This window comes from Salvelinus alpinus, chromosome 7 (assembly GCF_045679555.1).
Source record: "Salvelinus alpinus chromosome 7, SLU_Salpinus.1, whole genome shotgun sequence".
Lineage (NCBI taxonomy): Eukaryota > Metazoa > Chordata > Actinopteri > Salmoniformes > Salmonidae > Salvelinus > Salvelinus alpinus.
Window position 1 is genome coordinate 37959819 of NC_092092.1, and position 144179 is coordinate 38103997.

A 144179-nucleotide genomic window follows, 5' to 3' on the forward strand; every position below is an offset into this window, starting at 1 on the left:
GAAATACTTGGAGATACTTGGAAATATGTTTGGCAGTATTTTGAATCTAATGACTAGATAAAGCAGGGCTGCATTTTGTTTTTGTAAATCATTCCAATAAAAAAAACTTCTGAAGAACTAGGGTTATCCTTTGTTGTAATTTCATAATCTTGATGTTGTAAAAATATATATTTTTTACATTTCAAAAAGTGATTTTTATCAATTTTAAAATGGCTTACCTTTTCATAGGTACCAAGACTTGATGATCAGGCCTACACTGCACTTACTACACCGCATTGTAATGCTTTTCCATTTTGTTTTGTTCATCTCAATTTATGGTGAGAGATCTTTTACTGTGAAAGATTGGCTTTTTATATGTGAAATTTAGCCCTCTGGCGTCATCTAGTGTGTATTGTTCATTACATTGAAGAGGGAAATCACAAACCTAGTGTATGATATAGCAAACAAACAAGATGAAACCACATTTGTAGGCCTACACGATTTAGTTACTAGGACATCAGACTTTCATATAGTTACATATCCATCCCATCACAGTGTTTCTTAATCCTGGTTCACATTTTTTGTTTTTGGCGAGCACTACACAGCTGATTCAAATGATTAACTCATTATCAAGTTGTTGTGATTTGAATCAGGGGTGTACAAAAATATAGGATTTTAATTTGAGCCAGTTTGCAACAGCAGGAAAATAATCCTACAGCAACTGGAAATGTGAATTATTATGTGGATTATAATGGACCTTTTTGCAGGGGTTCAAACATTTGTCAACCCCTAAAATCTGTAAGTTTTAAATGTCCTACATTACAGGAAAGTTATTCTGCAACAGGGTGATCAAATTAAGATCCTACATCAGTAGTGCTAAGGCAAAACCAAAAATGTGAGCCCATTGGGCCCCCCCCATTATGACAACCATGACACAAAAATATGTTGATAATGCATGTGCTTGTAAGGAAGGCCAGCATTCGTAATATAGCAATACCCTCAGGGCATTTATAAACCACCCTGACGCTTAATTTCTGCACCTTGGTCGGTGACACGGTGACTTCCATTAGGCCTACTGCCATTGCCCGGCCTCAGAGCCTTATCAAATATCAATATAAACATGCTCAATTGCAACAACCAACTTTTATTTCTTACAAAAACATCCATTTATACATGAATCACTGGACATACTGTTAATATTTTCAATTCAATCAAGATTTCTGAAAGCTGTTCAAAATGAAACCATATCGTCATACTGTTTCAGAACCACGTTATCCTCGTCGTTGGAGAGCGTTGGAGCGTGCATGTCGGACTGCACAGTCGCATGATTCGTGGCACGGAAACTCTTTCAGAGTGGGAACGGACAGGAGCCCTTGCAGTGGTAAGCATTGTAACCCCGTGGAGATTTGATCCAGCCGATCTCCTCAAAGTCCACAAAGAGGGGCATGACATGGGGTGGCTGCGGGGATAACTTGGTGCTGCACGTTTCCTCCTGCTCCTGCTGTCTTGAGGCGTTACCTTCGCAGGATTGTCAGGTGTTGTGGCGTGGCTGAAATGTCCTACAAAAATGTAAATGAGAAATAAATATATCAGTATTTTAATCATCTTTGACCATTACAACAGGAAACCTCCACATTTCTCAGAATATGATTTGATAATTGACAGCCTAGCAACGTTCTTTGATAAACGAAGTCCAATTCATAGCAAAGAATCAGAGAAACATTTATTTTCAAAATGTAATTATCCCTGTTTGTTCAGACCTGCAATTAGTCATAGGCCCATTATTAAGTTTAAACATCCCGCACACCAGATTATAAAACATGTAGTGAACGAAAATGAAAGACAGCAACGTCCTCGTATTGTGTTTAGACCCCGCGTCCTCCGGGTCACCCTGTCCCGTCTTGGCTAAATGCCCAAATGGGCGCAAGTGTGACAGTATGCGTGTGAACAGCCTTTGCAGATGTATTTCTTACAACTGCAGCACACCGTATGTGTCCTGTTGTCCTTCTTCGGTGGGCAGAGCTGACACCTCTTCCTCTTACTTGCCCCGGTGGCCGGGGCAGCGTGCGGAGCAGCGGCGGGCTCCTCATGCTGTTGACGAGCCGTAGCACTCTGTAGGACTTTGACAAGTGGTGACACCGCTTCGGTGCGGGGGTGATGTTGCCTTCTTTGGATCAGCGGCTTCACAAGTGCCTTTCCCAGCTGCTCCAGGAACACCCTCCTCTTGTTCCGCTTCCGAGGCATCCAGTCAGGCTTGATCTCTCGCCATATGACAAAGGCGTTGTAGGAGGACACGTCGAGGATGTTGTGGAAGATGACCAGGGGCCAGCCAGTCATCCATCTGCAGCTGTACGTGCCGACCACCTTGTCTAGGTTGTCCACGCCGCCCTTGTTGCAGTTGTAGTCTAGGATGACGACCGGCTTCCTGTCGCGGCGATCGCTGACTTGGGCCTCTATGTGCAGCGTGCTCAGAAGTAGCACGTTCTTATTTTTCTTTGCCAGGTAGGACACTAGAGTTGCGGTGGGCGTGAAGGCAAACCTGGAGGACAGGACCTGTCTGACTCGAGCAGCGCCGGCGGGAGGGAGGCCTTGTTCTTTCTCACCGTGCCCACCATGGTGAGGTTCCTCTCAAGGAGCCGCTGTCCCAGTTCGTAGGAGGTGAAGAAATTTTCACACATGACATTGCGACCACTCAGTCCCGTTGTCAGATCGAGGACGACGCACATCCCCTGGTTCTTCTCGGGGCCTCCGCTGGCCGCCTTGCCGGTGTACACTTGCATCTTCCAAGCGTAGCTGGACTTGGCGTCGCAGGCCACCCATGACTTGATGCCGTATTTCGCCGGCTTGCTGGGAATGTACTGACGGAAAGGACAGCGGCCTTTGGCAAGGGGAGAAGAGATTAGCCTCATTACTGGCTCATTGGGGCCAACGGCTTTTATGTTAAACACACACATCTACTACTGCTACTGCTACCTCTCTATACACACACACACACACTACCTCTGAACGGGACCAGTTGCTCGTCCACTGTCACGTCAGGCCCCGGGTTGTAGAGGGCCGGCAGCCGCGCCTCCCAATGGTCCCAGACCTCTCGTATGGCTGCGAGTTTGTTCGTGGCGAGCCTCACGGGTCTCGACTGGCGATCGTCGTATCGCAGCAGCCTCGAGTACTTGTGAAAGACCTTGAGCGGCAAGGTGGCTCGGAACATGGTCCTGCCGCTCTCCGCGTCCCACAGGCTGGCCGCGGGCTCACCTCGGGAGCTGTAGACGCCCGCTAGGATCAGCAGCCCGACGTAGGTGCGCAGGTCGGTGGCGTCCATGGCTCGCCAGCCGCCGCCGTATTTTCTCGCCCCGTGCAGATTTGTCATTTCCAGAATTATCCTTTCTATCGCCGGTGTGACGAACAGGTGGAAGGTGGACGCGATGTCGCGGGCGTGAGTCATGGCATAGGCTGTGGGGCCCGGAGTCTCGTCCGGCCCAGCGTGGCAGATCACACGGGCCCTGTGGCGGTCATAGGCCACGGGGGATCATTTGATTTTTCCGTTTTTCGACAGCAACGTCTCCCTTTGGGCTCGAGCCGAGGCGATCTCTTCCTCGTGTTCGTCCTCTTGTTCGTCCTCGGGGGCTGCCTCCGGGTCTTCCTCCGAAGAGCACGAAGACGCCTGGTCGGCCTCGCGCTCGGGGTTGTATTCCTCCCCGTCTTCATCTTCCGAAACCTCTTCCTCCTCCTCCTCCTTGGAATCAGAGTAGTCTTCTAGGTCGACGCTGGAAAAGATCTGTTCTAGAACCTGCGCAGCGGTGAAATGCACGGCCATGGCGGCTTGGGTCCACTGATCGGGTCCACTGAGCAGCGGGGAAGAGCACACGGCATGGGGGTACCGATGACTTTGTGTGCCGCTGACAATATTATTATCCTCTCTACGGCCAGCTTACACGGGAGACGACGTGAATCGACGAGACGCATGTTCGCCACTGTTGCGCCCCATTGCGCCCCTGGGCGTGTGTAGCCGTGTGTGCAGTTCACCCACTCTTGCACACACAGCGGGGCATGTCTGGGCGTGTGTAGCCGTGTGTGCAGTTCACCCGTGCACCACTGGGCTGTCCTCTTGCACACACAGCGGGGCATGTCTGGACGTGTGTAGCCCTGGCTGGGTCACTCTGACCCCAAGCACAGCCGGGGAGCCCCCACTTCACACAGTACACAAAATAGCATACACCTCCCTAGTGGCTGGCTGGGCCACTCTGACCCCGAGCACAGCGGGGGATCCCCCACCTCCCACAGTACACAAAATAGCATACACCTCCCTAGTGGCTGGCTGGGTCACTCTGACCCCGAGCACAGAGGGGGAGCCGCACACAACCTCGCCACTCACAGACTCTCTACACACACAGTACACACACAATAACATACACCTCGCTAGTGTCTGGCTGGGTCACGCTGACCTCCAGCACAGAGCACAGAAGGGGAGCCCTCCAAACACAGGGCATGAGTCACTCTGACCCCGAGGACCATGGGAGGGTTAAGACCTTAACAAATAATTTTAAAAAATCTCTAAAAAATTGTGGTCAAAATTATTGACACCCCTGTTTTCAATACTCTATAGCAACAAAAAAAAAGTTTTATTGTCACATACACCAGATAGATGCAGTGAAATGTGTTGTTTTCCAAGGTCAGCCACAGTAGTACAAAGTATGGTTAAGTGCCTTGCTCAAGGGCACATCGACAGATTTTTCACCTTCAAACTAGGCACCATTCAGTTACTTACCCAACGCTTTAATGGCTAGGCTACCTGCCACCCACTCTTCACCAAGTACCAGGACATTTTAGCCAAAAACCTGGTTGCCTCTGCCAGGAGGCTTTGGCCGCAAGTGGATCTTCCAGCTAGACAATAACCCCAAGCACTAATCAAATTACACAAATACATGGTTAACTGACCACAAAATAAACATGTTGCAATGGCCATCTCTGTCTCCGGACTTGAACCCCATTGAAAACCGGTGGTTTGAATTGAAAAGGGCAGTCCATACCCGCAGACTAAGGATATCAAGGATCTGGAAATGATCTGTATGGAGGAATTTCCCTCCCAATGTGTTCTCCAATCTCATAAAACGTTTTAGAAATAAGATCAGGGTTGTTATCCTCAAAGGGAGGATGCTTGAGTATTGAAAACAGGGGTGTCAATACTTTGACCACTTTTATATTTTGTATTATTTGTTAAACAACTGTTTTTTCTTTGAGTAATTGTATTAGTATATCAGAATATAATTTCCCCGTTTTTGGGGGGCAGGCATACAATATAGCTCAGTATTTGTATTATGTATTTTATACAGTACATTTTGCTCATCTTTATCAAGGGTGTCAATAATTACATACCCCACAGTTATTCTGTGTCTGAATATATACAAAAACTGAAATTCTGACCAGCTAGTTGACCTTGATTTAGTGATCGATTAGTGGTCGAGCATCTTCCATCGTCTGAGAATATAACTACTGTAGGTAGGCATTGTCCTCGGGTGATTCTCCCTGTCTCTCAGAAGACGGCAGGAACGACTCAATCCACTTACCCGATGGCAGCGTAATAACAACCTGAATACCATTATTCTCCTCGCTGTTGCGAATCCTGCAAATCCACTTGGACACCTGTCATTGGGAAAACAAATGATGTTGATTAAAATATTGAAAAAGTCATGTTTAAATATGATTTGCTGAGATAGTCCAGCATGACCTGGGGTGCCTTTTTATGAGGCACTGTAGAACTCCGAGGCAAATCCTTCGGATTTAACAATTCGTCCATCTTCTTAGCCGACTTTATTATATCCAAACGGTTGTCTTTCGCAACAGTTTCGCTGGATTCTTCGTCTAATAATATAGTAAACATGGCCACGGTTCTACGCTGTAATATGAGGACGAGACAGACGCATAAAGCTTGTAATATCATTCAAGCGATAGCCTACTGAGCCCGAATGGTTATGGGTCAGTGATTAAGCTATCACCGCTGTTGGTAGGCACTGTCCTGAGTGTGATGGACGATTGGACCATTGGACCTCTATGAATTAATGTATAACGGATTTAAATACTGAAGCAGCACCCCCTCAAACAAACAATGAATAATTTGACCAACAGATTGCAGGTTGGCCCAAATAAGAGGGTAATTCGAACTATTCGTCTGACCCAACCGCTTTCCCTTTTCACAAAAGATACATTATTAAATTGTTATGAAATCGAAAACTAAAATTGATAGACACGACGTGATAAGTAAATTCCTAGGCCTATTGATCTCTCAAATTATACCTTAATTTTAAGATATCCTATGGTTTAAATTATTCACGTTATGAGTAGCAAAAAGACCGATGACGTCCTCGCATCATGAACTAGAAAACAAACTTTTTTCCTCAGTATGTCCTCGCTGATTTCTGTGGTGTGTTTTCAGTTATCTGTATGAGGCCAGTTGGCCCTCAAATGAACGAGAGTACACAAACCTATGACGCAAATGAAAACGGAGGTTTACTTGTTCTTACGCGGACTCTCCGTTGGGCATTGTTTGTTGATTGACTCACGGGATGAAATACTAATGAACGGAGGTGTCACCAAATCCAATGATCTGTGTATTCGCATTTTAAATGACTCGTGGATTGTCTTCAATCAAGGGTGAGAAGAAAACAAATTCTTAAAATCATCTCACTGATCAATGGGGCTTCCACTTATAATGTATTTAATCAATTCAAAATCATCTGCTACAAAATGATGATCCCCTCATTTGGAGGCAATTATTATCAGTCACGAGCCTTGTTATTACGCACATGGTAATATGTTATTATGCACGAGGCCGTCCATGGGCAGATGACGTCTATGCGAATTTATTGAATTGGATGTATCCCTCATTTCACCGTGTGCATATTTTCCATTATGCATATCGATCATAATACCGAAAAGCATATTTGCCAGACACCCACAACACGGGCAGAAAAAACGTTTAAACAGCAGTGAAAGTGGACGGTTGCACAGGCGACCCTGCATGTGTATAATCGACAGCGCACGGTGCATGGAACCCTCTGTGGCCAATAAATTGACCATGTCAATCAAAACTCTTCAAGCCAACTTGAAGAGAAGCCATATGACGTGGATGGCATCTCATAGCACGTTATTTTACATTGTATCGTATAAAAGCGACCTTATCTCTGCCTTGGTTCTTGGTTGAATGCAGTAGTCTCATGTATGCAGTAGATGGCGCCATTGGCCAAAGCATAAATTGGTACTTGTTACCCACTTTGCATGAGCCTCTGATGTAATCATATTAGGGGATCCTTGTCACGGAGTGGGCAATAACTTTGTAAAAATATTGCACATTTCCCTCATTAACCGATCTGTCAATTCATGATCATTCATGTTAATAACATAACTCTTTATTATTGGAAATTAGCATATTTTAGCACATTTGGATAGCCTGCTTCTAGGAGAGATGAGATTGAAAATGAACAACAGTTACAGACCTGCCTATGGCAAGGTCCAAGGTGAGGGTGTGGGCCTGTAACAGTCAGGAGTCTCCCACAGGGCTGCAAGGTCTAACCCCCCCCCAAATAGGGGCACTGGGGCAGGGTGCTAGTGGCTACATCTGAGAGCACTACCCATGTGTTAATGACCTCCCCTGTCCCCTCTATGTTAAACACTTCTGTAGGCCAACCAAAAACACATGGAAATAATTGTAAAGCTAATGTGAGTGCTGATGTTGTTCTATTAGATATGTGAGTAGAAAATACAATCGTTGCTAAAGTGGAAACATACCTTCATGGCATGTTGTTTTGTGTTCTTAGTGACTCCATTCTCTGTGACCTAATAGTGAGTGCAGGACAGGGGTCTAGAGGTCAACCGTGGTTCAATGCGGTGAGGGAAGCCCATTAGGTTACAGAAGCTACAGACCCTTTTCCTCATTGCTCTTTGTCACAGTTTTCCCCTTTTGTTTGTAAAGTTGAGCAACTTTCCTTTGATTGGTCTCCCTCTTATCATATAAAATGTGTTTATATGTTTATGAAGGTGTTTCCTATGAGTATAGACATACTGTGTTTGTGACTGTGTGAAAAGGGTAACGTAAACGAACTCACTTTTGTACATCGCGCTGGTCCGTACAATTTACCTTATTTTAGCGCCCAAAAAACGTAATACTTCCAGATCAACTGTAATATCATTACCATTGTAAAGCACAATTTCTCCCCTTTCCAACAAAATCAATGACGAGATCTTCATGATGCCCATCTCTGCATGATTCAAGAAGGCAATGAGCTCCGTCGGGTCTTTTTAAAAAGGGCGGGTGGGGAAGCAAAGCCTATTGCGTGATAGTGAGAAGGAGAGATGTTGTGTGGGGAAACGGTATTTTTCACTCGATCTGTTCAACTTACCACCTTATCGCCTCTAAAATGTAAATAAAACACTATAAAGAGTTTATATAATGTGTCATTACATACCTACTGGAAGGTTTGTGTCGAATTTGAATCGGGTTTTTAGGGCGGTGCTAAAGTGATCTTCAGAAATAAACAGCGGCTTTTGAGAGTCATGATAGCTTGCAGTGATAACGCAAAAACCGACTAGGTATCCCCCACTTACCTTGTCTCTGTCCCTTTCTTTTTTTTAAACGGTAAGAGAAGTGGTGGAGAGAGGCTGTATGTCACGATCGTCTTCAGGGTGGAAATGACCGGACCAAGGTGAGCGTACATTTCTTTTTATTATGAATGTCGCCAACAAAATCAAGTAACAACACGAACGTGAAGCTGACTAGGGCTACACAGGCCACTAACACAGACAACTACCCACAACTAAGGTGGAAAAACAGGCTGCCTAAGTATGATTCCCAATCAGAGACAACGATAGACAGCTGTCCCTGATTGAGAACCATACCCGGCCAAAACATAGAAACAGAAAACATAGAAATAAAGAAACTAGAATGCCCACCCCATTCACACCCTGGAGTAACCAAAATAGAGAATAAAAGCCTCTCTATGGCCAGGGCGTGACACTGTAAGACAAAATTTGTTGCTTTATGCGTGCTGTACGTTACGCCATGACACGTCACGATGTAACGTACAGCAACGGAGGGGTCCGTTTTTTCAACTTTTCTCCAATACTATAGAGCCATTACCATGTCAATCAACGCTTGAATAGAAACGTAGTTCACACCCCAGATTTCGAAGTCAACACAGTCGCTACAGTCCCATTAATGTTCTTTGCAGCCTCGTTTGAATGTCGCGGTTGCGCACATTTGTACGGAATGGGGTTAGCGTACGTTAACGTCTCTGGGCATGAAGTAGCGAAGTTATAGAATGCAAAATCAGGTGTAGGTTTGTTAAATGAGGTGATACAAAATTAAGCTTGGCAAAAAAAAATCGGAAAATGTTCAAAACAACAGACAAAACAAACTAAAAATACACAAAAAAACTTAATGGATTAGGCCTAAAATAGGCATTCCTGCCAATACATGTGGGGCCTACCAAGACCTGACCAGCCTCCCCATGAGGAACTTATTTCAACACTGGTAAAGGCCAGATAACAGCAAAACACAGGTATATATGGACCCAGCCATTATACCAATGTGCCCCACAATCTAATTATATATTTAAAAATATACAAACTAGCACAATCCCATAATACACAATTATCATAATAAGTTGTCTAGACCATACACTGGTCAAACACATTTTCATCATACATTTAGAGTACTCTTATCACACTAATTAGTTTCACATAGGCTTCATTTCAAACAGAACCGACTGGGGCGCGCACCCGTTTTGGCCACAAATACTGGCACGCATCCGCGTGCGCTCCAGACACGGTGGAGTAGGCCTACAGGTCCGGCATGCCGGCAACAATCGTTGATACAGTATATAAGGAGATGACATGAGATAAAGGAAACCTCTCCCCGGTAAGTGTTTGGGAACGTTATTGAGCCTTTAAACACCGCATCCACTCTGATAATCAAAAAGGCAGATTAAAATGACATAGAACAGTGAAAGAAACAAATGTTTGCTCGACAAAATAAACCGGCAATGTTTAGCAAGCTGAAAACATGTCACTTAAAATGAAACGGGGCTGTAAATAATGTCTGTCGTTTGGGAAAACGACAATGATCCATGCATAACGTGCAGGGGGAAATTAATAGGCAACAGAACACGCATTCAATCATTTAGAGGGAGAAATACACACCAGGGGTAGAGTGGCTAGACCTCAACTTGCATTCTCACCTCCAATCACCCAAATCAGTTCATTTGAATTTGAGAAGGTGGCCAAGCCCCAGGTAAACATCTCTATTGTCTATGATTTATGATTTATTCACCGTCAGTACTACACCACATCCCCACACCTCTGACTAAACAAAGTCAAGCACGTGTAATTGTCCTGTTATAGTAACATGATATGCTACTTGAGATGCCTCCCCAAAAAAACTCTGCATTCCCCAAATATCAGTCTTAGCAGGGGTGCTGCTGTATTATGGTGTACTGTGGGGGCTTTCTGGCATTAGGTAACCTAGTTTCACTGAGTGGGAAAGCATATCTCTGTTTTACCCCGACACTGCACCACATAAATGAAGAAGAAACATTGGATCCAGACATCATCCCTAATCCAAAAAAATGTTCTAGTCCCCGTTTATCTTGATTATATCGAAGAGGGAAAGGCAGGAACACGGTGTGTCTGAAAGCAGACAGAAGTGGAGAGGGGTTGTCGTTTTTTTACAGGGCTACCGAGACAGAGTTACTCTCTCCTCTCTCCTGTCTGTCTTTAGCAGCAGACTCTGGGACAGCCATGGGGATCAGCCTTGCCACCTAATACGGCTATATTTAAGACTGGGACCAGCCACTGACACTTTAATGAGATAGAGATTAGGAGTATTTATTATGTCTAAACAGCCTGGAAATGGAAAAGAGGGGAGACTGTGGAATGACTGTGGAATAACTGTGGAATGATGGGTTAAGAGTGAAACAGTATGCACCTAGTATCTCCATTTCAGAAGAGCCCTGAAGTAACCCCTATAACACTGTTAACCCTTGCCCACCTATACTAATCGAAGGGGACAAATGTGGACTGTCAGAGAGTCTTCTAAAAAATGTTGTGGCTGTCTAGTCTCCACCTCCCTCTGAATAGTTCCTCTGCTTCCAACAGACCATCTGCTCCAGTGGGTTAGAGTGGACCCACTGGTATCTCTGTGTCTGACTCATCTTTCATCACCTCGTACCTGGCACAGGGGCAGCCCCCCCCCACCCCACCAAAAAAAAAACACACACACACTTGCTGCTGACCACCCGGTCACTGATAGACACGTCGGCATATGGTAAACAAACAACCCTGAGCGATGTTGACAGAGAAGTGCTGGGCCTCTGCCAGGCTGAGCGGGTGACAAGGTGTGTGTGAGGTGTGAGGGACACCGGTCCTGTGAGGCCCTCTATTACTTCTCTCTGAGGCCTATACTCACTGCTGCCACTGTGGAACACCGCTCACATCTCACCATTCACTAGAGCCAGCAATGCCATGACGTAGAGATACATGTTCTGTATTTGTTGGCTGTTTGTTGGTCAATTCAGGAAGGAGGGAGATGGACTATTTTATCCGTATGCTGATTACTGTTTGTTGTTGTGGATGACACTTCTACACGCTTCTACACTGTCCAGTGGCAATTTTTGCATGTAAATCTTAGTGGGGCAAACTCCCCCCGATTTCTTTTTACATGTATGCAAGCAAAGCCAGTACACAGTACAACACAACACTAAATAATACATTAATTGCACTATAACGGTAACAAACTGTGCCCACAAACTACTAAGGCCTACATAAAGCTCCCAACAGCAGAGCTTTCTTTTCAGTGAATCCTTACCACCGCTACACCTGGTTATCAGTGGAGCCTTGTCTGGCAGCGAAACAGTTCATTCAGCCTCATTTACTGACTTTTTAAAAAACATAGCTGATATGGCTGACTTGCTAAAACAAATGTGGTTTCTACTGACAATTGAGATGTACAAACTATCGCATAAGGGGACAATAAGTGTGTAAGAGGAAATCCGTAATTTCGATTCATTAATGTGCGAGCTGAGATGGACGTAGTCAATATAACTATTTGTTAAGCACTTTTGAAATGTACAGCAACAGAATTCAGAACATGGGCCGTTCTTACAGTGTTGTCCCTGTACACCAAGTCAGAACCATAGGATAAATAAAGGGGGCATGTAAGCAGGCAATGAAAGCTCTTATAATATTCAATGATTACATTTCTCTAAAACAGGCTATAGGCTACATGTGCACCACCAAGTCAGAACAGTAGGCTAAGTTATTAGAGGGAAAGGGACCAAATGATTAGGGTCAAGCACATGGGCTACTAACAGTTTAGTACACAACATACATTTAGTATTACTTTCTTAGCTACAGTATACATATCTCCCTGGCATATTACATAATTTACAGTGCATTTGGAAAGTATTCAGAGCCCTTCACTTTTTACACATTTTGTTACGTTACAGCCTTATTTTAAAATTGATTAAATAAAATAATTTCCTCATCAATCTACACAGGATACCCAATATGACAAAGTGAAAACAGGTTTTTAAACAGAAATACCTTATTTACATAAGTATTCAGATCCTTTGCCATGAGATTCGAAATTGAGTTCAGGTGCATCCTGTTTCCATTGATCATCCTTGAGATATTTCTACAACTTGATTGGAGTTCACTTGTGGTAAATTCAATTGATTGGACATGATTTGGAAAGGCACACACCTGTCACGGAATACTAGATGTGTGAGGGAAGAATCAGGCGCAGAGAGCAGAGAGTTCCATAGGGAGAAGTGCACTTTAATATGGCACCAAAAGCAATGCCCAAAACACAGGGCGCAAAAAATATGGACCAACCCAAAACACAGGGTACCCGGCCCGGAGAACGAACACACCCAACAACACAAACACGTAACACAAGAATAATCCCGCACAAAACAAGGGCGGGTAAACTAGCCTTAAATAAGGAAGCCCATCAGGCAAACACAAATAGACACAGGTGCAACTAATAAGACAAAACAAACAGAAAACGGAAAAAGGGATCGGAGGCGGCTAGTAGGCCGGTGATGACGACCGCTGAGCACCGCCCGAACAGGCAGGGGAGCCAACTTCGGCGGAAGTCGTGACAACACCTGTCTAAATAAGGTCCCACAGTTGACAGTGCATGTCAGAGCAAAAACCAAGCCATGAGGTTGACGGGATTGTCCGTAGAGCTCCGAGACAGGATTGTGTCGAGGCACAGATCTGGGATAGCGTACCAAAACATTCTGCAGCATTGAAGGTCCCCAAGAACACAGTGGCCTTCATCATTCTTAAACAGAATATGTTTTGGAACCACCAGGACTCTTCCTAGAGCTGGATGCCTAACCAAACTGAGCACTCGGGGGAGAAGGGCCTTAGTCAGGGAGGTGACCAAGAACCCGATGGTCACACTGACAGAGCTCTAGAGTTCCTCTGTGGAGATGGGAGAACCTTCCAGAAGGACAATCATCTCTGTAGCACTCCACCAATCAGGCCTTTATGGTAGAGTGGCCAGAGGAAGCCACTCAGTAAAAGTCACATGACAGCGTGCTTGGAGTTTGCCAAAAGGCACCTAAAGACTCAGACCATAAGAAACAAGATTCTCTGGTCTGAAGAAACAAAGATTAAACTATGTGGCCTGAATGCCAAGCGTCACGTCTGAAGGAAACCTACAGTGAAGCATGGTGGTGGCAGCATCATGCTGTGGGTTGTTTTTGAGCGGCAGGGACTGGGAGACTAGTCAGGATCAAGGGAAAGATGAACGGAGCAAAGTACAGAGAGATTCTTGATGAAAACCTGCTCCAGAGAGCTCAGGACCTCAGACTGGGGCGATGGTTCACCTTCCAACAGGACAACGACCATAAGCACACAGCCAATACAACGCAGGAGTGGCTTCGAGACAAGTCTCTGAATGTCCTTTAGTGGCCCAGCCAGAGCCCGGACTTGAAGCCGATCGAACATCTCTGGAGAGACCTGAAAATAGCTGTGCAGTAATGCTCCCCATTCAACCTGATAGAGCTTGAGAGGATCTGCAGAGAACCCAAGAAGACTCAAGGCTGTAATTGCTGCAACAGGTGCTTCAACAAAGTACTGAGTAAAGGGTCTGAATACTCTGTTTATATTATTTTATAAATTAACAAACATTTCCGAAAACCTGTTTTTATGTGTGTAGATTGATGAGGGGAAAAAACTATTCAATACATTCTATAATAAGGCTGTAACCTAACAGAATGTAACCTTATCTCAGCTCACAGGTCACCATAGCAACACCCACCCGTAGCACGCGCTCCAGCAGATATATTTCACTGGTCATCCCCAAAGCCAACACCTCATTTGGCCGCCTTTCCTTCCAGTTCTCTGCTGCCAATGACTGTAACGAATTGCAAAAATCACTGAAGCTGGAAACTTACATTTCCTTCACTAACTTTAAACATCAGCTATCTCAGCAGCTAACCAATCTGTAAATAGCCCACCCAATCTACCTACCGCATCCCCATACTGTTATTATTTACTTTTCTGCTCTTTTGCACACCAGTATCTCTACTTGCACATCATCATCTGCTCATTTATCATTCCAGTGTTAATCTGCTAAATTGTAATTCTTCGCTACCATGGCCTATTTATTGCCTACCTCCTCATGCCTTTTGCACACACTGTATATAGAATTTATTTTTTCTACTGTGTCATTGACTTGTTTATTGTGTTATTGGCTTGTTTATTGTTTATTCCATGTTATTCCATGTGTAACTCTGTGTTGTTGTCTGTGTCACACTGCTTTGCTTTATCTTGGCCTGGTCGCAGTTGTAAATGAGAACTTGTTCTCAACTAGCCTACCTGGTTAAATAAAGCTAAAAAAAATTAAATAAATTGGGGGGGATTAGTCTGTTGTGGAGGTTGTCCAGAAATGTGATAATGTGTGCCGTGTTGCATGGGGCTAGGATTGCATGATGGTGAAGGACGCCATTTTGACTAATAGCCACACACATTGTTATGTTGCCACCACATTGTCCCGGGATATTGATGATGGCACGGTGTCCGATGATATTTCTGCCGCGGCCCCTTGTTTTTGCAAGGTTGAAAACGACCTCGTCCACATATATTAGCTCATGATGCACTGCATCTGCTTCTAGCTCCATGACTCTCTGAAAGAGACAAGACAAACAATGTTGCACAGTACAAAAAGACAGGGATCAGTCAATATGATGTAGCACCATACACTTCCAGATCCAGTATTCATATCTCAGTTGTTTTACACGGTCTGAGTTTCTTTCGAAAGGGACTCCGTACAGCCGCTTCATCCTAATTCTATTGCGTTTCAGTAGACGAGACAGTGCAGAGGCTCACTCTGTTGACGTTTTGGAATATGGTGTTATCTGCCATTATGTGGTCCTGCAGTTCTCTGAGTCTGATGGAGTTATTTGCAATGACCATATTTACAATGTGGGTCTCCTGCTCTGAGGTGAACAGTCAACCTCTTCCACCAGATACTGGTTTTCTTGCAGTTGTGTAAAAACATTTGAATGGTTTTAGTGATAGATCCTTCTCATTATGAAAGTACAGTACATTTTAATGTACCAGTAAGACTACAACACTTACAGTTACTTACCGGTTCTCATTTCGAAATATCCTTATGATACCTGCAACAGTATAGCGGCTCAGATTTGGTTGAACCCGTTGCCCAGCCTTCCTCATGCTCATCCCATGGTTGACAACATGGTCAACCACAGTCATTCTGATTTCATCAGTTATTGTGTTCCTGACTCCCCTTCCTCTTCCTCTTCCACGTCCTCTCCTTCTCCCCCGTCTTACTTCACCTCTTTCTTCTCCTCCTCCTGCTCCTCCTCTTACTTCTTCACCTCCTCATCCTTGTCCTCTTCTTCCTCCTTCTTGTCCTCCTCTAGTTCTCACCCCTCTTACTCTCTGTCCAATATTGGCCTTCATTGTTGTCAAAACCAAATGTTTACCTGTGGCCTATTTAGTGCTCAAGCTCTGATTTTGCAAAACTGTGAACACAACTCACTGCTTTACACTCAGTTTGCAATTTAATAACACACTTCAAGCACACTGTAAACATTGGTCTCTACATTGCTACACAATTTCACCAATTGCCTTTCCACATTGACACATGTGAAAACACTTTTAGATAATGAGTTCACTTACAAAAAGTGTGTCATAAAATTACAAACTGAGCGTAAAGCAGAGCACGTGCATTCAGTTTGGCAACACTTGGTAAATACATTGGCTGCAAGTGTTAATGGTTTCAGAGAAAGTGCTTCAAGAGTCACTGTTAGTGTTTAAGCATTCAGAAAAAACTGTAAAACCAGACTTGGACTGCACAGCCCCTCCACTGAATAGCAGGCTACTAATTGGTTTGCAACACTTGCAGTTCGCCAATGATTCCTTCCAAACCACTCATTGTTGAATTTGCGATTTCCATCTTGTTGTGTAATGTTTATGTCCAATGGCCGATACGTTTTATCTATAATTTCTCTTCATATGACAAAGATTGAAATAGATTTGCTAGTAGATTGCCTACATGATTCATGATGACGACTGCTTGTCTGGCTTGCTAGCTAAGATTTTAAAAGTATGATGTTGACATGATCAGTCCAATCAAAGCTATGGTAGATATAACTCGATTTGATGTCATTTTATCTATTGGCCAATGACCTTGAGCCTTCTTGGATGGGCACTTCTAATGTAACTCCATGGCAGCACTCAAAGGGGCTTGAATTTTCGAATTCTCCCCATAGAGTTTGCGGTGACGTAGTGTCCCCATGAGTGACAGAACACTGAGCCAATCACGGGACAACTAGAGAACATTACCAACCCCTACGCTCTGTATTTTCCGCTGGCTGCCCCACCACCACAGAAAGCAGTGAGCTTGGCTGAAACACCTGCATCTTGGAGCTGCCTTACTCAAGAAAGCAAAAAAGAGACCATGATTTTTTTTTTTACATTGTTATTTTACAATAAACTGATATGTGACATGTATTAATGCCAAAATAACACGCAAAACAGGTGGGGATCTGCCCCACCTGCCTTTAATGGCGTGTTGCCACTGACACTGTCCCATGCTGGGTGGTAAGGATGTTTCATGTTAGTCATAACACGTGTCCGGCTGTGTATCCTATTCTGCCACACTACCTCGTTCAGTATTAAGCTTGGTTCTGTTACAGGTGGACAGATACTAATCTAATGCCTAGGCCGAGACAGCCATCCCAGACAAAGGAGAGATGTAAGCCCCAGTGCCTTTTCCTCCATGGACAGACTTCCAACAGGAGCATTAGTGTAATACTCACTGCAGCCTTAGCATGAATATCACAGGAAATCCTAATCAGCTTCAATAGATATGATGAGTTATATTCTTGGGAGAAAAGAAAGAAAGCCAGTCTGGACATATGTTACTTTTGACCTTGGCATGACTGAAATAAATGCAGAATTAGGCGTTTTAGAACAAGGAAGCCAGCCAGTAAGAGAGGGGGATAAGAGTGAGAGGGAAATACTAAAGAGTTTGTAAGAGAGAGAGAAAATAGAGAGAAAATTAGTAATTGTGTGTTTTATTTTGTCCTGGAAGTTCCTCATTAACTTACATCCTCTACCTCACCAAAATATTATTACTCTTTTGTGCTTATTGGACAAAGAAGCTAGTGAGAGGTCACTGACTAGTGAGCACACTCCCTTGAACCGTCACAGGCATTTTAAACCTGGGGCGAGAAGGAGAGAGGGAAGTTGAAGGGGCATGAGTGTGTGCACGTGTGTGTGCATGTGATTGGTCCCCCTTACAGCTTCCAGACCCTCGTCTATCCCAGCTCCTGCACAAACACAGAAACGTCATATCAGATATAATCTGATATTATCTCAATATGGATCCTCCTCTGGATCTCGATCCAGGCCTTTGCATGTCAGGGAAGGTTCCTCATGTGGCTACTCACAATGAAAACGATCAGATTGTTCATTAAGAAATCTCACTTTATTTTTCATTGTTTAAGCAGAAAACCAATAGGTGGGTTAGTTAGCGCCGGTGCTAAATACAGGATGAGTCTGTTCAAGGACGGTGTATATTCTTATTTTGGTGAGTGTAGGCCAGGGACCGGTGCTCTGTGAGAAATGAGAACCAAGGGAAGGGAACCCCTGAACGAATGCCCCGAGCTTGTCGCCGAGTTTACTGATACATCTTTCATTTCTTTAATTACGTTTTCCTGCCGTGTGTGTGTGAGAGAGAGAGAGACTGTGTTTCACTTTTTGTTATCCTTTTTTTTCCTCATTTCTCAAACTTCGACGTAGCCTCCTCACCTGTTTAACATTTTAGAAGGGCTAGACGCTACTTCATATGGGAAATTGTTGCGGTTTAGATGATATTCCCGATCGCTGAAATGTGCAGTGTTATTATTTTCTGCTCTGTTATTATGTTTTCAATATCAGCAGAACAGGAGAGTTATTACATTTTCCTGTTTCTAATTACATTGGTAATTACTCTAGCCAGCCAACAGCAGCCAATGCCCAGCGCACTGACTGGAGGACAGAGAGAAAGTATGTGTGTGTATAGGCCTGTGTGCCAGTGGGTTCAGACTGGTGCCAGTGCCGGAACAGAGGGTTTAGCAGGGGAAGAAGGGTGGTGGGGTGAATGTGGAGAGTCGTAGGGGTGGAGCAGTGGGGTGGACAAGGTACAGGCGACTGGTGTGCCAACATCCACAGAGCACTGTGGCTCTAGGTCTGCAGCACTGCGGTGATGTGGATTAAAGAGAACTTGGGCAAATATACTAAAGGAGCCTCATTATTCTTTGTGTGTCCAGTGGCTCCACTGGCTTTAGGCCTCCAAGACACGTGTAGTAGTTAACGGGTTTTGTTTGCTTGTTTTTATGTACTATAGGCATGGGCTCACTGTACTTACTTGTGTGTGTGTGTGTGTGTGTGTGTGTGTGTGTGTGTGTGTGTACTTCAGCTGGCACTCGATGCATTGATCAAAGATCCCTCAACTATACAAGCTATCTGAAAAAATCTCTTACTCCTTTTGTGAGACTTTAAACGGTTGTTTACATGAACCGGTCAGAAGTTTGAATGACGTTTTGTTCAAATGGTGCGAGGAGAGCCTTTTGCTGAGAAGTTGGAACCTTGCCTATCTCACCGTTTAATTAGCGTTATTTTTCTTTTCTTTTTCTTCCTTACACGTCTTAACAAATGCAACTATATTTGTTGTATATTTTGTTACATTTTATTAGGATCCCCATTAGCTGTTGCTAAAGCAGGAGCTACTCTTCATGGGGTCCACACAAATCATAAAACATGACATAATTCAGAACATCGATATACAAGAACAGCTAACTATATGAGCTTGGAGTGGGAAAGACCTAGAGAGCAGGAGGTGAATCAGAGAGTGAAAATAATTTGGATCTATACCTTATGCAAGCCAAAGATATGAGATATAAGAGCTGTGAGGGGAACGGCACCTCCGTACCTTCAGGCTCTGATCAGGCCCTACACCCAAACAAGGGCACTGCGTTCATCCACCTCTGGCCTGCTCGCCTCCCTACCTCTGAGGAAGTACAGTTCCCGCTCAGCCCAGTCAAAACTGTTCGCTGCTCTGGCACCCCAATGGTGGAACAAACTCCCTCACGACGCCAGGTCAGCGGAGTCAATCACCACCTTCCGGAGACACCTGAAACCCCACCTCTTTAAGGAATACCTAGGATAGGAGAAAGTAATCCTTCTAACCCCCCCCCCCCCCCCTTAAAAGAGTTAGATGCACTATTGTAAAGTGGTTGTTCCACTGGATATCATAAGGTGAATGCACCAATTTGTAAGTCGCTCTGGATAAGAGCGTCTGCTAAATGACTTAAATGTAAATGTAAATGTAAATATAGACAGGGCCTTCAGAAATATTCATAACCTTATGGAACAATCCACAATTCACAGATGAATTGGCCCACGTGGAAAACTAAAGGCATCTTTAGCAACTGATAATCTATTAGAAAAATGAAATAAACAATTGTAACCAAGACTTCAAAATAACTGATTTTGGCACAATATGGAGGGAGTGTTGGAAAGTAACAAATTAAATTGGTTAACCTTTTCACATGTGAGTTCCAAATATGTCGTATTTGTTTATACCCCCTTTTTCTCCCCAATTGCGATCTTGTCTCATCGCTGCAACTCCCCAACAGGCTCAGGAGAGGCGAAAACCGCACTCCGTAACACCCACCCACTTAACCCATAATCCAGCCACACCAATGTGTACCCATACCATGACACAGCCACCATTATGCTTGACAATATAGAGAGTGGTACTCAATAATGTGTTGTATTGGATTTGCCCAAAGATAACACTTTGTATTAAGGACAACATTTGTATTGCTTTACCACATTTTTTTGCAGAATTACTTTAGTCCATTGTTGCAAATAGGAAGCATGATTTGGAATATTTGTATTCTGTACAGGCCTTTTCACTCTGTCTATTAGGTTAGTATTGTGGAGTAACTGCAATGTTGTTGATCCATTCTCAGTTTTCTGCTATCATAGCCATTAAACTCTGTAACCATTGGCCTCATGGTGAAATCCCTGAGCGGTTTCCTTCCTCTCCGGCAACTGAGTTAGGAAGGACGCCTGTATCTTTGTAGTGACTGGGTGTAATAATACACCATCCAAAGTGTAATTAATAACTTCACCATGCTCAAAGGGATATTCAATGTCTGCTTTTTTTTAATTTTACACCCATCCACCAAAAGATGCCCTTCTTTCTGAGGCATTGGAAAACCTCCCTGGTCATTGTGGTTGAATCTGTTTTTGAAATTCACTGCTCGATTGAGGGATCTTACAGATAATTGTATGTGTGGGGTACAGAGACGAGGTAGTCATTCAAAAATCATGTTAAACACTATTATTGCACACAGTGAGTACATATGACTTATTATGTGACTTGTTGTGTAGGGACCGACGCTGGAGATGTGAAGCAGGTACGGGGATGCGAAGCAGGTACAGGCGTAGCAGTCTGACGAGCCGGCTGAGGTCTGACGTGAGATGGGCGCCTTCCGAGCCAATCGGGGCAAGAACCTCTCGAGCTAGCTAGGGCGTGACAGCCCGACGAGCTGGCTTAGACACCCCCGGGTTCCATCGGTGGCGGCCTCCGGACCCGACGTCACCACCAACCGGAACACCAGCACTCCCCGATACTTCGTATGATGGCTTCAGCATTCTGTAGGGACCGACAATGGAGATGAGAAACAGGTACAGGGGAGTCAACATTTATTCAGGAGCAGACGGGTAACAAAACAGGAACAGCCTCAGCACACAGGTAAATGACAGAGGTGATTGAGTCCAGGTGAGTCCAATAATCACTGATGCGCGTGACGGGGGGAAGGCAGGTGTGCGTAATGGTGGTGGCAGGTATGCATAATGCTGGGAAGCAGGGAGGGGGTGCGAAATTTTACTCCTGAACTTATTTAGGCTTACCATAACAAAGAGGTTGATTACTTATTGACTCAGAACATTTCAGCTTTTAATTTGTAATTAATTATTTAAAAAACGTGTAAAACATTATTCCACTTTGACATTATAGGGTATTATTGAGTGTAGGCCAATGACCAACAATTCTCAAAATATTCCATTTTAAATTCAGGCTGTAAAACAACAAAATGTGGAAAAAAGTCAAAGGTGTGAATAGTTTCTGAAGGCACTGTATATATAACCTTGATATAAGATATAACCTAAGATATAATGTAATGTATAGCCTCGTCAGTCAGGCGCCAAGCTATAGGAGAGAGACATTGGACCCCCCCACCCCATAATGACATCAGCGGCTGTTGACCAATGGCCACGCTGGACCCATCCCCCTCTGCGTCCCCCAGCTGGGCTCATCGCTCACAGCCTGTGGCAAGTGGTGATCGCCCCTGCATATGGAAGACATACAGTACACCATAAACCTCAATTTCTCATCTCTTCGCAGTCTCTCCTCCCACTGATGTAGTGCTGATTTCCTAATGGGGCCCCAGTCATTTGGACAGCGGTTTATACGCCATATGTTCTGTTCACTTGGATCCTCATCAAAATATCCCACCTTCAGATGGGATGAGGAGTGAGGAGACAGATAGTCAATCGCTGTACATCCATGGCCTGATTCTTTGTGTGAGTGTGTTTATTATGAATTGCGCGATGAAATGCATACATTGTATGTGTGTGTGAGCATGAGCGTGTGTTTGCATGTGATAAATGTTTGAATTAATCAACAATTTTATTTCTCAGTAACCTTGAATCTAACACCTTGACCACACCGCTTGCGTCGCGTGCTCGGGCGTTGCAAAATAAATTTAGACATCTATTTTATTCAATTATTGCACCCACACTGCTCGCGCGTGTCAACGAGTGTCTGCGTTGCCAAGGGCTAAAATAGAAGTCAGTTCTATTTGTGACGCAGATCGCGCTGCAAGTCCTGTCTCTCCCGTCTCCTCATTGGTTTATAGAAGCAGATACCCACGTGCCATCTTGTCATTGGTTATACCCACGTGGGGGATTGAAAGACAAACTGTGTTGTCGGTCGTCGTGGTAATACTATGAAAGTTTAGATGCCAATCACCATATAAGTTCAAAGAAGAAAAAGCCTGGAAGGATGAGAGATGACTAGAAACGATTCGGTTGACCGTTTTATGTGTGGATTAATTGTCGGAGTAGAGGACCTTGTGCATTTCAGATAAAATAACATCTCAATGTTTATGCCCAGGACAAATTAGCTAGCAACAGCAAGCTAGCTAAATAGGAAAAATTAGCTAGCAAGTGCAAGCTAGCTTGCTAAATTGACAGAAATTATTAATTATTTTCAACTTGTCCCTAAATTAAAGTTTGCTTTGATATTTTCACCTGCGTGCCGTGATCGCACGATGACACACGCGCGCAGCCGGTTTGGGTTCCGTGTTAGAAGAAGAATGTTTTTAATTGAATATGCCAATAAGGTGGTAAAACATCTTGTACGGTTGTAGTTTGTGCCTCTTGCAGAACTCTGAGAGATGTTACATAGGGATTTAATCCAATTGCACATAGACATATGATGACTTTGCAACACAATGCGATTCCCAGGAATAAATGATGCACTCTTTTCAGAGAGAGAGAGAGAGAGACAGAGATGCAGACATACAAAGAGGGAGAAATACAGATGGAGACCTGCTGAGGGACTTGGGCCAGCCTTTTTCCCAGTAACCTGTGGCACACACAGAGAGGGGTTGTGTTTGGGGCGGTTACAGTTATGCTGCCTGGCAGCAGGACCATTTGGAGGGGCCCAGTTAGGTACACAGGTAGGACACGGTTGTCTGAAGGGCGGATTTGTAATTTCCTGCCAAGCGGAGCCGTGATTCTCCGTAGCCCTGCCTCTCCTCTCGCTGCTGGCAGCCTCCCCTCGGCTCTGTCTCTGATTTCCCCCCCAAATGAAACATGTATATTTTTCTTACTGCAGACAAAGGCAATAATTCCAAAAGGCAAATCAAAAGATCATGATCCAAGCTTTTTTTCTCTTTTCGCTCTGGCGGATTGTGGTTTGTTATAAAGCCCATGAAACATCTGAGAAGGCCTCTATTTCTAAATAAGCCCATGCAGAGAGAGAGAGAGAGCGAGAGACAGAGAGGGCCAGTTTCTCCAGGCTAGGGAAACTGTCCCTGAATGTCCCTGGGCTAGCACTACCAACTACCTCATACAGAGGATTTATAAAGTGTTTGTATACAGTGCCTTCAGAAAGTATTCATATCCATCCACTTCCACATGTTGTTGTGTTACAGCCTGAATTCAAAATTGTTTAGATAGATTTTTTGAGAAATGTTTGAATTCTTTTTGAAAATGAAATGCAGAACTCTCTCATTTACATAACTATTCACACCCCTGAGTCAAAACTTTGTAGAAGCACCTTTGGCAGTGATTACAGCTGTGAGCCTTTCTGGGTAAGTCTCTAAGAGCTTTCCACACCTGGATTGTGCAACATTTGCCGTATTATTATTTTCAAAATTCTTCAAGATCTGTCAAATTGATTGTTGATCATTGCTAGACAACCATTTCCTGGTCTTACCATACATTTTCAAATAGGTTCAAGTCAAAACTGTAACTCGGACACTCATTCACTGTCTTCTTGGTAAGCAACTCCAGTGTAGATTTTGCCATGTGCTTACATATTGTCCTGCTGAAAGATGAATTCATCTCCCTGTCTGGTGGAAAGCAGACCGAACCAGGTTTTTCTCTAGGATTTTGCCTATGCTTAGCTCCATTCTGTTTATTTTTTTTACCCTGAAAAACTCCCGTCCTTAACGATTACAAGCATACCCATAACATGATGCAGCCACCACCATGCTTGAAAATATGAACAGTGGTGCTCAGTAATGTGTTGCATTGGATTTGCCCCAAACAGAACACGTTGTATTCAGGACAAAAGTTAATTGCTTTGCCAATTTTTTTTCAGTATTACTTTAGTGCCTTGTTGCAATCAAGATGGATTTTTGGGGAATATTTTTATTCTGTACAGGCTTCCTTCGTTTCACTCTGTCAATTAGTTTAGTATTGTGGATTAAGTGCAATGTTGTTGATCCATCCTCAGTTTTCGCCTATCCGCAGCCACCAAACTCTGTAACTGTTTTTAAGTCACCATTGGCCTCATTGTGAAATTCCTGAGTGGTTTCCTTCCTTTCTGGCAACTAAGTTAGGAAGGATGTCTGTAACTTTGTAGTGACTGGGTGTATTGATACACCATACAAATTGTAATTAATTAGTTCACCATGCTCATAGGGAAATTCAATGTCTGCTTTTTTACAGGGAGGCAGTGGACAACCTCCCTGTACCTTTGTGGTTGAAACTGTTTGAAATTCACTGCTCGACTGAGGGACCTTACAGATAATTGTATATGTGGAGTACAGAGATGAGGTAGTCATTCAAAAATCATGTTAAATACTATTATTGCACGCAGTGAGTCCATGCAACGTATTATGTGATTTGTTAAGCAAATCTTTACTCCTGAATGTATTTAGGCTTGCCATAACAAAGGGGTTGAATACTTATTAACTCAAGACATTTCAGCTTTTAATTTGTAATTAATTTGTAAAAACATAATTCCACTTCAACATTTTGGGGTATTGTGTGTAGGCCAGTTTCAGAAAATCTCAATATAATACGTGTTACATTCAGGCTGTAAAAACAAAATGTGGAAAAAGTAAATGTGTGTGTGTGAATACTTTCTGAAGGCACTGTAAACTGTGTACTGACCAGCACTGGCCTAATTGAAAAGATGACCTTGAGTTTCATACTGCAGAACTTGTTTAAGCGCAAGCCGATAACAGCTAGGTTAATTGCCATTATGCTTTATTAGAACTCTCTCGGAGTTCCCCCGAGAACATACCTGTGCTTGCTGCCAAAACTGATGCTGGCTGGATCACGACTATCTTCACTCCACCTTAAAAAAAAATATCCTGTTTATTTGCTTACATAGTAACCTCTTTGAGAGCACCGCAATGTTTTGTGAAAGCTAATATCGAGTAAATTCTCCGTGAAGTAGCCTGCCTTTCCCCAGGGCCGTTTGGAGGAGGCCGTTTAGCCTGATACCTGTGATTACTTGGCCTGAAAACAAACAGTAGTTGTAATTTGTCAGATGAGGAAGGTTTTGCTTGATTTCTTACAATGAAATAGAGTGCTAGCGCAGTGCCAAAAGCAACAGAAAACCCTACAATTCTGATCTCAACACAACATTACCACAGCTTATAGTTCACAATGAGCCTGTAAGGGGAGAGACCACAGAGAGGTCAAATCGAGGGGTTCTAGCCATGCACATGCAAAGGAATCACCCCTCGATAGGACTAATGACTTACAGTACAGCAAGTGACAGTGATACATATACTCTGGGTTACAAGCTCATATCTACCACCATCTACTTAGGTGGACCACGGCGACCACCCTTTTCTCACTGAGCTAGATAATCATGTGGCTATTACATTTATCTGTAATGGTACTTGAGAATTTAAGATAAAAACAATAGTTACCTGCATATCATCTGAAACTACAGATGTAGGATCTTAATTTGAGCCAGTTTGCTACAGCAAGAAAATAATCCTGCAGTAACAGGAGATGTGAATTATTATGTGGATTATAATTCATTCACATTTTTGTAGGGGTTGATACATTTTTTGTTAAGTCATATTAAGTCGGAAATTTCAAAGTGGAAATTAGAACAAGAAAAAAAACTAAAATACACTACAAGTTTCCGGAATTCCTAGCAACAAAAGAGTCATCAAATTAAGATCCTACATCTGGCAAGTCTGTTTCTCATAGAGGTTATACAAATAGACTTTAACCACGAAACAGGCTTGCATTTTATCTTTCAGTTTGTCTTCCCTCCTTTCTTTATCAGTTGTATTTATGTCCTCCCTGTCTGTTTCTCCCACATGAGAAAATTTGCCAGGACAGATATGCCAATGTCAGTAAAGCCTTAGCACTTGTAGTATTATCAAAACTCGTCTAATGGCCATCTAAGAGTGTGTTTGACAGAGCGAAAGAGAGAAGGAAAGAGAAAAATCCATTGGTTTGTTTTTCTTTCCCTCCCTTCTTCCATGTGTAGGTTTGTCTGCTCTGTTTCACTCCAAGGAGAACAAGGGATATAGAGCTATCAACACCAAACCATGACAGTGTTTTAGGGGATTTCTCCCGCGGTTCCTTAGTCTGTTGCTTTGTGTGTGTTCGGGGGGGTCCCGGTCCAACATCGCGGGTGGGGGTGCAGGCTCGCTCCCTCCAACACCCCCAGCTGGCCTAATAAACAGGCGTGGGGAGGGAGGATGGATGATGGGAGGGCCGCTGATAGATATAGGGTAGGGGGGCTAGGCGTGAAGTCCATTTGTACCTGTCAACACTCCTGTAAATCAGACTCAGCAAATAAACACATTGTCCCTCATAGTGAGTATACCACCACCACCACCACCTCATCCACCCTCCTTCTATCTCATACTGCAACTCTGCTATCACCGGGTCAGTCAGGTCAAAGATCAGTGTGTGTGTGTGTAATGGGTGTCTTAGGAACGTTTGGCAGAATGTTTCTTTCCCTGTAAATTCAATATCCTCAGCAAAAATGTATATGCACAGATCAATATGCACCACTGTGCACATGGTGAGCTTGGCAACAATTTCAGAACGGGATGAATCATTTTGTTTTCACCAAGACTTTCATTTTCTGATGAAATACATTTTTGTCTTGCGTTGTGCAGCCTTCTCTTAAACACTGCTGGATGGCTCCATGGTTCAAGATGACACATTGAAACGTGATACATTTCAGCGAAATAATCCAAGACTGAATCAATGTACAGAGAGAAATATCCCAAGAACTGGAATAGTTGACAACTGACAGAGACCCGGGGATGAAAATCAAATTTCATGCACTTTACATTGAAAAGGGATCTTAAAATGAATCGAAATGAATAGATTTCTCTTTTCACTTTTCCTCAGGTCTTTAAACCGAGGTTCAACGAAGAATAAACAACAAAAACATAGGTATCTCATTTCCCTTTTGAATGGGTGGAGAGAGGGGGGGAAGAGTTGTGGTCTGACTCCTGAATGACATCATGTGTTCTGATGACTTTAGCATGCCTCGGCAGGCCCCAACGGGCTCGTTGGACTGCTCCGACCGACCGTGGGTACCAGTGGCGAACCGTGGCTTTTGGACCTAGGCCTTCAGTGGGGAATAAAATCTTCTGCCACGTTGTACCAAACTCCGAAATCAAGAAAAATAACATAGCATCACTTAATGCTGACTCAAACAGGCCTGAGCTGCGCTTTGGTCTGTCACTCCCACGGAGACAGCACACACATGGATAATGCTACCAGCAACAATAACCCCGCTGCTTACACAACCTATGGTAGCCTAACGCCATCACTATTACACTATTACCAACAGAGACAACAGTGACACATCAAAGGATGTGAGTGTGACCGGTTCGTGATACTGAAAGGACAGGGACTGTAATACCAGCACACTCCATTTAACCCATGATTCTGGAAATAGATGTTCGACAAGCAGGCGTCCACATACTTCTGGCCACGTAGTGTAGTTAATCATGTACAACTATATTACTTCCCATTGCAAACATCTTTATCACGTTTAGCACACAAAGTAACCGGTGATCTAAAGTTTAAATGCAACAATGTTTCACACCCATAACACATTATTTTCAAAGAGATAGCTAACAACAGCAAGTGAGCGGCAAAAAAAACACAGTTCCACAAAAACACAATTCCAGATGATGATAATTTGAAACGTAACTTATTTTTGAAAGTTCAACTTGAAAAAGGCAAAGCCAACAAATTAGCAACAACATCCTCTTCGGTAACCCCTGCTGTTGCTGCAGCCACAGCACACTATCCTACACCAAACGCTAGCTAGCTAGCTACATGGGGAAACTATTGCTCGCTTTTGCGCAGAGGAAGTTTAATTAAGTCTTTTATAAAAACGCCCCCCCCCCCATTACAAGTCAAAATGTGATTGGTTGAGTCCACTGCCACGCCAAAATTATGCCCTAATACAGTTTATTTAGCTTTTTTATTTATTTCACAATACAGTTTATTTAGCTTCTGGGGGCCTAGCTAATGGCTGAGCTAGCTCGATGGATTTATCTCCCCAGAGACCACCAATGAAAAATCCTGATTGGATCTTTTTTTCTTAAATCAGAATAATATAGAATAATATAATCATAATATCATTGAAATATTATTGAAAATATTAAATAGAAACGAAATGTATATTTTAAAACGACATATATATTTTTTTACAATACTTAAGCATTCGCTGATGGCCTAGAAGGCCTTCACGGTTCCCTACTAGTGGGTACAGAGGAGGGGAGGAGTGGGGATAAGGATAAGGATAAGCAGACAATGAGGAATGGTTTAACACACTCCCAGACTTGACAAGGACTTGCTCCAGCCCTCCATCCCTATCAGTCTCTCAGCGGTGGAGGGGGCGATGGAGGGAGAGGTGGACGGCGAAACACTGGAGGATGGAGCAACAGATTCATGGAAGTCACACATCTGGGGAATGTGGTAGCAAAGGAGCGGTCTGAATCGTTGTAAGTGCCAGAGCAGAGCATTGTCACAGGACGGGAGGGAGAGAAAGAGAGGACGGGAGTCTTAAAGTCAGTGTGAGAAGATATGAATGCGGCCAGAAGAGGACAGAAAAAGAGAGAGAGACAGATGAACGTGGCGAAAATAAAATCTGGAAATATCTGTAGAATGTCATTGGAGTGATATGCGCTCTCGGGCCAAGACAAACTGAACATAAAACCGCTCAGAATGGACAGTGACACGCTATTCTTCATAGACTCACTAAAAGGGGGCCCGTGGCCAAAAGCCCCTACCATAGTCATAAAATATCAAACAAGAGTCTCTCTCTGGTGGAGCGGGCCAATTGTGTAATCAGAGAAACTTGCAAATGGTCTGTTGACAGTTCATCATCGCTTCGAGCCGTGCGGGCTTCCATAAAATGATGCAGTCCTTTGCGAAGTGATACAATTAAAGAATTAAACCATTCCATATGTTTATGATGGTACGTACTAGCTCATACTTTGTATGAAGCTCCCCAATGCTCTATTCTTTGTGGTTAGTCCCATCAAATCCAGCTTGAAGTTGATATCTACTGTACAAGGTGGCTGTATTTTGCTGTTTGTAATGGGTATGAGGAAATGCAGAGTCAAGGAGCCATCTCACTAGAGATGATGGTTGAGTTCAAGTCCATTCGGAGTTTCTATATGTCTGTCAATAATGAGACCCATGATACTTCCACTTCTCTACACCAGCCTTTCTTAAAGTATGGGTTGCGACCCAAAGTGGGTCACAGATCTGTTAATGGTGTCAGAGTACATTTATCATTAAGCCAAGTGCAACTGCCCTCTCTGCTCATTTTGCTCTCTGCTTAGCAACGGTGTCTCTGTTCAGTTTGCTCTCTGCTTAGCAACGGTGTCTCGGCTCAGTTTGGCAGCTGGGCGAGTGTGTGGAAGATCCCCGAGTGCTTCAAGTTTCACCAGATCTTTTTTTGTTCGTTTTCATGAAGATCACTACGTGACCCACACGCCGCAGTGCTGTGGTTCAGCAGTAGACGATGCGCCGTCAGCCACTGGCTTGTAATTCCCACTCGCCATCACTCACCGCTGTCATCGAATGGACTCAAGCTAGCCACAAGTTCTGACCGAGTTCAATTGTCATGAAGCACAAATACAGCGATGGGTTTTTCTCTCTTGGTTTAATACAAACTTTGAGAAATAACGAGGAGCGCCCACAATGTGTGTTGTGCAGGGACGTGCTTAGTAATGGGTCTCTCAAAACGAACAAATTAAAACGACACGTCCTGACCAAACATCCACAGCATGATGGTAAACCCAGGGAGTTCTTTCAGAACAGGGCAGAAAGCTTCAGGAAACAGTGCTTCGACAGTGCTTCGACAGTAAGTCCGCTAGCAAGGCATTGTTGTCATTTTATAACAGGTGATGTTAAGCAGTAATGAGGGAGTACCATCTCTCATAGTAGTGGATGTTGCTGTATCACATCCGGCTGTGATTGGGAGTCCCATAGGGCGGCGCACAATTGGCCCAGCGTCGTCCAGGTTTGGCAGGGGTAGGCCGTCATTGTAAATAAGAATGTGTTCTTAATTAACTGACATGCCTAGTTAAATAAAGGTTAAATAAATAAATAATAAAAAGATGTGAGTTTCTCTTTCAAACAATCCCCTTGAACACAGCCAATAGCTAGCTAGCTAACGTTACCCAAAGCAACCCTAAGTAACAGTACATAAACTGTTGCTGTTGAAATACAAGCAATCATTTATTTTTATTCTGAACTGGAATATACTGATTGACGCAAGATGCTTTTTGAGTCTGAGAAACTGACTGAGAAAGCAGTAGATGTTCCGATCCAGTTTGGCACCACATACCTGTGCAAGTCAGGGTTCTCAACTGTCAACAACTGAGCCCAGAATAGACCTGCTTGTTGAAATCTTCAACCAGTCACACACCTCTCATTCGGACTGTGTGTGTGTGTTTGTTTTCTGGTCCACATCTATGTGATGTGATCAATCAGTTTATTCTAGTTCAGAATAAAAATGATTTATTGTATTTTAACAGCAACAGTTCCAACCTAGACACATATGTAAGAGTGTTTTTAATGGGGAAAAATAAACATGAATAGCTATTTATATGGGCGTTTCGTTTAATTGTTATTTGTCTATGTTACATTTGTTAATGGGCATAAGGGCAATGAAATGTACCGATATGTATGTATAGTTTTTTGGTCCTAGGAAAACACAGCATTTCTAATTTGGGTCCCAGGCTGAAAAGTTTAAGAACCCCTGCTCTACACTCTTAGAAAACAAAGTGCTATCTAGAACCTAAAAGGGTTCTTCAGCTGTCCCAATAGGAGAATAACCATTTTTTTGTTCCAGGTAGAACCCCTTTTGGATTCTATGTAGAACCCTTTCCACAGATGGTTCAACATGAAACCCAAAAGGGTTCCACCAGGATCCTAAAATTGTTATTCTATGGGGACAGCCAAAACCCCTTCTGCAACCCCTTTTTCTACAAATGTACAGCAGCTGCCAACAGTGTGTGTTTGTATACAGAAAGGTCAGTGTATGAGGGGGTCTCGACATCCCTTTGAGATTCCGTAGGTTTATTTCACCATGGTCTAAGCTCTGTCTTTGACTGGCTCATACTGTGGAGCTGTCCTAAGAGAGAATGTGTATGTGGGATATGACATAAATCTGATTGAATTCAGCATCCATACAATACATCGCTCTTTATCCACTGTGGCTATTTTGTAATTCTTCAATAGCAAACATATTGCCACACTAAACTACCAAGGGCATTTTAGAAGAGTCCTCACGAGCACGAGTGGGTATGAAAATGTACTTTACCACCAATCAGTGACCAGGCTGAGCTTTCTGAGGTGGATTCCAGGCTCCTCCCATTCCCACCCCCACAGAACTACCCGATCCAAAGCATGACCTCACAGGGATAGAAGGATAGATCACCCCCACAAGAAAAACAACTCACGGGTGGGAGCTGCAAAACTGAGAGATGGATGGAGGCGAGACCGAAACACCACCAAGAGTAGTGTTATGAGGGGATATTTGGAACCGACTGCAAAATGACAGTAAATTATAGACTTTATAGGTCGGGTTTGTTGATAAAACACTACTGAATATCTTGTAAACGTTCTAGATGTTAGTGTCTCCATAGAGACCGAAACATGTGAACTTTCAAAGATTTTTGCCTGCAGTTGGTAAAGAGCCACAAGAGAGAACCGATACAGAGATGAGGGGGGGGGATAGTTTTACTGTAGCACATCCTAGACTTCTACAGGCTCCCGCGGGTTGGATTTCACGCTTGTTCCGAACGATGCTTCAACTCTCACTGCAGTCCTCCGTGGCCACCAACCAACAACTGACTCAACAAAATCATCCAGTCAGAGTCAGCGCAAAGGCTCCCGGGATACCTGTCCAGAGGCCTAGCTGTCAGGCCCCCCTCCCACTGTCTCCACCAGTCCTATAAACCCAACAGTAAAGGTTAGTAAGGCATGACAGTGGCCACCTCATTGCCTGTTGTAGGAGTTCCCTCCCTCCTTCTTTCCTTCCTTCCTCTGTGCAGTCCGACGGAGCTTCAGGCCCAAACCTTATTGGACTTTAAGTTCTGTAAGTTCAGAGGGGTCATCCATTTGTTTTGCGGCTCCTGTAGACCATCCAAGACAAACAGAGGAGTCCGGGGCTTGACACTGGGCACGGTCGTGGCGAGAAGACGCCTGGCGTGTTATTTTAGCGTCCACTTCACTTGTGTTTATGGCAGTATTTAGGGTATGTGGTTATGCATGCGTTCATAGAATAGCGGAGGGATGGCGGTAGCACGGCGAGCGGTGGTGACATGTTTATGGATAAGAATTACACTATGTTCTCTATATGAACAGTAGCCTACAGTGGAAAAACGTACATAGATGTTCGCCATGGAGCGTAATGTTCTTCAAAACAGCATAGGGAGATTTAGGGTGAAACAGTTTCTGAACCCCATATCGTTTTTGATGCAAAAATAATGGCCATGATGCCAGACGAGCCTCATCCAAGGGCTCAACTCCAAGCTGATAGCCAATATGATAGCCAACAGATCCGACATGAGTTATTTCTACATTCTGTGATGTACACTGGAGATTTGGAAGCAGAAACATCTGAATTCAGCTAGCTGTCATCATCACTGGTCTTTTGGGAGTTGAAGGGAGAGTGACACTAGGCCCCATGGACATTTGATCCTTCTCCGAAGATTAAAAAGAACCCAGCTGTCCATACCTGTCAAATGACATCTCGCTACTGCATTAGCATGCCATCCAAACTTGGCCATACGGGTCAGTGGAGGCTGGTGGGAGAAGCTATAGGAGGACGGGCTCATTGTATTGGCTGGAAAGGAATACATGGAATGTCATCAAACATATGGAAACCACATGTTTGAGTCATTTCCATTTTTTCCAATCCAGCCATTACAATGAGCCCATCCTCCTAAAGCTCCTCCCACCAGCCTTCTCCGATACGGGTACAGTATTACAACTTAGAACTAATAGATAGAGGTAAAAGGATTCCATGATGATACATACAAACAACCAAGGTTCAGAGGAGGATCCCACTGGGCACACCAAGTCATGTCAACGTGGAAATGCGGGTCAAATTTGGTTGAGACAACAATCAGTGCGATTTCAACCTTTATCCACCCACTCACAAAGACTGACAGAAGTTTGTTGTATTCCCAATGTGTTATCACTGTTTTCAACCGTCTAAAAGCGCAACCAATGTCAGATTTTTGCTTTATTTGTCATCTAAATGTGTTATTACAGCGCTTTCAACCATTTAAAACAGGAATGGGAAACTTTGATGAGGTGGGGGCCACAAAAAAAAATCCGAATTCATCATGAGGGGCCACAGTTGCTCGCGGGTCTGCGTACCCACATCCATACCTGCAATTCTACAAATTTTGCCTTAGGGTGAAGAGATATGCAGAGAATGCAGTTTTTAATATATCTGAGTGAGACTAACAAAATCTATCGAAATTGCCCCTTGTGTAGTCTACTATTCTAACTCGCAACATCCCCAACAATACATGTATTATTATTATTTTATTTTTGGGGTCCTTCAAAAGGGGGACGCCAGTTGCACATCCCTGAACTAAAAGCACAATAAAGTTCAAATGTGAATATAATGTCAAATAATTTGAATGTATACAACAACTTAATGTGTTATCATTGTGCTTCATCTAAAAGCAGAACTAAATGACCTGGATTGCAGTTGAGTTCACTTTAAAAGTACATAGTGCCAGTGATCAATGCTGTTCAAGATTCTGCACAGATTATTATAGCAGACATGTGACCTTTGCATGCTCTTGAACATAAGAAGACATTTAGTTACAGTAACCTCAATGTGGCCATGGATGTGTTACTCATGTTGAGGTTGAATAATACTGTTACAGTAGTTTGAAATATAGCCATAACTTTAGGCTATCTACTGTTTAAATTTTTTTTTTAATTTAAGCAGGTAGGCCAGTTGAGAACAAGTTCTCATTTACAACTGCGACCTGGCCAAGATAAAGCAAAGCAGTGCGCCAAAAACAACAACACAGAGTTACATATAAAGAAACGTACTGTCAATAACACAATAGAAAAATCTATGTACAGTGTGTGCAAATGTAGAAGATTAGGGAGGTAAGGCAATAAATAGTCCATAGAGGCGAAATAATTACAATTTAGCATTAACACTGGAGTGATAGTTGTGCAGATGATGATGTGCAAGTAGAGATACTGCAGTGCAAAAGAGCAAGAAGATAAATATTAATATGGGGATGAGGAAGTTGGGTGTGCTATTTACAGATTGGCTGTGTACCGGTACAGTGATCGGTAAGCTGCTCTGACAGCTGATGCTTAACGTTAGAGAGGGAGATATAAGTCTCCAGCTTCAGTGATTTTTGCAATTCGTTCCAGTCATTTGCAGTAGAGAACTGTAAGGAAAGGCGGCCAAAGTAAGTGTTGGCTTCGGGGATGACCAGTGAAATATACCCGCTGGAGCGTGTGCTACGGGTGGGTGTTGCTATGGTGACCAGTGTGCTGAAATAAGGCGGGCCTTTACCTAGCAAAGACTTAGATAGATTACCTGGAACCAGTTGGTTTGGCGATGAATATGTAGCAAGGGCCAGCCAACGAGAGCATACAGGTCGCAGTGGTGGGTAGTATATGGGGCTTTGGTTTCAAAACGGAGGGCACTGTGATAGACTACATCCAGTTTGCTGAGTAGAGTGTTGAAAGCTATTTTGTAAATGACATCGCCGAAGTCAAGGATCGGTAGGATAGTCAGTTTTACGAGGGCATGTTTGGCAGCATGAGTGAAAGAGGCTTTGTTGCAAAATAGGATGCCGATTCTAGATTTCATTTTGGATTGGAGAGTTTACAGTCTAACCAAACACATAGGTATTTGTAGTTGTCCACAAATTCTATGTCAGAACCATCCAGAGTAGTGATGCTAGTCGGGCGAGCGGGTGGGTGCGGGCAGCAATCGGTTGAACAGCATGCATTTAGTTTTACTAGCATTTAAAAGCAGTTGGAGGCCACGGAAGGAGTGTTGTATGGCGTTGAAGCTCGTTTGGAGGTTTGTTTACACAGTGTCCAAAGAAGGGCCAGATGTATACAGGATAGTGTCGTGTAAGTTGAGGTGGATCAGAGAATCACTCGCAGCAAGAGCGACATCATTGATATATACAGAGAAAAGAGTCGGCCCGAGAATTGAACCCTGTGGCACCCCCTTAGAGACTGCCAGAGGTCCGGTCAACAGGCCCTCCGTTTTGACTCACTGAACTTTATCTGAGAAGTAGTTGGTGAACCAGGCGAGGCAGTCATTTGAGAAACCAAGGCTGTGGAGTCTGCCGATAAGAATGAGGTGATTGACAGAGTCGAAAGCCTTGGCCAGGTCGATGAAGACGGCTGCACAGTACTGTCTTTTATCGATGGCGGTTATGATATCTTTAGCGTGGCTGAGGTGCACCCATGACCAGCTCAGAAACCAGAGTGCCTAGTGGAGAAGGCATGGTGGGATTCGAAATGGTCAGTGACCTGTTTGTTCACTTGGCTTTCGAAGATTTTAGAAAGACAGGGCAGGATGGATATAGGTCTGTAACAGTTTGGGTCTAGAGTGTCTCCCCCTTTGAAGAGAGGGATGACAGTGGCAGCTTTCCAATCTTTGGGGATCTCAGACGATACGAAAGAGATGTTGAACAGGCTAGTAATAGGGGTTGAAACAATTTCGGCAGATAATTTTAGAAAGAGAGGGTCCAGATTGTCTAGCCCAGCTGATTTGTAGGGATCCAGATTTCAGAACATCAACTGTCTGGAGTTGGGTGAAGAAAAGCGGGGGGGGCGGTGGTTTTGGCAAGTTGCTGCAGGAGGTGCAGAGCTGTTGGTCGGGGTAGGGGAAGCCAGGTGGAAAGCATGGCCAGCCGTAGAAAAATGCTTATTGAAATGATCGATTATCGTAGATTTATCGGTGGTGACAGTGTTTCCTAGCCTCAGTGCAGTGGGCAGCTGGGAGGAGGTCCTCTTATTCTCCATGAACTTTACAATGTCTCAAAACATTTTGAAATTAGTGCTACAGGATGCAAATTTCTGTTTGAAAAAGCTAGCCTTAGCTTTCCTAACTGACTGTGTACCTGACTTCCCTGAAAGTTGCATGTCGTGGGGGCTATTCGATGCTAATGCAGAACACCACAGGATGTTTTTGTGCTGGTCAAGGGCAGTCAAGTCTGGGGTGAACCAAGGGCTATATCTGTTCTTAGTTCTACATTTTTGGAATCGGGCATGCTTATTTAAGATGGTGAGGAAAGCACTTTTAAAGAGCAACCAGGCATCCTGTGCTGACGGGATGAGGTCAATTTCCTTCCAGGATACCCGAGCCAGGTTGATTAGGAAGGCCTGCTCGCTGAAGTGTTTTAGGGAGCGTTTGACAGTGATGAGGGGTGGTCGTTTGACCACGGACCCATTACGGACACAGGCAATGAGGCAGTGATCGCTGTGATCCTGGTTGAAGACGGCAGAGGTGTATTTAAAGGGCAAGTTGGTCATGATGATATCTAAGAGGGTGCCCATGGTTACAGATGTAGGGTTGTACCTGGTAGGTTCCTTGATAATTTGTGCTAGATTGAGGGCATCTAGCTTAGATTGTAGGACGGCCGGGGTTTTAAGCATATCCCAGTTTAGGTCACCTAACAGTATGAACTCTGAAGATAGATGGGGGGAAGTTAATTCACATATGGTGTCCAGGGCACAGCTGGGGGCTGAGGGGGTTCTACAACAAGCGGCAACGGTGAGAGATTTGTTTCTGGAAAGGTGGATTTTTAAAAGTAGAAGCTCAAATTTTTTAGGCACAGGCCTGGATAGTATGACAGAACTCTGCAGGCTATCTTTGCAGTAGATTGCAACTCTGCCCCCTTTGGCAGTTCTATCTTGTCGGAAAATATTGTAGTTGGGGATGGAAATTCCAGGATTTTTGGTGGCCTTCCTAAGCCAGGATTTAGACACGGCTAGGACATCAGGGTTGGCGGAGTGTGCTAAGGCAGTGAATAAAACAAACTTAGGGATGAGGCTTCTGATGTTAACATGCATGAAACCAAGGCTTTTACGATTACAGAAGTCAACAAATGAGAGTGCAAAAGTCCTCAAAAATAGGTATTGTAGCCCAAGAATTAGCTGGTGGACCTCTTTGGCATGCCGGGAGATGGTCCTAGCTCGAGGCTAGCTCAAGGCTAACTGGTGCTGCTTCAGGAAAGAGATGTTTGCTAAGAGTAGCCACTCGGATTGCAGCTAGCTAGCTGCGATGATCCGTTTTAAAGGTTCAGATCTTGCAATAGGAATCCGGAGAAAAAGCATTCCGATATGCTCTGGGTTGATATTGCGCTGTGCAGACTGGCAGGTATTGACCGAGCTGAGGCTGGCTGGTGTCCAAGTTAACGGTGAAGACCGCTATCAGTGGCTAACTAAACACTAGCTAGTATCTAGTTAGCTGGCTAGCTGCTGATGGGGGTTGCGGTTCTAAAGTATAAAAATTGCAGATCCGTACCACATTGGGTGAGGCGGTTTGCAGGAGAGTATATTCAGTCCGTAGATGAAAAGTGAGATTAAAATGTATACGAAATATATACGAAACAAAACGAGGAAAACTATATTTACACGGGACAAGACAAAACACACGTCCAATTGCTACTGCTTCATCTTGGAATGATGAAAGGCAACCAAATATCCACATTTAAAGAATAGGACTAAATCAAATCAAACTTTATTTAAATTGCATTTAAATTGCATTTTCTTTAGCTTAGAATTTTGATTGAGAGGGAGACGTGAATCCAACATATCAATTATTAATTTGTAGACAAACTGGAATTAAAGCCAGACAAAGTCTGTCACTATCCAAGCATAAGATACATCTCCTTCAAATGTTGATATTCGGTTGCCTTGACAACCACAAACAATTCAATATCCATTTTGTCTACACATGAACAATTGAAATGTTGGATTCACATCTCTGTCGCAACTAAAAATATAAGGTAGCCCTTTCCTGCAGTCAAATTACCTAGTTGCCTCATGGGATTTCATGAATAAATATTATTTTTTAAATGCCGAAAATCTGGTGTTTCCACAGTATGTCAAAGGGTTTTGTTATACTTCAGTCTTCTGTGATGTATATAAAGTGTAATATTGTGATGCAAACTCGAAACTGAATACATTTCAACTCTATATCTGACATGGTACAGGTGTCTTCTTTTTTGTAAACCCATAACCATGTGTGTGAGGTGTGTACTTTTGTTTCAGAGTACATTTGTTTAAGACTACCAAGAACTCTGTGCGAGTTTAAACTTTAAATCAAGTTTGATTTGATTTAGTCCTATTCTTTAACTTAGATTTTTGAAGACACCCTTTTAAATCAACCAAAGCTTGAAACCCTAGGCCTATGTGTTGTCTATTGTGTTATATAGCAAATGCTATATAGGCCTATTGTAATTGATGATACATGACTTATAAAGAAAGTATTGTTACATTTCATTTGCTCTGTTAAACATACCATTTGGAATGATTTGGATAGCAGTGAATCTATTTATCCATTTAAGATATATCTTAATAACCCTTCTCATAATAGCACATTGGTAATACTCAGTGACAAATATTAAAGTTGAGCAGGGCTGGTCTTATTTAAAATGGGAGACCAAATGGATAGCTGTAGATACATCAACTCTCCAGTAGGAGATGCTGCTCAGCTTGTTTTTTTTGTTGCAAATCCAATGTATTCTCCCTGTAGATTCCACATCACAATACGTTGACAAATTACGTTTGTTGAAACAATTTTGATTCAAACAGTGTGTGCCCAGTGGGATGTTGCCAGTTGATGAGGAAAATGCATCCAGAAATGAATAAGAAAAATGAGGCCCCGGCGCTGAGTCGACCTTTTCGAATTTCTGGTCATGGTTTTGTGCTTTCCTTGTCCTTCTCTTTGTTTACAGAGTGATTTAGAGTGATTGGAGAATCCATTGAACAGCAGGGGATCTGGGACCGAGGCTGTTGCTTTTAGGATGAGTTTAATGGGCCCTTGAGAGCTCCTGGTAGGGATGGAAGTTTTGGAGCAAGAAGTGGGCGGTGACTCCCCCCTCTTTCTCCCCATTTCTCCTCTTTCTTCTCTCTCATCTCTCACTCTAAACCAAGGCCCAGAAGTTAGCTTTCGTTGGGAGTAGCAGTATTATCCCCCTTGTGACCTCACTTCCATATTGGCAGCACTGTCTCAAGAGTAATCAAGTTGCCCAACCCAATAGGAAAGTGACAGAATGTTTTCAGTAGCAGCATGGGACACTGAGGTCAGATATGCTTGATTGAGCTCGTTCCTCCAATCCCAACCTTTTGAGGGTTTGGCAATGACCAGCGACAGATCATGTCATTGGATGATATAGGTCTCTTTTTAGGAGGGCGCCATGTTTCACAGCCTTCTCTGCCAATCTTGTGAGAGAGTATTTAGTTTGACTGTTTGTGTACGGTAAGACTTTCACGAGCAGATCACAGACATTACCAGTGTTATTCAAAACCCAACACACTTATCATTAGTATCACAAGTCTGTGAAAGCTGTTGAAGTTGGCAGTTTGAGGCTATTTTTCATAGTGTTTCATTTACATCACACGGGTGGGGAAGAGAGAGAGAGAGCTTCGAAAATAGTGGCGGAGCTCCAACACTATTTGGTCAGAGTTGTATGTTCTAATTTTGTTTCAAGATATATTTTTCACACATTCATCTTTTCAATGCATTCTCTCTGAACACACTATCATCACATATGTGGCTTGTAGAGACTCAGTTGAAAGGATTTGAATGTGTTACGTGAGCCTGTGAATGTAGTACTGTGGGTCAGTACACCAGTACATTAGATGTTGTTTTGTGAGGCATTATAAGAATCTTGGAAGAATGTCTTTATTTAGTCTGCAACGGGGTGAGGCTCCGATTGCGAATGAGCACCAACAGACTACACAAACTATCAACACCACACTGCCTAGCATCACATCATCAACCATTCATATGTTACCACCTCCAACATTCCTCCATGTTACCACCTCCATATGTTACCACCCCCATAAGCAGAACTAGCCTGGTTTTAAACCAGACTGAAATCTCTGCTCATCATTGTTCCACTTGATGAGGGCAACATTCAGTTTGTTTTAACCAGACTACTCCAGAGCTTGTCTTCTGAAAAACAGCATCAAAGATAAAAACTGGCTAATCAGGTGAAGGCATCGTCTAGGACATACTGTCATCTGTGGACTGAGCGCTCATCACATGGTCAGGGTCCTGAGCGTGGGTTTTCTCTCGACTCCGATCCACCCGTCTACTTCACTTGGTGAAATTCCCAAGAGCACTGGCAGAGCAAGTGAAATTCCTCCTTTCTCGGACATCTGCTTCAGTTTTCCTTGGCAAATGAGAGCTGGCTGGACATTCCACCATTGTTTTTTCTTTGTTCAGCTCTTCAGAGAGAAAATAAAGATATTACAGACACTGTCTACCCGGCTAATAGCTGCCTGAGTAAAATAACCCAATCCCACCTCCTCCCCATCTTAAGGAAACAGCACAGTCGAACACACTGAGTTTTATTAAAAGATTAAAATCTTTCGACAATTACTGATATAGTCATTATAAACTCTCTACTTACTTCATGTCATTCTAACAATAACATTCTCAGTCTGGCAAATACAAAGTAGGAAGAAAAAAAAAACGAGTTGGATGGAAGCCTTCGTTAAACATCTTAAAATCTGTTGTTACAGAAACGCACCACCCCTGCCTGCTGTTACTAAAACACAGCGTTCTTCCCCCTCTGTTATTCCAATCGCAGCCAAACTATTAAAACAATCACATCGAGGCAATCGTTTCTCAATTTGTCACAGCGAGGCTGAGGTTTGTTCAGACCCTTGCTTCGTTGGGGCAACACTGTGCAGTAAAGTAACACTGCTGCTGTGGGAGACACTGGCTGAGCTGGGGGAACATCCTCTAACTCATACACTAGGGGCAAAGACAGGGAGGTTAACTGAAGTGAGAGGAAGTTCTATGTCTATTGTGTGTGCGTGCGTGCGCCTGCGTGTGCGTGCATTTGAGTGCGTGTTCCATGTCAATATCCTGTATGTGAGGAGATGACTGCATGGATTCCATTGGTCAGAGGAATTCCTTCGGTTATTTTCTGAATGCTGATTGGAAGGTCGTTTTTCAGTAAAAAGTCATACTTCAACTGGAATATTCAATTCATCTGTACTACTGGTGTTTTGGGTGTTTCATGAAATTATGGCCGCAATTAGGAGCTCAGGGACTTACTGGTGCTGTGAGGTGACCTGCGTTTCACCTTGGAACAGAAGCCAATGTGCACGTTTGTTTTGTAGCAATACTCCAACTCACCCACATTCCAGCTCACAAAAATCCAGCTTCACCTCAATTAGTGGGGAATCTGGTGGCCGCAGCCTCCATTACTCTGGTATTAGAGTCCAGCAGCACCCCATAGACCGGCCCAAGACAGCACCCTGCAGCAATTTGTCCGTAATGAGACAAGACCATATCATATGCCTGGAGCACGGGGCTTACCAATCAAATGGACTATTAGTAGTGGGTAACCCAATATGGAAGAGCACAGTTTATACTGAGGAGGATAGGGTACATAGTGTGTGTGTGTGTGTGTGTGTGTGTGTGTGTGTGTGTGTGTGTGTGTGCGTGCGTGCGTGCGTGCGTGCGTGCGTGCGTGCGTCCTCCAGCTGAATGCCCATTCAGCTCGATTATAAACCCATCTCAGCAAACTGTCTTTATTTTTCTTGTAAAAATGAATACATACTGTAAATATAACAGGTTTGTTTGTATGACACCGAACACACTACGGAAAGCCAGCCACCAGTGTCTATCTAGCTGTGATGTACAGCTGTGTAAAGATAGAGGATTTCCTGAGCACCTCCACCATCCTTGTGGAGTCTTTTGACCTATGCCAGTCTTCTCTACTACAGCTTGCAGCCTATGGAAAAGTCTCTCTCCGCTCCTCTTCGTGATCATCTGCAGTTATGATGTGCATCTGCCAGAAGGAAGGCTGGTTATAGGCCCTGCCGGAGCAGTATACTTTATGCTGTGAGAACCTACAGCTGCCCAGACACCAGGTTAACGCTGGAGGATGTGATTTAAATATAAGTCCTGTGTTTTGGCCAGCGCCACATCTCTCTCTCTCTCGCCCCCCATCGCTCTCACTTTCTCTATCTCCCCCATCTCGCCCTCTCTCTCTCCCTCCATCTCCCACATTCTCTCTCTCTCTCTCTCTCTCTCTCTCTCCCTCCATCTCTCTCCCTCCTTCCTCTTTTGATATTTCTGACTCCCAACCAATCTTACCTCTAACTTCCCAGCCCCCATCTTTTTTTCACTTGGCCCGGTGGCCATTGTAAATTCTCAAGGACCCAAGTCTGCCGGCTCTTGTCTTGGCTACCTTCATGAAAGAGAGGGAGAATAAGCTTGTCTCAAATCACAGATCACATAAAGCCGTCCTTTCGCTTTTCATAAAATGCACGTCGGCCCCCTTTTTTTACAGGCTCCCCTCTCGTCTTACACCCTGACCTGTGGACTCGGCGAGGGAAGCAGGGGATGACATTAGGCCTAATGATGCCCCTCTGTCCCAGTAAAACGAATAGGGCTTAATAGAGACAGAGCACATAATAAACTGTTCCATGTACAGAACACAGCCACCCGAGAGGGTCAAAGGGTTTCAGACTATGAGGGTGTTGTGAAATTCACCAAGGTAATGGGTTTTCCGGTTCATTCCATTATTATCACCTACAATCGATTCTCTGGGATCATTGCTCTGTTGGCCTGTTGATGTATTGATGATGTGACATTTTCTAACCAATTGGGGGATGTTTTCTAAAGTAGAATAAGTAAGATTAGAGAGACGAGAAAGAGTTTCTTTGTAGCTTTGTTGGTTACATTCAGTTGTTAAGGATGAGTGTTCTCACAGCCATTTCCTCTAAAGGACGAGAATTAGAGATTTGCGCATTTCCGTAACTAGCCTGATGGGGGGACTATAGCTCCACTTAAGGACCACCTCCACTCCACAGCAATAAATCTTCAGAGGGAAGTGTGTCTTAGCACGTCCAGCACAGGAAAGGGAGAATTAGAACAAGTAATTAAAACGTATTGACAACATATGTGCTCCACCCCTCTCTGCTGCTCTCTGAGTGTGAGTGAAGGTGTTTTACTCCTAATTACAGACAGACTGCCTTCTGGCTAATTATACTACAACCGCAAAACACACGCGCGCGCAAAGACACGTGCGTGCATGCGTCCGTTTCACACAGACATGCGCAAAAACACACTTCATTAGCCCCATGATGTATTTCAAGGACAATTTCTCTGTTCTTGTTTACCTTCAGCGGCCTTCAGCATGTAGCTTCTTTCTCCTCCTGTACTTCGGCCCTTCCCTATCCTCTGCACAGCCTTGATCTCTCTATCTCTCTGCTACTCCTCTTTATGCATCAACACAACTTTTGTACAGGCCTCTGTATATTTATTCACTGGATTCCTATTCAGATATTTATCGACATTTACTCTCCCGCACTCAGTTCAGTGAAGGTCGTCCGTTATAATAATAAGCTACAGCTGCTCTACTAATCCACGTATAGATCTATGCATCTTATGACAAATGTGCACGCACGGTCCGTGCGATGGACAGCTGGGCTGGAAAATCAAATCATCAAAAAAGATTAGCAGACTGCTCTGCCCACAAGACAGAGTAACCACACGCGTGAGCAAGGCCGTGTGTAGGAAGCATGTTTTGAAGCACATGCCAAGTTTGGTGAAGTTTGCTGAAGAGAATGGGCACTGCTGCCATATGCACCCACACATTCAACTGATTTTGAAACATTTTGCTTTCAAGAGAAGTAATAAACCTTGCTGGAGTGGGTAACAAGTGTGCTATCTTGCCTTATTAGCTGGGTGCTCTGCCATATATGGGAAATTCCAAACGGGCTGTCATGTGCTTTTTACTGAGGAGTGGCTTCCGTCTGGCCACTCTACCATAAAGGCGTGATTTGTGGAGTGCTGCAGAGATGGTTGTCCTTCCGGAAGGTTCTCACATGTCCACAGAGGAACTCTGGAGCTCTGTCAGAGTGACCATCGGGTTCTCTCTGACCAAGGCCCTTCACCCCAGATTGATCAGTTTGGCCGGGCGGTCAGTTCTAAGAAGAGTCTTGGTGGTTCCAAACTTCTTCTATTTAAGAATGATGGAGGCCACTGTGTTCTTGGGGACCTTCAATCCTGCAGATTTTTTTGCTATCCTTCCTCAGATCTGTCCTTCAACACAATCTTGACTTGGAGCTCTACGAACAATTCCTCTGACCTCTTGGCTTGGTTTATAGATAGGTGTGTGCCTTTCCAAATAATGTCCAATCAATTGAATTTACCACATGTGGACTCCAATCAAGTTGTAGGAACATCTCAAGGATGACAAATGGAAACAGGATGCACCTGAGATCAATTTCGAGTCTCATAGCAAAGGGTATGAATACTTATGTAAATAAGGTATTTCAGTATTTTATTTGTTATAAATTTGCTAAAATGTCTAAACCTGTTTTCACTTCATCATTACGGGGTATTGTGTGTAGATTGAGGATTAAAAAAAGTATTTAATCAAATCAAATCAAATGTATTTATAAAGCCCTTCTTACATCAGCTGATATCTCAAAGTGCTGTACAGAAACCCAGCCAAAAACCCCAAACAGCAAGCAATGCAGGTGTAGAAGCACGGTGGCTAGGAAAAACTCTCTAGAAAGGCCAGAACCTAGGAAGAAACCTAGAGAGGAACCAGGCTATGAGGGGTGGCCAGTCCTCTTCTGGCTGTGCCGGGGGGAGATTATACCAGAACATGGGCAAGATGTTCAAATGTTCATAGATGACCAGCGGGGTCAAATAATAATAATCACAGTGGTTGTCGAGGGTGCAACAGGTCAGCACCTCAGGAGTAAATGTCAGTTGGCTTTTCATAGCCGATCATTCAGAGTGTCTCTACCGCTCCTGCTGTCTCACGAGAGTTGAAAACAGCAGGTCTGGGACAGGTAGCACGTCCGGTGAACAGGTCAGGGTTCCATAGCCACAGGCAGAAGAATTGAAACTGGAGCAGCAGCACGGCCAGGTGGACTGGGGACAGCAAGGAGTCATCAGACCAGCTAGTCCCGAGGCATGGTCCTAGGGCTCAGGTCCTCCGAGTGAGAGAGAGAAACTATTAGAGAGAGCATACTTAAATTCACACAGGACACCGGATAAGACAGGAGAAATACTCCAGATATAACAGACTGACCCTAGCCCCCCGACACATAAACTACTGCAGCATATATACTGGAGGTTGAGACAGGAGGGGTCGATATCCCCGGATAGGGCCAAACATGAAGGATATAACCCCACCCACTTTGCCAAAGCACAGCCCCCACACCACAAGAGGGATATCTTCAACCACCAACTTACCATCCTGAGACAAGGCCGAGTATAGCCCACAAAGATCTCCACCACGGCACAACCCAAGGGGGGCGCCAACCCAGACAGGAAGATCACATCAGTGACTCAACCCACTCAAGTGGCGCACCCCTCCTAGGGACGGCATGGAAGAGCACCAGTAAGCCAGTGACTCAGCCCCTGTAATAGCGTTAGAGGCAGAGAATCCCAGTGGAGAGAGGGGAACCGGCCAGGCAGAGACAGCAAGGGCGGTTCGTTGCTCCAGTGCCTTTCCGTTCACCTTCACACACCTGGGCCAGACTACACTCAATCATAGGACCTACTGAAGAGATGAGTCTTCAATAAAGACTTAAAAGTTGAGACCGAGTCTGCGTCTCTCACATAGGTAGGCAGACCATTCCAATAAAATTGAGCTCTATAGGCAAAAGCCCTGCCTCCAGCTGTTTGCTTAGAAATTCTAGGGACAGTTAGGAGGCCTGCGTCTTGTGACCGTAGCGTACGTGTAGGTATGTACGGCAGGACCAAATCAACTAATCAACTTTAGAATAAGGCTGTAACGTATTTTTTGAAAAAGTCAAGTGGTCTGAATACTTTCTGAATGAACTGTACAGTATATACAGTTCCAGTCAAAAGTTTGGACACACCTACTCATTCAAGGGTTTGTCTTTATTTTTACTATGTTCTACATTGTCGAATACTATTGAAGACATCAAAACTATGAAACAACACATATGGAATGATGTAGTAACCAAAAGAGAGTTAAACAAATCAAAATATATTTTAGATTTTAGATTCTTCAAAGTAGCCACCCTTTGCCTTGATAACAACTTTGCACAGTCTTGGCATTCTCTCAACCAGCTTCACCTGGAATGCTTGTCCAACAGTCTTGAAGGAGTTCCCACATATGCTGAGCACTTGTTGGCTGCTTTTCCTTCACTCTGCGGTCCAACTCATCACAAACCATCTCAATTGGGTTGAGATCGGGTAATTGTGGATTCCAGGTCATCTGATGCAGCACTCCATCACTCTCCTTCTTGGTCAAATAGCCCTTACACAGCCTGGAGGTGTGTTGGGTCATTGTCCTGTTGAAAAACAAATGATAGTCCCACTAAGCGCAAACCAGATGGGATGGCGTATCACTGCAGAATGCTGTGGTAGCCATGCTGGTTAAGTGTGCCTTGAATTCTAAATAAATCACAGATACTGTCTCCAGCAAAGCATCCCCATACCATCACACCTCCTCCTTCATGCTTCACGGTGGGAACCACACATGTGCAGATCATCCATTCACCTACTCTGCATCTCACAAAGACACAGCGGTTGGAACCAAAAATCTCAGATTTGGACTCATCAGACCAAAGGACAGATTTCCACTGGTGTAATGTCCATTGCTTGTGTTACTTGGCCCAAGCAAGTCTCTTCTTATTATTGGTGTCCTTTAGTAGTGGTTTCTTTGCAGCAATTCGACCATGAAGCCTGATTCACGCAGTCTCCTCTGTACAGTTGACATTGAGATGTGCCTGTTTCTTGAACTCTGTGAAGCATTTATTTGGACTGCAATTTCTGAGGCTGGTAACTTTATATGAACTTATCCTCTGCAGCGGAGGTAACTCTGGGTCTTCCTTTCCTGTGGCGGTCCTCATGAGAGCCAGTTTCATCATAGCGCTTGATGGTTTTTGCGACTGCACTTGAAGAAACTTTTCTGGATTGACTGACCTTCATGTCTTAAAGTAATGATGGACTGTCGTTTCTCTTGTTTATTTAAGCTGTTCTTGCCATAATATAGACTTGGTCTTTCACCAAATAGGGCTATCTTCTGTATACCACCACTACCTTGTCACAACACAACTGATTGGCTCAAACGCATTAAATCCCACAAATTAACTTTTAACAAGGCACACCTGTTAATTTCAATGCATTCCAGGTGACTATGTCATGAAGCTGGTTGAGAGAATGCCAAGAGTGTGCAAAGCTGTCATCAAGGCAAAAGGTGTATACTGAAATATAGAATCTGAAATAGAAGAATCTGAAATATAAAATATATTTAGATTTGTTTAACAATTCTTTTGGTTACTAAATGATTCCTTATGTCTTATTTCATAGTTTTGATGTCTTCACTATTACTCTACAATGTAGAAAATAGGTAAAATAAAGAAAAACCCTGGCTTGAGTCGGTGTGTCCAAACTTTTGACTTTGACCGTACACACACACACATATATATATATATATATATATCAGCAAAACAGGATTGACAAATGGCATTTAGGTATCATTATGACGTGGGAAATTTGAGATATTTTGCTGCAATTAGTTACTTCCTAATGCACAATAAAGCCTACAAAAACAAGATTCTTTGAGATATGAAAAATAGACATCTGGATAGAAAGACTGTGAATGAATGTATGAAAATATACAAGCATATAAATGACAGAGCAGCTATAAAGTCTACAAAAATGGTCTGAATGAGAAATCATAATTTTGACCTCGAGGCTACATGATGTTTAATCTATCAATCCAAAACATCTATCATTGCGAGAGCATTTTAGGTAGGTTGTGAACTGTTACTGGCACACAAAGCGCAAACCTTGCTGTCTGAGAAAAACAGGTGTAAATTACTTTGTGGAAACTGAAAGGGTCAGCATATTATGTGAAAGCTGGATAGTTCTTTGCTAAGCGAGTTAAATGCTGTGTAAGTAAAAGCAGGCTTGTAGGTGTATCTCGAAACTAATTTCCTGTTTACGATATAAACCCACCTATTTTTCGTCTCCTGATTATCAGTCTAAACGGTTGGCGTCTCCACCCTCTGACACACACACACAACATCTGGGTCCAGCCTGCATGTAATTGACAGTGACACAGGGTTAAGGGTTATCAGGACGTGTTGGCGCTGGATGATGATGTCACCAGGGTCCCTGAGGGAGAGTGAGGTCAGTAAGTGGGTTGCTGAGGAGTGATACGAAGCCTTTAAATAAACAGGGATACTGCGTAATTCCTCTGAATCAGCAGAGAAAATACGATTAAACTGTTTTGGAGGAAACCAATCAGTGAGTTGCATGGTGATTTGGCTTTTAGAAGAGCAGGGAGGCAGAGTTTGTATGGGCGGGAAGAGTAGGGTGGGCAGACTTGGAGCTCAGAACAACATCTAGTCTAAATACTAAAAGCACTTGGTCTGAGAGACACAAATGCAAGATATACACAGAGATTATGCATGTTTATAGAGTTCAGACTAAATAATCGCCAGGGTTGAGTATTCTCCTCTTCTCATTTTGTGTCTGGGTCTAGAGGGTCCCAATGAGTGGGTAGACTGAGAAATAGAAGAAAGCAAAACTAGATGGCTCAGGCAGACTCTATCCCATAAATAATACTTTAACTGTGCCCAACAGGAAACCATGAGGATGTTAAAAATGAAAAAAACAGAAATGCGTTGACCAGTGACCATGCTATATAACACTCTGCAAGGACCTTGGAGGGTAGGACAGTGGCACCAACAATAATACAATTACTATGGTCCTCTCCTAACGAGCTCCAACTTTACTGTGGTTATGCCTGGTATTATGTTTAGTCAACATTTAAAGGCCTAAGATCTTCAGTCTACCTACAACAAACACAGTTAAATAACCTAGCAACTTACAGTGAATCAAAATGCAGTGTGGATATTGGTGTTTTGCAGTAACGGCAGTATGCATGCTGTATACACCTGCTATAACATTGACTCAGACACTCTTTACCGCCCGCCATTCGCGGTAAAGACCATGGTCACACTATGCTCACACATCCCATCATTTCTCCCACTCTCTCAGTAGAAAGGCCTCATGCAAGTTCCTGAGTGGGTGGGTAGATCATCCCAACATGTGATGGTTTCAAACCTCTGTTACGTCATGGGAGAGTGATGTGCTTATAGTACTACCTAGCACCTTGTTGTGTGTTTTCTCCCTGTGTACCAGGTAGGTGACCCAGTGAAGGGAGATCCCCAGAGAGAATGAATAACTGTTACAGAGTTATGTCTTGTCAGCATGCAATTACCCTTCATAAGGCCAGGTGGCTGCTAAAAATACTAAATACTAATAAGGCCAGGTGACTGACATCTCCACTGCTTCCAGAGCTCTCCAGGTGTTTTGGGGGTGGGTGGGGGGGGGGGGGGGGGGGTGAAGGTGCCCTTCTTGCTCTCCTTAGGATTTATCTCCATCTCTCCCTCCCTCTCTCTGTCTTGGTCTGCTCTGGGCCCGGTTAGAAGCACTGGTAGATTAGGACCTGTGTGTGTACATGACCCGTGTGTGTGTGTGTGTGTGTGTGTGTGTGTGTGTGTGTGTGTGTGTGTGTGTGTGTGTGTGTGTGTGTGTGTGTGTGTGTGTGTGTGTGTGTGTGTGTGTGTGTGTGTGTGTGTGTGTGTGTGTGTGTGCCCTGACCCTTGCAGCTGCAGTGTCACGTCGGCCTAGCTCTCTGACATCAGCTGCTTCTCTGACAACCCTGCTCTTCCTGGACCCTTTTAATTAGCTTCTTTCCCTGTCATCACCTCCTCCTGTAATCCTCCTCCTCTCAACTGTCTGACGGCCCATTGCCTGGACCTTCCTCTCCATGCCCCACACAGGTGCGCTCAGCAGCGCAGGTGTCCACGGCCTGGCTAAACAGCATAGCAATTACTAGGAGACACAAAACAACACAACAAAACAGAGTGCACCGGGACAACACAACCGCTACCGTACAGCTGTAAAGACAGAGGTTGTGTTGTCTGAAGATGTGGTAGAGTGAATGCCGTCTCTCTTTTAAAATGCTCCGTTTTCTATCAGATTATTTCTCCATTGCTCTCTTTTTTGTCCTCCGTCTCTGGCTGTATAGACTCTGTAGTTAGTCATACAGTTGTTTTTGTTGGCCACGAGAAGAGCCCAGCCAAAGTACACCATGTTTCTGCCCGGGAGGTGTGGAGATGTGATAATAATCTGGACTTTCTCCCTCCTCACTGAGAAAGTCCTCTCTCAGCCTACTTACCTGCCATGTGTGTGTGTGTGTGTGTGTGTGTGTGTGTGTGTGTGTGTGTGTGTGTGTGTGTGTGTGTGTGTGTGTGTGTGTGTGTGTGTGTGTGTGTGTGTGTGTGTGTGTGTGTGTGTGTGTGTGTGTGTGTGTGTGTCGTCTGGAGCTGATGGATGATTGGCTGACTCTTCACCTAGTCTGGCTCTGGTCCACGGCGACAGCCTAGACTCAGACTCACTGTGGATGAGAGAGAGCGAGAGAGAGAGTGTGTGTGTGTTTGCGGTGAGGGTGGTAGGTGGGAATGATGACTTTCAGAGATATGTGTGTCTGTGAGTGAGGTATCCATGTGTGTGTGATGAAGAGGGTGTGTATGGGGGTTGGGATAGAGGACAGACGGGCAATTAGTAAGATAAAGCTGCCTTGCCTCAGGTCTCCTCTCTACCCAACAGACACACAGGCCAGGAGAGACGGATTTACTCACAGTGCGAAGGGTAAAGGCAGATGGATGAGCTTTGCTTAGTTTTACACCCTCTAAAACCAAACATTTAAATAAATAAAAACTGATTCCTGCAGAAGTAGGGGAGAAGTACATGTTTATTTCAACTGGACCGACATTAGATGTTTGTAGAATGAAGTTGGAAAAGTTACAAGGTATATGAGTGTGTCAGTGTGTGTGTGTGTGTGTGTCCATCAGAGTTCATGGGTGTTTGTGGTGACTGTGAGGTGGTGGATGGTGGGTTGAGTGGTATTCGGCGTCTTGGCCCATTTCGACGCTGCAGTGATGACCTTGGGTGTTATGGGGTGGTGTTATTATTAGTCACCAGCTGGTAGCGATTGCAAAAACATAGAGCGTTACAAAAGTAGTTTCAAACCACATGGTTGTTCCTAGCAATTTACTTCACAGCTCAGTTCTCAATGCATCCATTTACAAAACAAGAATATGTATTGAAAGAAGTGCGGAAGAGCAGGAGAAAAACAAATCCCGCATGTAGGTGATGTAATTAGTGGCCCTAAAGGGGCAAAGTACTGTAGCTTTTTTAAAAGTAGTGACAGCATGAGGAAAAAGCATGAACTTCTACATTTTGTGGATCAAACAGAAGAAGAAATAGGCAGCACAATGAATGTTGTGAGGTCATGATTTCACAGACATGCTGACTCTCTCAATCCCAAGGTGCTTGGCTGCTGATGCTCTGCCCCAATCCACACTACTTTACCTGCCTTCCCAATGGTAACCAGACTCTCCCCTGCTTGTAAGTAGGCCCAATTGGAGAGCACCGCCTCACCTGAATAAACTTCCTGCTCTATCTGCACTAATTACAGGATCAACTCCTTGGAATTCTCTTTTCCCCAGAGGGATCAAAACCACAGGGCTTGTCAGTCAGGTATACAGGGGACTTTCCAGAGGTACTGGATCTTTCCCTGGGAACTAGTACGCTGACTGAGCGAGAGGGAGCTTTCCCTCGCCTTCACAAACGGACATCATCAGAAGAACTTGGACTTGTTTCTGGGCCAGTCCGTCTAAGAAGAGCAAGAGAGAAAATGAGAAAGGTATTCCTTGACGTGCACCTGACACCTGGAGATGACATGCACCTAGGAATCTGGGAATCTGTCTCACCTGGGATAGCCTGTCCCAGTTTGACTGAACAGGCTGAGACTGGGTTCTATGCAGATGCAGGATCTTAATTTGATCACCCTGTTGCAGGAGAACTTTGTAATTTCAGACTTGATTTTCCTATACGAAAAATGTGTAACCCCCTGCAAAAATGCCCAATCATTATAATCCACACAACAATTCACATTATTTTCCTGCTGTAGCAAACTGGTTCAAATGAAGATGTAGGTGTTTGAAGATGTACTTTAGGACGATCAAACGCTCTAAAACGTAATACTGTACCTAAACCACATCGTCATGACTCTGGTTAAATCGTACCTTGATTCAAATAGTAATTTCACTACGTTCTTTCTTTTTTTTGTTGCCTTTTTATAAAGGAATTATGCTAATAGCACATAAATACAAAATGGGCTTTGTGAATTTACCTCAATTAGTTTGTCTAAATGGGCCACATTAAGGATTTACATAAGCAGACAAGCAGTCACTGCCCTCGATGATCCTTATCATGCACATGTGCAGCGCAGGCTGCTTCAGTGGCAGTAGGAAGGGTAGTGAGCAGAGGAGCGAATGGAGGGGTAGGGGGAATGAGTGGGCCATGAGCTGGGGTGCGAGGCAGACTCGGTGGCTTTGGTGTAATTTTTGCCTGTTTTGGGTCAGCCCTGTCCCAGCCATGCATAGCCCTGTCCCAGCCATGCATACCCCAGTCCCGATCCCAGTCAGAGGCAGACATGTAGATCGAGAAATAAGATGTTTGAGGCAGTAACAGCACTGTTTCTGTTGCCATTGTAAATAACATATGAAAACACTCGTATATCTGATTTAGAGCAATGGTAATTCCCCCTCAACCATCTCCTAACATATTTTTGAGGTCTAAATGTTAGAGAAATATATTCAGATGCCAAGAGCACAATATAGCTATCACTAGAGCCAAGTCCATAAGGGTGGAATTCCGACCAGAGTTAAGAGCGCGTCAACGGAATTGACTTGCCCTTTTCTCTCTCCGCGTATTCTGACCTTGAATTTAAGCATGAGAATAGCATGCGATTCACCTGCTATTCGTTTGAGGTGGAGAGTTAAGAAATGAAGGTGTGGCGGAGGTGTGTCTACAGATGAGCCATATTCTGACCGAGACTCAATTCCCTAACAATTGCACCACATTTACACGCGAGGAAAGCATGAATAAGGTTGAGCGAACCTGCAGGTTCCAAGTGGAAAAAGCATATTTATTTTTGTCCATATCATCTCCATACACTGTAATATTAGAAATTGATATTAGCTATTGATAAGAGCTAGATAAATGAGTAATCCCTTTGGGGAAGGGGATTGTAAATACACATAGCAATTGTTTTAGATGATTTTTTCTTATGACCACTGGAAACTAATGTGAAACCAGTCATATGGAAACACACTGAAAATCTTATCAACATGACATGTATTGCAGCCCCCTTTTCACAATGAAGTAGGCTACAAATAGCTGTGCCGTTATTCTTTAATTGTATGCCCTTATAATTTTGTATCATGTTAAATATTAGCCACTATCGGGAGCCAGAGTCAGTAATACCCACATAAATGAATAACTGTCACTTTAGCATCTGTCACGTCCGTGTAATTGTTCCTGAGTTGCTAACAATAATGATAAATAAATTCAAATTGTGGATCATATTAGGCTAATGTTGTGCAATCATTTGGAACATGTAGCCTATTTGAATCATTCATTTGGAACATGTAGCCTATTTGAATCATTCATTTGGAACATGTAGCCTATTTGAATCAATCATTTGGAACATGTAGCCTATTTGAATCATTCATTTGGAACATGTAGCCTATTTGAATCATTCATTTGGAACATGTAGCCTATTTGAATCATTCATTTGGAACATGTAGCCTATTTGAATCAATCATTTGGAACATGTAGCCTATTTTAATCATTCATTTGGAACATGCTGTCACGCCCTGACCTTAGAGATCCTTTTATGTCTCTATTTTGGTTTGGTCAGGGCGTGAGTTGGGGTGGGCATTCTATGTTTTGTGTTCTATGTTTTCTATTTCTGTGTGTTTGGCCGGGTGTGGTTCTCTATCAGAGGCAGCTGTCTATCGTTGTCTCTGATTGAGAACCATACTTAGGTAGCCTTTTCCCACCTGTGTTTTGTGGGTAGTTGTTTTCTGTTTTGTGTTGCTGCACCTGACAGGACTGTTTCGTTTTCGTTCATTCTCTTTGTTATTTTGTTTAGTGTTCTGTTTAAATAAAAATAACATGAACACTTACCATGCTGCGCTTCGGTCCACACCTAATTCAACAGACGATCGTTACACATGTAGCCTATTTGAATCATTATGGAAGTCAGACCCCACGTAGCAGTTTAAACCTGGAGCCTGGCGCACAGTTCACGATGACTGCACCGTTGTCATACAGTTCCATGATTGGTGAGGATTAGGGTATATTTGTAGGATTATTGTTCAACCTGTAAATGTACACTTTTTTCCACCTTCCAAAATGTCATGCATTGAACTTGAATATGGCAACTTTCAGGATGAATCAAACCACTGTATTTTTAATTCATACATACTTTCCTAAACATAAAATGTGCCTAAATAGTCTACAATATCAGTATTTTCAAATTTACCAGTTGGTGTGTATCGGAGACGAATATGCATAGACAGTAGCAGTCAAAAGCCCATCCACCAACCCCACTCTCCGGGTGACAAAAGCACATTTGTTTTACATGTAGTTTTTTACAGGTATTTTGTTACATATGTAGTACCAGTCAAATATTTTGACACACCTACTTATTCAAGGGTTTTTCTTTATTTTTAATATTACCCACATTATAGAATAATAGTGAACACATCAAAACTATGAAATAACACATGTGGAATCATGTAGTAACCAAAATAGTGTTAAACAAATCAAAATGTATTTTATATTTGAGATGCTTCAAAGTAGCCACCATTTGCCTTGATGACAGCTTTGCACACTCTTGGCATTCTCTCAACCAGCTACATGAGGAATGCTATTCCAAAAGTCTTGAAGGAGTTCCCACATATGCTGAGCACTTGTTGGCTGCTTTTCCTTCACTCTGCGGTCCAACTCATCCCAAGCCATCTCAATTGGGCTGTATTTTTTTTTACAATATTTTAGATTGACAGTCATTCCATTACACAATTTCTGATATCACATGCCTCTTTTACTGCACAAGTTAAATCAGGATCATGCCTCTACTGCCATTCATTTCAATTAGTCAGAGTAAGATTTCTCCCTGACCAATACGGCTGCTATTTTTACCCCATTCTGGAATATTTAGGGGTTATGATATAGCCCTTCTAGTAAATTAATAAGACCCCCCCCAGATTGAATATGATCACGTCATAACCCATGTAAAAAAAAAAGGAATTACAGTAAATTAGCTGTAAAAGTGAAACATTTTCTCTCAGCCTCATGGTCAAATTTGTAGAATAGAAGGAAATTAGCTTAAAAATGCAAAGTTCTCTCGGCCTAATTGCAAAATGTGTAGAAGAGCATGCGATTAGCTATTTTATGGCCATGGGCTTAAAGTTAATTATATTGTTAGACCACTATCAACAGGGGGAGGTGGGGGTTATGAATACACAATAGACCAGATTACATGCAACCAAATAGGCCTACCCCAGCTAGCCATATGTATTTCACGTTTGGCTATACAGTTGTTAAAAGCATGACATCAGACATTGGAGATTATGATAATGAAAAAATGTGAGAAGACCCGATCCTAAGTAATTAAAATACAACAACACCTTTAATTTTTATTCTGCAATGTAAAATGACACAATGACTGTCTCTTACAAATGTAAGGTGACACAATGACTGTCTATTACAATGTACGGGGACACAGTTACTTTCTATTATCTCCTCAACATATGCTAACCTGTAGAATGCCTAGGCTACAACACAATAAGATCAAGTCGACCTGCAATGATTAGACTACATACCTCTGCATGCTCACTTTCTTTTCTCAAAATCACCTCTGTTTTTGGCACGGCACCAGATCCTGTCCATGGGAACACAGAAGCTGCAGTGGTGTCCTTGAGTTTTCTTCTGTGTTTTGTTTCCATAATTTCCGATTGTATATCTCTTACGTAGTCATCGTCGATGAAGTGCTTACTACATACACATAGATTTGCAAAATAGGCTGTAGGGAGTGAACACCAGCTCACTCTTGCTCCCATCTCTTCGGATTTCCACTTTTTAGACAAGTCTTTAAACTTTTTTGCCAGTCCTGCTCCCCCCCACAAAACTCACATCTTTGAAGTTCAAAATAAAAAGTTCAAAATAAGGGCATATACACTGTGGCCAGTTTATTAGGTACACCTGTCTAGTACTATGCCGGACCCCCCGTGCATCCAGAACATCCTGAATTATCTGGGGCATGGACAAGTTTCTCAACTGGTATCAAGGGACCTAACGTGTGCCAGGAAAGCATTCCCCACACCATTACACTACCGTCACTAGCCTGTACTGTTGACACCAGGCAGGATGGGGCCATGGATTCATGCTGCTTACAGTATGCCAAATCCTGCCTCTGCCATCAGCATGACGCAACAGTAAAAGGTATTCGTCATACCAGACAGTGTTTTCCACTCCTCAATTGTGCAGTGAAGGTGAGCGCGTGCCCACTGGATGAGCTTCTTGTTTTTAGCTGACAGGAGTGGAAACCGGTGTGATCATCTGCTGCAATAGCCCATCCGTGACAAGGACCGACGAGTTGTGTGATCCGAGATGCCGTTCTGCACACCACTGTTGTACTGCGCAATTATACGCCTGTTTGCGGCCCATCTATTAGCTTGCATGATTCTTGACATTCTCCTTCAACCTCTCATCAACGAGCTGTTTTCGCTCACAGGGCTGCCACTGACTGGATTTGTTTGTTTGTCGCACCATTCTCAGTAAACCCTAGACATTGTCGTGTGCGAAAAGCCCAGGAGGCCGTCCGTTTCGCGAAATACTGGAACCTGCACGCCTGGCACCGACGACATTATCACGTTCAAAGTTGCTTAGGTCACTCGGTCACAATGTTCAATTGAACAGTAACTGAATGCCTCGATGCCTGTCTGCCTCGATGCCACATGACTCACTGTCTGTAGGAGCAAACCATTTTCGCGAACGGGTACCTAATAAACTGGCCACTGAGTGTACATCACAGAGTTGTCCCACAAGAGCGCACATGCACAGTTGCTACCCATCTCCGCTGTTAATGCAGTTGGCCACAAAGTAATTATATAAAATTATCGCAATCGTTTTTGGTGGGAAAGTACACATTTCCTGACATAAAATGAATTGTACTTTTGATTAAAGAAATTGCTAATATGGCCATACACTTTCAATAAAACAAAGGATGTATCCACAATTTGCGGATTTCTCAATCACTCTTTGACTAACAATGGAGCAAAGCTAGCGATGCACAAAGACACTACACAAGTTGCGTGACCCGTTTGTGCAGCTTTCCAGTTCTAGACTGGAGAGAGAAGGGGAGAAGGCAAACTCCACCTAAGTAGTTTCAATGCATGGAAGCACTTGGGACATTTTGGGATTTTCGGTAAACTTCCCCTTTAAGATAAATGTACTGAAAACCATATTGAATGCAAACTTCACAAGAAAATCTGTTGGCCAACAAGTGGGAGGGTTTTCAGTGGTTGAAATACATTTATTTAGCGTGTGCAAGGGAGCCACGCCGACAAAGCCCGTTACGCACATGCATAAGGTAAGTCTGAATACCAACTACTGAGAAGTGCGTAGGAAAGGCGTGCGTAGGAAAGGCGTACATTTCCTATGTCTGAATAGGGCCCTATGTGAGAGAATATTTGCATATCCAAGAGAGAGTGGAGTCATGCAAGCAAGTAGACACTAGTTTTACATGAAATGTTGAGGCTGGAAAGAGTTTTTGTGAAGAGGTACGTGGGCATGAACAAAGGATCAGATGAGGACAGGGGTGAATGGGCTAATTAGAAGGATTTTTTTGCATTCAGCATCACTACATCAAGGGAACAGTATTACTGCTAACAACGATATCTACATATGCACTATATATACAAAAGTATGTGGACATCCCTTTAAATGAGAGCATTCGGCTATTTCAGCCACACCCGTTGCTGACAGGTGTATAAAATCACACAGCCATGCAATCTCCATAGACAAACATTGGCAGTAGAATATCCTCACTGAAGAGCTCATTGACTTTCAAGGTGGCACCGCCATAGGATGCCACCTCTCCAACAAGTCAGTTCATCAAATTTCTGCCCTGCTAGAGCTGCGACGGTCAACTGTAAGTGCTGTTATTGTGGAAAGTCCAGGAGCAACAACGGCTCAGCCGCGAAGTGGTAATCCACACAAGCTCACATAACGAGACCACTGAGTGCTGAAGCACGTAGCGCTTAAAAGTCTTCTGTCCTTGGTTGCAACACTTACTACCAAGTTCCAAACTGCCTATGGAAGCAATGTCAGCACAAGAAATGTGCCATTGGCTCAACTTGGCTCAACTTACCCCAAGGCAAACATTATGACTATATTAGCCCACACAGTTACAAGGATGCACTTTCATGCTAGGCTTAGGATCTCATATTTTAGTGTATAGAGACCCCAAGTGATGTAAAAAAACATTCTTAAAAATATCTACTTTGGTTTAGATACAAGCCATGGATTACAGGCAACATTCACACTGAGCTAAAGGGTAGAGCTGCCGCTTTCAAGGTGTGGGACTCTAACCCGGAAGCTTACAAGAAATCCTGCTATGCCCTGCGACGAACCATCAAACAGGCAAAGCGTCAGTACAGAATCATACTACACCGGCTCTGATGCTCGTCTTATGTGGCACGGCTTGCAAACTATTACAGACTACAAAGGGAAGCACAGCCGCGAGCTGCCCAGTGACACAAGCCTACCAGACGAGCTAAATGCTCGCTTCGAGGCAAGCAACAGAGGCATGCATGAGAGCATCAACTGTTCCAGACGACTGTGTGATCACACTCTCCGTAGCCGACGTCAGTAAGACCTTTAAACAGGTCAACATACACAAGGCTGCGGGGCCAGACGGATTACCAGGACGTGTGCTCCGGGCATGTGTTGACCAACTGGCAGGTGTCTTCACTGACATTTTCAACATGGCCCTGATTGAGTCTGTAATACCAACATGTTTTATTTTTTTATTTTACCTTTATTTAACTAGGCAAGTCAGTTAAGAACAAATTCTTATTTTCAATGACGGCCTAGGAACAGTGGGTTAACATCTCGAGGGTAGGGGGCAGCATTTGGAATTTTGGATGAAATGCATGCCCAAATTAAACTTCATGCTTCTCGGGCCCAGAAGATATGATATGCATATAACTGGTAGATTTGGATGGAAAGCACTCTAAAGTTTCCAAAACTGTTAAAATAGTGTCTGTGGGTATAACAGAACTGATTTGGCAGGCGAAAACCTGAGAAAAATCCATTCCGGAAGTAGTTTTTTTTGTTTTGTAGTTTTCTATTCAATGCCATTACAGTATCCATTGACTTAGGACTCAAATTGCAGTTTCTATGCCTTCCACTAGATGTCAACACTCTTCAGAAATTGTTTCAGGCTTGTATTCTGAAAAATAAAGAAGTAAGAGCAGTCTGAATGAGTGGACCCTGCCAATAGGGAGGAGGCCGAGTGGTGCCAGAATAACAACCTATCCATCAACGTAACCAAGACTAAGGAGATGATTGTGGACTACAGGAAAAGGAGGACCCGAGCATGCCCCCATTCTCATCGACGGGGCTGTAGTGGAGCAGGTTGAGAGCTTCAAGTTCCTTGGTGTCCACATCAACAACAAACTAGAATGGTCCAAACACACCAAGACAGTGTCATGAAGAGGGCATGACAAAGCCTATTCCCCCTCAGGAAACTAAAAAGACTTGGCATGGGTCCTGAGATCCTCAAAAGGTTCTACAGCTGCAACATCGAGAGCATCCTGACCGGTTGCATCACTGCCTGGTACAACAATTGCTCTGCCTCTGACCGCAAGGCACTACAGAGGGTAGTGCGTACGGCCCAGTACATCACTGGGGCTAAGCTGCATGCCATCCAGGACCTCTACACCAGGCGGTGTCAGAGGAAGGCCCTACAAATTGTCAAAGAACCCAGCCACCCCAGTCATAGACTGTTCTCTCTACTACCGCATGGCAAGCGGTACCGGAGTGCCAAGTCTAGGACAAAAAGGCTTCTCAACAGTTTTTACCCCCAAGCCATAAGACTCCTGAACAGGTAATCAAATGGCTACCCGGACTATTTGCATTGTGTGTCTCCCCCAACCCCCCCAACCCCTCTTTTTACGCTGCTGCTACTCTCTGTTTATCATATATGCATAGTCACTTTAACTATACATTCATGTACATACTACCTCAATTGGGCCGAACAACCAGTGCTCTCGCACATTGGCTAACCGGGCTATCTGCATTGTGTCCCACCCACCACCCACAAACCCCTCTTTACGCTACTGCTACTCTCTATTCATCATATATGCATAGTCACTTTAACCATATCTACATGTACATACTACCTCAATCAGCCTGACTAACCGGTGTCTGTATGTAGCCTCACTGCTTTTATAGCCTCGCTACTGTATATAGCCTGTCTTTTTACTGTTGTTTTATTTCTTTACCTACCTATTGTTCACCTACTATCTTTTTTGCACTATTGGTTAGAGCCTGTAAGTAAGCATTTCACAGTAAGGTCTAGACCTGTTGTATTCGGCGCACGTGACAAATAAACTTTGATTTGATTTGATTTGAAGCATCATGAAACCTATAACACAATAAATTAATTTGACTTGGTGAAAATCCGTTTTTTGGACCCAACTTTCTTACCACTTTTTCCATGTGGTTTATTCGTTCACAGACTAAATTAAATGATGACCTCTTCCTAAATACTTCAAATGATTCATTTTGTGTTTGGTGTCCTAGGGTGGCTCAACTAACCCTTTGGCTCAACTTACCCCACTCTCTCCTACCAGCAACTCGGCAAGACTGCCTTCTTTGGTTAAAAGAAAAGGTGCCACAAAAAGGTGCAGACATCCTCTGAGCAAGTCTGAGTAAACACGTCCTGAAAGCCTCGCTATTTTTTTGTTTCAGACACATATCACAAAAATAATAGTGTCAACATCCTTCTGGACATACCTCCGGACAAGAGTACAATCAAGGGATGGCTCATTCTGGTGACACACACACACACACACACGTCTTTACAGCTTTAAAAACAGACAGCAGCAGGAGATCTGATTTGCCTTGTCCAAACATAGTGTGATGGAGTGGTGGATTTTCCAGGAAGATGAGTCTGAGGGGATGTGTCTGTCAGAGTGGGCCAACAGCAACACTCACTGAGCCTGTTTAAGAAGGGAGGGAGAAATAAAGGAGAGAAAGAGAATATGAGACACTTACTTGAAGAGATGGAGAAAAATCTCACTGGAAACAAACTGGCTGAAGCAAAGTTCTTTCAACGTAATTAGTCAATGTATTGTGACATGGATTCTATGTGGAAAATACATTCGATTTGGATTAAGTATGTCAAATGTTGTTATGAGGGTGAAATATCAAGCACAGGATTATATCATCATGGTAACCAAATTTCAACAGACAAACTTTGCATAAAATATGCTGAATTTGTACCTTTAAAACAATGTCAGATCTTCAATGTTATATCCAAAATCAGAAAAATAAACTGACTGGGCAGCACTTCCTACTGGAGAACCTTTTGGTCTCCCATTCAGGGTTATAAACCAAGCACAACCCTGCTAAGCTATGATATTTGTCACTGACTATTACCAATGTGCTTTTGTGAGAGATCTCCACTTAAAAGCTAAATAGATTCACTGTTGCTATCGAAGTCATCATTTTCATCATTTAAAAAAATAATATTTTTTCATTTTTTCACACCAGATACAAGCATACACATACGAAGAACAACTTGCAGACACGCACAAACGGCAACAACATCTCATCTTCCCAGACCCACATGCTCACACCCCAATCCCTAGTGCTTGAATTATTGTTTGCCTTTACGTTGTACCAATTCGTTTTTCTCGGTTGGTCATGCTATTTCAATAATAAACTATTCGATTTTTCCATTGTGTTAATGTCGGCGGATTAACATGGGATTGATTGAGTTCCGAGAATCTTCCGGCCCATTGGGGATCTCGGTACACCCCCATATGCCATGTTTTGAAATATGCAGACAGATGGATTAAAAGTAAGTTTACATTGTAATACTACTGACAGCCAACTCTCTAGCTCCGCCCATAACTTATGGACTTTACAGCATTCCCAGAAATCATGGATTATTGAATCATTGTTGGTTAGTTTTACACTTAAGACTCTGCCATTGTGCTGTAGAATTTGTGATTTTTTTCTCTTCTATAATAAATTATAGACATTAGTTTATACTGGATTAAGCGTATTGCCTCCATCTTGTGCCAACATCAGTTCTATTCAATTCTCGGTAAAAAATAAAATTGTAAGAGATTCTGCAGGATTTGTATATTTTACCGATCATATGAACATCCTTTTCTGACTCAAATAACATTCCCTTAAGGTTGCTCTGATATCCAAAAGATTTCAAATCAACATGTCATGATATACAACTTTTAAGTTACATGTATTTGAAAATATTTGCATTGGTCAGTCCAAAATTGGTTTTGAAATCTGTCATTAAAATACATGTATTTCCTGTTACCATTTATGGTTTCTAGGCCTTTAGGTTTCCATGTGGCCCAATTTATCTGTGAATTCTGAACAGCTATCCAAGGACTGTTTCAGTTTGTCTAGAAATGTATCATTTATATGCTGGATTCACGTCTCACATCGGCAAAAAAAAAATTAAGAATAGGACTAAATCAAATAAAACTATTTAAAGTGCATTTAAAGTTTGATTTGATTTAGTCCTATTATTTTATTTAGCTCTTTGGTTGAGATGGAGACGTGAATCCAACATATCAATTATTAATTTGTAGACAAACTGGAATTAAAGACTAAATCAGTGGCACAGATGGAACTATGCAATCAGAAGATAGTGTACATTTTCATCAAATCAAATTTTATTGGTAGCATAGACCTATTTAGCAGATGTTATTGCGGGTGTAGTGAAATTCTTGTGTTCCTAGCTCCAACAGTGGTTGCGTTGTCAACCAAACACAATTCAATATCACTTTTGAAATACAGTAAATTACCTTAAATTAAGGCTATATTACAAATTAATGTAACGTTCAACCCAAAATAAAATCCATGGCCACATATTAAGGTATTTTAACTGTAACTATACATTTATTTGGATGTAATCAAATAGAGTGTGCATGTTCAAGATAGCATGCATAGGTCATCGCAGGTCTATGGAGATCTTCACAATTGCTGTAATAATCTGTGCAGAATGGAATAGATGACTTGCACCATGTACTTTTAGGTTATTGGATATTGGAGGGAACTGGAACACGCTGTCTTACATGTCGATCCAGAGCATCCCAAACGCGCTCAATGGGTGACAGGTCTGGTGAGTATAGAAGCCATGGAAGAACTGGGACATTTTCAGCTTCCAGGAATTGTCTACAGATCCTTGTGACACGGGGCTGTGCATTATCATGCTGAAATATGAGGTGATGGAGGCAGATTAACGGCACAACAACGGGCCTCAGGACCTCATCACGGTATATCTATGCATTAAAATTGACATCGATAAAATGCAATTGTGTTTGTTGTCCGTAGCTTATGCCTGCCCATACCATAACTCCACCACCACCGTGGGGCACTCTGTTCACAACGTTGACATCAGCAAACCGCTCGCCCATACGACGCCATACACGCTGTCTGCCATCTGCCCAGCACTGTTGAAACCGGGATTAATCCGTGAAGAGCACACTTTTCCAGCGGCCATCGATGGTGAGCATTTGCCCACTGAAGTCTGTTACGACGCCGAACTGCAGTCAGATCAAGACCCTGGCGAGGACGATGAGCACGCAGATGAGCTTCCCTGAGACGGTTTGTGACAGTTTGTGTAGAAATTCTTCGATTGTGCAAATCCACAGTTTCATCAGCTGTCCGGGTGGCTGGTCTCAGACGATCCCGGAAGTGAAGAAGCCGGATATGGAGGTCCTGAGCTGGCGTGGTTACACAAAGTTTTCGGTTCTGAGGCCGGTTGGAAGTACTGCCAAATTCTCTAAAATTACGTTAGAGGCGGCGTATAGTACAGAAAAGAACAATACATTCTCTGGCAACAGCTCTGGTGGACATTCCTGCAGTCAGCATGCCAATTGCACGCTCCCTCAAAACTTGAGACATCTGTGGCATTGTGTCGTGTGACAAAACTGCACATTTTAGAGCGGCCTTTTATTGTCCCCAGCACAAGGTGCACCTGTGTAATGATCATGCTGTTTAATCAGCTTCTTGATATGCGACTGTACATGTTGCGTTTATATTTCTGTTCAGTGTAGACGAAGCACAGTGATAATGCATTCATCTGTTCTAAAAATAAACTAAATATCTGACATTGTATTCCCATTTCAACATTGCTGTGCTTTTTAAATGGTTGAAAGCGCAGTGATAGACATTTGGGTGACAACTTAACCAAAATTCAGACATTGTTTTTCCATTCGAATTTTGTTGTGCTTAGATGGTTGAAAGCATAATGATAACACATTGGAAATGAAACTATATTTTTGCTGTATTTTTGAGTGGGTGAATATAGGATGTAATCTCATTGATCAACGTCTCAACTACATATTACCCAACTTTCCACGTTGATAGACGCGTTGTGTCCAGTGGGGTGTTTCAGGGCCAGAGGCGGTTGGTGCCGTTTATGATGAGGGAGGACAGTCCCCCAAAAAATTAGGAGCATGGTCCTATTTCTATTACTGCATGTTGGATGACTGTCATTCATATTCCATTCACCCAGCTAAATGTAGGTTTAGGCTACTATTTGAAACTCTAATTTTCCCTATACCCATCACGAGGTTGCTGCAATGTAGCCTATGAATGAAAGTTTACAATGTGGGTGCACAGGTCGAGAGAAATTTGAGTAATCAAGGTGACAGACATTGACACATTCAATACCGCCTTGCACAATCTTGCCTGTATTTAGCTGATCTAGTGTGTAATCATTAGTCCAACAGTTGCAAACGAGAATTTCTATTGGACAAATGCAGGTAGGTTTATCCCAGTTTCGTTCCGTTTGCTTCCGTTTAAGAAATGCTTTTCAACAGAATCGGTGGAAAGAATGCACCCCTGATCACACGCAAACACAGTTCACTTTCATAGTAGCCAGATTGTTATATAATTCCTTCTCGCGTCTTCACGCTCTCTGATGTGCACGACACATCAGCTGTCTGTGACCAGACGAAAAAACCTTTCCAAGCCGAACCTTCATATGATAAACGCTAATCGCTACACACAGCCTACATTGTTGTCACCATATTATCTAATGTTTGAGCCAGCTGTTTGAGTAGGCTAAATAACTGCATTCACCAGCTAAGTAAATGAAAGAAAACATATATAGATCTCTCTCTCTCTCTCTCTCTCTCTCTCACTTCTCCTTCATTTTAGAAAAAAAATATTTGTTCCAAACTGTTCAACTTTTGTCTTTCTCTCTCTTTGAGTCAACTACTCCCCCCAATTAATGCACTTCATTGCTAGCTAGCTGTAGCTTATGCTTTCAGTACTAGATTCATTCTCTGATCCTTTGATTTGGTGGACAACATGTCAGTTCATGCTGCAAGAGCTCTGATAGGTTGGAGGACGTCTTCCAGAAGTTGTCATAATTACTGTGCAAGTCTATGGAAGGTAGTGAGAATAAAGAGCCTCCTAGGTTTTGTATTGAAGTCAATGTATTCAGAGGAGGACGGACACTAGCTGTCCTCCAGCTACACCATGGTGCTACCCTACAGAGAGCTGTTGAGGTTACTGTAGACCTTCATTGCAAAACAGTGTGTTTTAATCAATTATTTGGTGAGGTGAATAAATTTAGTGTAGTTTTATCAAAAAATTATAACTTTATTAATGTTTCACTGTTTTTATTTTCATGAAATTCCCTGAGAAGGATGGTCCTCTTCCTCCTCTAAGGAGCCTCCAATGTTCCGAACGTTTCAGAACATTTTACACCATCACTAATGGTTGTGAATGGCCAAGACACAAGAGGAAATTATATGAATCGCCCCCAAATGAGTTGGGACCTCATCCAAGGCATGCACCGTTACTTACTATATCATAATTCACAAGGACTTGACGTTTTTCTCATGGTAATATTTAATTTTCCCATTGTGTAAGATACGGATCGGATGTGCCGGAAATCCTGTCCCACGAGCAATCCTCTCAATAGTTGGAGATCTCCTTTTTTTTCTCACAAAAATGAAGTTCACTCGAGGCAACAAAAAAAAGAGAGCATCATAGAGCTGACTAGGAAAGCAACAAGGATACTTAGATAGTATCGTAAAGACAGTCTCATTGGTTGTTTGTCATTGGGTTGTCCATGTCCTACGCCCAATGCTGTAGACTAGCAGACTAACTCAATGACTGCCCTAATCACTGGGGGATTCACATGGGTACTGTCTGGCCATGATGACTTTGAGTGACTGCCAGTCTAAAAATATAGATGTCTCTCTCTCTGTGATTCTTGATTGGAGCACAGATGAGGGCACCTTACTGGTCATTTTCGAATCAGGAAGTGGAGCTCGGGACGTCGTTAGCTAGCTCCTATTTGCGATTGTCATGGCAACAGCCAAACTCCACCAGGTAAACACGGTTAAGTACACAACTGACAGCTCTGTTGCCCTTCACTTACTTTATTAGACTGGTGTTGTGGCATACGATTGATCTATTTTGCCCCCCCCCATGGCTAGCCAGTATGTGATTTTCTGTATACCTTCATCACAAACGTCAAGCGGATTTACATTTACCAACCACAGCTGCATTTTCATACCCATGCCACAGATCACGTCAATAATAAAAGTATCTCTTCTGTCGTGTTGGATATGGATGACCTAACTCAACTCCACATAAACCCGCCAATGCTTCCATATGCTCCAATGTTGAACTGTAACAAGATCTCTCTATAATATTGGAAAACAACCCAGCCAAGCCTGAGACAAAGCAGGGGGCACCTCGGATGTGTCGGATGTTGGATGTGAGGTAACGCGTTGGGAGTTTTATTCTGACATGAAATCAGGGAAGTGATCATAGGTCAATTGCATCAATGACCCACAAATGACTGTGCAATCTCCATTCCTGTCCATAAAGAGTCAGTCAGTAAAACTTCTATCACAATAACAGTGCATCCATACAGCACCTTGTCATTTCTTAGCAGAAGGATAGTTCGATACTGTAGGAGTTCGGCCTATAGGGCTGTAACACATACATTTTGGCATTGCATATTATGTACTGTAAATGTTTCGCTACCTCCCTTTCTGGCTCTCTGGATAGTCAAACCTCTGCATGACACCAGTAGCTGAACCTACTCACCTCTCACCTGATTCCTCGTCTCTTCACTGAAAGTAAACCTCACACACTACTACCCCATCCAAGACTTTGCAGCAAGCTGGCCTGGGTGTTTCACTCACTTTCAGGTCGGGTCAAACTCACATTTAACCCTTTCCCGTAGTCTTACGCACAACCTTTCACATATCTCTAATATTCCCTTCTTTCTTCTCTCCCTCCCCGTGGCTAGGGGAAATCCTGAAAACATTTGAGCAGTGATTTATGTGACAACGTTGAAAACTCTCCTTAAAGAACGTGTAGGGCTGTACAGATGACAGTGGGGTTAGTGCTGCTTTATGACCGGGGAGAAGTGTGAGAGAGAGGCCTGCCTCCGTATTTCACTTTCATTTCCTGTCTCAGGACAGTGCTGGGCTCGGGGCTCGGCAGGGCACGGCCAGGCCGGTTATTACTTCACTCACTCTGACTACAGGAGAGAAGGGAGAGATGAGCGGCAGAGAGAGAGAGAGAGCGGAGGAAAGGTCGAGAATGAGAGGACCTTAATAAAAGGGACAATGTGATTGGAGAGGATAAATGACAACAAAGTCAAAGTCATCTGTGTCTGTCTGCGTGTGTGTATGCATAACTGATATTTAAGACCTCCCTGTGATTCACACTCAATGATTCTATAAATCTTCCATCATTTCTCTGTGGTGGGGTGGGGTTCAGGCTTCACCCCTCTATACCCTCCATTCTCTCCACCCTGCCTTATAGAGGCCTCAGGCCAGGAGATATGACTGCTCTGCAGGCTTTATTAGCTGTAATCAGACTTCCTGGGTCTGGCCAGTAAAAGACGTGGGCTTCCCAGTGGGCAGAGCGGTGTAGCAGGGATTGTAGCGAGGATTGCTGCTCATGCGTGTTTATCGCTAGCTCTGGAGGAGCTCTGGAGGGTCATGACTGTACTTTAACGCCCAGGCTTTTAATTAAGACTGCTGGTTGTCAGTAACCGTGACTACCCTGCAAGCAAAGGTCCCAGCAGAGTCGAGTTGGCTGGGATTCAAAGGTTTGTAAAAACACTAGGGCCTAATGGGTCAATTGCGATGAACATTGAGCTTGTGTGTTAACGTGGGACCACAGAATAAGTTAATGTGGTATTGATGGGGTCCAGCTTGTGTCGCGATCACATCATGACTATGCTTGGCTGTACATTTACAGTATAGGCTACACAGTTGTGCACAGAATGCATGGGGAATGGGGGTTCTAATTCTATGGGTAAAACAGCAGAAAAGTGAAGGTGCCAATAGTTCCAATTGGTTCCAACCAGCTACATCATAATAAGAGCTGGCCATGCAGCATTGCATGCAGTAGGAGTCTGGACCACTGGCCCCAGGAGCACAGTTATCTGTTTATAAGGAGATGTTCAAGTTCTCCAGTCTCCAGGAGTATGAGCTCATCAGGCCCCGTCCGTCCGTGTAGAGAGTCTGCCTGCCTGGGCGTAGCAGCATACCGTGGACTGTGTGGTCGCCTCTGCCTTGGAGAACAGGAAGTGACAGTGGGAGGACTCTTCCAATCAACCGCAGATCAGGGTTGTGAGAGCGAGAGAACACTAAAGGAAACAGAAAAATAACAATGTTTGTTTGAACAATGGCTGCCCAGACTGTTCATCATAGGGCCTGAGCTCACAGCACAGCGAGATATATATCCCTGGCAAACGCTTCCTCTAATGCTGAGGCCTTACAAGCACATAAAACAAAGCCCAGAGACCCAGTCCCAGTCAGGGGGGAAATATCTCAGAGATTTCCTCAGGGGTTGGACCAGGGCTTTTGTTGGAACGTCTCTGTTCATTTTTTAAAATTATTTCCATAGGAAAACACAGGGGCGAGATGGAGAGCGCCGTTCCCGGGAAGATGGAGGAAGCTGGAATGTTTGGTAAGGGACGTGTGGCTGTGTGTTCCCGGAGAGCGTGTCTTCATGGCTTTCTCCTTCGGTTTACCGGACCTGCTCTGTACGTGCTGGAGGGCTCTGGACCTGGAATGGTGATGGTAGGGATTGATAGGAGTTGGAGGACGTCTGGTAGATGGGCCAACCCAGCATACAGGCACAAGAGTTGTCCAAATCCAATGAGGGAGGAGAAAGATCTTGCAAAGAAAGTTTTAACCAGAGTATTGACACTTCCATAACTGGATGCACACATGCACACTTCTCCAGACAAATCTGTTAAGGATTAGTGATTTGATGGTTTGTAATAATTGCTCAGTTACAAAGCTGGTCATTTGTCACTTTTCCTAGCTCCCCGTAGGTCTTCATATTGTTCTTGTGTGTGTGTAAAGGGCCATGTAAAGTTTGAATTTGTCCAGGCGCCCTCCTAAACCCACAGGGGGAACATTAGGTTTGAGGAACGGCTTTCTTTCACAGAGTTTTTAGTGGATTAGATGACATTTAAGTTATTGGAGGACTAATATGCATGATTAAAACAGTTGATGATTGCGCAAAATGGACCACCATTTTATTGGCCTCCCCTAGGGCTATCCGTTAAAGAGCTCTCGGTCGGTCCAGTGCGAGATTGTAACACTTTATTTAACACTTGATCTGTGGATAGCAGGCCATGAACTGCCAGTGAACCTGAGGTCCACATTAAAACAATACGTGTGTGAGTGGTCCTAGGCACTTTACTATACTCTCCATATTGCATTATGGTTGACTGTTGGCTGTTTTAACCCGGAGGCCACTGTGGAGGGGAACGGTGTAACTTCAGATGAGTGTAGACTCAAATGGGGTCACATACATCTCCTCAGGTGGCGCACAGTGGCGCAGCCGTCTAAGACACACCTACTCATTCAAGGGTTTTTCTGTATTTTTACTTCCTGGTTAAACAATGACCATTTTCTAAATTGTGGAATAATAGTGAAGACATCAAAACTATGAAATAACACATATGGAATCATGTAGTAACCAAAAAAGTGTTAAACAAATCAAAATATATTTTATATTTGAGATTCTTCAAAGTAGCAAAACTTTTCCTTGATGACAGCTTTGCACACTCTTGGCATTCTCTCAACCAGCTTCATGAGGAATGCTTTTCTAACAGTCTTGAAAGAGTTCCCACATATGGTGAGCACTTGTTGGCTGCTTTTCCTTCACTCTACGGTCCAACTCATCCCTAACCATCTCATTTGGGTTGAGGTCGGATGATTGTGTAGGCCAGTTCATCTGATGCAACACTACATCACTCTCCTTCTTGGTCAAATAGCCCTTACACAGCCTGGAGGTGTGTCATTGTCCTGTTGGGGGAAAAAATTATACTCCCACTAAGCGCAAACCAGATGGGATGGTGTCACGCCCTGACCTTAGAGATCCATATTTATTCTCTATGTTTGGTTTTTTCAGGGTGTGACTTGGGTGGGAAAATCTATGTTTTCTATTTCTTTGTTGTTTTCCCGAGTGTGGTTCCCAATCAGAGGCAGCTGTCTATCGTTGTCTCTGATTGGGGATCATATATAAGTTGTCATTTTCCGTTTGGGTTTTGTGGGTAGTTGTTTTCTGTTTAGGTTGTTTCCCTGACAGAACTGTGCGCTTTCGTTTTCTCCTTTTGTCATTTTGTTTGAGTGTTTTTGTGAACATTAAATCATGAACAGTTTCCACGCTGCGCTTTGGTCTAATGTCTATTGCTCATGTTTCTTGGCCCAAGCAAGTCTTGTCTTATTATTGGTGTCCTTTAGTAGTGGTTTCTTTGCAGCAATTCGACCATGAAGGCCTGATTCACGCAGTCTCCTCTGAACAGTTGATGTTGAGATGTGTCTGTTACTTGAACTCTGTGAAGCATTTATTTGGGCTGCAATTTCTAAGGCTGGTAACTCTAATGAACTTATCCTCTGCAGCAGAGGTAACTTGGGTCTTCCTTTGCTGTGGCGGTCCTCATGAGAGCCAGTTTCATCATAGCGCTTGATGGTTTTTGCGACTGCACTTGAAGAAACTTTCAAATTTCCTGAAATGTTCCGCAATGACTGACCTTCATGTCTTAAAGTAATGATATATTGTCATTTCTCTTTGCTTATATGAGCTGTTATTGCCATAATATGGACTTGGTCTTTTACAAAGTATACCACCCCTGCCTCACAACACAACTGATTGGCTCAAACGCATTCAGAAGGAAAGAAATTCCACAAAATAACTTTTAACAAGGCACACCTGTTTCATTGAAATGCATTCCAGGTGACTACCTCATGAGGCTGGTTGAGAGAATGCCAAGAGTGTGCAAAGCTGTCATCAAGGCAAAGGGTGGCTACTTTGAAGAAAAATACATTTTGATTTGTCTAACATTTTTTTGTTTACTACATGATTCCATATGTGTTATTTCATAGTTGTGATGTCTTCACTGTTATTCTACAATGTAGAAAATAGTAAACATAAAGTCAAGTCAAGGAATGAGTAGGTATGTCCAAAATTTTGACTGGTACCGCATACAGCAATAAAATACCCTAGGTGTTGAGAAGGGAGTGTGGTACGTCGCTACACTCGACGACAAATTCAATGTACTGTACATTATAGATGACTAACGCCAAATCGAAACTGTGTCGAAATAATAATAGACATTCATATGTTTCTTGACTTTGTCCATCCAGCTCACTAATAATCACCGAAATGAGTTTGACACCCCTGCTCTAAGAACTCGGAAGCAAGAGTAACCAAATAGAAGTGCAAAAAACTCCATATTTAGGGCCTTAACCCTCCTGTTGTGTTCCGGTCGAATTGGACCGATTTACAAGTTTTCTCTCTGAAAAATGTAGTAAAATTTAATCTGATTGTCATGAGGTTCCATGACTTTGTCCACACAGGGCATCTGAACACACAAAATACATTTTGATGATTTTCATTACATTTTGAGTCTTTTATTTAACCTTTGTACACCTGTGGTGTTCCCGGTTATTAGAAATGAACTGGTGAGACTACAATCAGTGTATCAAATTGAGTTCAGGCACATGCCCATTCATCACGTGGACACACTTCCTCTCCCAGACCCCCATATGCATGTGTGTTTGAGCACACACCTCACTCCCCTTCTTGGCTTCCGTGGCAACCCCCACGGGAACCTTTCCCCAATAGAATCTTTCCCCCACGGGAACCACACCTGTTGGCATTCTCACAAACAATCGCAACATTGTTTCAATAATATATCAAGCTTTTCTCGCAACTCTGGTATATAAAGCTTTTTTGAGATCTTGCTCACAATTCATTCTGTGGCAGCAAATTGACCAAACGATATACTGTATGTGAGGCTCTTGATCAAATCTTTGATCATGACACTGGTGAGGAGGAGAGAGGCCAGGAAACTGACAGTTAAGTAGTCTTTGATAAATAGCACAATATGTCTCGTCTGAGTATTTGTTATAGTCAAAATGAACCATACATTATGCTTTTTTTAACTTAAAAATGAGCTCAGGTCAATGAGGCCTACAGGCCATAAATAGCAAATAGAAATCCAAACTTGTAATGTTCACAAGAACTTAAGTTGATAAAAAGATCTAACACAACATTAGGTGATAATATATGTATTATTATGGATTTATAATCAGCTATAATGGGACGGTCATTTTGGACCGGGAACACAGAATGAATTAACATGAAACGAAACACAACAGGAGGGTTAACAGAAAACAAAATAGCAAAAACATTATTTTAACTAATTGGACCGGTAGCCGGTAGCAACTGGGTGACATCATAAACTTCTATTCCAACTGTTGACGGGAACTATTTAAATTAATGCGAGTGCAAATTGGCCTACACCAACACAGGTTGGCAATTAGTCCCCTATTATTGGCTGTTGTCAATGTTTAAGATGTGAAAGAGGAAAGCCAGGCCTGTTTTTCTGCAGGTGAACCCAGAGGTCTGTGTGTGTGTGTGTGTGTGTGTGTGTGTGTGTGTGTGTGTGTGTGTGTGTGTGTGTGTGTGTGTGTGTGTGTGTGTGTGTGTGTGTGTGTGTGTGTGTGTGTGTGTGTGTGTGTGTGTGTGTGTGTGTGTGTGTGTGTGTGTGTGTGTGTGTGTGGTCGGGGACCTGGTTACTGGGGGCTACCCAGATATGCAGACGGGGGTTTGGTGCATTCACTTATTGCTGTGTGATTTTTACCCATTGGTCAGTCAGTTTGAATACAAGCAGATACAGAGAAATACAAACAGAGAAATAAACTAACACATATTGTCTATGGAGACATTTCAGTGCCATCAGAAATGATTTAAATTCCATAATTTTCAATTGGTATTAGGATATTGAATTTGAATGAAAAAATGTGATCACTGAATTCATAAATTGAACTTGCATTTCATGATTTAAACTAAATTGAATGAATGTTGCATTCAGTTTTGAAATTCAATGTAAATTTAATTGAATATTCAAAAAAAAAATGTATATTTTAATTTATATGAAACTTTCATAAATTAGAAATGATTGGTTGAATGTAATATCCACTACATTGAAGCTGAATATATAAATATTGAATGGTGTGACCACCATTTACCTCATGCAGCACGACACATCTCCTTCGCATAGAGTTGATCAGGCTGTTGATTGTGGCCTGTGGAATGTTGTCCCACTCCTCTAAAATGACTGTGCAAAGTTGCTGGTTATTGGCGGGAACAGGAACGCGCTGTCATGCATGTTGATCCAGAGCATCCCAAACATGCTCAATGGGTGACATGTCTGGTGAGTATGCAGTCCATGGAAGAACTGGGCAATTTTCAGCTTCCAGTGTACAGATCCTTGCGATATGGGGCCGTGCATTATCATGCTGAAAGATGAGGTGATGGCGGCGGATGAACAGCACGACCATGGGCCTCACGGTATCTCACGGTATCTCTGTGCATTCAAACTGCCATCGTTAAAATGCAATTGTATTCATTGTCTGTAGCTTATACCTGCCCATACCATAACCCCACCACCACCATGGGGCACTCATTGACATCAGCAAACCACTCGCCCACACGATGCAATACACGCTGTCTGGCATCTGCCCGGTACAGTTGAAACCGGGATTCATCCGTGAATAAACATCTCTCGGCCAACAGCTCTGGTGGCCATTCCTGCAGTCAGCATGCCAATTGCATGCTCCCTCAAGACTTGAGACATCTGTAGCATCGTGTTGTGTGACAGTTTCAATGCTCGTTCAGTTTGACCGATTAAAAGCAGCCCCGCAGATGCATTGGAGCATGTATATGACATTTGTGGTGCTAAAAACTAATGAAGCTTTTCATTTTGTATTCTTTACCTGTTCTTAGGTGGTAAAAACTTTAGTATTGGTGGGATTGTAACAATGTACACAGTGGCCACACTTGTAATACTTGGGTAGCTGCATGCTGTGCACAACAGAATCGTGTTTGGCCAATAACATCATAGCAGTGTTGATTCTTTTATATTACACTAAGGTCTGGAAGGATCTTGTAGGAGGTCAGTTGGGAGAGACAGACAGACAGACAGACAGACAGACAGACAGACAGACAGACAGACATACAGAGGTTGGGAGCAGTGGCCAAGGCTGGGCTCAATTCCATTTCAATTTAGAAGATGCATTACAATTAGCATTTTTTTTGGGGGGGGGGACTTTTCAATTCTTATTTTACTTCCTGTATTGACTAAGTAGAAATGGAACTTACCCTAACTCCGCCTGAGACCAGGGGAGAAGTCTGTGAGTGTCGGACCAAATAACACTTCCTTCAAATTAACCTCCACCTCTCCAACACTGCTCATAGAGAAAACTCCCACGACAAGCAAGGGCTCATGTCAGACCGTACTGCAGCTCAATCTACAGAGCTGAGTGAAAGATACTGTTCCAAAACCTGCTAGGCAACAGAGAGAAAGAGTCCAGCCCACCCCTTCAGCCATTAATCACACACAGGGCTTTAGCATTAAGGAACATAAGATGGACACGGCCGCCCAGGATCAACCACCAGGCGTATGATGCTGCATTTCTGACGGTCTTTATGGGGCCTCCTCGTCCAGAACGCCATTTCACCCTCAGCGGTGGGGGATCCACAGGGATCCATTTGGCGTTGTCTCTGGCCTCGCAAAGCTAACCAGAGACCCAGAGACTGTGCTTTTTGCCTGGCCATCTAGCTACGTCTAGACAAGGGAAGGAGCTGAGGGGCCAGGCACTCTATCGCCAAGTCATGGTCAGAGTGGAGCTGACTGTTATAAGGCCAGATTTAATCTCCCACCGCTTAGATAATGGTGGAACTCATTGAGTCTGACATTTTAAACCCTTAAAAATTATACAAACAGGTGGCTTTAGTGTTCTTTCAGATACAGTATAAATATTGAATGCATAAATAGTTCATTAGGCAGGAAAATAGAAAATATTTCTGGGCAAATATGAGTTTCAGTAATCAGTGGCTGGTCTAACATTAACATGCTGCTCTTTATATGAATAAAGAGGACTGGAACCTAAAGGCAGAAAACGATTCAATAATGCAAATAAAATTACCTAAGACCTTGGCTTTGAAATGTCTGATAGTGTCTTCAGATGAGCAGCACCATACAATAAGACTATTCCCATCAGAACCAGGCACTATTCCTAAAGTTCTTCTCTCATTCGTTTTCTTGCTGCGACGCAATGCCTTACAAAGTGAGAGCCATTACTAAATCATAGCCTCAGCCAGCAGCCATTTACACACATGGCGTCTCCATGCTGGAACCAGGGAGACACCTTGGCCGTCCACCAGTCTCTGATTTTAGACGCTCGGTGTGTTGTGAGATTCTGTGTGCCTGATCTAACCTGAGCCAACCCACTCAAATCAACACAATCTCTGATTGTTAAAGTGTGTGAGGTTTAATAAACCACCGCTCAGGGATCACTAGAGACAGCCCGGAGCATCTCACCTTACAACGCGAGTACTGTGTAAATCAAACCAAAGTTTATTTGTCACGTGCGCCGAATACAACAGGTGTAGGTAGACGTTACAGTGAAATGCTTACTCACATGCTCTAACAAATAGTGCAAAAAAGGTATTAGGTGAACAATAGGTATGTAAAGAAATAAAAACAACAGTAAAAAGGCCGAGCAATTGCCATACCAGGCAGTGATGCAACCAGTCAGTATATGTGTTACTCTTAGGCACTGCTAATCCCATAGCCTTTACAAACCATGTAACATCTCTCAGTAGTCACTGCCATAGCTGGAAGAGCTAGTAACATCCTCCCTCAGTATCTAACTTTCCATCATGTTAGTGTATGTTACTCATGGTTGTCATTTGCGTAGGCTGACCTCTCTCTACCCACTCTAACCTCCACACGTGCATTGACACACACACACACACACACACACACACACACACACACACACACACACACACACACACACACACACACACACACACACACACACACACACACACACACACACACACACACACACACACACACACACACACACACACACACACACACACACACTCATCTCCTTGTCCGTCCTCTCTCTTCCCTGTCCATTCAGAGTCATCCTACTCCATAAGGCTGGTAGTGCAGTGTAAATAAACAGGGTAGGATTATAATAATTGTACGTATGGTCTCTGCCGCCTGCGTTTCCGGGGCTTAGAGGACAAGCCCAATTCATCTGGTCACTTTGAGAAGCCCTTTAAGGGTAATGAGCAGTAGCATAACATTCAGACATGTGGGAAACATTTTGCCTTCATCCTCTTAACCGTTTCCAAACGGAGGTGAAGAATATTACTTTTTAAAAAGAGCATGCTGCTAGCTACCCCTGGTTGAAACACAAACACACACACACACACACACACACACACACACACACACACACACACACACACACACACACACACACACACACACACACACACACACACACACACACACACACACACACACACACACACACACACACACACACACACACACACACACACACACACACACAGTATTATTAATAGCAATAATAATATCTGCTCCTCCAGGGTATCCCCAGGCGGTTTATTTTCTCTCACTGCTGCCTAATGATTGCCCAGAGATTGGCCCCATTTATAAAGCAATAACGTGTATGTACGTGTGTGTCTGTGTGTGTGTGCGAGTGAGAGAGAGGGAGGGAGGGGGTGCGACAGAACCTCGCAATCATTTACATGAAACAAAACATGGCCATTAATTAAACTTAGTTCATGCCATCTCTCCAAAGACACATTTTTAAATCATAATAGCTGCTTTTACATTACAGCTCTATCTGCAATCTTTAACAGCAATACGCACATTTGTGTGTCTGACGGTGTCTCACTGTTATTTCAGCAGAGTGAATGCACAAGCAAAATGGCATGGCCATATTCCACGGAGCATGCTTTGCATAATATCATGCTAGTTACCAAAACAATCATACAAGACCATAATAATCCATAATTCAAAAGGGTCCAAAACATTCCATATGACACACCGGGCAAATGTGAACACATATGATTGATTCCTTCTACTGTTGCTGTGCCTAGTGGGCAGTTTTGTGGTCGCTGATATTTGTCCTAGTGATTGCACATACATGAATAAATATGACGGTTATGTAAACATGGTAGCCTAGGAAACAGGGGGTCAGCCAACCTCTCTCTGCAGGAACCAAACAACCACCTAGCATAGGGCCTTGACTATTAACATTAGGTGAATTTAAACGCATATCCATGTGCTTTTAGGGTATAGCATCTCTCCAAGCAATGCGCCAGTTGATATAACCAGTCATCCACATTCACATATGTCCCTCCACAACCCTGTATGAACAAGGTGGACCTCATTGCAGACCTCACCCATTGCCCTGATATAAAGCAGAGGCATGGGTGAGTGGTATCACCCCTGGCCCTGTCAAAACCCCTCTCTGTTCGCAGCAAACTAGCTTGACCACCTTGAACTAGAGTTTCACAAGCAGGGGGTTGAGTATCATCGCTTCAAGTGTTTCAACCGTGTTTGAGTGTTTTAACAGGTTCAGAGACACAGCACATGGTGAAAGACGGACGTACTGATCAACACACATTTGAAGTGGTTGCTCAAGTGACTCACGTTACTATACTGAGGGCCGAAAGTTCAAAGTCAAATATTTGAGACGTTGACCTGTACAATGTGATAATAATCGAATAATCCCAAATAATCTCTTTGTACCTGGTCTTTTTGTATCTGTATAATCTCTTTGCGTTGTGTCTCTTCTTATTGTATCTGTATAATCTCTTTGCGTTGTGTCTCTTCTTATTGTATCTGTATAATCTCTTTGCATTGTGTCTCTTCTTATTGTATCTGTATAATCTCTTTGCGTTGTGTCTCTTCTTATTGTATCTGTATAATCTCTTTGCGTTGTGTCTCTTCTTATTGTATCTGTATAATCTCTTTGCGTTGTGTCTCTTCTTATTGTATCTGTATAATCTCCTTGCGTTGTGTCTCTTCTTATTGTATCCGTTTAATCTCTTTGTATCTCTTAGTAAGCAGACGTGAGGGAGAAAGAATCTGAAAGTCATAGCTCAATGGATCATATTTTGTACAGGCACATGGTGTAGACCACTTCATGTGATTCTCCCGCTCATAGACCTACAATGTAATAACAAATTAGCCAACTTCCCTTTTTAATTTCCAAAAGCTACTCTGTCTCCCTGTCTGGTGCACGCATACACAAACTTCTTGACACAAAAGAACATTCGAAAGGAGAGGTACTTAGAAAGTGCTCAGCTATAATGAAATTCAGGAATATTTACGTTCACGCTGGATAAAGTTAATGTTTGGTGTCGTCTCGTTAGACTGTTCGTGAAAGACTCGGGAGAGGGAAAACGTATGAAACTGTAACCTTAACCACAGGTCTAATCCTAGGTAGAAATCCATTATAATTAACAATAACACTCGGACCCTTTAGTCCTCTTCAGTCCCCATAGAAATGGCTTTTACTCGTAGACGGCAGACCAAGGTCGATCCTCAGACCCTCAGGCCTGGTGATCCGTTGATTTATATATCTCATAGTGACTCTGAAATATTGTTTAGTTTCATAAAGGGTTTTATTTGGCAGGTATACATTATGCCACAGATCAGGTAACTCACATTGGCTGCTAATCTACGCTGCGATCGCTTGCCGTCTGCAGGCCAACTTAACCCAATTTTACAGCCGCTTGTTTTCTGTGTCACAACGCTAGCTCTAAAAGGGCTCAAAAAGTTTACTCAAGTTTGCCAAAATGCACCTGGAAACAGCTGGATGATCATCGAGACTCTTGGAAGAATGTTCTATGGACAGATGAGTCAAAAGTATAACTTTTTGGATGACATGGGTCCAATTTTGCCTGGCGAAAAATAAACACAGCATTCCACAGTAAGAACCTTATACCAACGGTTAAGCATGGTGGTGGTAGTGTGATGGTTTGGGGATGCTATGCTGCCTCAGTACCTGGAGGACTTGCCTTAATAGAAGGAACCATGAATTGCAGGAGAATGTCAGGCCATCCGTTTGTGAGCTGAAGCTGAAGCACAGCTGGGTCATGCAGCAAGACAGTGATCCAAAACACACAATCGAGCCTACATGAAAATGGCTAAAAAGCAACACATTAGAAGTTTTCTAATGGCCTAGTCACAGTCCAGAGCTAATCCCAATTGAGATGTTGTGGCAGGACCTGGAATGAGTAGTTCATGCTTGAAAACACACACAAGTCACTTAGTTAAAGCACTACTGCATGGGAGAGCGGGCCACAATTCCTCCACAACGACGTGAGACTGATCAACAACTACAGGAAGCGTTTGGTTGGAGTCGTTGACACAACCAGTTATTGAGTGTAAGGGGGCAATTACTTTTTCACAGAGGGGGCATTGAGAGTTGCATAACTTTGTTAATGAAATAAATAAAATCAATTTTTTGTTATTTGTAAACTCAGGTCCCCTTTTATTTAATATTACATGTTGATTGAGGATCTGATAACATTCAGTATCAAAAATATGCAAAAGTATCACACATTTGAAAGGGGGATTAAGTGAGTGTGTTGGGAGTATCACTGTGTGTGAACGTGTAGACTCCTGTGAGTGTGCATAGAGAGCGCAAACAAATAAATAAAGGGTCAACTCCTATAGTGCGGGTAGCCATTTTGTTAGCTATTTAGCAGTCTTATGACTCCATGAAAGTATGTTGTTGGCTATGATACTTTAGTGGAGATTTACTCTAAACTCATTTTCTAAACTCCCTTAAATGATATTACAGACCCAGGCTCTGCAGTCTGTGTTCTGTATCTTCTGACACTGTTAATACTCAACAGATGGGACTGATTTATCCGTAGCCCAGTACTATGTCCAAAGAGCCATTTTCACCTTCTCTTTGATTTTCTCTCTCTCTCTCCCTTTCTCTATCCCTCTCTCTCTCTCTCTTTCTCTATCCCTCTCTCTCTCTCTCTTTCTCTATCCCTCTCTCTCTCTCTCTCTCTCTCTTTCTCTATCCCTCTCTCTCTCTCTCTCTTTCTCTATCCCTCTCTCTCTCTCTTTCTCTATCCCTCTCTCTCTCTCTCTTTCTCTATCCCTCTCTCTCTCTCTCTCTCTCTCTCTCTCTCTCTCTCTCTCTCTCTCTCTCTCTCTCTCTCTCTCTCTCTCTCTCTCTCTCTCTCTCTCTCTCTCTCTCTCTCTCTCTCTCTCTCTCTCTCTCTCTCTCTCTCTCTCTCTCTCTCTCTCTCTCTCTCTCTCTCTCTCTCTCTCTTTCTCTCTTTCTCTCTCTCTATCCCTCTCTCTCTCTCTCTCTCTCTCTCTCTCTCTCTCTTTCTCTATCCCTCTCTCTCTCAAGCATGCTCTCACACCGCACGGTACAGGCGAGTCCGGGAAAGACACCTTTATAGTCTGATTAGTCAATCGTTCAATTATCAAACGTAGTTGCTGAATATCTGTATTATTTAAGATTGATCTTTACGCTTCTATGTCTGTCTGTACGACTACAAACTATCCCCACAAATATTCACATAAAATCCACAGCATGATATTCAACTGAATGATGACATGATGACAATAACAGGGACGATAGAGTAATAAAAAGAATCAGAAGAGAGGGCGGGGGGGGGATACAACATTCTCCATCCCTTCTTCCCTCCCTCCTTGGCCCTGTTAGCAAAGTCAGTGCACCATCCACCCAACCCAGGCCTGCTTGGCCACGGGACAACAGGGACCACAACATGTAGAGAAGCCAAGTCTAAGTCCTGATACAGGAACCATGTGTAATAGATAGAGTAACGCAGCATAGGAATGACATCAGTGGCGGCTTGCAGAACACACCCGGCTGCCAGCTGTGGCGTCACAGAGCTTGGCAGAGTGACCGTCACCCCATGTTCCAGAGTTTAGAGGGCACACGCTGGCCCTGTTTTGTTGTCCCCTACCTGCTTTTAGTCATGACGGGTGGCGACAGGGATTTATGGTAGCTGGTTAGGGCCAAAAAGCCATGCCTGTAAAGTAAACAGATGTTCTTACAGTGAAAATAGGATGTAGATGTCCGGCGCTGGATAGACTGGATGGACAGGGTTCAGGGTCTTGCTTTTGAAAGTGATGTGTCCTGCAGAGTCTCAAGGATAGAGCGACTGTGAGTAATAGGAGTTACGATTCCCCTGCCGGGACAAGTCAGCCGATAACACAATCCCAGACGTGCACACCCACTCCCTCCCACTTTCTCTCGGTGCTTCTCTCTCTGTCTCAAACACACACAAAGGCACATGCGCATGTATGCATGCACGTACGCAAACATGCACGAATGCAGGCACGCACGGACACACACATTTACGCACAACCCACACACGCACACGCAGCCCTTCCTCTCCTCGCAAAAGCCATGTCGACCATTTTCCCCCAGGTAAACCTCACATATAAAGGACAAAGTCATATCTATATGTTTCATATTTGTATTGGAGGCGCCACAGGGCCCTTACTCCATGTTAGTCAGAGGTAATTACACCTACAAAACCAATATCCCCTCCTCATTACAGCCAGTTAATGGGCCCTCTCCTGCTCCTACACACCGCCTCTTTGTCCCCTCCGCCTCGGCCACTGACACCATGTGTTAGCATCAATCTCTCGCCCCATTGCTAACCCTGTTTTTCTGTGGTTTCCCCCCTCCTGATTCCTGACTCACTGGCTACTCAGAGACTACAGGTAGATTGGCTCCAGAAACTGGATGGAAATTGTATCTTTGGGAATTGAGAATGTTCAAAACCCCTGCTGTGTTGTGCACTCTCAACATGGTAATGAGAGAGATGACGCCTGGTTGTGTTTGTGTTGGCAGTCCATCAGAGAGGGGTGGAGGGAGAGGGTGCAGGTGGTGAGAGGGGTGAGAGAGCGAGAGAGGGCAGTAGGAGGGGGTAGGGGGGGATCAGAGCAGAGGTGATATAGGGTGTCTTGGGACTTGCCTTGCTGCTTGTCTCCCTATCTTCCTTCCATCCACCCTGAAGTCTTCTCAACCAGGATGTGAGAGCCTCTCAAAGGAGATCTGTGTTTCTGGAAGCCGGGCACCTTGTCGTCGTCCACAAACATCTAGTCTCTGACAGGTAACCCGCCCGGCGAAGCCAGGTTTCCCGACAACTTGTCTGCATAAACATCAGTACCATTATTATTTATATTTCCACCTTTGAATCAAAGTAACAAGCATGCGCCTCGGATAGAAAAGCGTCCCTCTACTGCAATCAACTGTCAGGAAGTTATCTTAGCAACACTATTCCGTGCCAAAGACTCACACTCATGTATGGAGGATCAGATTCGACACATATATGCCCGCACGCAACAATTACCTGAAGATATGTGAGGGGAAAAATGCCCTATAGGAACTCCCCCTTGGGAGGAAGAGCAGCATTATATGCATCTGGACCTGGGCTCCAATGGGCTCAGAGTGACGAGAGCAGAGGAGACTAGAGGGTGGATATGTAAGACAAACTGTGGAAGTCTCCAAACTGGAGAGAGATTCACACAGTCCAAACATATTTCCCCAGACTTCATTAGCGTCAGGCCTGATTTCCCCCTCCTGGCCCTGAGCCCTTAATCTGGATCCCTCATAGAGATGAGAGGAAAGGAATGAGGCATGCCCAGAGAGGTAGATCTCGGGCCCATCTCAAGCAGAACATATGAAACGTGTTATGCATGATTCCCTTGTCAAACACATACAGAGGCAGGCAGGCAGTCAGTTACACAGCAGCACAATCTGAGTCAGTGATCTGTGCGGGAAGGGCTTTTCACAACGGGCTGTATCGGAATCCTGAAAATCTTTCCCCTTGTTCCTTTTCTTTCACCCGGAAGCAGTCTTTATTGTCACTGCAGATTTCAACCAAGCGTGTTTAAAACAAACAACGTGCTTGATCATGTGCACACAAACATCCATTAAGCGTACAAAGCCATTTTACGCCCCCATTTCAGCCAATCAGATCACATCTCTCTGCTCCTACTCCCCACCTACAAGCAGGAACTCGAGGGCCACCAACACAGAGAATAGTGAGGCGCTGGACAGAGGAGGGAGACTCAATGCTTTTGAGAATATTGATTGGAATATGTTCAAAAACGAATCCACCCAGGACTCATCCATCAACATTGACGAATGTACATTGTCAGTCACAGGCTTCATTAGGAAATGTGTTGATGATGTTGTACCCACAATAACAATCCGGACATAATATAAACCAAAAACCCTGGATGAACAGAGATATCTGTACCATGATGAGAGCCCAAACCTCAGCATTCAATGTGAGCAGAACGAACCCAGATGACGCGTGACGCGTGCAAGGCAAGCAGGTACGAGCTCCGCAAATCCTTTAGGGACTCAAAAAGACAATACAAACTTAAACTTGAATCAATGTTCGACAACTCAGACTTGTGACGCATGTGGCAAGGACTACAGGCTAACACGGACTACAGAGGCAAATCCAGCTGTGTGGTGCCCACCGAAGCCTCCCTCACTGACGAGTTTAACACATTCTATGCTTGCTTCGAGGCAGACAATACCAAGCCATCCAGGAAGGCTCTCGCTGTTCCGGACAACCAGGTGCTTTAGCTGACGTGAGGAAATCTCTCAAAAGAGTAAATACTCACAAAGCCGCCGGCCCAGATGGCATCCCTGGCTGTGTCTTTAGAGTGTACGCTGACCAACTGGCGACATTTTCTTCAACCTGTCCCAGGCTGTAGTCCCCACTTGCTTCAAGGAGACTGCCATCATCCTAGTGCCCAAGAAAACTGAGGTGACATGCCCAAATGACTTGCCGAAGTGACTATCGCCTGCTACGAGAGGCTGGTCATGGCACACATCAGGGTCAGAATGCAAGGCACTCACCCACTCTAATTTGCCTACCGCGCCAACAGATCCACGGAAGATACCATTTCCATTGCTATTCACATGGCCCTAACACATCTGGACAAGGGGAACACCTATGTGAGAATGTTGTTCATTGACTACAGTTTAGCATTCAACATTATTGTTCCCTCCAAGCGCGACACCAAGCTCAAATACCTGGATCTAGACACTACCCTCTGCAACTGGATCCTAGACTTCCTGACAGGCAGACCACAGGTTGTAAAAACAACACCTCCTCCATACTCTCTTAAAAGAAGGGTGCAACAGGGGTATGTCAGCGGTTGTGGAGAGAGTCAGCGGTTTAAAGTTCCTCGGCATCCACATCACCGAGGACTTGACATGGACCAACACCACCACTATTCTTGTCAAGAGGGTGCAACAGTGCACTGTAAAACTTTTCCCTGTAAATGTACAGCATTATACTGGCACTAGAGTTGCCAGCTTAATACTGTAATTTTGCTTTACAGCAGAAATGCTGTAAATAGTACTATTTTCCCCACTGTAAAAAATATAGAGCTTCATTTTTATGGAATGGTCTGCCGATCCCTGTGAGAGAGACAGACTCGGTCTTAACCTTTAAGTCTACTAATCTCTTCAGTACGTCCAACGATTGAGGGTAGTCTGGCCCAGGGGTGTGAAGGTGAATGGCAAGGCACTGGAGTGACGAACCACCCTTACTGCCTCTGCCTGGCCGGTTCCCCTCTCTCCGCTAGGATTCTATGCCTCTGACACCCATGCTATCCCTGGGAGGGGTGCATCACGTTTTGCCAGGCTTGTTTTGCTGTACTCTACTTGAGTGGGTTGAGTCACTGACGTGATCTTCCTGCCCAGTTTTGCACACCCCTCGGGCTTGTGCGGTAGGGTAGATCTTCGTGGGCTATACTTCGCCTTGTCTCAGGGTAGTAAGTTGGTGGTCTGTTGATACCCTTCTGGTGGTGTGGGGGCTGTGTGTGTTGGCAAAGTGGGTGGGGTTATATCCTGCCTGGTTGGCTCCCTCTAATTCTCCCATCTCGCTCTTGCTCTCTCTCTCCTCCAGGAGCAACTGAGCCCTTGGACCATGCCTCAGGACTACCTGGCCTGATGACTCCAGCTGTCCCTGTCCCCAGTCCACCTGTTCATGCTGCTGATCCAGTTTCTACTGTTCTGCCTGTGGCTATGGAACCCTGAACTGTTCACCGGACGTGCTACTTATCCTGGATCTGCTGTTTCGACTCTTGTTGGTCATCTATGAACGTTTGAACATCTTGTAGAACGATCTGGCCTTGATGGCCATGTACTCTTATAATTTCCACCTGGCACAGCCAGAAGAGGACTGGCCACCCCTGAGAGCCTGGTTTCTCTAAGTTTCTTCATAAGTTCCTGTCTTTCTAGGGAGTTTTTCCTAGCCACTGTGCTTCTACATCTGCATTGCTTGCTCTTTGGGTGTTTTAGAATGGGTTTCTGTTTGCTACATCTGCTGGTGTAGAAAGGGCTTTATAAATACAAGTGATTAATTAAAATTTGAGTGATTTCTGTGTTCTTACGTCACTAGAGGCCTTCATTCAAACTCAGCGAGTTCTTGGAAAAATCGGGCAATGCAGAGGATGAGAACAGATGGCTTTCTCTTGGCCACCTTGCCATGCACTTTGTCCCATCTTCAGGGTCCATCATCTTCAGTTGATTTGAACCTACAGCATATATCCAATATAGTTTAGGAAATCAATTGAGGCGTTGAACAAATGCAAATAAGACAGCTAGATACACCAACTTCAAACCCTAGCTAACAAATAAAACATTACAATAGCCTTCACAATATCGCAGAATATTTTAGCAAACTCACAACATTTTCCTTTCTTTCTGAGCCACCAAATGTGTGCATGCTACTGGTAAAGTGAACAGGTGTAGCTAATACTGTATCATTATGGAACAATGTTTAAATTAAACATATGGTTTGCGGGGAGAGGCTATATGGATATTCCTGGTCTGTAAAATGATGGGGTATAAATGTCACAACCTTGTGGGATTCGTTCATGTGACAGCTAAATGTAAATGTGCCACGTTACTACTATTTACCACCAGCGACACTGTGAGAGGTTACAGCTGCCCAGTGCCCGCCTTAGGTCGACAGGTACCTCCGCCACGATACAACACTGGTGCACTGCTCATTTGCATTGGCTTTAGCGACTCGCGAGTACGGCCCACGAGGTGGTATATGTGTAAAATTTGAAATCTGAAAAATAAGTTGCGCCGGTAATATAGGTCATATCTTTTGAATTGCGGGAAACAAGCCATTCTGTAATAATGGCAAAAACATAACAGTCACAAATCTGCACTCAGTGTATTCTCTATGGCTCTCAGAGGCTGCATTACAGCAAAGCCTATCATCATCACAGCAATTATTATCTGGGTGATGTTCTTCTAGGTCGCACGGCACGATATTTACGAGCAATTTAGAGTATGAGTCCTTTTTACAGGAGGCTTCCAAGTACAGTTAATAAAATTCTTCTTCTTTATTTTACCCATAATGCAGTGCGATCTACAGTATTAATGCTGTATAATACATTGATATTTTACTGTGCATTCTATAGTGTTTTACTGTTGAAATGACAGAAAAGTCTTACATTTGGTATGCCATCTCAGGTCCTCTCCAAATACCACTCCTGCACCACTGAGAGCGCCCTGACCGGTTGCATCATGGCCTGGTAGGAGAATTGCTCCATCCACGACCGCAAGGCCCTCCAGTTGGTGGTGAAGACGGCCAAGTACATCTACTTTCCCACACACCCCTGCCACGAGCTGTTCACTATCTTACCGTGGGGCAGATGGTATCGGAACATGAAGTCTGATACCAACAGGCTGAGAGACAGTTTCTATCTACAAGCCATCAGACTGCTGAACACTTGAACTAGAAACTGGACTGACCACCTGCACTGACTCTCCACACCTACGCTACACACACGCTACACACACATCGCAACTGCTGCTATTAGACTCTTATTTACTATTGCTAATACTGCACAATTTAAAAACTTGCCCCCCCAATTGCCCCTTCCCTGATACATGTGTAAATATTGTACTATAAATGGTGCCTTCCTGTATTATACTTTTGCTAAAATGTTTATTCTATTCTGCTGCCATTTACTTTATATTCGTATTCTTATATTTCATTATTTCTTATTGTTGTTGCATTGTCGGGAAGGAACCTCAAAGTAAGCATTTCGTTGGATGGTGTATACCATACGACTAATAAAACGTGCAACTTGTACCCCCGTGTCACGTTGGTATGAAGAGAGTCGGGAGACAGACGCAGGAATGCGTAATAGTATATTGTACCCAAATTACGGCGTGTCGTGTAAAGGCACGGGAACGAAGACCCGAAGACAAACACCATACAAAAACACAGGGTTGAAACCCAAACAAAAGAGCGAGGAGTACCTCAAATAAATTACACACACGGGACCAGACCCGTAATCATCTGGCCAATCCACAATGGCACAAAAGCCAAAACACACAGCACAGGTACTCACACGCACCAATGGACATTGTAAAAAATAATCGGCAGCACCATGGTGAACAAAGGGCACATATATACAAATACAATCAGAGGGAATAGGGGCCAGGTGTGCGCAATGAATGTTCCAGAGGGATCCGTGACACCCCGCTTCCCCCTTCTTCCACCCAGCTGTTTGCAGATCTAATGGGTCACAGTTCAACGCCTTCTCTTAATGTGATAGACAAGCAGTGCACAAAAACTGCAATACAAATTGTATCACTTTTTGGAAGCATTGAGACTACCCTTCTCCATAACCAATATTTATTGCACAAACCACGCCTTTTCAAAATGATGGAAAACAAATTGGAACAAAATTTGAACCTGAAAGAAGCTACTGCCAGGACCTCACACTTGCACACATTTCCAGGTGATTTATATATGATGTCTTTATTAACTTTTTCTTAATGATTTATTAATGGGCATGTCTGATCAGGTACTAAATAACCCAATCTAAACCTGTCATATCTGTTCCATTAGTGAGACATGTTCCAAAAAAGACTGCTTAAGGATATGAAGATTCTGTTTATAATATTACGAGACATAAATATACTCCTAATTTACCAGAATATCTAAGGAGGGGAATGAGCCCACTGTACCTTTGGGTTTGAATGTCTATAGTCCATGCCAAACCAAAGTAATACATCAAAATCAGAGGATACTCGCATAGAAAATTCCCCTTAACCTTTACTTAGATATTTTGAAAACACAATGAAATCCAACTCTCTATGTCTAAGCAACAGGGAGAAAAACAACTCCAGAAGACTCACATAAAATGCCAAGTTGTCGAATGAAATGTTTGCATAAGTAGGCCCATAGGCAGGGCATACGTATCCTAGAAACAAAACAATCATAACTAAACCAAATAAAAACGGCTTCATATATGTATCTCATGGGGGAAAAAACTGTAGGAACATCCCTAAGATATCAAGTTACTAAAAGGTAAATAAATGTTACGACCTGTGAATGAATCTGCCACAGCTGTGCCAGGCAAATATACCCAGCTACTGTAGCCTACTGTATGTTTACTTCCACAAAAACGTCAAAACTATGAATCACAACCACTGGCTATCAGCACAACTTTGGTGCAGTCCAGTCTCTACACGCTCTGAGGCTCTGTGAAAACAAAGTGGAGAGAAAGAAGTCAGGTTTTATATGCTGTCTAATGATAGATCCAGCTGTGTGTATAACCGATCCACTTCATTCATAAAAAAACGAGGTGGCCAGTGGTAATGTCACTTCACACCTCCACAGTTTGCGTTCAGCATCTCTGAATCACAATGGAAGGTGGAGGGCAACGGTGGAGAACCAGAGGAATGGACCCTCGGTGGAGTCATCATGTACCGCCGGTAGTCAACGCTTGGTACTCCAGTGACTAGAGGAGGGGAGACGGGGTATTACGACAAAGACACACACGTATACACACACTTATACACAGACATACGCGCGCACAACACACAAACACAATAGCTTCTGCAGTAAAACATGGAGGTGTTAAGAGCGAATGTGTCTCCTGGCCGTTCGCCAGCCCTCCAGTCTTTGCCCAGTGAATACAAAAGAATAGTAGTCGAGTATTGAAAGATACGTCCCAGGAAACAATTTACCGCCCCTCAGAGCAAAAGTGAGAAAAGATTGATGAACAAAGTTGGATCCTTAAATGCTCTCTCGCATAAATAAATCAAATACATTTAGTCAAATGCACTGGCAACGTTTTTCCTCCTTTAATCGTTCAATGCTGGCGTGACCTCTGACAGTATTCATCTGCACAGTGGGAGTTATAGCCTTTGCTTACAATAGACATTATGAGACACAGTATGAGAGGAGTGCAGTGCTAAAATTGCATACAATTATTTCCCCTTTCTGTAATGTAGTGTACGTCACAAACCATTAAAAAAGCATTCCCCTACTATGTTAGAAATGGTAAACAAACAAACTCAGACAGGTTTATGAGTCATGCTATATACGCTACGTCGTCTATTTTACACATTACATTCTATACTTCGTCCTGGAACACAGGGGTGCATCTCAAATGGCACTATTTTCTATGTAGTGCACTACTTCTGACCAAGGCTGTGGTCAAACGTTAGTGCACTGCATAGGGCTTAGGGTGCCATGTGGGACGCACTCCAGGGCTCCATCAGAGACCCAGCAACTACCAACAGCCACGAGAGTCAGAGAGAACAGCAGATGAAATACATAAATCAGGTGTCTTCTACTAATGGCTGGAATCCATTCAAGTACAGCATTTTAACAGACTGAAGACACATCAGACAAATGGGTGTAATTGTGGGTGTGAGAGCAAGGGAGGGAGCGCTCCTTACGTCTCTGTCTAAAAGGGGTCTTAAGTTACATGTTTTCACACCAGGAACTGGTTTGAATTCTCCTGCCTGCGGATTCCGTCTGAGGGTTCTGTCTCCTCTCTTCCTGCTCCCTCGCTCTCTCTCTCTCTCTCTCTCTCTCTCTCTCAACATCTGCTTCTCATTTGGTTTCAAATTGTATCAGACGTTTGGGAGAGAAAAGGGAAAACAACAAAGCCTCCTGATAGGTGGACATCCAGGCCCAGTATTTCATTAGGGATAAACAGATATCCCAGATTCGGAAGCCAAGAGTGGGTTCACAGACGCCCTCGCGGCTGTTTCCGTTTTTTGCCTCTGGAGGAATTGTTTGGGTTATCATCTTTCTGTTCTCTGCACATTCCCGTAGCTGTGCGGCATCTTTATGCCGACGGTTGGGACGTTCTTGATGAAAGGTCTCCATTGAAGTTGCATCCGGGGTGTTATCGTATACGCAGCATCTGTCTGTGAGATTCTCTTTGGATGAGGGCATCTGCTAAACGAATCAGCGTTAACTGTAATGTGATTTCGCTGTCAGCGGGATAGCTATCGAACACGTTTATCTTTACCCAAGACATGCGTAACCCACCTCTTTCTTGGGCGTTTTGCGTTTATTTCGTCAACCTATTAGTTGTTGCGTTTTTCAGTACCTGGGGCATGGTTCCTAGCCTCAGAGTGGTTGGAGGAATCTGGTTTGATCTATGGGTGCTGGGAAGTTTGGGAAATGCAGCGCTCTCGTCTGTCAACACCAGCGGACCAGCACTCGGAGTCAGCAATATTATGGACCTGTTTCTATTCAACACGAAGCAAACCCCAAGCCCTATACGTGTTCCATATATTTTCTCTACAAATACGGTGCAACCGACGGAGCCCTAGCTCACGGGTGCACGTGACCAAGTCACTACCCTTATTGCGCCATGCGATTGTCTCTTGTTATAATCTGCGTCTTAATAGCTTCGTTATTACAGGAAAGTTCCATGCGGTTTTCACGGCCGCAGCATTTTGCTCTTAATGGTTTTTCTGTGATAACTAATCCAAAACCAGGCTGAAGCCGGGAGGATTATATACTGCATGAAATGTGTCTGGGCGTACCACCCCCCTGTGTGGCTTGAAACCCGAGCAGTTCATGTATGGTTTACAGTGGAGGAGCTACAACAAAAACGCAACTTGCTTTTACTTTAAATTGGGAGGGAATTGCACATGGTTTCGGTTAGTTTATACCTCCCACGGTCGACCCATAGCCTGTAGAAAAGTACCCACCGCTGTCCCGTAATATTCAACAAGTACTCCGCAAAACCCAGAATTGAGTTCATTTCTATACTATGTTGAAAATTAGATTTGGGGGTAACCAGGGTGAAGGATATAGGATGTTCCAGTGGTTGGCTGTTACACAGTCAGGTACAGTACCGTATTTCATATTAAACTAATTCAATCTATCTCCATTCATACCAAGGGCAGTGATAGCTAGGCTACACACATCCATTTTTATAAATGCAACATATGGCTGGGTTTTATCTCTCCATTCATTTAGTGGCTGTGTTAGCTTTGTACCCAGATCTGTTAGCTTGGTCTTTGACTAGGGAAGATGCCAAAGAGGGATAAGGTGAACCGTAAAGGCAATACGTGAGTGGAGGAGTACTTTCAAACCTGGTCCAAAATGTACTACTTTAGGTTATTCAGCCAGTGCCAATACACACAGCACCAAAATGCCATTCAGATAATTATCATACTGTAACATCATACCAGTGTTAGTGGCGGGGTATTAGCAACAGTACAATCCATGTGCCCCTAGGTGTTCCTTGGAGAGCAGTAACACAGTGCGGTGTGTCTTTGCCAGGAGGACATCCCTTCTCATTTACCACACAGCTCAGTGAGTCTGCACAGAGAGAGACTGGCTGGGTATAGATATCTGGGCTGCTTATTTAGAGTAGACCAGCAGTTCTGCCAGTAGGTGGCTTTCATAATGAGGGGACACACAGCAGAAGCCCCCTGAATGTTATGCAAGTGTCAGTCACCAGGATAAACAAAGGACCCGCACCCCTCCCAGCCACTTTCTGTGCCAAATACCTGCTCATGTTCCCAAACTACACTTCCCCATTAAAACAGTTTATTTTAGCAATGATCATTTGGAGGAGGGTTGTGGTAACCCTAGATGGGTGTGTGTTATCATTTTATAACAGATTACTAATGACAGAGAGAGAGAGAGAGAGAGAGAGAGAGAGAGAGAGAGAGAGAGAGAGAGAGAGAGAGAGAGAGAGAGAGAGAGAGAGAGAGAGAGAGACAGAGACAGAGAGCGAGAGAGAGAGAGACAGAGAGACAGAGACATAGACAAAGAGAGAGAGAGACAGAGAGAGAGACAGAGACAGAGACAGAGACAGAGAGAGAGAGAGAGAGAGAGAGAGAGAGAGAGAGAGAGAGAGAGAGAGAGAGAGAGAGAGAGAGAGAGAGAGAGAGAGAGAGAGAGAGAGAGAGAGAGAGAGAGAGAGAGAGAGAGAGACAGAGACAGAGACAGAGACAGAGACAGAGACAGAGACAGAGATATATAATGGACAACTGATCAATATGTGTTGGTGAAAGAACATGTTAGAAAGTGTGCCGCAGATTTATCCATCCATGTTAGTTATTGATGTTTTTTTGAAGCATTTTGATAATTGGGTGAACTTGGTATTGCTTTGCTTTGACAGCAGTGTCTTTCTATTCTCAGTGTCATTCCATAAAAATAAAAAATTATGTTAAAAAGCAGCTTTTCTTTGTTGGAACAACATAAATGTTTAATGCAAGTAGAATGCTGATTGGCCAGCTCATCCTCCTCAGGGAGATGAGATCATGTTATATTAGGAAATAGGTATTTCTGAAACTGTCTTTTTGATATATAAATTTAAGGTGTTCTTTTTAAAAAAATGTTTTAATTTTATTTACAATTTATGCTTTGGCCACAAATAACATTATTAGGGTATGAGTTAACGGAATATTAACTTTTAAAGTGAGATTTTCACTGGGCAGCTACTTTATGACAGTCCTCAACATAAGAGAGGACATACTTTTGCTCCTTCTTATTTTCTTGTTCAGTGACTTCAAAGACGAAAACGAAGGCTGAGAAAATATGAATAATTTTCAACAACAAAAAATGTCATCTCTTGATTTTTTACTTTATCATAACAAAGAAAGGAATCATGAAGACAAACTTGTAATATATGACACAAGCATGACCCTTCAGTTGAGTGGAGTTTAATCCCGAAACATTAGTTTCCCAAGTGCTCCTGGTGAAAAAAAGAACAGACAAGCTGGGCACAAACTGGTTGAATCAACGTTGTTTTAACGCAATTTCTAAACATATTTCGACGTGGAATCTAGGGTGACATTTCAACCGCAGGATTATGTCATCATTGTAACCAATTTTCAACATAGACAAACCTTGTATAAAATATTTTGAATTTGTACCTTTGAAACAATGTCAGATCTTCAACGTTATATCCACTATCAGAAAAAATATATATAGGCTGGGCAGCACATCCTACCGGAGAGTTAATCCATGTACAGCTATTCATTTTCATTTTATAGTATTGCAAAGTCATTAACAGCTATTGTTTCAATTCAACACAGGGTTCAACTAAAAATAGTCGATAGGTATAGACCTAGGTTTTCAAGCTTTGTTTGATTTCCAATTGAATCTTAAACTGAATAATTCATATGTTGGATTCTCCATCTCAACCAAAAATCTAACTTAAAGAATAGGACTAAACCTAATAAAACTTTATTTAAAGTGCATTAAAAGTTTTATTAGTTTAAATTTAGTCCTATTCTTTGATTTCATTTTATTTATTTTATACCCCTTTTTCTCCCCAATTGATAGCTACAGTCTTGTCTCATTGCTGCAACTCCCATACGGACTCGGGAGTGGTGAAGGTCGAGAGCCGTGCGTCCTCTGAAACACAACCCAAACAAGCCACACTGCTTTTTGACACAATGCCCACTTAACCCAGAAGCCAGCCACACCAATTTGTCAGAGGAAACACCGTACACCTGGCAACCGTGTCAGTGTGCTCTGCGCCCGGCCCGCCACAGGAGTCACTAGTGCGCGATGGGACAAGGACATCCCTGCCGGCCAAACCCTCCCCTAACCCGGACGACACTGGGCCAATTGTGCGACAGAGCCTGGACCCAAACCCAGAATCTCTAGTGGCACAGCTAGCACTGTGATGCACTGCCTTAGACCCCTGCGCCACTCGGGAGGCCCTCTTTAGTCCTATTCTTTAACAGAGATTTTTGGTTGAGGTAGAGACGTGAATCCAACATATCAATTATTAATTTGTAGACAAACTGGATATTGAATTGTGTTGGTTTATTCTCCAACTAAGCTAAAAATAAAAGTTAAAGAATAGGATAAAGCCAGGAGCTCATGTGAAACTTAATACCTTTGTTATACAGTACATAGCCTTAAGTTAAGGCTTGCTTACAAACAAATGTAACAGTATAATTGAACCTTAAAATGAGTAACACATCCATGACTACATTTTGAGGTTAGCCTACTGTAACTATAAAAGGTCTTCTTATGTAATCATAAAGCATGCATGTTCAAGATAGCACGCAACGGTCTCAGGTCTGTGGAGACCTTCACAATTAATCTGCACAGGATCTTGAACAGCGTTGATCACTTGGCACTACGTACTCTTAAAAGTGAACTCAGCTGCAATCCAGGTCATTTGGTTGCGCTATTAGACGAAGCACAATGACAACACATCAGGTTGTTGTACAGGTCCTAAATATCTGACATTGTGTTCCCTTTTGAACTTTGTTGTGCTTTTAGTGGTTGAAAGCGCAGCGAAAACACACGGGGAATTCAACAAACTTCCGGCTGTCTTTTCGAGTGGGTGAAACAAGGTTGTAATCTGGTTGAGCAATGTCTCAACCAAATATGACCCACATTTCCATGTTGAAATGACGTGGTGTGCCCAGTGGGGAGTTTATTTTCAATCCTGCAGTGGCACAAGACCTGGGCCATGACACATTGTAATCACTGGGCTTGGATTAAATGGCGTCTGGTGAAACCAAGCCTCCACATAATGGTAGTTAATCACATGATTACATGATTCAGGTCCCCCCCCTAGAACGTCTACAGAGAAACACTCAACCAGATATCATTTCCCCATAGTGAATGAACTGGAAAAAATGTCTTGGCGTGACCTTGAAACCAGCACCCGGATTCTCTTATCCTGTTTCAATAATGGGGTGACTATTCCGGTAAAACTCGAATTTCTTTTCTCGTTTCCAGTAATGGGCCGTCGTTGCGTATGAATCGGTTCAAACCACACACAGGCTGCACATGAGGAAAAGGAATAGACCAGCGAGAAGATAGTTATACTCAGATTCGTCATATGGTAACTGGAAAAAGTTAGACAGTGAATCCCATAACTAGGGCCTCATTAGCAGTCCTGTCAAAATTCCTCCACATATTGTATCAATTTATATGACCTCTCAAACAATTAAACACATAATAACCATGAGAGTTGACTTACTTGGCACCAATAAGCCAAATATGTGCATGTCAAAAACTCATGTAATCCTTGCGTTTGGAGTATAAAGCAATCTGAGTGGATGTGTTTGGCTTCAGAGTCCATGTGGCTTGTCCTCAGAGGAAGGGTTAGCTGTTTGGCTGTCTCAGGGCAAGCAGCAGCTCTCTTATAAACCCCCGGGAGGGATAGCACAGTAGAAAAACAATAGCTGATGGTCTGTTTAGTCTGGGCCTAGGGGCTTACCACAGTGCAGCACAGTCAATCGGAACTCCAGCGTCGAAAAAATACTTTAAGACTCCATTCCAAGCAGCTTATTGCATTTAGGGGCTTCTCATCTGGGTCCGAACGTAAGACCAAAAAAACACCTCACGCCCAAGCTAGAGCTAAACTGAAAGGATAAATCGTATTCGCTTCCCAATCACTATTGGCCATCTCCTGTCCCTGGCCTATCTCCTGTGCCATCTTGAAACCTGGTAGTTTATAACATTATCTTTCTCTTCATGTCTCTGGCAGACATCTTTTGGTTACTGAACCCAACTGTGGTTTCGGCCTCCACCTCAAGCCCTAAAAAGAGCCTTGTCTAAATAAATGTTAATTTATGACCGTGCAAATAAAAAAAATAAAAAAACACTACCACACAAGGAGAATCAACCTTGTCAATCACGTCACTCGTCTGGGTCTTTGTGTTATGAACGCCGACTCTGGTGGCCTGCTCTTGAGATAACAATGGGGAATGTGGAGCTCCAAAACACACAAATTATCAGGAGCCGGACATTTCTTGTGTCTTAACCGTGCCTGGAGCTACCCGGAGGAACTTTTTAGTTTGAGGAGATTATAACTTTGAGGTTAGAGGAGTTACGGCTTCTGTCTGGCCTGCACTCTATGTGTACAATAGAGGCCATCTTTACCCCAGAAAGGGGCTACGGCCAAAGTGAGCTGTTACTGGTCCAATTTAAACTGAACCTTGATTATCATTGTCAGTCTAAATCTGGACCTTGATTATCATTGTCAGTCTAAATCTGGACCTTGATTATCATTGTCAGTCTAAATCTGGACCTTGATTATCATTGTCAGTCTAAATCTGGACCTTGATTTCAGCACAAAACCAGGCCTGAGTTCAATTAGGGCACGCAGGAGGGAGGGGATGGGGAACTGTAGCAGAAAGCGGTGGGGAGACGGGGAAAAGGGAAAGAGAGTGGTAGAAAGGGGGAGAATGAGTGTGGGGCGCAGTAGGGGGGTGAGGGGTTATTTCCCAGACTGATAGGAGGAGTGAAGAGAGAGATTAACCGAGACATGGGGGAGAGACAGCCATGCGCTGAGGAGCGAGGAACAATCTTCCACCAGTAAAATCAACAGCACCAGACAGTGAGCCGTCCTCGGATGACTTGGACCCGCATCCTTATTACGGCACCTTAGAAGGAGAACAAAATGTGATATCTTCAGCAGTGGTGGGTGAATCAAACAGCAGCCCCAGTCATGTTCACAATGAGCTGTGTAACAAGTTCCTGCTTTCTCATGATCTGCCCTGACCTCCCCAGAGAAAAAAAAGCACATTTCCATAAAGTGCCAAATGAGGGGGAAACACTCCCAATAAAAAATCCTGCTCTGGAGCAGGTAAGAGTGTAGAGCGGGGGGGTGGGGGGGGGGGGGAATCTCCAGTAAATGTCAAAAGCATAAACATGTGACGTCAGTCTCGTAGGTGGCGCCGTGGTACCACCTAATGTTTCCACTCCAGACACACGTAACCCAGAAATTGGTCTCTGCAGGGCGGGGTGTGGTGTGGAGAGTGTGTGTATGTGTGCTGTGGGTTTGGGTGTGTGTGGGGGGGAGAAGGGTGTCTTTGTGCCCCTGTGGCACGTAGACGGCGTCCGCAAACAGGACCGTGTCACCGGTAAGGTGTCGTCAGGGCCAGGCGGTGGTGGAGGTGATGTCAGGGGTGTTTTTCCACTTGTTTACACACTGTGTGCATGTGTGTGTCTGTCTTTCTCTCTCTCTGTGTGTGTGTGTGTGCGCGACAGAGTTTGCAACATCATTCTACAGATGCCCTGGTCCCAGTTCCCGTGAGCCACACCTGGGTCCAATTGAGCCACATCTTTAATTTCCAGGTGACATACCATTGTGTGTAATGTAGTCGATTGTATTGGCCGCCTGACACAGCACACTGAAGGCCCGTGCCCTGTCACTGACTCGATTAAGAATAAAGTGGCTAATCTATGCAGCAACAGCATAGCCTTCCAGGCGGTAACAATACCATGAGTGTGACGCCACCCTCATAAGTACGGACGACGCACAGTACTAGCAAAGTATTATCATAGCATTAGCATGCAACCATCACACTGATGTGCCAGCATACACGCTGTAGCCCACAACCACGTACTGTATTGCATGCACACTCACACATACACACACACAGACAACCAATGGCTTTCTGTGTATCTCTGGGTTTTCTCTATTTCTCTCTTATCCCTATCTCTTTATTCTCTGTATTTCTCCTTCCATAGGGTATTTGGCCTCCCTTGTTTCTCTGGCATGGCACCTCTGATCAGAGCCCTATAAAGCTGTCAGTATGGGCCACGGCCCCTGGAAGTACGCAGTGTTAATCCCCGTTAAAAAAGTGCCGTATCTGGAGCTTGTTTGCTTTTTACGTGGCGCGATCACTTGTTTACCACAGAGGCTCCGGCGAAATCCCAGTGCATCAGGTCAGAGCCCTCGATTCAGTAGGTTACTCAGCACCTTGTATTACTCCTGTATTGTCTCTGCCTGTGTCTAATTATTGCGCTAATGCCAAACAGGCTACCGCAGCGTTCTTTGGCGCATTTATGAGCTCCTTAAATGACGTAGAGCTCGGTGGGAAAAGTTGTTGCAGGTAGTTAAAGTGACTGCTGTGTGTTTGTGCTGGAGTCTGGTACTCTGGTGTGAGTTGAGTGGAGATGCCACACAGGCCTCCATATACAGACGGAATGGAGCTGTCACATGGATGTTTTACCAACCTAATTCCCAATAGTGGCAACATCATTTCCCTGTAATTGGACAAAAAGAAGAGAAACAACTTACTTTTGTTCGGTAACGAGCTCAGTATTTATACTGTCAATCACTGAATCATATTGTGACGTGCTCTGACGCCGTCACTTTGGTGTCCGTATTAAGAAATGAAAGAAATGTAGCCCCCGAAGCATCACAGGGACATAAGAAATCATTGTCTCATTGTGTTTTTCTTCGCGGTTTTGTATTTTAACGAGCTGAACTTGGGGAGACAGTCTGCAGAATTCACACTCCATACAAACTGGTAAGCTTTGCCAGACTTGTAAGGAGAAGGATCACCCTGAGGCAAAGTCCTTGCAAAACAATGTTTGTGAAACATGGAGAGACCCAGAGAGAGCTGCTTTCAAGTCACCATCAAGCACAGGCATCGGCTTAACTCCTACTTGAGCAAAAGACATTAGCCATCTTGACTTCTACACCAGGCCTCATTTTTAGGCATACACTGTGTGCTGTGTTTTATATTGCCACTTAGTGGGTACAAGAGTGATACTCTGTATTGTAATATCTCCTCCCTCCTTTATTCCCTTCGTTCTTCTCTCTCTCCATCCTTCCTTACAAGAAAGACAGACAGTCCTGTGGCTGAGTAGGGGTGTCTTTTGTCTGTCTATCCCTCAGTCACATGTAGGGTGAGGTTTCCATACCCCTGCGGCTGCTGTGCCAAGCCAAACTGCCAGGCTTACATACAAGCACACTCATACACACACACACACAGACACACACAGACACATACACACTGTACACACAGCTGGGCCTCCACACCGCTACAAATGCACGGGTCCCCACCAAGCAGCTTCTGGGCAGGGAGCCACAGTACAGGGAAGGGGGGATGGAGAACTGGGTTAGGCAGGCAGGGTGCCAGACTCCATTGCCTATGGGTTGGATGCTGCCTGGTCTAGCTGGCCCCTCTAACTCGGCCTTTCCATCCTGCGCTGTCTGTTTTTACTACACGCGTGCAGAGTCATGCCAAGCCAAACAGCCCTCCTGGTCTCCCACATCCATGCAGCAGCCACCGTGGGGCAGAGGGAGCAACAGACGACACCATGCCTCAGATAGGATCACTCTTCTGGGGCAATTGAAGGCACCGAGCCCCCCGTCAGCCACTGGGTCTGGGAGTTCTGCCCTTGCTCGGTCTGTTAGATGCAGGGGACACTGTGTGACATTAGCAGAAACAGGATAAGCAGGGACCTTCAGCTGATGTATGTCCTACCTCTGACTGTCCAGATGGAGGTGCTGTGGTGTTCTAGCTGTTTCACACCAACATGCCAATCATCCTCACGTTTTCAGAAACCGTTTATACGCCCTTGAGTACACACCATGGACGCACACAGGCGCACGCATGCACACACACACACACACACACACACACACACACACACACACACACACACACACACACACACACACACACACACACACACACACACACACACACACACACACACACACACACACACACACACACACACACACACACGATCCCCCACACACGCTCTCAATATGTCGACACATGTCCACGCGCCAGGGACCTGTTCAGGATGGATTTATGAGACAAGGTGGCAGACAGTGGCAGGGTGGGGAGGTAAGGAGAGCGAGCCCATCTCACTGCTAATGCTGACAGTATTATTGCGCTACCCAGGGCGCTGACCGATGACTACTGTGTGGGGCAGAGGCGCTGAATGATGAGGTGTATGCTTGCCCGAAGGGTCTGAGCCAGACCCCCATCGCACGACAGAAGCTTATTCAGATTGAACATAATATTTAGATAGAAATGTATCATGTAGAACAGAAAGTATCCCTTGAACAAAAGCACGAAGACATCGTGCCAGCTCTATAAATAACATTTCTATCTTGTAGCTGAACACATACACCGCCAGCTGCACCTAGGCATGCTCTCCCTCGCAAAAATACATAAAGATACACTTTATGGTACCGTATGTTCTATTTCATCCGGTGCTAGACCATGTTTCATCTGTACATGAAACCCCCAGGACTAGACGTACAGAACAGGAGCTCCGCCTGACCTTGGTGCTGTTAGTGCGACTCCCATCCAGTCGCCCCACCTCTGCTCTGTCTGCATCGTATTCATTAGCACTGCTAATGCTCCTCTAACACAACTTTATGGGAGTGTGTGGTGTCCCACGGGACAAATTAGCCTACAGATTGGTACATTCGGGGAATAAAAAGAGCCATTCAAAGAGCAGACTGTTCCAATTTTGTCATTAGTTTTACTACTGGCAAGAGAATAAGTTGGAGGCAGCCAGGGCTTGACATTTCTAGCCGTATTCAACCTTTCTCGAACTCCAAATGCACGCTCACGCCGTGTCCAACCCCCCCCCACTGTAGTAAAGATAAGCTTTCACTGTATCTGAATATCAGATTACTCTGTTGGAGCAGAGCCTTCGGCCCTGACTCAATTTCAATGATCCACACCGGTTAAAGGGATAAAGCAGTCATACTGTGTGGGTTAATAACCCTCCACCAGACCTTCACCTGAACACCCAGGACCATAGACGCTAGGTCTGGCCGGGTATGGGGCACAACCGGCTCCATAGAAGGCTCCAGGTGGGAAAGCGCCAGGCCCAGCAGTGTGGCTGTCTCAGGCCCGGGCTCAGTCCCAGAATAGGTCAAGTGACTGATGTGTCCTGCAGTGCCATGTGGTGGAGGTCCCTACCCCACACATACACCAGCCTGTATGGTTCTATTAGTCTGACAGCTCCCCATAACCAGCCCCATTCATCATGCCCTTACTTATCGCTAGTACTCCCAGGGATACGGCCAAAGACGAAAATAGCAGGCACACGCGCGCACAATTTCTTACCCACACACATTCTCTCTGACTCACGCACGCACACGCGCGCACGCACAGACACACTGTGTACATTTCTTATATTTGCTTGTAAAAATATACAGAAAAAATATGTAACACCAATGAACACTAATAGCTTGTGTCGTTCCTCTTATAAAGAAGCCATTTCTCCAATTCATCTGGAACTGTTATTCTACAGCGATGGACACTTATGAAAATGTTATGGTAAAGTAGCTCTGGATTAGGTGTCAGCCAGCAAGCAGTCCGCAGTGGGGGGGGGGGGGGGGGGGGGGGTGATGATAGTCTGGTTACCAAAAGGTTTCACATTAGTACGCAACACAATAACCCTTAAAAATCTGTATTCTTCATTAAGTAGACATAAAGAACATAGGATTGTCGTAGATAGATATACTGTTTATGTCCATTTCTAGCTCGCCACTCACCTGTAGACCACATGGTGGAGGTGTGCTGTCAGAAATACCCTCACAGCCAGCCCTCTCTGACCACTGGAGGCCATGTTTAAAAAAAATTATAATAACTGCCAGACTATCAGACTCCAAGACCACAAGGGCCTCCACTGAGTCAAAGAGGCCTTCTTCTGTGGGGTGTGGACCTCCTCTCTCTCTCTCTCCAGAGCCACGGCTGACGGCTCAGCCCTGGGCCCTGATCACCCCCATACCTCCCCTCCCATCCCATCCCCTCCCTGGTCAGGCCTGCTGTCTCCTGTCCCCTCACACCTGACCCACGGACACGAACAAACACACACGTCCAGATCATCACTTTACGAAACACGCCTGCCAATTTCGCCAGACAGCTTTGCTGACAGTAACCAAAAAGGTCACCCACTTGAAGAGGATTGAAAAATGTTTGTACGGTATACAGCACCATTTACAAGGCTCAGCTGAGCAAGAGGTGTGGTTTGCTAAGGGTGAAAAAATAAATAGGTCATCTTAAACTGTGTCTCGTGCAAATAATTGACATGTTGTACAATAAGGTGACATATCCATTGAGTAACATTAAAGACGCAAATGTAACATTAAAGCTATTTCTGTGCGTCCCATTCTTAACTTTTGTTACTTATGGTTTTGTACACCAGTTTCAAAAAGCTGAAAATACAATATTTTTGGTTATTGAAAATATATTTGGTGTAATGATTCTCTACATTATAAATAGCTTATTTTGTCACATAAACAGAAATTAGGCGAACTATTCGAATTTTAGCAACCAGGAACTGGCATATTGCACATTTAAAGCAGAGAGAGCTGAGAGGGGTATGTGTTTGGAGGAAGGGATGCTGATGGCTTCGGCCAACTATAAAATACCACAGAGTGCAGGGAACAGGATGTATCAGGGACGTGTCAAAGCTGGGCCTGATGGGATAGCTGGCACCCTCCGAGGCACTGAGGCAGGCAGCCGTCCCGCCGGCCGTCGCTATAAGCCATTCCTTTCCAGCTTGGCGCTTGTGCATTAGTAGGAATTTGTCGGGACCGCCCGATTGTTTTCTCTTTAAACCATGCTTGTTTTCGCTTCGGGTTTTCTTTCGCATGCAGTGTGATTATTTGGTGAATGGACTCCTTTATAAACCGCGAGGTGGCTGTGGTCTCTGCCGCCTTGCAGCCAGCCACACGTCGCACGGAGAGCTGTGATTCTGACTGGCCAGAGCGAGAGAGAGAGGTAGCCTGGTCCCTGGTCTGTTTGTACTGTTTTAGCCTGGTCCCAGATCTGTTTGTGCTGCCGTACCAACTAGTGGCAAGACAGCACAAACAGATCTGGGACCAGTCTAAAAGAGAGGGACACGTATGGTATGTGTAGGCGGATGTAGCCTAATAGGAGATGACACCAGCCTACATATACATTACCCACCAGGCCTGATGAACACCCACGAGCCTTATAGGAAACCACTGAGGTTAATTTGACATGATTTGATCTCAAATATGAAAATACTCATGTAAACCACATATAAACGACACTGAAATCATCCAAAAATTACCCCAAAAAAGCCTTTCACAAATAGAAATGAACACCTTTGTTTCACTCTGTTGCTATTCTAGCTAGCATGTTCTCCTGACCGTTAGATTTCCAGGGAGAGCAGAGAGGAGATTGCCCTTATTTTCCAGTTTGTCCGTAACCTCAGATGACAGTCATGTTTATCAACGGTCTACGTGCGGAAAGAGAAGTGACGATGGAGACGGAGGTAATGACAGAAAGGTCCTTTCTTTGACATTTATGGATGTTCTTCCTTTGACCTGCTGCTGTGTGTTTAGAGTTCAGTGTATACCAAGACCAATACCACCCATATTACGAATGACAGGTGTATGTGTGTGTTCAGACCACATATGTTGAACATCCACATAGTGTCATCTATCTACCAGAGCCCATAAGTGATTCATAGTGTCTGGCCCAAAACCAGGCCCTGTTAAAACGCCCTGCCCACAGTTCCAGTAAGGGATCAGGAGAGGAAAAGGGGTGTGTAGGGGTGTGTAGACGTGTGTGTGTGTGTAGACGTGTGTGTGTGTGTGTGTGTGTGTGTGTGTGTGTGTGTGTGTGTGTGTGTGTGTGTGTGTGTGTGTGTGTGTGTGTGTGTGTGTGTGTGTGTGTGTGTGTGTGTGTGTGTGTGTGTGTGTGTGTGTTTGACATTTCAGTCAGAGAATAAGGAGAGAATACAGAATCCCTGAGGTATCCTTCACCCCATTCTATTTAAAGCCACATTGTGAATGGATCATTTGACTTGTCCGGCACGCGTGTTTGTATTTTGTTCTCGTACACTATAAGTCTTACGTCAGATTGTGGCCGAGGAGCTTTCCCGGTTATCCTCATTTTTAACTATGTCATAAGACTGGCCAAAGTTGGAAAGAGGATTTGGTCACTGAAACAGATGACATGGCATTAGCATAATTTACTGAAGGTACTGATGTCCCTCCACTCTCCATACCCTTTGTATCCCATGTCATCTACAGTATGTAATAGGCTCCTGGTGTTCCCTGGCTGTGAATCAGTTCCAGTAGTCCTGAGCAGGACAGCTGCAGCCACAGCTGTGTGTGTCTCTCTCTCTCTGTAATGCCCACACAACAGCTGGGAGGAGAGAGAGACAAAGAGCGAGTCCTTTTCCACTGCAGTCAGTAGCACCTGGGCCAGCATAGCTGGGCAGGACAACCTGGCAGTCAAGGCCACCCAGTATAACATAGCCTACCCTTCCTACCTGGCGTACTTAGCTTAGCATAGCTCAGCAGAGATCAGTACAAATCAGCAAAGCTAAATTTAGCTCAGCTCGTATTAGCTCAGTTCAGTTATGCTACTATGGTAGGTTCAGCTCTGAAGGCCCCATGGATGAGGGCAATTCCACAGTAACAGAGCGATGCCGAGTCTGAGTCTCAGCATCACTCTGTTATTGTGGATTTGCCCATATCACTTAAAAATGGGGACAGGATCAAGGATTTTTTACAGGAAACTTCTAAAACTTGTCTTTCTTTTTCAGTTGTTCATTTTAATGACTGAGTCTTTCTTATTTTGTGTTGACTCACATTTCCTTTCGTTCTTTAAAGTCAGTCCCTTTGGCCAATTTTCCTTTAGACACATTGACAGTCGGCTCAGATCGTTTGGCACGCTCCATGTCTGAGTGAACTGAACATGCAGGGCCTAAGGTTTGAAACTAAATCATTTATGGGTGTAGGGGAGGTGTACTTGCATGCGAAAGGCAGGTACCTTGTTTAATTTAATTTCTCCCCCCAGAGAAGAAATGCTACTTACAGACACCGATCCTACACAACTCAGAGTGCCTTTAGAATTAGTAACAATCCGTGAAAACGTTGGCTCCCAAAAGTGCACATTAGGATTTCAGCTTTTTCTTGCGTTGAATAAACAGAACATGCTATTCACGTCACATCTTGCCAGTATCCATCACTGCAAAGCGGCCAGGCTTCCACGAATGTCTTGTATTAAGTTCCCCCAATAGGGACAGGTTACAGAGAGTCGCTGCCAACAATGTCCATAGAGTACAAATGTTTATTTAAAAAGTTATGTTCGAGTATTGATTTTATTTCATTTTTCCCCTCCTGCTCTTGGCTCAGGTAGAGCACCTGTCCATCAAGGGTTTTCCTTCGAGCCAAAGCCAGAGCCCATCTCATAAGGAGTCCTACAGTATATTGTGACCCTGTCAGCTTGGAGTGAGCCTCGATAAGCAAGGCAGTGTTGCCTCGTCCAAGCAAAATAAGTTAGGGGCCTGAGTAGATTTCATATCATACTCTGGATATAGAATATCTCACCTACTAGCAGGGAAAATGTAACAGTTAACATTCATATCTGATACCTTCTTTAGTTTTTCCCTTCCTAGTTTCTAGGCTTTTTTTCAAACTTGAAGTTTGTATTTAATTCAAAATGGGCTTATGTTCCATATGCAGCGAAACACGTTTGATGCACCCAGAGAAAGCTCCTCTTGCTTGAAGGGCTGTCGCTGTACCTCGACTCCTGGCTCGGGCCTAGGTCTTAAGTGAATGACTAAAGGTACAAGTTGGCTTCAAACTCTGAACCTGTATCATATTGTGAAGTAGCAGCACAGGACCACAGCCAAATATCCCATTATAAACAGTTACAATTATAAAGAGACAGTAGTATTGCATGGGAAACAGGCCTCAACTTCTAGGCCTACCTCATCTGTAGGATGAGCTAATGCCTCATGCCACAATGGACATGATACCCTGCCCCCTGCAGATACTTACCAACCATGGTGCAGTTTGTTATATTTACTCTAGAGGATTATTTGACTTCTAGGGAAGCCGATCCCTCATCATCCCTGTACACAGCGGCCTTACTGTACACATGTTCGTGGGAGCTTCAGCCTCGGCCTCTATGTGCGTGACACCCCCAGAGGCGCCCTGCTCGTTACACATCCACCCTGTTTGCCCACACCGGCAGAAAAAAAGCCAAAATCAGCAACTGTTTAATGCTCAAAGACATTTACAATCAGGCCAATGCCCGTTTTATTGTGCCAGTGACATTAATGAGTTTAGAAGACTCTTCCAAAACTAATGATAGAGGTCCTGAACCTGAAATCCTACCATGATGCCATTGTCTGATTTATCTGATTATGGAGTGAGGGTCTTATACAAGGGCCTGCCCATGTACGGTATCGAGCACAAGGGGGATAGTTTGCTAGACTGTATCCAACAAACATATGGAAACTCAAATGCGAACACACATAATACATTTAGAAAATGGCGAAACCAACAGGAGTCAATCTCCTTCTCTGATCTTTACAGAGCCCCGTCATATCATAAAAAATGATCCCCACCAGTTGTCAAACTTTTTACCCGTAATAAAGCTATCAAAATACCAGATCCCTTCTATAAGAAAAGCATCCTAGGAAACAATGCACTTTCAATAGAAGTGCCCCTGAATCTGATTAAGCTACTTGTTTTGGCAATATCGAGCATAACTCCACATAACTCTATCTGTACATCAGGTCATTATAAATTGCGCAATTATAGCAAGGCAAAATTGCTGTTTGGTCTGCAGTTGAAGGTTAAACTTATCAGGCGGCACATTAAATAATTTGACGGACGGTACGTTTTGCCCTCTTAGGTTCTTATTTTCCTTAACATTTGCGGGGGAATGCCTCGTGATATTCTGTGTCCCTAGAGCAACAGTGACATCATCAATCTGCGTCACAGGCAGACGGCATTGTTGGTCTATGTTGGTCTTGAGATTGACGTCTGGTTTTGGTCTCTGGGACGTTCTAGAAATCAACAGTAGGCAGACTAGCAAAAGGAAAGGCGTGACTAAGATTTCAAGTACTGCACATACAGTTGTACTGTCGTCTAGTAAATTGCCATCACTTTAGTTAACACAGCAAATAGGGTATTTCAGAACAGTGCCCAGTACCATTTCAGTCCATAGGATTTCAGGCCCCATAAAACTGTGGCAGGTAGAAGCAGTTGGGATAGCAACACAGATTGGTTGGCTGTGGTTTTGTGGTAGGCTGAGAGAGAGGCATGGGAGATGTGAAGAATGGGATTTGGCTCATTAGCTGTCAATCAGATAATCCCAGCCGCTGACATGAGCATTAGGGTGTAATTATGTGTGCTAACCAGGCAGCACAACCCAGGCTTTTCGGCACAGCAAAACACATCATATCTGATCAGAGTGGGCCTAGGCTTGGCAAACATTGTCAACCTGTGCCAAGGGCCCCTCTGCTAAACACACATGCACACATGCATATATGTGCACACACCCCGTTCACGAAAATGGAGTCACAGGACTGTGGCTTGTTATATAAAGCAGGCAGACAGGCATTGAGGCATTCAGCTACAGCGAAACAAGTGATCTAAGCGACTAAGCGTGGTATGATCGTCAGTGCCAGGTGCGTCGGATCCAGTATCTCAGAAATGGCCACTCTCCTAGGCTTTTCACGTACGACAGTGTCTAGGGTTTACCAAGGATTTAACTGATTCCAGAGGCCGACCCAAAACACCGCCGGTGGAAGAGATGTACTCGGAGTGGTCTTTTAGTCCGACTTAGGAGGTGCGCACACCTCCCACCGCTTCCGAGTATATTACTCGCTAATGTTCAGTCTCCAGATAATAAAGTTAACGAGCTCAGAGCGAGGATTTCTTTCCAGAGAGTCATCAGGGATTGTAACATACTCTGTTTCACAGAAACATGGCTCTCTCTGGATATACTTTCGAGTTCGTCAAGCCAGTTGGGTTCTCAGTTCATCGCGCAGACAGGAATACATATCTCCCTGGGAAGAAGAAGAGCGGGGGTGTGTTTCATGATTAACAAATCATGGTGTGATTGTGATAACATACAGGAACTCAAGTACTGTTGTTCACCCGACCTAGAATACCTCACAATCAAATGCCGACCGTATTATCTCCCAAGAGAATTCTCTTCGGTTATAGTCACAGCCGTGTATATCCCCCCTCAAGCTGATACCACGACAGCCCTCAAAGAACTTCACTGGACTTTATGCCAACTGGAAACCACATATCCTGAGGCCCGCATTTATTGTAGCTGGGGATTTTAACAAAGCAAATTTGAGAAAGAGGCTGCAGAAGTTCTATCAACACATTGACTGTAGTACTCGCGATGCTAAAACACTCGACCACTGCTACTCCAACTTCCGGGATGCCTACAAGGCCCTCCCCTGCCCTCCTTTCAGCAAATCTGACCACGACTCCATTTTGCTCCTCCCATCCTATAGGCAGAAACTCAAACAGGAAGTACCCGTGATAAGGACTATTCAACGCTGGTCTGACCAATTGGAATCAACACTTCAAGAATGTTTTGATCACGTGGACTGGGATATGTTCCAGGTAGCCTCCGTAATAACATTGACAAATATACTGATACGGTGACTGAGTTTATCAGGAAGTGAATAGGGGATGTTGTAGCCACTGTGACTATTAAAACCTACCCTAACTAGAAACCGTGGATAGATGGCAGCATTTACACAAAACTGAAAGTGTGAACCACCACATTTAACCATGGCAAGGTGACTGGGAATATGACAGAATACAAACAGTGTTTTCCCCTCTGCAAGGCAATCAAATAGGCAAAACGTCAGTATAGAGACAAAGTGGAGTCGCAATTCACCGGCTCAGACACGAGACGTACAGTGGTTGCTCAACAGAAAGTTTTGCGATTATGCCGCGAGACTTAGAGGTAATTTGTGGTTTAGTACGATACCCTGCGTCACTACTTCATTGCTCCAGACCAACGCAAGGGGGAGTTAGAGCACCGATTATGCTTTTGGGTCCCAAGGCGCTACTGTGTCTCTAAAAATATACTTATTTTTTGTTACTACCCATCAGTATTACTTACTAAAACTGTTGTTACACTAAGGTTTGTATTCTAAGAGACACTTAGACTGCAATTAGGGTGTGGACATGTTAGGATTATTTTGCTCTTACTGTAGTACTGTAGCCTACTCCCGACCGGTCACATTGTACAGCGCCTGAGTGGGTCTAAGACACTGCATTTCAGTGCAAACTGCGTTGCTACAGATGCTGGTTCAATACCTGTGCCGACCGGGAGAACCATGATGTGATGGTAGGCTTTTGATTTCTCTCCCTCTATAAACAGAAATAAATTATTCTAAATAATAAACTGGTTTTATTTGCAAATGATAAATGTCTCACCCCATGTTCAAGAATGATATTTTTCTCGCTCCCTTTACGTTATTTGAAAACGAAATAATCTCCAAAATATTGTTATTTTTTAAAACAAAGCTATTTTATATTATTAGTAGTAATTCATTTAGAATTATATAAAGCCCCTTAGATATTCTCACAGGTTAACTCTGTTTTTCACACGCATAGCAGTCTGTGAATTCTGCAAACAACGTTTCTAACAGGACAATATATATTGGTCATATTGGTCATGGCTCCCGAGTGGCACACAATGGGATTGCCTTGCAGTTCTCCAGCTTTATCCACTGACTAGGGAAACGCTGACTAGGGAAACGTTCCCGCTGTTCTTAGTGCCTGTCTGCATGTTCAAAATAAAACAATGTAACTAATAATGGCGTGAAAAATGCCCCTTAGATATGAGTTCAGAGGGCAGATATTATTAAATATTAAAGCATTAGACCTCTCACTGAAGGCGTCAGTCAAAAGTTATACTTAAATCCGAACTGGATTTAACGAACAATGACATGAAAAACACACATTTGTAAATCCCAAACTCGAAAAGTAATTGGAAAGGTAGATTCAAATTATTTGTGACATTGTGGTTACAATAAAGAATGTAAACAAGATGTAAACAAGATGCTGTGTTTTTATTTACAGTAGTGATTTTGGTGGCATTTTGAAAACAGGTTTTCAAACACTTGTTTTTCACAAGTGTATTGTAGTACTCTAGCAGGTGTAGCCCTACAGTATTAGCAAGACAATAGACTCTTTATAGCCCGGCTATTGTAGGTGTGAACATCCACCTACTTGACCAGTTCATCTTTGCTTGTAGGCTTGGCAGAGTTACGGATTAATGTTTTCAGTTGATGCCAAACAAGTTTGATTGTAGTGATAAAAAAATGTTTTTTTTTTTAGATATACTGTAGGCCTACCGTAGGTGTTGTAGGTCTTTCATTTATTTTTTATTTAACTGTTATTTTACTACATAAAGGTCTACTTACTCTGCTGGTGTCTTGACCCTGTTTATGTCCTCATGTGCAATGCAAACCCGGGCGGCAGTGTGTTTGGGTCATTGTCTGCATTTGGAGAATAAAAAAATACAGCCAACATTAGGTACAATACTAGAAATATACATGTAAATAGGCCTAAACATAACAAAATATTGCTATAATCTACCTTGAAAGAAGTGATGTGGTCCCAGAAACACCTCTGACATAGGGTCCAGCATATCTTTTGATGGTTTCTTCCTCAAAGAAATCTCGAGCCATGATACCTGAAAAAGGAGGCAACGGTGAATTATTTTGGAACACATAGCAGTCCGTGAAGTGTAGGCTACAATATTCTATGTACCTTGTGCTTTGTAAATAGTCAAAATTACCATCAAAAATCTAATATGGGCCTGGTACCTGACGAGAAATTGCCCCCCACACATGGAGTTTGAGTGGATGCTTGGGACTCGGCTTGCTTGATCTTCTTCCTTTTTTTCAGTAGCAATTTTGATCAAATTGCTCAAGGGCCAGGGTTGATTCGTCTGTGAAGATGACGTCATTGAATGTCTCGCCAGCTTTGGTCTATGCCTGGGCCTGCAGGACGCAAAGTTCTTTGTTTGTCAGACAAATCATCGGGTCGAAACTACAGAACAGTACAAAACTTGCAAACACACACATGGTTAATGTTCTGAAGAAAAAAAAATATATACTGTATATACACTACCGTTCAAATGTTTGGGGTCACTTAGAAATGTCATTGTTTTCCATGAAGTTGCAAAATGAATAGGAAATATAGTCAAGCCGTTGACAAGGTTATAAATAATGATTTTTAATTGAAATAATAATTGTGTCCTTCAAACTTTGCTTTCGTCAAAGAATCCTCCATTTGTAGCAATTACAGCCTTGCAGACCTTTGGCATTCTAGTTGTCCATTTGTTGAGGAAATCTGAAGAGATTTCACCTCATGCTTCCTGAAGCACCTCCCACAAGTTGGATTGGCTTGATGGGCACTTCTTACGTACCATACGGTCAAGCTGCTCCCACAACAGCTCAATAGGGTTGAGATCTGGTGACTGTGCGGGCCACTCCTCTGACTAGTGTCTGTGTTCTTTTGCCCATCTTAATCTTTTCTTTTTATTGGCCAGTCTGAGATACGGCCTTTTCTTTGCAACTCTGCCTAGAAGGCCAACATCCCGGAGTCACATCTTCCCTGTTGACTTAGACTGGTGTTTTGTGGGTACTATTTAATGAAGCTGCCAGTTGAGGACTTGTGAGATGTCTGTTTCTCAAACTAGACACTCTAATGTACTTGTCCTCTTGCTCAGTTGTGCACCAAGGCCTCCCATTCCTCTTTCTATTTGCTCTGTTCTGTGAAAGGAGTAGTACACAGCGTTGTACGAGATCTTCAGTTTCTTGGCAATTTCTCGCATGGAATAGCCTTCATTTCTCAGAACAAGAATAGACTGATGAGTTTCAGAATAATGTTCTTTGTTTCTGGTCATTTTGAGCCTGTAATCGAACCCACAAATGCTGATGCTCCAGATACTCAACAAGTCTAAAGAAAGACAGTTTTATTGCTTCTTTAATCAGAACAACAGTTTTCAGCTGTGCTAACATACATGCAAAAGGGTTTTCTAATGATACATTAGCTTTTTAAAATGATAAACTTGGATTAGCTAACACAATGTGCCATTGGAATACAGGAGTGATGGTTGCTGATTATGGGCTCTGTACGCCTATGTAGATATTCCATAAACAAATATATATACAGTGGGGAGAACAAGTATTTGATACACTGCCGATTTTGCAGGTTTTCCTACTTACAAAGCATGTAGAGGTCTGTAATTTTTATCATAGGTACACTTCAACTGTGAGAGACGGAATTTAAAACAAAAATCCAGAAAATCACATTGTATGATTTTTAAGTAATTAATTCGCATTTTATTGCATGACATAAGTATTTGATACATCAGAAAAGCAGAACTTAATATTTGGTACAGAAACCTTTGTTTGCAATTACAGAGATCATACGTTTCCTGTAGTTCTTGACCAGGTTTGCACACACTGCAGCAGGGATTTTGGCCCACTCCTCCATACAGACCTTCTCCAGATCCTTCAGGTTTCGGGGCTGTCGCTGGGCAATACGGACTTTCAGCTCCCTCCAAAGATTTTCTATTGGGTTCAGGTCTGGAGACTGGCTAGGCCACTCCAGGACCTTGAGATGCTTCTTACGGAGCCACTCCTTAGTTGCCCTGGCTGTGTGTTTCGGGTCGTTGTCATGCTGGAAGACCCAGCCACGACCTATCTTCAATGCTCTTACTGAGGGAAGGAGGTTGTTGGCCAAGATCTCGCGATGCATGGCCCCATCCATCCTCCCCTCAATACGGTGCAGTTGTCCTGTCCCCTCTGCAGAAAAGCATCCCCAAAGAATGATGTTTCCACCTCCAAGCTTCACGGTTAGGATGGTGTTCTTGGGGTTGTACTAATCCTTCTTCTTCCTCCAAACACGGCGAGTGGAGTTTAGACCAAAAAGCTCTATTTTTGTCTCATCAGACCACATGACCTTCTCCAATTCCTCCTCTGGATCATCCAGATGGTCATTGGCAAACTTCAGACGGGCCTGGACATGCGCTGGCTTGAGCAGGGGGACCTTGCGTGCGCTGCAGGATTTTAATCCATGACGGCGTAGTGTGTTACTAATGGTTTTCTTTGAGACTGTGGTCCCAGCTCTCTTCAGGTCATTGACCAGGTCCTGCCGTGTAGTTCTGGGCTGATCCCTCACCTTCCTCATGATCATTGATGCCCCACGAGGTGAGATCTTGCATGGAGCCCCAGACCGAGGGTGATTGACCGTCATCTTGAACTTCTTCCATTTTCTAATAATTGCGCCAACAGTTGTTGCCTTCTCACCAAGCTGCTTACCTATTGTCCTGTAGCCCATCCCAGCCTTGTGCAGGTCTACAATTTTATCCCTGATGTCCTTACACAGCTCTCTGGTCTTGGCCATTGTGGAGAGGTTGGAGTCTGTTTGATTGAGTGGGTGGACAGGTGTCTTTTATACAGGTAACGAGTTCAAACAGGTGCAGTTAATACAGGTAATGAGTGGAGAACAGGAGGGCTTCTTAAAGAAAAACTAACAGGTCTGTGAGAGCCGGAATTCTTACTGGTTGGTAGGTGATCAAATACTTATGTCATGCAATAAAATGCAAATTAATTACTTAAAAATCATACAATGTGATTTTCTGGATTTTTGTTTTAGATTCCGTCTCTCACAGTTGAAGTGTACCTGTGATAAAAATTACAGACCTCTACATGCTTTGTAAGTAGGAAAACCTGCAAAATCGGCAGTGTATCAAATACTTGTTCTCCCCACTGTATATATAACATGCCTTACTGAGCCTTTCCATAAGTCCACGCAAGTTTCTTCCACTGTCTTCTGACAGTGATTAGAGCGATGTTGATGTTGTGCCGTGATGCCAGCAGATTACAGATGGCCTTTGCCGATCGTTCATCCTCTTCACTCAACAGTGAGTCGATGGCTTGAATAGTCTTGCTGGAAATGGAATACAATGTAAAATTGTGCCTCATACAGTAAAGACCAGCAGTCGATTTATTTAAGCATTATCAGGCCTACTTTACAGTATTGTCGCCTACTGTACCTGTTCAATTTCATTCACTTTTGCGTTTGGCGTAACACAGGCATCTGATGATAGTGTTTGCGAATAGCACCGTCCGTGACCAAAATCCCCAAGTCTACCAGTATTGTTGAAATGTCTCCAGTAGATGTTCCGTTCCTCCTGAGAGCCCTAATCTGCTCACTTAAATGAATAGAGATCCTGGTTGTGGTGCTACAGTATGTTATTTCAGCATAATCAAAGTGAGGACAATCGTCACTCTGCTGTATACTTATGGCCTATTGTAAGCTGAAAGTCACACCTTTCCAGTACTCCTCACCCGGCCCCAAACTCCACCCTTAACACAGTTACCATTCAAAAACGATCTGTTTATCTAAAAGAAAATGACATTGAGACCAAAGAGAACAGACAAAATGGACATTTGTTTTCATCAAGGCAGCTTCTTTCTATGGTGCTACCCGTTCCAGGGTTACAACTGTAACCACCAGAGGACTTGAAAATGAGCCGGAGCTGAGAGGATCACCAAAACTAAAGGTATTTGGTTTCAGTGCATTTTCTTTAAAAAAAGGTATATAGCCTATCAATGTGTAGGCATACTGTGAAATAAAATCGATTAAATGAAGATTACATTTTTTTTTTTATAAAAAAATAATTGTGTACTGTACTAAAAACTTGAATGTGTTTTTGCAGAGCATACAGCCATGCCGACAACCATCCATGGACATCAGTGGTCAAGGGACTGGACAACGGGAATCACCAAAAAACACATGGTTGCCAAGAAAGCGGTTAGTTTTGCTGGATACTTAAAATGTGTACACAGCATTTGTGTGTTGGAGTCACATTTAATTCTTAACTGATCTACCGTTTCTATAATAGGCCACTGTAATCGATGGGGGCTCAAGGCGGTACCATTCTGCTCATCTGATGAAGGTGCTCATGGATCAGATTCAAACTTTGAAGACCAAGATCGAGTCATTGAAGGCAAACCAGCAGAAAGAGAAACATTACCTGAAGGCCGAGATACGGGTGACAGCTGATGCTTTGGTCCAGAGCCGAAGAGTCACTCATCATTGGCGGAGAGTCAGACGGAGAATGACGCGTTGAAGAGGGTGAGGAACGAGATGGAGTCACAATCCATGCCAGGCACACCTGTGAGCTCTGGAACTCCACATCCGACAAGCAAAGTCAAAATACCTGGCGGGTTCGTCAGGTCGTTGGTTCATCATGATATTTCCATTCCTCTTCTGAAAACAGAACTTGATCAACTGCTCACCAAGCACAGCAAGGGCCGTCCGGACCGTTATGCTGTTCTGCTATTCCAAGGATGTGTAACTGAAGAGAGATACCACGAGTGGACACAGAATACCAACTGGGATGGATCCTGAGACAAATGTGGCTTAACAATTAAACTCCTGGTGTTCATCATTAATACTGTGTCTCAGAGGTTTCTGTCCATGACTGATGCAACCCGAAAAATCATTAAAGACAGAGTTAATGAGTACTTGAGGTCACGAGAAAGTCTGAACCTGGCCTGCTCTACCTTATGTATGGAATTGGGTGCTTTACCATGTTTACTACAGTATGCACTGTGGGCTATGTTTACTTGTCAAACTGCACAGTAGCCTAATAAACAAATGCAAGCGGCTTCTATTATCAAAATGCTTAAAATGCTTTATTATCCAAATGTTTAAAGTGCGTGTGGGCGACCTCATGCAACCGCAAAATGTCAGATAAAGCATATACTGTACAGTACTGTATTTCTTCATCGGCATATTTATGCTTCGTTAATAAAATAATGATAAAAATACTCTTTCAAAATGCAGATGTTTATTTCCTTATTTATTCCAATAGTAATTCATTATGGATCCATATCACTGAATGACAGAAATATTGGAACAAAGTAGACTAATGAAGGTAATTAAATAGTTGCTTAGTGGAAAATACTCTTTCAAACACGCACAGTCACGTTGTACAGCGCCAGACGGCATCCCTAGTCGCGTCCTCAGAGCATGCACAGACCAGCTGGCCGGTTGTGTTTACAGACATATTCAATCTCTCCCTATCCCAGTCTGCTGTCCCCACATGCTTCAAGATGGCCACATTTGTTCATCTACCCAAGAAAACAAAGGTAACTGAACTAAATGACTATCGCCCCGTAGCACTCACTTCTCTCATAGTCAAGGATCATATCACCTCTACCTTACCTGTCACCCTAGACCCACTTCAATCTGCTTACCGTCCCAATAGCTCCACAGACGATGCAATCGCCATCGCACCGCACACTGCCCTATCCCATCTGGACAAGAGGAATACCTATGTAAGAATGTTGTTCATTGACAATAACTCAGCATTCAACACCATAGTACCCTCCAAGCTCATCATTGAGTTCGAAGCCCTGGGTCTGAACCCCGCTAATGTGCAGCTGGGTCCTGGACTTCCTGACGGCCCGCCCTCAGGTGGTAAAGGTAGGAAACAACACCCCACAAGGGTGCGTGCTCTGCCCCCTCCTGTACTCCCTGTTCACCTATGACTGTGTGTTCACGCACGCCTCCAACTCAATCATCAAGCTTGCAGATGACACAACGGTAGTAGGCTTGATTACCAACAATGACAAGGCAGCCTACAGGGAGGAGGTGAGGGCTCTGGGAGTGTGGTGCCAGGAAAATAACCTCTCACTCAAGGTCAACAAAACACAGGAGATGATCGTGGACTTCAGGAAACAGCAGAGGGAGCATCGCCGCATCAACATCAACGGGACCACAGTGGAGAAGGTGGAAAGCTTCAAGGAAAAGCAACAGCGCCTCTTCAACCTCAGGATGCTGAAGAAATTTGGCTTGGCACCTAAAACCCTCACAAACTGTTACAGATGCACAATTGAGAGCATCCTGTCGGGCTGTATAACCGCCTGGTATGGCAACTGCACCGCTCGCTATCGCAGGGCTCTCCAGAGGGTGGTGCGGTCTGCCCAACGCATCACCGGGGACAAACTCACTGCCCCCCAGGACACTTACAGCACCCGATGTCATAGGAAGGCCAAAAAAGATCATCAAGGACAACAACCACCCGAGCCACTGCCTGTTCACCCCGCTATCATCCTGAAGGTGAGGTCAGTACCGGTGCATCAAAGCTGGGACTGAGAGACTGAAAAGCAGCTTCTATCTCAAGGCCATCAGACTGTTAAATAGTCATCACTAGCACATTAGATGCTGCTGCCTATATACATTGTCGTGAAATCACTGGCCACTTTAATAAATGAAACACTAGTCACTTTAATAATGTTTACATATTTTGCATTACTCGTCTCATATGTACAGTATATACTGTATTCTATTCAATTCTACTGTATCTTAGTCTATGTCGCTCTGACATTGCTCGTCCATATATTTAGATATTCTTAATTCCATTCCTTTACTTAGATTTGTTGGGTATATGTTGTGAAATTGTTAGGTATTCCTTGTTCGATATTACTGCACTGTCAGAGCTAGAAACACAAGCATTTCACTACACACGCAATAACATCCACTAAACATGTGTATGTGACCAATAAAATTTGATTTGATTTGACATACACGCATGTACGCACACACATGCGTACAAACACCTCACGCACGCATCCACACATGCACACTAACACGCACACATACACACAGTGGTGTAAAGTACTATTTAAGTAGTTTTTTTGCAGTATCTGTACTTTACTATTTATATTTTTGACAACTTTTACTTTTACTTCACTACATTCCTAATGAAAATAATGTACTTTTTACACCCTACATTTTCCCTGACACCCCAAAGTATTCGTTACATTTTGAATGCTTAGCAGGACAGGCAAATTGTCAAATTCACACACTTATCAAGAGAATATCCCTGATCTGATCTTGCAGACTCACTAAACACAAATGCTTCATTTGTAAAGATGTTGAGTGTTGGAGTGTACCCCTGGCTATCCGTATATTAAAATAACAAGAAAATGGTGTCATCTGGATTGCCAAACTTAATTTTTTTTTTCTTAATACTTTTTCTTTTACTTTTGATACTTAGGTATATTTAAAACCAAATACTTTTAGACTTTTACTCAAGTAGTATTTTACTGGGTGACTTTCACTTTTATTTTAGTCATTTTCAATTAAGGTATCTTTACTTTGACTCAAGTAGGACAAGTGGGCACTTTTTTCCACCACTGCATACACACACTCAAGTACACGCATGCACGTATGTAGCACACACATGCGTACGAACACTGCACGCACGCACACACACACTCACACACACACAGACCGTTCAAGGGTCCCGTTACTCCTGATGATGATGAACCGGGAACAGACACATTAGTCTTCTTCGTGTGTTAGAGTAACGAAGACAGCGGAGTGAAGTGAAGAGAAGAGTGAGTGAAGACAAATACGTTGAGAAGGCGCTCCTGCTACCCCAATTTAATTACGGAATCTAAAGTCGAACATGGCAACTCTTCATACCCCATTGGTTTTCAGAGCTACGGCCCTCTTACAAAATTCAGCGTAATTTGGACCACATGTGCTTCTATGTGCCCTCTTGAAATAAAAACTGGATGTTCCAGACACTTTTGCTAGAGAAGCGTAATAAAAATAAGGGACTAGAAGACCTTATTTACCTCCTACCTCCTCCTTTCTGGCTTTGCTCTCTACACTTCTCCCTATGACAGGACAAGAGCATAGGCAAAGGCAGATGACAAGGTGGGGGAGATCCTATTTTGGAGTGAAGGCAGACTGAGAGGACAGACATACATACATACATGCTCTATTTGAGGTAAGGCAGACAGGAGAGGGAAGACAGACAGATAGATGGACAGACATGCGCCTGACCTGCAGTAACCGTCATACCATATGGCTCTCTCTGTCACCTCAACAGCCCTGGGGGATCGTAGACCTCCATGTCTCCCCTGGGAGTCTCTAGAGTTTAGCTCAGAGTCCACTCTCTGACACAGGCCTCCTGTCCTGTCTGTCATCTCCGTGACCACCTTCATTTGTGACAGGTTTCCGCGGTCAGAACCAATAAATCACTACTTCCAGAGATCCAAAAGTTCAATGAATATACTGTATGTTCCAAATTAGGACGATGACTGAAAGAGTGATTGCAGTGATTGCTGTATTTTGGCCATAATGTCTTTCACAACCTTGTCTGTGTCCCTCCTGGATTGGCCATCTGGGGGCAACCCTTTATGATATGATTCACAGTTCCATAGCAGAGTGGAGCGTCATGATGAAAGTGCCGCCGACCTGCTCTCTCTACTGTCCGTCACATGACAAGTGACACATGGGTCGTGTACTCAGACATCAAGAGAAGCTCGAGGTCATATCTGTATCTGTGGATGATCTAACCACTTTGAACGCACAATATTCCTCCCCGAGGGCACGTGGGTATGGAGCTCTGCCATATGCTGCATCATACAATATCAGAGGCCTCTCTGTATGATAATAAAAGCTGCTGTGTTTGTTGTCAGAGCGTACATATGGGTTTGTACATGTCCTCAGAGGCCAATGAGGCAATCACACCAGCTCGCTGTAGCTGTGGTGTATTTAAACTACTTTACCGAGACATCTCTACGGTACCGAGACATCTTAGGATAAATCCCATTCACGAGTGGTTGTTTTTGCACGATATCAAACTGTAATATCACAAACATCATCTAATTTGGCATGCTTGTTCAGATGGTGCCTGGACTATACTGCAGTCTCTTACAGTGGAACGTGGGAACTTGCGAGTGTGTCAGTGGATCTTGGGTCTTCAACCATTCCTTGTACTTAACAAATTAAGTTCAGTTTACTCAAAGGTTACTAAAAGTTAAACTTACTTATAACTCAATGATTAATTATTGTAAATTGTAGTCAATCGGAATTAATGTAATTTGAAAGAACAAATTAGCGTGTACAACTTGTGTAATAGTTTGTCCTTGATTGCGTCTGATGTCATCTACATTGACGTTCCCCAAAGGCACGTTCTCGGAAATGATTTCCAACATCGAGGCACAAATTCAAATTTCAAATATTATCGACAACAGTCGATACTTTCTCGATGGTAAAAACGTATGAATTGTTCATTTGTATCACGTGTGTGTTAATCTGTCGAATTCTGAAGCATAATCTCTGAAGATAGCAATCTTGCTAACTGTGGCAGGAAAGCCAGGGCTAACATTACATCTCAGCAGTTTTAATCAAGTTAAGCTACGACCATTATTATCAGTATATGTTTTAATGAATGAAAGCTGGAAATGAAATGCAGGCAGGCCAAGTTATGTGAATATGCATGACAATGTGAAGCTAACTGGACTTGAAAGGATGCCGTGCACTGTTTTGTTTTCCACACACAAGCTATAAACACGTGCACGCTATAAACACGTGCACGCTATAAACACGTGCACGCTGCTGCCCGGGGTTTTACAACGGTGAGTCAATTGCTTTACTTGGCTAACGTTAGATAGTTACGGGATCTTGCATTTCCTTTATTCCTCACATCCTCGCTCCTCGTCTCCTTCTCAAAACCCATTGGACGAAAAGGTTCGAGGTCCCGCCCTTCGGACCTTCTTATCCAATGGGTTTTGAGACTGAAGCGAGGAGCGAGGACGAAAGGAAATGCAAGTGAGATTCTCCCCATGACACTCGGAACTTAAAGAAGACATTGGCCAACAGACACCAGTACATGATGGTCTCTCTCTGTCATCTCACTTGTGTGCACCATCATTTTTCAAACCGAAGACACATACATGTAGTGTTACTTGTGTTCCGAGTCACTGTATTTTTGCACAAATATGACATGCTTTAATATAATCTGATCAAAGATATAGAGTGCCTTCGAAAAGTATTCAGACCCCCTTGGACTATTTCCACGTTTTGTTACGTTACAGCCTTATTCTAAAAGTGATTAAATAAAACAATTTCCTCAGCAATCTACACACAATACCCCATAATGACAAAGCAAATACAATTTTTTTTAAACATTTAAAAAATAAATACCTTATCTACATAAGTATTCAGACCCTATGTTATGAGAAATTTGCATCCTGCAGCACTAATCCCAAAAAGGTTGGGGACACTGTAAAGTCCATGGAGAATAAGAGCATCTCCTCTCAACTGTCACCTGCACTGAGGCTAGGAAACACAGTCATCACCGATAAATCTATGAAAATCGAGAATTTCAATAAGCATTTCTCTACGACTGGCCACGCTTTCCACCTGGCTACCCCTACCTTGGCCAACAGCTCTGCACCCCCAGCTGATGTCCTGAAAGAGCTGCAGAATCTGGATCCCTACAAATCAGCTGGGCTAGACAATCTGGACCTTCTCTTCATAAAATTATCCACCGCCATTGTCGCAACCCCTATTACTAGTCTATTCACCCTCTCTTTCGTATCGTCTGAGATTCCTAAAGATTGGAAAGCGGCCGTGGTCATCCCCCCTCTTCAAAGGGGGAGACACTCTAGACCCAAACTGTTACAGACCTATATCCATCCTGCCCTGCCTTTCTAAAGTCTTTGAAAGCCAAGTGAACAAACAGATCACCGACCATCTCAAATCCCACTGTACCTTCTCCGCTATGCAATCCGGTTTCTGAGCTGGTCACGGGTGCACCTCAGCCACGCTCAAGGTCCTAAATGATATCATAACCACCATCGATAAAAAACGTACTGTGCAGCAGTCTTCATCGACCTGGCCAAGGCTTTCGACTCTGTCAATCACCGTATTCTTATCGGAAGACTCAACAGCCTTGGCTTCTCAAATGACTGCCTCGCCTGGTTCACCAACTACTCCTCAGATAGAGTTCAGTGTGTCAAATCGGAGGGTCTGTTGTCCGGACCTCTGGCAGTCTTTATGGGGGTGCCACAGGGTTCAATTCTCGGGCCGACTCTTTTCTCTGTATATATCAATGATGTCGCTCTTGCTGCGAGTGATTCTTTGATCCACCTCTACGCAGACGACACCATTCTGTATCCTTCTGGCCCTTCTTTGGACACTGTGTTAACCTGTTGGGGATGGGGGCGCTGTTTAGACTATTTATGCTAACTTGGCTAATTTTTGAAACGGCTTCCCACAAAATCCTTGATCGTACAATATGCATATTATTATTATTATTGGATAGAAAACAGTCTATAGTTTCTATAGGAGTTGAAATTTTGTCTCTAAGTGGAACAGAGCCCATTCTACAGCAATTTCCCTGACATGGAGTCAGATTTGAGAAATGTTGGCCACTCTTCTGAACTCAGTTAAAAGGGCACTGTCGTTGCTATGACTATACGGACACTTCTTACGTCTTCCCCTGGATGCCTTTACGTGATGACGATTCCAACGGGGTCGATTGCACGTTCACAGGACCTACAAATGAAAAAACCCTGAAGCTAGTCATTCTTTGGGAGCTGCGTCATGAGCCTAGAGGACACCGGCGCGCACCTGTTCCAAGCGTTAGTTTAGCCTGTTATATTTCTCCGGTCATCTTTTCACTCGTTATAGGAGTTAAAAACATCATAAGGTAGTTAATTTAAAGCGTTTTATAGCAATTTATATCCGTTTAGTGCGATTTTGGGACATTTATTTTTGCAACGATGTGAAAAGTTGGGCACGCTTTTCAGTTCATCCCGAACGCAGTTGACATTTCCACATGGCAAGAGGACAGCTTTCCACCAAAAGATGATTTCTCCCAAGAAAGGATCCTTTGCCCAAGATACTGATGGAAGAACAGCTCAAGGTAGGACATTTTTATTATGATAAATCGTGTTTCTGTCGAAACATTTTAGTGGCTTCGGACGCCATGTTTTTTGACGTAGCATCGCTTGGCGCAAGCTGTATTGAAAAGTAAGGATAATTTAAAAAATGTAATTCCGCGATTGTATTAAGAATTAAATTGTCTATCAATCCCTGTCCACCCTATATTTTTTAGTCACGTTTATGAGTATTTATGTATAAGAGTAGATCACTGTCTAAGTGGCGCACAGACTTTTTCTGACCAGCTGAGCTACATTCCACATTGTCTAACCATGATTTTGGTGGCTAAATATAAACATTTTCGATCAAACTCTATATGGATTGTGTAATATGATGTTACAGGAGTGTCATCTGAAGAATTCTGAGAAGGTTAGTGAAAAAATTAATATATTTTGGCGATGTTTACTTTTATCGCTCACTTTGGCTAGAATCAATGCTGGGCTGCTATGTGCTATGTGCTATGCTAATATAACGATTTATTGTGTTTTCGCTGTAAGACACTTAGAAAATCTGAAATATTGTCTGTATTCACAGGATCTGTGTCTTTCGATTCGTGTATGCTGTGTATTTTTACGAAATGTTTGATGATTAGTAAGTAGGTAAACACGTTGCTCTAAGTAGTTTGTCTATTCCATTTGTGACGGTGGGTGCAATTGTAACCGATGCCATCTACCTGAAATATGCACTTTTTTCTAACAAAACCTATCCCATACCATAAATATGTTATCAGACTGTCATCTGATTAGTTTTTTTCTTGGTTAGGGGCTATAAATATCTTAGTTTAGCCGAATTGGTGATAGCTACTGGTGTTGGTGGACAAATAAAAGATGGTGGATTATGCTAATGTGTTTTTAGGTGCTAATGTGTACATCTTTACATATTGTGTCTTCCCTGTAAAACATTTAAAAAATCGGACATGTTGACTGGATTCACAAGATCTGCGTCTTTCATTAGCTGTATTGGACTTTAATGTGTGAAAGTTAAATATTTAAAAAAAATATTTTTTTTGAATTTCGCGGCACTGGTTTTTCAGTGGGGGTGGGGGGGGAGTGCCGCTAGCGCCACTCTCATCCTAGACAGGTTAACAAACCTCTTGACGAGCTTCAATGCCATACAACACTCCTTCCGTGGCCTCCAACTTCTCTTAAACGCTAGTAAAACTAAATGCATGCTCTTCAACTGATCGCTGCCCGCACCCGCCCAGCATCACTACTCTGGACGGTTCTGACTTAGAATATGTGGACAACTATAAATTCCTAGGTATCTGGCTAGACTGTAAACTCTCCTTCCAGACATTAAGCATCTCCAATCCAAAATTAAATCTAGAATCGGCTTCCTATTTCGCAACAAAGCCTCCTTCACTCATGCTGCCAAACATACCCTCGTAAAATTGACTATCCTGCCAATCCTTGACTTCGGCGATGTAATTTACAAAATAGCCTCTCACCAAACCCCCATATACTACCCACAATTGCGACCTGTATGCTCTCGCTTGCTGGTCCTCGCTACATATTCGTCGCCAAACCCACTGGCTCCAGGTCATCTATAAGTCTTTGCTAGGTAAAGCTCCGCCTTATCTCAGCTCACTGGTCACCATAGCAGCACCCACCCGTGGCACGCGCTCCAGCAGGTATATCTCACTGGTCATCCCCAAAGCCAACACCTACTTTGGCTGCCTTTCCTTCCAGTTCTCTGCTGCCAATAACTGGAACGAATTGCAAAAATCGCTGAAGCTGGAGACTTATATCTCCCTCACTAACTTCAAGCATCGGCTGTCAGAGCAGCTTACCGATCGCTGCAGCTGTACACAGCCCATCTGTAATTAGCCAACCTCATCCTCATATATATATTTTTCTGCTCTTTTGCACACCGGTATTTCTACTTGCACATCCTCATCTGCACATCAATCACTACAGTGTTAATTGCTAAATTGTAATTACTTCACCACTATGGCCTATTTATTGCCTTACCTCCTTACTTCATTTGCACACACTGTAAACAGATTTTCTATTGTGTTATTGACTGTACGTTTGGTTATCCCATGTGTAACTCTGTGTTGTTGTTTTTGTCGCACTGCTTGCTTTATCTTGGCCAGGTCGCAATTGTAAATGAGAACTTGTTACCTGGTTAAATAAAGGTGAAAGGTGAAAAAGAAAAAAAGATTCAGCTCAGGTGCATCCTGTTTCCATTGATCATCTTTGAGATGTTTCCACAACTTGATTGGAGTCCACCTGTGGTAAATTCAGTTGATTGGACATGATTTGGAAAGGAAAACCTGTCTATATAAGGTTGACAGTGCATGTCAGAGAAAAAACCAAGCCATGTGGGCGAAGGAATTGTTCGTAGAGCTCCGAGACAGGTTTGTGTCAATGAACAATTCTGCAGCATTGAAGCTCCCCAAGAACACAGTGGCCTCCATCATTCTTAAATGGAAGAAGTTTTGAACCACCAAGACTCTTCCTAGAGCTGGCCAAACTGAGCAATTGAGGGAGAAGTGCCATGGTCAGGGAGGTGACGAAGAACCCGATGGTCACTCTGACAGAGCTCTAGAGTACATGTGTGGAGATGGGAGAACCTTCCAGAAGGACAACCATCTCTGCAGCACTCCACCAATTATGCCTATATAGTAGAGTGGCCAGACGGAAGCCACTACTCAGTAAAAGGCACATGACAGCCCGCTTGGTGTTTGCAAAAAGGCACAGAAAGACTCTCAGACCACAAGAAACAATATTCTCTGTTCTGATGAAACCAAGATTGAACTCTTTAGTCTGAATGCCAAGCGTTACGTTTAGAGGAAACCTGGCACCATCGCTACGATATAAGATGGTGGTGGCAGCATCACAGTCACATCGATGGGGCTGTAGTGGAGTGGGTCAAGAGTTTCAAGTTCCTTGGTGTCCAAATCACCAACAAACTATCATGGTCCAAACACACCAAGACAGCCTTGAAGTTTGCACGACATCGCCTTTCCCCCTCAGGAGACTGAAAAGATTTGGCATGGGTCCTCAGATCCTCAAAAAGATCTACAGCTGCACCATCGAGAGCATCCTGAATAGTTGCATCACCGCCTGGTATGGCAAATGCTCAGCATCCGACCGTAAGGCGCTACAGAGGGTAGTGCGTATGGCCAGGTACATCACTGGGCCAAGCTTCCTGCTATCCAAGACCTATCTACTAGGCTGTGTCAGAGAAAGGCCTCAAAAAGTGTCAAAGACTCCAGTCACCAAAGTCATAGACTGTTCTCTCTGCTACTGCACGGCAAGAGGTACCGGAGCGCCAAGTCTAGGTCCAAAAGGCTACTTAACAGCTTCTACCCCCAAGCAAAAAGACTGCTGAACATTTAATCAAATGGCCACCCGGACTATTTGCATTGACCCCCCCCACCTCCCGTTTGTTCTTAACTCTATGTTTCTTAAAACTGCATTGTTGGTTAAGGGCTTGTAAGTAAGCAGTTCACGGCAAGGTCTACACCTGTTATATTCGGCGCACGTGACAAATAGAATTTGATTTGATTTTCTCTGCATGTCCTTGAGTGGCTCAGCCAGAGCTCGGACTTGAACCTGATCGAACATTTCTGGAGAGACTTGAAAATAGCTGTGCAGCAATGCTCCCCATCCAACCTGACAGAGCTTGAGAGGATCTGCAGAGAAGAATGAGAGAAACTCTCCAAATACAGGTGTGCCAAGCTTGTAGAGTCATACCCAAGAAGACTCGAGGCTGTAATCGCTACCAAAGGTGCTTTAACAAAGTACTGATTAAAGAGTCTGTATACTTACGTAGCTGTGATATTTCTTAATTCCCCCCCCCCTACATTTGCAAACATTTCTTAACCTGTTTTTGCTTTGTCATTATGGGGTATTGTGTGTAGATTGATGAGGGGAAAAAACTATTTAATACATTTTAGAATAAGGCTGTAAAGCAACAGCCTGTTATTGTTACATACTGAAACAATACATTGATATTATTCTCGCAAGCAATTTCTGAAAAAGATACAAATTGAATATTGTTTCCTAATAAACAGTTTTCATTTAAGTACACTTCACTCAAATATTCAAGTAAAGTTTACAAGAACACTTGTTATGCTTACTCAAATATTGACAGTACAGCATACACAAAATATTATATTTTCAGACTCAAATGGTTCAATGCATTTGGTTCCTCAAACCATTTGAGTAAACTTAACTTATCAGGTTTTACAGTGTGGTTGCAGGATGAACATCCCAGTTGTCACACTGTCAAGGCTGTGGTTACAGCGTGAGCCCCGGGACAGGACGTGAGCCCCGGGACAGGACCAGGACCGGTGGAGCCAACAGGCCGATCCCTCCCTCCCTCCTTAAGCCCCTCTCCCTTCCACACAGTCTGCCTTTCACCCCCGCCTGTTTGCACAAAGGGTAACTTATCCCACCTTCTGTATCCCTCCCTCTCCCCCCACCCAATATGAACCTAAGCCAGACCCGACCACAGCTTAATAAAAACCTGATTCCCTGAAACCAGTGCCAGGATCAGGTTGGATCAGGCCTGAGGTAGCAGGCTGTGGGTTGGGCTGGGGGCAGAGGAGAGTGGCCATCATCCAGCCTGGTGTTCATTTAGATTAGGCCTTAGTTAGCTAGGTGAGCTGGAACAGTACATGATCTCTCCCTAACTCTCTGTCTCTTTCTCTCCTGCAACATCTTCCATTACGCACTGTTTGGGAAGAGTCATATCTCCTGACAAACATCCACCCCCCTTCTTCCCCAAACAAATCAAACTACTGTAGGAAACCCCACAACCGTATCCTCAGCAGAGCAGCCTGAGGGTATTGGAGTTGACAAACGCAATTAAAATTCATCCTCTCATAACAGGCCTTTCAGCAGCTCCATCAAATCAAGTGTATGCTAACGACAAAGAAGCTAGTCGGTGGGGACGCCGCAGTCAGGATTGGGTTACTCTTCGGGGAGCACCACTGGCTAGAGCTCATGTTAATGCCTGGAGGAGTCTCCATCAGGACCCTGAGACTTCCAGAGGCTTTTTCATCACTTATTAGCCTGAACCCAGCCTCGGTGACAAAGGGAAAGTTTTGGACAAAATGCCAAAACATGTTGCCACACCGTGGAGTTCTCAACGTCTCTCAGCCCCAAAATAAGCGAATGTTTAGAAAGCTTTAGCTGAGGGACATCTGACCCTTTGAAAGAACACGCTGACATGGCTGGTTAGTCAGTGCTTAGTATGTAACTCAAAGAGGTTAACAATCTGTCTGTAGTCTAATGGTGAAATACGTAAACCTCAGACATTATCCTGCCTGCTGTGCCTGCAATGTCATGCCAAATAGCCAGTATTATAATACCTCCTACTGAAGTAAATTAGGACAGATAAATGCTACTGCAGTGTAGCACTGCTGAGGTTATTTTCACATTGTGTCCCTGTACCAGCTGGCAGTATGATTTAGGCCCTAGTTCTGGCCTCAGCATGTTCGAGATCAGCCACAACTCAGAGCCAGGGAGGCAGAGGGAGTTGTTAGTCGTAAATCTCAGTCTGCCATGATAATGTGACAGAGAGTTTTATGTAGTTCCTGCCCTCTCTCTCTCTGGACTGAACTGGCTCTAGACTCAGTTACAATTTCTGAGACACAAAACCATCTTTGTAGCAACAGCTAATTCCGCTGGATGGTCGAGATTGAACTCGTTGTGTTTCGTTAAAGGCTATCGAATGAGACGGAGAAGTCTTTTGGTTCAATTTGTTCGTCACAGTTTTCAAGCCAATCTTCCAATATGAGCACTGCAGTTTGGGCTGTGCAATCTAGCTTTCAAACTGCGAGTCTCTGGCTTGTGTCCAGTTTACAGGACGTTTCCTCCTCCACGCACTCCCGGCGCTGGCGATCAAGAGGAGTCGAACAAAACACACACAACACACACACACACACACACACACACACACACACACACACACACACACACACACACACACACACACACACACACACACACACATCTATCCAAGAGGAAAGATGATTAATAAAACACTAAAATAAACATTATCCCTTTTAAACAACTCCAGTTTTGACCACGTTCCATCGTGATTTCCTAACAATCACTGTGTTGTCTAATATCCAATATTATAGTGTTCTATTGGTTCATTCCCATGCCCTTCTCAATAATGAGCCTCATTGGAACTCATTATTAAATGTTAAATGTTTATTCTCCACTCTGTGGGTTGGAGCTGCTTGACTGTACTGGGCAAGCTCCCATTGTATTATATGGATGGCAAAGCTAGTCTTCCCTAGTGTTGTTGATGTGATGACCCACAGTAGTAGACAGGCTGTTTTCACATGGCAAACCCCATTACTACACTCTCCTGTGGATGGGGAGCAGACAGCATGGAAACAGCCTACAGAAATCCACGTGTGTCCACTTGCTGGCGGATAAGCAGCCAGCAGGATTGGGTTACTGTGTGGCTGAGGCATGGCGAGAGAGAAATGTGCTTCTGTGAGTGTAATGTTTACTGTTCATTTTTGTATTGTTTATTTCACTTTTGTTTATTATTTTTGTTCACTTGCTTTGGCAATGTAAAACATATGTTTCCCATGCCAATAAAGCCCTTAAATTGAATTCAAATTGAATTGAGAGAGAAAGAGAGAGGGGTACGTTATGTGATTTATATATTATTGATACACGTGTGATATTTGTTTTTGGATTTGGAACTCTGTAAGTTATTTACGTTGTTTCAAATCCCAAAACAAATATCAGACGTGTATCAATAATATATAAATCACAGCCAAAGTAGGAACAACATACGACCCATGTCAACTAAAAAGCTATTTAGTCCTCCACATTACCAGTAAGGGGATAAACAAGGAAACCCCTGGTTGGAACACACACCTGCACACACCCTATCACCATGGCCTAATGGAAAAAGGGCTTACATTTTAATAATACACAGTTAAGCAAAAGTTTATGTTTTCAACGGTGGACCAAATAAATGTGCTGGGTAAACGGGCAGCGGATTCTGGACGTTTAGAGCTCTTTTCCAAAGCAAAGGTCCCTGGGTAGTGGAGAGGGGAGAAAGGGGGGTGCCGGGTCTGTTTATTTGTTCAGCCCTTTGTTTTTGTGATGTAATCTTTAGACTATAAACATTTATCTATTTTTTTTTTATAATGTCAGACTAGTCTACCCATGGAGGGTCATTAGCCACCATGCTAAGGGAAGGAGCAGGTAATCATTTGTGGCCTAAAACATGGCTCTAACTCTGGCTGTGTTAAAGAGTTCTTGTTACCCACATCATTTAATGAAAAGGACCAATTTCAGGTATGTCCCTCCCAGTATCCCCCCCTTCATTATAATCCATTTACTTTTTACAAGAGCAAAAGGAAAGAAATACTTGTATTTCATTCAAATACAGCATGATGGTTATGTATCTGTATTCACGTGGATTAGTGGTCTATGGATGTTTTGGCCAAAAAGATGCATCTGCTGAATAAGCCGCAGCTATAGATGACAACCGGTCAGCAACGTAAACACATTGCTTGGCTCCTTTCTCTATTTAGTATGGTACATTTTTTAAATAACGTACCTACACGATATATACCTATATTTTCTGTTGTTCTAAAATCGGAGCCGACGAGTTGGAGTGCTGATCTCTGTGGAATTTAAATAAGCTTGTGGTTTCAAAAAATGTCGAGCCTCTTCTAATCCCGATACCTCCCAAGATGGACGTAAACCAACATCCCATCTCCAACTCCGGCGATGCCGGGTTGGCAGGGGCCGAGGTGGACAAACTGTGGGCTGAGAGGGGTGACTGTGGGCGAGCGGAGCTACCGTGAAGTGGCCTTGCCTAGGGCTGCTTGATGTGCTATGAAAGGGATATTAGAGCAGTAGAGAAGGGTGGAAGGAGGGTGCAAGGGGGGCTAAGTCTTGGGGTATACACCCCACTGTGAGTAACACTGGCTCCCTTTGAACTTCTGGCTTTATTTTTACGTCACGGTCTGACCACTAAGAAAACAATAATGCCACAGCGCGTTTCCTAAACTAACCAAACATACAAGCTAACCACTGTGGAACCACTCGTCCGCCAAATCTCTCTTTCTCTCTCTCTCTCTTTCTCCTACCCCTGGTTCTTGGTATATAAACTCTTACCTGTCTTCTCTTGATTAGAATTCTCACCCTATTTAGGCCAGCATCCATCTTATACACATGTGTGATGATTGTCTTTTGAATTGGCCTTGTTATAATACTTTTTTCAACCCTTTTGACAGACTGACTTTCACAACATCTTCATCACCCGTTGTGGTTAACTGTTCCTGTGTGTCAGTGCGTGATGCACGATGAACGCTGCACACGGCGTTTCTGGAACAGATGACACCATGTTTCCACACAAACACCATGTGACCATGTCCGTAAACCTACAGCACTGACCTCCTGTGTTACCACGGTGCGTTGCACCCGCTCGACCAGGTCTGATGCCCACCCTGACCACTGGACCCCATTGCTGCAGTGACTACTAGAAAAGGCAGCGTGTTTTTTAAAGAGACAGCTCTGGCCAAGCAGATCAGAGATCAACACGCTGAGGTTCTTGTCTCTCCCCCCGTGCTAAGTATGTGCACTCAGAGTACAGACACGTAGAAGAAACACAATGAAGATCCGGGGGAGTGTGATAGAAAACAACAGCAGTACATGTGAATGTGCTGAAAGTACAATGTGAATGTGAGTTACACTGAACAAAAAATCTAAATGCAACATGTAAAGAGTTGGTCTCATGTTCGTTGGGCTGAAATAAAAGATCCCAGAAATTGTCCATATGCACAAAAAGCTTATTTCTCTAAAATGTTATTCGCAAATTTGGTTACACACCTGTGACCATTTCTCCTTTGCCAAGGTCCTCCATCAACCTGACATGTGTGGCATATAAAGAAGCTGATTAAACAGCATGATCATTACAGAGGTGCACCTTGTGCTGGGGACAATAAATGGCCACTCTAAAATGTGCAGTTTTGTCACACAACACAATGCCACAGATGTATGATCTGAGGGAGCGTGCAATTGGCATGTTGACTGCAGGAATGTCCACCAGAACTGTTGCCAGATAATTGAACGTTCATTTCTCTACCATAAGTCGAATTAGGCAGTATGTCCAACCAGCCTCACAACCACAGACCACGTGTAACCATGCCAGCCCAGGACCTCCACATCCGGCTTCTTCACCTACGGGAAGGTTTTGAGACCAGCCACCCAGACAGCTGATGAAACTGTGGGTTTGCACAACCAAATAACAACTGTCAGGGAAGCTCACCTGTGTGCTCGTCGTCCTCACCAGGGTCTTGACCCGATTGCATTTGGGGCGTCGTAACTGACCTCAGTGGACAAATGCTCACCTTCGATGGCCACTGGCACGCTAGAGAAGTGTGCTCTTCACGAATGAATCCCGATTTCAACCGTACTGGGCAGATGGCAGACGGCGTGTAGTGGCGTCGCGTGGGCGAGCGGTTTGTTGATGTCAACGTTGTGAACATTGTGCCCCATGATGGGTATGGGCAAGCGTAAGCTATGGAAAACAAACACAATTGCATTTTATTGACAGCAATTTGAATGCACAGACATACCGGAACAAGATGCTGGGGCCCATTGTCGTGCCAATATCCAGCAACTTCAAACAGCCATTTAAGAGGAGTGGGACAACATTCCACGGGCCACAATCAAGAGCCTGATCAACTCTATGAGAAAGACATCTGTTTCGCTGCATGAGGCAAATGGTGGTCACACCAGATACTGACTGGTTTTCTGATCCAAGCCAGTACCTTTTTTTTAAGGTATCTGTAACCAACAGATGCATATCTTTATTCTTTGTCATCAGAAATCCATAGATTAGTGCCTAATGAATTTATTTAAATTGACTGATTTCCTTATATGAATTGTAACTCAGTCAAATGCTGTAAAATTGACTGTATTATACAGTAAAAAAGTAATCGAGATAAAAAAAGATGAATGAATTAATAAATTAATACATTATAGTATATTAATGAATATTTGGTGTTTTATATCACTTGTACTTCTAGAGTCCTTAACCTTAGATGGCAGTGGGCTAAATCAGGGTCACACAGTGTGTTTCTTGGTCTTAAACAAATCTACTTTTAAACAAAAGTATACACCTCACACATGGTTATGGAGTAAAATTAGAAGACACATGTACCATGTCAGATATACTCAATTTTGAGTTTGAATCTCAATATTACACTTTATATACATCACAGAAGACTGAAACATATCAAAACCATTTGACATAGAAACACCGGGTTTTAAAATATATATTAATGATACAATTATGAAAAATATGAATAACATTCCACCCATAAGGCCACTAGAGGGCCTCAAAATATGTTAATGAGCCAGAAACAACAAGAAGATGCACCCACTAGTGGTCAAAAGGTTTTTGGCGGGCCTAAGATACAGTACAGTACTGTATTCTGTGGAGTGGAATTACAGTACCATTCGAAATACAGCAAATCTTTCCCTGACCACAAAATTGACCAACAATGCACCATAATTTTCAGAGTATTTTACCACTGATAATACCGCAAATTACCAAATGATTTACAGTTTTCCATTACAGCGTATTGTAATATCATGATATCAACATCCCAGAAAAAACAGATGAACAATTTATAGTCAGACTATTCTTCCTCACAATCCATAGGAGGCCAGACGATGTTGATATTGGACTTTGTTTTTGCCATTCAGTCATAAAATGACCAGTGCACATGTTTTCATGTTCCATACAGTTTAGTGGTAGCTATGCACTGTGCAGGAGGTTCTATCATCGATGACCGTACACACTGGTCTGTTCTCTAATTGGCTGTGTCCTCTTACCCCGTCTGTTGGTCGGAACGCACACGCCTTCCAGGGCCCATGGAGGCCATGACAGCCGCGGTAGGCCCCTGTGTATCCATGACAACCCCCATATCCACGACGTCACCGACAGGTCAGTGCGGTCTACGATCTGTGTCGTTGGACTGTATTCCCGAACCAGAACTGAAAAACAACGTTAAGCGGCGTTCTCATAGATTAGTTAGGGTCTAGCGTCTAGGATGGACACGACTGACTAGGATAGCCAAAGAGGTGAAATAGGAGCTGTCAGTAAAGATCCTCAACTTAAATTTAGGTGCCAGAATATGAAAATTGTGCAATGAGCGAAAGGATGACATGGATACTGCTAAGTATATGGATATTCGTAAGACCTAAAGGAGAAAAACACATTTTTGCCACCAAGTCTCTTTCAAGCTATATCATAACACAGACTGTATACATTTTTACAAATGAAGCAATTAAACCGTATACCGTTATTAAGACTGTGTGTTTTGCCCATTTCCTTGGATCAAATATATTTTACATTTACATTTAACATTTAAGTCATTTAGCAGACGCTCTTATCCAGAGCGACTTACAAGTTGGTGCATTCACCTTATGATATCCAGTGGAACAACCACTTTACAATAGTGCATCTAACTCTTTTAAGGGGGGGGGGGGTTAGAAGGATTACTTTATCCTATCCTAGGTATTCCTTAAAGAGGTGGTGTTTCAGGTGTTTCCGGAAGGTGGTGATTGACTCCGCTGACCTGGCGTCGTGGGGGAGTTTGTTCCACCATTGGGGTGCCAGAGCAGCGAACAGTTTTGACTGGGCTGAGCGGGAGCTGTACTTCCTCAGAGGTAGGGAGGCGAGCAGGCCAGAGGTGGATGAACGCAGTGCCCTTGTTTGGGTGTAGGGCCTGATCAGAGCCTGAAGGTACGGAGGTGCCGTTCCCCTCACAGCTCCGTAGGCAAGCACCATGGTCTTGTAGCGGATGCGAGCTTCAACTGGAAGCCAGTGGAGAGAGCGGAGGAGCGGGGTGACGTGAGAGAACTTGGGAAGGTTGAACACCAGACGGGCTGCGGCGTTCTGGATGAGTTGTAGGGGTTTAATGGCACAGGCAGGGAGCCCAGCCAACAGCGAGTTGCAGTAGTCCAGACGGGAGATGACAAGTGCCTGGATTAGGACCTGCGCCGCTTCCTGTGTGAGGCAGGGTCGTACTCTGCGAATGTTGTAGAGCATGAACCTACAGGAACGGGTCACCGCCTTGATGTTAGTTGAGAACGAAAGCGTGTTGTCCAGGATCACGCCAAGGTTCTTAGCACTCTGGGAGGAGGACATAATGGAGTTGTCAACCGTGATGGCGAGATCATGGAACGGGCAGTCCTTCCCCGGGAGGAAGAGCAGCTCCGTCTTGCCGAGGTTCAGCTTGAGGTGGTGATCCGTCATCCACACTGATATGTCTGCCAGACATGCAGAGATGCGATTCGCCACCTGGTTATCAGAAGGGGGAAAGGAGAAGATTAATTGTGTGTCGTCTGCATAGCAATGATAGGAGAGACCATGTGAGGATATGACAGAGCCAAGTGACTTGGTGTATAGCGAGAATAGGAGAGGGCCTAGAACAGAGCCCTGGGGGACACCAGTGGTGAGAGCACGTGGTGCGGAGACAGATTCTCGCCACGCCACCTGGTAGGAGCGATCTGTCAGGTAGGACGCAATCCAAGCGTGGGCCGCGCCGGAGATGCCCAACTCGGAGAGGGTGGAGAGGGGGATCTGATGGTTCACTGTATCAAAGGCAGCCGATAGGTCTAGAAGGATGAGAGCAGAGGAGAGAGAGTTAGCTTTAGCAGTGCGGAGCGCCTCCGTGACACAGAGAAGAGCAGTCTCAGTTGAATGACTAGTCTTGAAACCTGACTGATTTGGATCAAGAAGGTCATTCTGAGAGAGATAGCAGGAGAGCTGGCCAAGGACGGCACGTTCAAGAGTTTTGGAGAGAAAAGAAAGAAGGGATACTGGTCTGTAGTTGTTGACATCGGAGGGATCGAGTGTAGGTTTTTTCAGAAGGGGTGCAACTCTCGCTCTCTTGAAGGCGGAAGGGACGTAGCCAGCGGTCAAGGATGAGTTGATGAGCGAGGTGAGGTAAGGGAGAAGGTCTCCGGAAATGGCCTGGAGAAGAGAGGAGGGGATAGGGTCAAGCGGGCAGGTTGTTGGGCGGCCGGCCGTCACAAGATGCGAGATTTCATCTGGAGAGAGAGGGGAGAAAGAGGTCAAAGCACAGGGTAGGGCAGTGTGAGCAGAACCAGCGGTGTCGTTTGACTTAGCAAACGAGGATCGGATGTCGTCGACCTTCTTTTCAAAATGGTTGACGAAGTCATCCGCAGAGAGGGAGGAGGAGGGGGGAGGGGGAGGAGGATTCAGGAGGGAGGAGAAGGTGGCAAAGAGCTTCCTAGGGTTAGAGGCAGATGCTTGGAATTTAGAGTGGTAGAAATTGGCTTTAGCAGCAGAGACAGAAGAGGAGAATGTAGAGAGGAGGGAGTGAAAGGATGCCAGGTCCGCAGGGAGGCGAGTTTTCCTCCATTTCCGCTCGGCTGCCCGGAGCCCTGTTCTGTGAGCTCGCAATGAGTCGTCGAGCCACGGAGCAGGAGGGGAGGACCGAGCCGGCCTGGAGGATAGGGGACATAGAGAGTTAAAGGATGCAGAAAGGGAGGAGAGGAGGGTTGAGGAGGCAGAATCAGGAGATAGGTTGGAGAAGGTTTGAGCAGAGGGAAGAGATGATAGGATGGAAGAGGAGAGAGTAGCGATACCATCCGAGTAGGGGCAGTGTGGGAAGTGTTGGATGAGAGCGAGAGGGAAAAGGATACAAGGTAGTGGTCGGAGACTTGGAGGGGAGTTGCAATGAGATTAGTGGAAGAACAGCATCTAGTAAAGATGAGGTCAAGCGTATTGCCTGCCTTGTGAGTAGGGGGGGAAGGTGAGAGGGTGAGGTCAAAAGAGGAGAGGAGTGGAAAGAAGGAGGCAGAGAGGAATGAGTCAAAGGTAGACGTGGGGAGGTTAAAGTCACCCAGAACTGTGAGAGGTGAGCCATCCTCAGGAAAGGAACTTATCAAGGCGTCAAGCTCATTGATGAACTCTCCAAGGGAACCTGGGGGGCGATAAATGATAAGGATGTTAAGCTTGAAAGGGCTGGTAACTGTGACAGCATGGAATTCAAAGGAGGCGATAGACAGATGGGTCAGGGGAGAGAGAGAGAATGTCCACTTGGGAGAGATGAGGATCCCAGTGCCACCACCCCGCTGACCAGAAGCTCTCGGGGTGTGCGAGAACACGTGGGCAGACGAGGAGAGAGCAGTAGGAGTAGCAGTGTTATCTGTGGTAATCCATGTTTCCGTCAGTGCCAAGAAGTCGAGGGACTGGAGGGAAGCATAGGCTGAGATGAACTCTGCCTTGTTGGCCGCAGATCGGCAGTTCCAGAGGCTGCCGGAGACCTGGAACTCCACGTGGGAGTTTGCTTACGTGACATATATACACTGAACATAACAAACAATATGAACACCTTCCTAAGATTGAGGTGCAATCCTTCTTAAACCTGTCTCCTCCTGTCTTCCACTTCATGGTCACGTGTGGCTCAGTTGGTAGAGCATGTCGCTTGCAATGCCAGGGTTGTGGGTTCACTTCTGACGGGGAGACTAGTATCAATATGTATGCGTTCTCTCCCTTAGTCGCTCTGGAGAAAAGCTTCTGCTGAGCTGTAAATCTACAGTGCCTTCAGAAAGTGTTCCTACCACTTGACTTATTCCACATTGTGTTGTGTTACAACTTGAATTGAAAATAGATTAAATAAAAAATGTGTCACCCATCTACACACAATACCCCATAATGACAAAGTGAGAACAGAAAATAACTAATTTAAATATGTATTCACACCCCTTAGTTAATATTTTTTGTAAGAACCTTTGGCAGCGATTAAAGATTACAACTGTGTTGTGCAATATTTGCCCATTTACTCTTTTAAAAATACTTAAATATCTGTCAAATTGGTTGCTGATCCTTGCTAGACAGCCATTTTCAGGTCTCGCCGTAGATTTTCAAGTCGATTTAAGTCAAAATTGTAGCTCGGCAACTCGGGAACATTCACTGTCTTCTTGGTAAGCAACTCCAGTGTAGATTTGACCTTGTGTTCTAGGTTATTGTCCTGCTGAAAGGTGAATTCATCTCCCAGTGTTTGTTGGCGGCAGCAAAGAGTGTTGGGCCAGTACGCAAAAGTCTGCTGGTTTGAATCCCTGAGCTGACTACATGAATAATCTGTAAACGTTCTCTTGAGTGTGGCACTTACTCCTAATTGCTCCTGTAAATTGCTTTGGATAAGAGTGTCTGCTAAATTACATAAATGTAAAATGGTGGCAAGCAGACTGAATCAGGTAATCAGGACAAAAAGTGAATTGCTTTGCCACGTTTTTGGGAGAACACATATTGATGTTTCAGCTTTTTCATTTAAGTAATTTGTAAACATTTCTAAAACAAAATTCCACTTTCACATTATGGGGTATTGTGAGTAGGCCAGCGACAACAAACCTCAATTTAGTCTATTTTAAATTCACAACAAAATGTGGAATATGTCAGGCAGTGTGAATACTTTCTGAAAGCACTGAATATATCTTATTGCTGATACTGTTTTTCGGAATTAGTAAACACTTCATCGAAGCCTTGTTTGCACTGAGGGCCACACAGATGTCGTCTATCTAGCCATCTAGACAGTTTGAAAGCGTGGCCCTTGGTTTGCCTCTTCATTATCTCATTTACACTGCTGCGGAGCGGCCCCTGGGTGTGCTATTAGTTCAAACACACGGCTGTTTTCACAGTAGTGCTAAAGCTAACAGTCTGGGACCCAGAGACAGTATCAACACACTCACTCTGGTCTGGGTGAGCCTCAGGCTACAGTAGAGACACACACTGCCAGTGACGCTGGAATGGTCAAGCACACTCGCAGCTCCTGTCACCCAAGTAAGTCTCAAAACTCAAACCCTTGCCACCCTAAAATTATTATGAAAAATCACTTTTCTTGGTCTTGATGTGGTATTTCTGCTCAACAGAATGTCACGATGTTGTTTTTGATAATGACGGAATACATGCTGTATTTATTCATGTCTTGGGAGAAAGTAAAATGAAAGGGAACTGAACCCAGCGCATCACAAAACTATATATTGAGCCCATCTGTTTTTGTTCCTCTAACACCTTGATTATTTACATTCATAAATGACTGTGCTCTGTTAGACGGGCAAGGGTTAACAGGGGTTTTCAATTAGGGAGGGTACATTCATTTATGATCCTTTAGTGCAGTGTTGCGACTATTGTCTATGAAACAATCACTTTATCCTAGAATAAACGAGTAGAGGAGGAAGAGGGGAGATAGATTTATCCACCAGATTGCTCTGCAGAGATGGTATGATGGGAATCCCAAACCTTGCTCTTTTAAGTCAGACTCATTCAGACTTTCTCAAAACAATCAGTTTGGTAGAGTTCTGTTCTTTATACAAAAAATATATAATTTGTGTGTGTGTTCACCAGAGAGTTCATCAAGCAAAGTTCATTTGCCTAGACACACACACACACACACACACACACACACACACACACACACACACACACACACACACACACACACACACACACACACACACACACACACACACACACACACACACACACACACACACACACACACACACAGTCCTATAGGCCGCAATGGCGCGAACAATACAGCCGTCAATGCAGGGAATCTGAGGTGTTCAAGTGCAAGTGGATATATGTTTACCCTTGACCTCCAAATTCCATCGTCCTCCTTTTCATTCCACCTTATCCCACTGACAATCCTGCTTCCTTTCTGTTTGCTGTCCTAGGCTGAGCCGGGGCTCAGACAGCAAAATAAACAGGGCTTTGATAAGCTGAGCAAGTGGCCTCCCCTGAATGCCCCCACCTCTCCTGACCTCTGACTCTTTCTGGTTGGTTCCGATTGGGTGGGTGGGGGGGGGGGGGGGGTTGAGAAAGTCCAGCTGACCCTGTCCAGGGAGAGGCTGTCTGTAAACACTTAGAGTGGATTAGGCTGGAGGAGGGGAGGGAGAGCGAATAGGGAGGACCATTTGCTTACGTGACATCCCATCGGCCAGCTGACTTTGGCCAGGCCCAGGTTGTGATCTTGATCGCTCCGGGGTTGAAGGGGTCACACCTGTGCCTACAGAAATAACTCTCAGACCAGACCAGAGCTTTTTACTGCTGATGTTGATGGGTGGGTTGAATGTCAGCATACGTCTGGACTCATCTGTGTAAAGCTGATTTAGGCGTTCGTCCAACGATTTTGTAAGCAACATTGGTTGCTATCCTTAATCCTTAATGCTTGCTGCCACAAAGATACTGGTATGAATATCGAGGCTTAGATTTTCCTAGACCTTTTTGAGAATGACGTCTTGAATCTCTTCTGATCTGAAGACAGTGTCAATATCAAAACAGTTTTTCTGACCTTATTCAATTTTTCCTGTTTTGAGGGATTTCCATGGTTACGTGTCAAAACCGGGAGGTGTGTGAGAACAGGAGAGAGAGAGAGAGAGAGAGATGGAGAGAGAGAGAGAGAGCTCCCCCAGGTTTTGGTTTGGAGGCTTCCAGAAACCAGTGAGAGTTGGTCAGAGAGAATGGTTTCTTCTCGTTAGAACAACACACTTAAGACCACAACCGCAAGAGGTTCTTGGATGTCTGGGCTCAATATGGAGAATGTGAGTACGTATTTCATATTGAGCATCTGTAAGTGGGTCAGGAGCTAGGAGAAGACCAGAATGCACTTGTGAATAATGTGAGTTAGAGAGGAGTAAAGAGAGAGAGAGAAAGAGAGACAGAGACAGAGATAGGGGTGGAGGAACGACCCAGTGTCATCATTCATGGACCTATGACCTTTGATGTCCATTAACCTTCTCTCCCACCCCTGGTTCAAGTCACATTTACAACACATTTTCTCTTGTACGGCAGCCCCTCTTCATCAAATGGTGTGTGTTTCACCTCTCGGCTGTAGCGACATACCTATAGCCTAATCATCAGTCCTCAGCGTCATGGCCTAGTCATCCAGACACAGAAATCCACAGATTTATTTCCTATCGCTATATTTTTCTTCCCTCTTTGTCGACTAATAATGCTGGTGGACCAATTAGGTACAAATCAATTGTCTAGTACTATTATCATTTTAGTACGACTACCCAGACTACTCCACTACATCCATGGCCATTGCTCTCCATACCATTCATCATTTCCTGCCTGCATCGTTTTATGTCCATGGTTTTGAGCTTGTTTCCTGTGGATTGGAGTCCTGGTCTCTCTCAGGGCTGTCTGTGTCCTGGCTTGGCATGGTGGGTAATGGGGGGAGAGAGAGCACATCCAGGCCATTAGCAGGGTTCCTGTACAGCACCCTGGGTAGAGCAGCCATAGCCAACAGCCTCCTGAATGGCCCACTCTCACAACTGCCAACCGGACCACAGCTGTATCCAAAAACGACAAGCGCCACGGCCCCAAAACAGGACCAACAACCTATTTTACCTTCCAACCTCAGGTAGTAACAGCTCTTCAGGTTTGGAACCCGCTGGAACCTGAACAGAATCTTATTTGTCTCCGCTCAGACGCGGTTTTGTGATCTGCTGTAATTGAGGTTGGTGTTCTGGAAGTCTTTTTTTTTTTAAAGAAAGCATGCTACCTGAGTTATGGCCTCCGTGGGATCAAAACCTTAGGTGACTCTGCATCGTTAGCTTTACATGGGAAAACAAAACCCAGAGAAAACACAACCGACCGTACCTGCCCCTTTGATACACAGTTCTAATTGGCGTTACCAATCACAAATGAATGCTAATGCATTGCATTTACAAGTATGGTATTTTTAATAGCAGGTTGCCTTCCTCTCTCGTCCATCAACCTCTCTTTCCTGGGCCATGTAAAAAGTATGCATATAAAAATGGGGGTTTCAGGCCAGTGCCAGAGTAAATTGGAGGGGATATGGTTAACATATTTCCTTCTTAGAAAGAGAGGAGTCCTGGTCCTTATTTGTTATGGAACGGCGCACATCCAGCCAGGCAGGGATGTTCTTAGGTCTTTTTCTGGGACAGTCGAACGTTCACAAAACCACAAGTTATCATTGGAGCAGCGGAGAGACCCCTACGCGCATACACGCCATCACCACCACCCACACCCCATACACCTGCCCCACCCCCTCCCACAGCACACACCTTACCTCTATTGTCCTTACTTCCTTCCATCTGTCTTTCTCCTGCCAGTCTACACACCTTTCTCTTAATTTACTCTTCCCGTCCTCACCCATCTGCCACTACCCCATCCATAACTCCATCTCTGTGAGCCGTCAGAATATAGCATCTGTTCACATAAACATAGACAAGAGCTGGGTTGGGTATGTGTGCTTTATATAGACTTTTCTCCCCTCTGTGTGTCAGGCTCAGAGAACAGCAGGTACGCACACATGTAATAAACTCCTCCATAACCCTTCTACTGACAGGGTTGGGTTCAATTTCAGTCAATTCAGAAAGTTTATTTTATTTAAAAATATATATTTCACCTTTATTTAACCAGGTAGGCTAGTTGAGAACAAGTTCTCATTTACAACTGCGACCTGGCCAAGATATAGCACAGCAGATTGACACATACAACAACACAGAGTTACACATGGAATAAACAAACATACAGTCAATAATACAGTAGAAAGAAAGTATATATGCAAATGAGGTAAGATATGAGGTAAGGCAATAAATAGGCTATGGTGGCAAAGTAATTACAATATAGCAATTAAACACTGGAATGGTAGATGTGCAAAAGATGACTGTGCAAGTAGAGATACTGGGGTGCAAAGTAGCAAGATAAATAAATAAATACAGTATGGGGATGAGGTAGTTGGATGGGCTGTTTACATATGGGCTATGTACAGGTGCAGTGATCTGTGAGCTGCTCTGTCAGCTGGTGCTTAAAGCTAGTGAGGGAGATTTGAGTCTCCAGCTTCAGTGATTTTTGCAGTTCGTTACAGTCATTGGCAGCAGAGAACTGGAAGAAAAGGCAGCCAAAGGAGGAATTGGCTTTGGGGATGACCAGTGAGATATACCTGCTAGAGCACGTGCTATGGGTGGGTGCTGCTATGGTGACCAGTGAGCTGAGATAAGGTGAGGCTTTACATAGCAGAGACTTGTAGATGACCTGGAGCCAGTGGGTTTGGCGACGGGTATGAAGCGAGGGCCAGCCAACGAGAGCGTACAGGTCGCA

At 43.8% G+C, this 144179-nt stretch overlaps 1 protein-coding gene, 1 long non-coding RNA gene and 1 pseudogene across 3 annotated transcripts in view; 1 reads left to right on the forward strand and 2 right to left on the reverse strand.

Moving 5' to 3' along the window:
• Positions 1-111, forward strand: part of LOC139580965 (uncharacterized) — an 11772-nt gene extending 11661 nt beyond the window's left edge. For both annotated transcript variants that reach the window (XM_071410188.1, XM_071410189.1), the window contains one exon: positions 1-111. This exon is cut by the window's left edge and continues 7517 nt beyond it. The gene's annotated coding sequence lies outside the window, so the exon portion shown is untranslated.
• A 992-nt stretch (positions 112-1103) lies between these two features.
• Positions 1104-5811, reverse strand: LOC139580967 (uncharacterized). The gene is made up of 3 exons (XR_011676126.1): positions 5705-5811; positions 5544-5619; positions 1104-1538 (listed from the first exon to the last, which is right to left on the reverse strand). It is a non-coding gene; the product is annotated as an uncharacterized lncRNA (long non-coding RNA).
• Positions 1738-3874, reverse strand: LOC139580966 (piggyBac transposable element-derived protein 4-like; annotated as a pseudogene).
• Positions 5812-144179: the final 138368 nt, after the last annotated feature.